General features: G+C 39.6%; 11 protein-coding genes across 20 annotated transcripts; 7 read left to right on the top strand and 4 right to left on the bottom strand.

The window, feature by feature from the left end:
- The first annotated feature begins 26,778 nt into the window (after positions 1-26,778).
- sncb (synuclein, beta) lies at positions 26,779-38,651 on the top strand. Of its 2 annotated transcripts, none has more exons than XM_086309849.1 (6): positions 26,779-26,929; positions 27,931-28,061; positions 32,255-32,284; positions 32,545-32,630; positions 36,271-36,357; positions 37,799-38,651. In XM_086309849.1, exons 2-6 carry the CDS (start codon positions 27,941-27,943, stop codon positions 37,826-37,828), a joined length of 354 nt encoding a protein of 117 aa, XP_086165975.1. In that variant the 5' UTR covers positions 26,779-26,929; positions 27,931-27,940; the 3' UTR covers positions 37,829-38,651. The 2 variants fall into 2 exon arrangements, with proteins under 2 accessions (XP_086165975.1, XP_086165968.1); XM_086309842.1 differs by having other exon boundaries at positions 27,928-28,061.
- A 317-nt stretch (positions 38,652-38,968) lies between these two features.
- adirf (adipogenesis regulatory factor) lies at positions 38,969-40,250 on the top strand. Its single transcript, XM_086309861.1, has 3 exons — positions 38,969-39,115; positions 39,280-39,342; positions 39,784-40,250. Exons 1-3 carry the CDS (start codon positions 39,037-39,039, stop codon positions 39,885-39,887), a joined length of 246 nt encoding a protein of 81 aa, XP_086165987.1. The 5' UTR covers positions 38,969-39,036; the 3' UTR covers positions 39,888-40,250.
- Positions 40,251-41,252: 1,002 nt separating this feature from the next.
- On the top strand, positions 41,253-45,681 carry gprin1 (G protein regulated inducer of neurite outgrowth 1). The gene is made up of 2 exons (XM_086309833.1): positions 41,253-41,644; positions 42,053-45,681. The coding sequence occupies exon 2, from the start codon at positions 42,083-42,085 to the stop codon at positions 44,384-44,386; it is 2,304 nt and encodes a 767-aa protein (XP_086165959.1). The 5' UTR covers positions 41,253-41,644; positions 42,053-42,082; the 3' UTR covers positions 44,387-45,681.
- Positions 45,151-59,653, bottom strand: cdhr2 (cadherin related family member 2). 3 transcript variants are annotated; one of them, XM_086309829.1, is made up of 31 exons: positions 59,290-59,653; positions 58,565-58,601; positions 58,208-58,264; positions 58,066-58,125; positions 57,823-57,962; positions 57,675-57,728; positions 57,502-57,591; positions 56,938-57,027; positions 56,724-56,846; positions 55,571-55,717; positions 55,247-55,322; positions 55,063-55,172; positions 53,946-54,161; positions 53,668-53,817; positions 53,382-53,543; positions 53,222-53,283; positions 52,893-53,136; positions 50,553-50,792; positions 50,379-50,448; positions 49,711-50,295; positions 49,547-49,621; positions 49,369-49,418; positions 49,126-49,277; positions 48,819-48,915; positions 48,631-48,719; positions 48,446-48,517; positions 48,129-48,264; positions 47,017-47,138; positions 46,818-46,931; positions 46,641-46,718; positions 45,151-46,310 (listed from the first exon to the last, which is right to left on the bottom strand). In XM_086309829.1, exons 1-31 carry the CDS (start codon positions 59,398-59,400, stop codon positions 46,133-46,135), a joined length of 3,987 nt encoding a protein of 1,328 aa, XP_086165955.1. In that variant the 5' UTR covers positions 59,401-59,653; the 3' UTR covers positions 45,151-46,132. The 3 variants fall into 3 exon arrangements, with proteins under 3 accessions (XP_086165955.1, XP_086165949.1, XP_086165944.1); XM_086309823.1 differs by having other exon boundaries at positions 58,557-58,681; positions 59,290-59,651; XM_086309818.1 differs by having other exon boundaries at positions 58,557-58,601; positions 59,290-59,375.
- Positions 59,654-64,101: 4,448 nt separating this feature from the next.
- On the top strand, positions 64,102-73,850 carry rnf44 (ring finger protein 44). Of its 6 annotated transcripts, none has more exons than XM_086309793.1 (11): positions 64,102-64,389; positions 68,290-68,482; positions 68,669-68,891; positions 69,087-69,254; positions 69,673-69,846; positions 69,967-70,128; positions 72,064-72,179; positions 72,898-72,985; positions 73,233-73,354; positions 73,439-73,538; positions 73,633-73,850. In XM_086309793.1, the coding sequence occupies exons 2-11, from the start codon at positions 68,376-68,378 to the stop codon at positions 73,693-73,695; spliced, it is 1,323 nt and encodes a 440-aa protein (XP_086165919.1). In that variant the 5' UTR covers positions 64,102-64,389; positions 68,290-68,375; the 3' UTR covers positions 73,696-73,850. The 6 variants fall into 6 exon arrangements, with proteins under 6 accessions (XP_086165919.1, XP_086165930.1, XP_086165914.1 ...); XM_086309804.1 differs by lacking the exon at positions 64,102-64,389 and adding an exon at positions 64,672-65,605; XM_086309788.1 differs by lacking the exon at positions 64,102-64,389 and adding an exon at positions 64,672-65,979.
- Positions 73,851-77,822: 3,972 nt separating this feature from the next.
- Positions 77,823-84,484, bottom strand: faf2 (Fas associated factor family member 2). 2 transcript variants are annotated; one of them, XM_086309780.1, is made up of 11 exons: positions 84,335-84,484; positions 83,427-83,495; positions 83,195-83,329; positions 82,842-82,918; positions 82,611-82,749; positions 82,422-82,507; positions 82,099-82,190; positions 81,442-81,619; positions 79,534-79,705; positions 79,304-79,447; positions 77,823-79,053 (listed from the first exon to the last, which is right to left on the bottom strand). In XM_086309780.1, the coding sequence occupies exons 1-11, from the start codon at positions 84,395-84,397 to the stop codon at positions 78,871-78,873; spliced, it is 1,338 nt and encodes a 445-aa protein (XP_086165906.1). In that variant the 5' UTR covers positions 84,398-84,484; the 3' UTR covers positions 77,823-78,870. The 2 variants fall into 2 exon arrangements, with proteins under 2 accessions (XP_086165906.1, XP_086165907.1); XM_086309781.1 differs by lacking the exon at positions 84,335-84,484 and adding an exon at positions 83,788-83,964.
- Positions 84,485-84,596: 112 nt separating this feature from the next.
- On the bottom strand, positions 84,597-88,076 carry pin4 (protein (peptidylprolyl cis/trans isomerase) NIMA-interacting, 4 (parvulin)). The gene is made up of 4 exons (XM_086309815.1): positions 87,901-88,076; positions 87,660-87,727; positions 86,506-86,625; positions 84,597-86,132 (listed from the first exon to the last, which is right to left on the bottom strand). Exons 1-4 carry the CDS (start codon positions 87,935-87,937, stop codon positions 85,974-85,976), a joined length of 384 nt encoding a protein of 127 aa, XP_086165941.1. The 5' UTR covers positions 87,938-88,076; the 3' UTR covers positions 84,597-85,973.
- A 443-nt stretch (positions 88,077-88,519) lies between these two features.
- Positions 88,520-92,376, top strand: nek12 (NIMA-related kinase 12). Its single transcript, XM_086262921.1, has 2 exons — positions 88,520-89,701; positions 91,747-92,376. The coding sequence occupies exons 1-2, from the start codon at positions 88,603-88,605 to the stop codon at positions 91,941-91,943; spliced, it is 1,296 nt and encodes a 431-aa protein (XP_086119047.1). The 5' UTR covers positions 88,520-88,602; the 3' UTR covers positions 91,944-92,376.
- A 14,490-nt stretch (positions 92,377-106,866) lies between these two features.
- LOC147337720 (uncharacterized) lies at positions 106,867-108,268 on the top strand. Its single transcript, XM_086262910.1, has 4 exons — positions 106,867-107,020; positions 107,168-107,218; positions 107,310-107,447; positions 107,656-108,268. Exons 1-4 carry the CDS (start codon positions 106,898-106,900, stop codon positions 107,746-107,748), a joined length of 405 nt encoding a protein of 134 aa, XP_086119036.1. The 5' UTR covers positions 106,867-106,897; the 3' UTR covers positions 107,749-108,268.
- A 4,295-nt stretch (positions 108,269-112,563) lies between these two features.
- Positions 112,564-116,577, top strand: drd1a (dopamine receptor D1a). The gene is made up of 2 exons (XM_086309777.1): positions 112,564-112,828; positions 113,621-116,577. The coding sequence occupies exon 2, from the start codon at positions 113,999-114,001 to the stop codon at positions 115,109-115,111; it is 1,113 nt and encodes a 370-aa protein (XP_086165903.1). The 5' UTR covers positions 112,564-112,828; positions 113,621-113,998; the 3' UTR covers positions 115,112-116,577.
- Positions 116,578-136,802: 20,225 nt separating this feature from the next.
- On the bottom strand, positions 136,803-138,938 carry LOC147337718 (homeobox protein MSX-2-like). The gene is made up of 2 exons (XM_086262886.1): positions 138,359-138,938; positions 136,803-137,803 (listed from the first exon to the last, which is right to left on the bottom strand). Exons 1-2 carry the CDS (start codon positions 138,660-138,662, stop codon positions 137,367-137,369), a joined length of 741 nt encoding a protein of 246 aa, XP_086119012.1. The 5' UTR covers positions 138,663-138,938; the 3' UTR covers positions 136,803-137,366.
- Between the last annotated feature and the right edge of the window lie 2,912 nt (positions 138,939-141,850).

Below are 141,850 nucleotides of genomic sequence, written 5' to 3'. Positions count from 1 at the left end.
CTCGCTCTGTCTCACTTTGTCCAAATGTACATGTGCATACTGAGCGTGATTAATTTCAGCCTCAGTTATTTGACTTCAAAGTGTGCACACCTGCAACTATAATTTTCAAGTTAGTTCACATGGCAGTTCAATGCAGCAAGGTATGTTGCCAAGTCATTAAAAGTAAGCTATTATGTAAAATAGAGTTCATTTGTGTCATCGGAGGCCAAAAGATACCTTTCAGCTTGCCCACTTTGGTGTACAATAAAGAAACAATTTTACGCAAAAACATCTTTGTGAAAACCGCCACTGTACACAATCTCAGTAAGACACGGGTAACTTTTTATGAACCTGTTTGTGTACCTACCCTGAATAAACATCTGTTGTAAATCATGCACTAAAAGGATTTGTTTATCTCCAGAATGGTTTCCAGTAAAAATTTTATCATCAGCCTCAAAGCAGATGCTATAATGTGTATGAATGTGCTTTTAAGCACTAAATTTGACTGATTTCGCTGTCTGTAATTTTTCAGTGCTTCGGATAGAGAGAGAATTTATTGCTGCGAAGAAATAAAATGTCATAGTGTAAAAGTAAAATCATGCGCAAGGACTGCTGTGGGGGAGATAACTTTGAAGATTTCGCATCGTGCTCCTTTTTAAGGAGCGTCTCATTATGGTGATTTTGATGCTTTATGCAGCCATTACAGTATATACGTGTAGGGATGCTGTAATTCACATAGGAATTCTTGTAAAAGTTGAATGAAAAAAAGAATAACGAATAACTTGGCGCTGTTTTCTTTCTCTGTCCATTTCCCGCGTGGCTCCATGACTCGGAGGCTCCCTGCCTTGTCCTGTAGAATTCTTAATGAAAAGAGTTTAAAGCTAAAACTTTTCTGGACAGCTTCCCTTTTCTACTTTGCTTAACAAGCTAGGTATTCCATTTCACCTGGGAGCTTTCAGATACATTTTAGTCTCCGCAGTGTGATGAGGTGCCAAAACTACCAGGGGAAGGTAACTCTGTGGAGAGTCTGTCAGTATGCTGAGGATCAAAGCCATTTGCAAAGAGCACACACACATCAAACACTGCCATGCAACGTGTTACCTAGCAACCCAAACCAGGTATTGCAGAGAGTAGGAAATATTAAAGCCTACATTCTTCCTGTTTACTGCAAATACAATTTTAAAGGAAATCGATAATGCTGTGAATGTGTACTGCATGCGAGAGGAGTGGGGAGGCTTTCTTTTTTTCTCCTGAACTACGGCAGACAACAGGCGCGAGGAGAAGATAAGAGTGTAATATCAAAACCTGAGAGGGTTGGAAAGAAGATATGAAGTAGTGACGCATATCCTCTGATGGATAACACTAATAATGCCCAGTCTGTCCATTTAAGGACATATTCTTCAAGCACACTGAAGTGAATGCTGTAAAATTATGAGAGACACACACCACGCCAAGATAAGGAAGGTGATACGTGAAGCTAGAAAGGTCTAATTCCACCGAGTGGCCATGTCAGAATAGAGTAAGGCAATTATGTGTGATGCAGCATGGCTGAAAAAGGAAAGAGTGCTTTAAGCACTAAAGTAAGACCAGTGGGTCTTCACACAGCTAAGCCAGCTCTTTATCATGATTAGAACACATCTGTCATATTAGCAGGGAATTAAGCAGTGCTATAGCCTACTGTACAAGACTGAGCAGAAGGCATCCATGCCTGCTGCCGCTGCTGCTGCTGGCAACGACTTTACGAAACCGCTGGCAGTGTGTGAGGTCACACCCTCCCTCTCCACAGCACAAGTCAACTATAACAACATCATGCTATAATGTTGTTCTGGACCACATCATCGCTGCAGGTGCGGCTGAATTTATGATATAAGGACATTAAAAACAACAGTGTCCTCGTTTACTCGCTCCACTGTCACACCGAGTCAGGTTAGCTTTATTTACCCATAAGTGACGATGGTCATTGCAGGGTGCTAATGTGAAAAACATCAGGAACAATATGTGTGGGTAGCCCACACAGGAACACTTGAGAGAGAGCGCGCAGAGAGTGATGTGGCACAACAGCCGTCCCAGCTTGCCTGTCTTAGCCAGCAGAAACAGGTGTAAGCTGCAAAAGTGCTTGATGAATGTTCTCTTTAGTGCCGGTGACTGACTGCCCTTATTCAAACAGCAGACAGCTCCTCTGGCTAAGTACTCTGGGAGCAGATACTGTACATGGCTCACACAGGCATATCATGCAACCGGGCAGATGCACTCACAGATACACGAACACGTGTGCGAACAGACACATAAATACATTTTTGGAGCGCTGCTGTGTCAGGCTGTTTAGCCTGCTTCGATAAGAGAGACGCGTGATCATTAATTGATTTTTGTTTGTTGATGACAAGTGACAAGAGCGACCCACCTGTAGCCTCGTGTGTATGCATGTGTCCTGATAATTATTGCTCTTCAAGGTTGAATACGCCATGAGAGACTACAAGCCCCTTCACATGACAACTTAATAAAGCCTCAGAAGGACAAAAATAGGTTTAAAGAAGGCAAAAGACAAGCGCACAACATCTCTCTTTTCATGATCTATGAATAGAGTCTGAAACAAAAGGACAGCAGTAGATGGAAGGCTTGGATGATGAAGACAGACTGTTCCCCTCCGGGCTGAAGAGATGACTGACAGAAGCACGGGGTCGCGATCTGACTCCCCCTTGACAAAGGAAATCAAGAATTACATTTAAACAAAGAGCACATCCAAACACGGCTTTCATCTCGTTCACTCCGACTATGAGATGCATGAAAGGAAAACGTGAACACACACTTGCATGCATTCCAAAAGCACAGGCAAACAAGTCAGTAAACACCCTCCTTTAGAGCTGTGCATCCTTTATTATTTTTGCATTATTGCTGGCTTCTGAATCCATCTGCTCCGAACTTTTATCCTGTTTCCTTTTGATCTTTTTGATGCCACACGCAATTATTTCAGATGTATGAGCTAAAAGTGAACTGGCTGCAAAGTTGCCACAGCAAAGGAAAGTTTCCGCATGGAGGGCATCTGAAGGCATTGGCTTCTCTCGAGTCACCTGTGGTGATATTGATGAAGTGATCAACATGATGTGAATGGGAGATGATGAGGGCTTCTTAAAAACTGTCACTCGTGTGCTGTCTGATGGCCACTTTTAACCTTTCAGTTGACACCCTGCCACATGTCCCAAAGAAACCAATTAGTCCCTTGTCTGAAGCTTCTCCCCAGCTCGATATGCCAACTCTCATCCAAGCACGCTTTGGTCCGAGCCAGTAGTTATTCACTATTAAAATATTTATTTCTGATTTCTCCACTTTATTTCTGACACTTTTTCTGGATTGTACTGTACATAACAAAATGAAGCTTGCTTTCATTTTCCCTTATGTGCTAACAAATATAAAATCTTTCAAGACAAGACAAAAGACATTAAAAATAATAAGCAAAGCACAGAAAAACCGTCGAGTGCTTTACAATAAAAATAACTAACTATGGGACAACTGAAGCACAGATAATCTACTAGCACTGATATATAACTGGTTCACTTGGCCCAGCAGGACTGACATCGTGCACAGCAAACTAGAGACTATGTTGTCATCTTACATATGGTGTATACGTTCAGCATTCTTACACTATGTGCATCCATGCAGCACTTCAAATAACAGGGTGGTGAGTATGCAGCAGCACAACTACGCACCATTAATCACACTTATGTCAAACTCATTCCTGACACACAAAGAAGTGTTTTCCCTGTGGGGTAGCATGAAAAGTACTATAACAGTAGTTTTTGCAGCAAATAAAGAGCTGCACATCACAAACAGAACACGATACATGCGCTAAATTTCATTGCAGTCAAACGCTTCTTGAGGCTGCAACACTAAGCCCTTTTGAGGAAAGAAATCTTCTTGATCTGTCTTCATTCAGTTAGCGTTGCACTGGGGAAAGCTCTGTATGCAAATTTAGCTTCGGTTGTCACAGATTTAAGAATTTTCAACCAACTGGCAGCATGCTGTTTGGCAGGATGGTCTCAGTGGGTGTATGTGGGTGACTTTGATTGTAAGCAATCTTTATAACTTAAAGAGGAACCGATACAGGTGGGGCTCAGGAAACTAGGTATAAAATGAACAGAAGCTGAGTGAATATTTGCTGATGTTACTGCCGCAGCTTTGAAGGAAGAGTCAACCGGAGTCCTTTTTTGTTGTTTGGTGTGTGGTTTGTGTACCTATTCAGCTGCTAAAGTAGTAGTAGTTTCAGGAATTCCAGAAAGAAAAAAAATGGGAACTACTAATATATATGCATACTTGTATTTTTCATGATGTCATTACATAATTAACACATCGTGGAAAAATCAGTGAAACAGTTTTTTGTTTAGTTCTAATGTTTGTTTGTTTTTTATCTAGTACGTTTGCATATGTGTATGTCTCACTTTAACCCTGTTACAGCAGACCTGGACATCATCAGGCCACATCCAGCCCATTGGTTTTTACTGATTAGCCTGTGTGTGATCAATACAAAATTAGGATTTGACAATAAATTATTATACATCATTCAGTTTGTCCCATTTCAGTCTTCAGACAAACTCTATCAGAGAATGGCTTAATGGGTTTCTTTGCCGTTTTGTGGGAATTCACAATACAAGATTTTTGCGTTTACTTTGAAGAGGACTGCTATTTTTTGTTAAATGTAGAAAATGCTCTTGTGTGCAACTGAATGCAGCTTCTCATGCAGTGCAGCCAACATTTTTGAGAAATGTGAGGTTGCTAGACCTGATAGATGTCAGCTCACATTCAAAACAGAAAGACTGATACAGAATGTGGAGTTTCTAGCAGGACATGGTTTTCTATGTATTTATTTGCTGAGGTCAGAGGTAAAGCTGTGTGCTTAGTTTGTGGAGAGCAGTTTGGTGTTTTTGAGGATTACAATTTGAATCCTTTGAATCCTCACCTTTATAAGACTAAACACGCAGAGAAATACAAGAACCTGACTGTTACAGAGCGGGAGTAGACATCTGAACCTTTGCTAGGAAAGCTTCAAAAGCTGCAGGACTTTTTACCAAGCTTTACACATCCAAGCAGTCAGGACCAGCTTTGTAATTTCCCACAAAATCACAAACAAACAGTAAGCCATTCTCTGATGGGGAGTTTTGGTGAACACTGCTGTGCTAATATTCCCGGAGAAGAAAGAAACGTTTGAGAATATGCCCCTCTCTAGGCTAACCATGAGAGGGGCATATGGATCAAGGACATTGTGGGAAATCTGCAATTTAAGTTGAAACAAAGTGGAAATTTTGTATTTTTTCTTCTTGACTTTCAACAAGAGCTATGATGTCCACAGCACAGCCCCGTTTTCTTTGTATGTGGGATAGCGAAAGAGTTTGAGATTACAGAGGAACTGGCAGCAATGAAAGGGACTACAACAGGGAGTATTTTGTTCACGAGGGTAACAAAACACTCCCTGTTGCCCCATTTTACCCCCGTTTACCCCTATAGGTTGGGCCGAAATGGAGGAAACTGGCAGGTGGTGCAACCGATGACCATCTAAATCTGCCAGAGAAATATACTGGATTTTTCAAGCAGCTGCAAAATAAAGTGACTGAAATGAACCCAGAACTGTAATTCGTATTTTTTCAATGTATCATACACCAAGGGAGTGTGGTGTAAGTCACTTCTAAAAATGAACCCTTTTGTTGTTGCTAAAATAGTTAACTTCATCAGGGAAAGAGCACTGAATCACAAACAGTTTGTTGCACTTTTAATTCGCTAAGCAGAGCACTTCAAATCAGCTTCACTGCTAGATTTTTATTCTTTTCTTAAAGAGAAGAACTTTCCACTCATATGAGACATACTCAGAAGATGTGGGTTGTACAGCCTAGATTTCTCCCTGAATAAGAAAAATGAATAAAAAAAACTGCAGATGAGTTACACTACAAGCAACATAGCGACAGCACTTTGTTAAAAGTTAAAAGTCTTTGAAATTTTGCAAATAGTTATAAAATATTCAAATTTTTACTTCCCGCTTTACATTTGCTTGCCTAACTGTAACATCTACTCATACCAGAAAGAGTTTTTAAACTGTATTTGGTATGAGTTTATAGGACAACATCAGTGAGCCAACATTACACTGTGAAACCAAAATGTTGATATAAAATCAAAAATATATTTCAGGTAAACAGATTTTTGTTTTTTTTCTGTTTTCTTTTACTTGTTGACCTTTCAAACAGCACAATTGTTCATTACTTCAGTCTTGCTAAAATCTGTGAGGCTTCAAAATAAGAACATCACTCCTGTCTGTGCCGTCACAGGAATTGACCTGCACTCCTGGTGTCACAGATTCACTGATTTAATATGAAGCAAACTCTGAAACAAGAAGACTTTGGCTGCATCTGAAACTCATGATCATCTGCCAAACATGTCATATATAGCTGTTTTTTATGGAGGACCAGAAGTCTATTTTATAGTTTATATTTTATGTACGCTTAATCCGATTACTTTTTTCAAGTATCGAGTAAAGTAAGGGATTACTATTGCAAAAAAGGTCATTAGATTACTGTTATTTTCTCGTAAGCTCACTCGGTTACTGCATTACTAAACCATGATTTTGTTTGCGAGAGTGTCTCATGACAATGACGCAAGCGTGTGTGGCGTTCGTGGTAACAGACGTTTGCAGATCAACAATGGATGATTTATCGAGTGTGGGAGAGAGCATCGCCGTGCAGCATTTAAAGCATGGAAATACTGACCTTACTTTGAGTTTGATTCCGTAAAACGTTACAAAAACATTAGCCTCTGCTGTACATTGCGTGAGAAGAAAACTTCTTTTTACAGTGAAAAAAACCCTAAACGTCCGAGCAAGTACCTAGCACGCTGCCACGGGAATGTGAAATTCACAGAGACACCCCCGGGTCCCGGACACTGACAGATGAGATGAGATGAGAAATCTTATCTTTTCCATACCAAAGGTGAAAACACCTCAGTAGTGCATACAGATAGTTAAATGTAAAAAAAAAAAAAAAAAAAAGCATGGTCACGCTGATTTTCCAATTTTTGGTGCTATAAGTTTTATTGTACATATTCTCATGGGGGCCTGATTTAGAGATAGTAGCTTAGGATCTTATTAGCTGCATATTGTGAAATTGCTTGTCTTCTTCTTTTTTGTGTCTTACCAAAATACTTAATGATAATTTTAGAATGACAATAAATTTAATGAAGAAAAATGTACTCTTTTAATATGAACAATATTACAAACTGACAGACAAATTCATATCTTCCAACCATAGATTTATATCTTCTACACCAAAGCTGCAGTATAATGTAAAACATAATCTGAACAAAAAAAGCACACTTGACCTCTTAAAAGAAAAATGACACAAGTATTCATCTTGAATTTGGTACTACTCACACTAAATAGACATTTCTGTTGTATGAATAAAGATTTTTGCCAATGCAAGTATTGCGTTTCTGTATTTCTGTGTCACTTGGGCAGAAGCACCAGTGCAACAACCCCAAAACAACATTTTTGTCTGTGAGCAGATGCATGCTTCATCAAACTTTAATCACTCCCAAGTGCTGCGCTCTTTTAATCGAATACACTCAAGCCAAATGTCCTACTTGTCACAGAGGAAGTGGATAAAGTATAAGTGTGATGTTTGACCCTCGTGGAATGAATTGTTCCTATATACTGCAAGCAATTTACAATTGATTTAATCAGTAATGTCTCTCATGACTCCTTTGTCATACTCTCTGTTTTCCATGATAAGCTCTCACCAGCATTTGACTAAAAAACGAACACAGCTTATGCTACAAAAGCACACTGGAAACCAGAGGGATTTTATTTCTTCTGAGTGACCAAGTGATTTATTGTCCAACACAGAAGCCAACTGGCAACTTCATTACAAGCTAAGCTTTTCAGCTGGGTGAGACACAAAGCAACAAAATGCAGATGTGCACAATTTTTCATATTTTATTGTATAAAAGCTTTACTTTTTCCACATTTCTGCAATATCCAAGCCTATAATGTATATTTAGCATTAAACCTTCATCTCACACTGCAAGAAGAAATGGTTTTTTTTACCTTTTTTTAATTTATCATGATTTGTACAGGATGTACTATACCTACAGGCAACGATTTCAGAAACTCTGGGTAGCAGAATGATATAGAAGAAGGATGTTAGAAATCCATGTGCATTAATTTGATATGTATCAGTCACATCTTAAAAGCAGTCATACCTGATGGAGACTACATCATTCATTGATCAGTTTTAAGTAATGTTACATTATTCAGTTACTCTCCAGAAAAAAGTAATTTGCAGCACTATTTGTTTTGTCACTTTTGCATTACTCATTAACATGCCCCCGAAAGACACTGTCACGTAATTACCACTTTACAATATAAGCCTTAGGTTACACACTGACAAATCCCTAATGAAGGTTCTAATGAGGACATGCATACAATCTTTCTAATGTTCAAACAACACAAAGCAAAGTTAAAAAACAAGCCTATAAAAGCCCACGAAGCAATCACCACCGCAATTCTTTGTAGAAAGACAGGTAGAAACCAGTTATAGATCAGGCTCTGACTGCTGGGATGGGGTCAGCATAGACTCAGCTTTAACATCACCCTGGGCTCTTGGCTAGCTTTGTGTTAGCATGCTAGTATATGTACATGCTTATAAAGAGCAGTATAATGCAGTTATTTCAATCCTGGAAGCACTCTGCGCTTTACTGTCGCGTTGCAATAAAAATAAAGGTGAAAAATAACAAAAATAAAAGTCATTTGTTCAATGCAAATAAAAAAGATGTAGGCCACATCACCATTTTCCTCCTTCCTGTACATAAACTGATTGTAGTGCAGGTTTTTCTTTCAATCCACCCAGCCTGCAGATAACTGAATACAAGTAATTGCATATTTGTAACTGTAACCAAATTTTTACTGAATTACCAATTTTGGCACGATAATATGTTACATAACTGTGTTACAAAAAAATCTAGCGTGACTGCTCTGCGTCTTCCTTAGTTTCAACATCATAAGAGGCAAGTCTGTTAACTTTGCTAATACTTCGAAAGAACCGATGCTGTTAGGGCCTGTTTGCGTTTTACCTTCTTGTCCTTTTGTGCGATAAAAAATAAAAAATGTGCAATGTTCATGTCTTCATATCTGCTCAAAAGTTTTAAAACACTTTATATTTTATTAAGTGATGTGATTATAGTACAGGAAAAGGGAACATTTGATGAGATTTTTTTTGCCCATCAGTGAGATAACTGAAGAGCTCATGTAACACAAGGAATGAATCAAACAGTCGTTTGATTAGTAGATTTATGTGTGATTACTGAACTTAGTAGAGTGATGTGTTAGATTGCTGCATTGGAGAAAAACTCACTTTGGAAAGTGTTACACACAATATCAGTCCAGTGAAAACTTTGTATTAAATGTATTTATTTGTAAACAGTAAATCTAATTTTGATGAATCACAAATATATTGCTATGACAATAGTATCAGACCAAATATTCCCATATATTATCATAAATTCCTTTCTTTTCTATTTAAGCAGTTATAGAACTGAAAAAATGTCCAGAAATCGTGGCCAGAAAGTGTTCTTGTGAGGTCACAGTGACCTTTGGCCTCTGATCACCAAAATGTTATCAGCTTTTCATTAGGTCCAAGTCAACATTTAGCCCCAAAACAAAATGCCTTTCACCGTGGTCCTCAAAAGCGGCAGATATTACTGACCCCCAAAACTAATTGTTGTCAGTCTTCACTGCAACTTTCTCTGAAAATATTGAGGAGGAAATAGGAGCCACTTGCAACTGTATAGCGGTGAGTGGGCTTCATGTGGCTAGTTGATTAAGAATGGTATTGTAATCTCTTTTGATGGTGGTTAATTGTGCATCGGTGCTAACTGTAAATAGATGAGCCACTCAGGACACAAAGACACACAATGGACATATGTGTGCCTCCCCAAGCCAAAAAAAAAAGTCCAGCTTCTTGACACCGGGCTACACGAAGAAAAATAACCCAAATGGCCACTTGTGACCGTGCAGCGACACCGTACAATGTCAACAATCACGTCTGCATTATGCAAAAAGTGGGTAAACAACAGACTGAGGGACACAAATTGGCTCAGCACCAGCTGTCTAATTATCTTTGTGCTGCTCTTGAAAAGCAAACAAACAGTGAAAGCGGGACAGTCTGAAAGCCAGCCAGGCATCGGTTCTAAGTGCTCTGTTTCCCCCAAATCAGATGGGGCACTCCAATTCTGCTTGCATAGAGAAAGAAGGAGGTTTCAGATAAGACATACAGATTAGATCATAAGTTAAGTCCCCAGAAGGCCTTCGCGCAGTTATTTTGGAAGCACTGTAAAGACTCACAAGAGGCCTAGATAGAATTTACATTTTAATGAATCCTTAGCTGATTGCTGTTATGCAGAGTATCTTGTAAGCGCCTTGTTTAGGCTAACATACATGCATGCACATATACACAAAAAAGCCTGCCTGATGCTCTAGCACAGGCCTGCAGATACAGGTTTGTATCCTTGTGCCCACTAATTTCCTGCTGAGAGACTGATGCAGAAACACACTGTCCTGTACACATAGCAAGGGAGCAGAGGGGACACAGGGGTGCATTACATGACAAAAACACATTCACACTCATGCGAGAATGTGTTTTTGTGGCTGAAAAATAATATAAAAATTGCAATATTCTTACCTGCTTTAGAAAATATACAAAGCAGAGGCCTGAAGCGTCATGTTTTTCAATGTTGCCTGTTCATTCTGATGTATTTTCATCAACAGGATATCTACTGAAAGCCTCGAGGGATTTATTTAAATTCGACACAAAAATGCCCAGTTGGACTCGAGGTCAAAGGTTAAGGTCACAGGAACTTTATGTCTTCACCTCAAATCCACATTCATGTCAACATGAAATCTCTGTAGCACCTTTAGGGAATTTCTTAAAATATGAAGACTTTATTAGATGTTAGTTGTCACAGGTCACTGTTATGTGTGACACCTATAAAATTGTTGGCTATGCATAATAGCCTATATGTATGGCATGTGCTGCCTGACTGGTTGATGCAGGTATGTCAGAATGGTACAACATTTTTGTATATTACACAGAACATTAGGTGATACAGTTAACTATATATTCGTGGAGCAGGGAATGGGGCCGTCTTTTTATGTTGCAACATCACAGTGACAGGCACATCACTGAGTAGCAGGAGCACAGTGACAAGTGGCACTGTGATGGGTGTTACTGACGAATTTGGCTCGTTGGAAGACGACATGTATCATGTCAGAATCGTCAGGACTCGTCACTTCACTGTCATTTAGCACCAGCCTGTGTGGGAGTGAAGACAAATCCACATTCCTGCGTCGTTATCAGGCACACTGCAGTCGGAGGCGTGAGTAACGATTAGTCACGTACAGTGGTGGCTGCTATTCACTAGTCAATACTAAAAAAGATGCCAGCAATGGCAGCTCCTGCCGTTAATGACATTTTTGGTGAGTGACATCAAACGCGCTACAAAAGGCTGATCCCGGCTGTGAAAAACAAATCCAGCTTGTGCCGTGGGACCCGGAGTGAAACAGAGTCCTGGCAGTCCTTACACTGCTTTAAAAATGATCAGTTCCCTCCCTTGTAAATGGCAGGGGCTCCTGGCATATCCAGAATAGGAAGCATCTTATCTGCAGCACCCCTCTTATCGCTCAGCCCCAGTGGAAACTATTGCCAGGTAGTGGGTTGTCATATGACACACAGCTCTGTGACAAGCCACAGCTCAACATAGTTTGCCACACCACTGGCAGCACCCATGTGATAAAACACAACACAACAGTACTGCAGGGTCTTGATAGCACTGAGGGGAAATATGAACTCAGTGATGATTTATATCTGTCTTATTAAAGAGCTGACCTTGACCATGGGGAAAACTGGATTAGTTGGATTTATTTTTAACAAAGAGATGGGATGTGTTATGCAGAGCCTCTTCTTTTTCACGCTCTCTATTATTTGCCTCACTCTTTCCCTGTCTTGTTTTTACTAGCATCCAAAAGCATGTTCATTGTCCTGTTAAACAAAAGGAAAGGCTGATGCAACAGTCCGTGGCCAGGCGTCTCTCGCTGGCACAACATTAACACAGCAGACACTGACTCGGCACTCGCTGTGGGGTAACACTGCTTGAGCAAACAGCACACATAATGCCAGCACGCTGCTTCATAGACACAGCCTGATGAAAGGATCCTGGAGGTGATTGAAAGGATGAGTGCACGCTCCACCTGCAACTGCAGGTATACATCCTGCTTTTTTCTTTCTTTGACAGAAATGCAAAAGCAGGTCATTTCTTATACTGCTATGCATGGCCGTTATTAGCTGAGACTATAATCATTTAGATGCACCCGAAGAGGCATTTTACAAAAATAAAGTAAACTTTAAATGCCACTTGCGACACCTTTTGGTGTTCCTGAGCTCACAGAAACAAACCCTTGCTAACATTAACCTTGGCGGTGGTGACCGGGTACAGTTAAAATCCATTTGGAACACTAGTAAGTCCGAAATGAGAAATGATAGTCTCTGAGGATGAAGACCAGTTCTTGAATAAATGAACCGCAAGGTATTTACATCGCTGAATTGGCTGGGGGACATTGAACTGACCTTACATTATAAGGTCACTTCTCCCCTCTCACTTTTCCCACACTCAACATTAGTGCTCCTTAATCTCCTCCTTCTTTTTTCATTCCCATTTTCTCCTCCGCCGTCTACACAGCTCGCTCCTTTTCCCTTTCCGTTAGACGTTATCTCAAAGACCAGATCACCATGGCAACAATTGGTCACATCGTTATCGCCCACACTTGCGTTTGATGGCTGTTTTTATTTTTGAGGGTTCGTCGATGCACCCCTACCTCACTGGCAGATCGCCAAGTAACCTGTTCTGGTGAAGAAGGAACAATGTTGCCATCTGTTGGATCCGTGTGTTTGCACACAGTCAGTGACACTGAAAAACACCCAGCATTTCCCGTGATGACTCATGACAGGCAATCACATGCCAATTAAGACCTTCGGCTCCAACCAGGAGCTGTGTGGCTCAACCGTATTTAACAAGTGTGAAACACATCTAGTTCCTCTTCGAAAAGGTCAGCAGACGTTGTAGTATTTTTTTTTCTGCCTTAAAAATAAGAGAAAAGAAAAACAAAGGCGCTCTCTCTCTCTCTCTCTCTCTGGAGTTCTGTTATATATTCTGCAGGCAGCCACACGTAATGGTGGTATGATACAAGTCTGACTCAGGTAAAAGTAGAGCATGAGTAGCCTGATGACAGCTTGGTTAATTAAACCTAGAAGATATTCAGGCTTACGACCAGGACTCATATTTATTTGTCAGGGCCTGCCATATTGTATATCTCTAAAAGAGCGCTCTCCTGCAGCAGGGTACCAGCTAATGTGAGAGATAATGTATTGGCTGAGATTTTGGCTGAGTGTTACCCTTGAAATCTTGGATCTGTTTCTGCTCTCTGGAGGCGCTAATTAAGTTTTTTTTTCTTCTTCCTCTTTTTTCCCCGAGTCTCACCGTTAAGTGATGTAATACTTCATAGTCACAAATAATTTTCCATGTGGGACAGATCATTGCTCTTGTTATTTATTCTGCTTTCTCAAATCCTTGCCAGGGAAATCTTTACCTCCATATCATGATTTCTTCAGCAGACAGTGCTAAGGAACACACTTCTGAGAGCTAAAGAAAGAGGAAAGAGCTGATTGTTCGGGTTGTAGATCACCCAATATTGGAGGTGGCTGAACTTGTGTCTGCTGGGGGCATTTCTACACTCACACAATAGGTAGGGACCCCTGCTGAGACACAAGCCCAGAGCTACATTTTAATTATTATCCAGCAGAGCTGTTTGGCAAAAAGATATAATTTGCTGTCTTTGCAGCGGGTTAGAATAGTGCTTGTGCACCAAAGATGAATTTTTGCGTCTCTCTCTGACCAGTCACTGGCACACAAGTTTCTCTGTTTTCAAGTTTGCATCAAGAAAAGACAACAGCTTTCCTGTTCTTGGACCGTAAAGCTCTGCTATGGCATGCCAGACTCTAGACGATAAAAGAGACAATTGGTGTGCAGATGCTCAGTGATATTCTGTAAAATGACTCACTATTGTCTTAAGCAGATCTGCTCAGTGAATTTTTAGCAAAGTTTGCAAACAGCACTACATCCATCAGCCACAACATTAAAACCACCGACAGGTGAAGTGCAGAGTGTCTGTCATCTCGTTACAGTTTTAGTGTTCTGCTGGGAAAGCCTCAGGTCCCGGCATTTATGTGGATGTTACACTGACATGAGCCACCCACAAGAACATTGCTGTAGGCCGAGAACACTCCAACATACTGTTGAACTGTGGCACGAGGAACACAACAAAGATCCCAGTGCCTCCAAACGCTCCTAGATTCCAATGCAGTCGTGCAGCCAAAAAAGATGTGCAGGAACAAACTCCATTGACCCTGCGAGCTATAAGATTCACTTGCCAACCCTCTGCTACTAGGCCCCCCTGACAAGTTCTGGTGACACAGGAGGCACCTACACAAAATTAGGCAAGTTGTTTTGATGTTACAGCTTTGAAGTTCAAATTTTTTGAGAATGAATACTCAGAAAATGGATATTGGAAGGACAGATGAAAAAATAAAATGTGCACATTTCCAAAAACCTTTTTACTCGCACTTTAGATTCTGCATCCTTCAACTCAAAGCACACTCAGCTATTCATCTTAGTTTACATTTGGATTCAGCACTGCTCCTTTTAAAATAAAAAGGTTGTAGAATGCTTTCCATTTCATTTAATGTCAAAGTACGCTGCATTTTTAAAGTTTCCAAAGTGCTGCTATTTTTGGCTGCATATTGTAACACCCCGCTGCGAGGATAATGATCCCACCCAAAAACCTTGGCTTAAAAACTGTGTGAAATATTTTCGCATTTTATGCTTTGCAAATTAATGCAAGCACCTCATTTCCTTTCATTATTTATTCATTGGGAGCAAATGTTTTCCTCTGTATGCATGCGGATGCTTTTTTCCCCTTCAGAGGACAAAGATAGGTAGCATTTCACAAAATTTAAAAAGAAAAATTCTAAAGAAAGACTTTTTCATGTTTCCTGTCCACATAACCTTCCTTTAAATACCAAACTGAAAGAATTATCTTGACAGAGAGGGATAAAAAATTGTTTCTGACTTGTTTTTCAATTATTGCTGAGTTTTCCATGTGAGGCCTCTTTTTTCTCCAAAGAGATTTGCATAAAGTTTTATGGAGATTACAAGTACAAACACACTTCAGCTGTTGCTCTCTTGCGAGCCTTGCCAGATATCTTCAAACATCCTGAATATCACTGTGACATTATATAACTGATAGAAATCCACATCAAGACAGCTTTGAGTTAAACCTTATTTCGGTCCCCGAAGGTTACAAAGATTCATTACTGTGCCAGTTTTTTGGGGGAGGGGGGGTTCAAAGTATTGAACTGAAGCTGATCTGAAGAATGAGTTTCCAAAACAAACATGTAGAAAATGTTTATGTGATTTTAATGAGCTTCCGGTCAAATTTGCATTCTCTGGAATTGCTGTGCTTGCCAATTATCTACAGTAGCTCGTCACACCAGTCATGAGACCGCACACAACTCCATTTAATTAAGTTGTATTCAGATCCATAGCCAGACTGCGCTCATTGTTAAGCCTTTGCCAAACCTTTGAATGTCTGTTGTACTAGACGTCCTCGAGACTGCATTGATCCTCTCGGGTACATTAACCTATCAATGCAGTAGGCACTGTGCATTATGATTAAGCACATGGAAAGGATCCTCGTTCCTCACTCAGAGGTCACAGAGAGGCAGGTAACACAATGTCCTGGCAGCAATATCAATGTGATGGAGTTCATGCTATGCCATATCTATCATGGAGTAAGTATACTGTGATTAACTGTGGCCAGCAGTATCGTGGGGGCTGTTAAACCTATATGGCAAATATGGTAAGTGGGTCTGAGGTATTGATAGGAACACATGGTTATATAAGGGGGGCGAGAGGACAAGGAAATGGCCATCCATCGAGATGCAGCGTAATTAAAGTGCAGGGAGGTGCTTGTGGTTATGACGGGCTCCTTGCCACGTTTCCCACTGACTTTCAACTGGATGAGGAAGGTCAGCACTAAGGTGTTTAGAGCGGTCCCCACAAATTGTTGGACTAAGGCTTGATAATCTCCAAGGCTTTAATGGATCTGAGATCTGTTTACCAAGTGAGTGCACCTTACAAAGTCGTTTGGCAATTGTTTTACCCTCTAACACAATAATAGAACTGGAATTGGCTTCTTGATCAATGACATCAGTGGTTAAGTTGATATATTCAATAAGCGCAACAACCTTGAGCTGCATAGAATCGCCACCCATGTGTGTGTGCGTGCGTGTGCTTGTCTCTGTGTGTGAATGAATCCATCGCGCGCCTGATCTGTGCAGAAGAAATCATAATATTTTACAGGACATATTTGTTATAAGTTCTCCCCAAAATGACTTTAAATGATTTTTGAGGGTGCCTCTCTTCAGTAGATTGACCCGTAGGATATTATATTTGTGAATGAGCATTTATTTGCATTCACAACAAAGTGCATAGTGCTGAGTAACTACTGTGTGTTTATCTAACCCCCCCCCCCCCCCCCCCCCAACAGCTGTTTATTTCATCAAAAAAATCTGTATTTCTGTGGGTGCAGGAGATTCCTGTGGTGAATCTACTGTATAAAGAGGATATGAAAAATGTTCTGCACTGTTTTTTTCACTACTAAAGCTGGGAAAAGGAAGCAGTTAGCATGAGGAGGAGAAGGAACCCTGGCCTATCTGCCTGAGAGTGGATCTAAGGGCTGTAATGTTTCCTCCGGTCTACTCTTGGGCATTAATGGTTGAATGGATAGGATTGGACATGCCTGAAGACTCAATCAGCCTCTAGTTCCGCTCCCAGCAAATCTCAACAGCCCCCATCTTAAGCCCAGATAAGCACTGTGGTCACTGCCCTCCGTAGACTTTGAACAACTCCCGAGTGTAAAAGCCCTTTCTAATTTGTAGCTCATTTAGAAGATACAGCAGTTATGTGGTTTGCTAAGGCACCAAGAGACCAAAACGTGAGAGGAGGGAGCGAGGGAGAGCTTTTATGACAATAATTTTGTTATTGATATACGCAATATTAGAGCAAAACTAATAACTAATAGTTATAGGTAATTATTGTGTATAAGACTGTATGTTTTCAGGCTCTCTGGCTAACATAAAGTGAGAACAAAGGTGAAATGTCTATATGGTTTTATTAGTCTTTAACAAGAGCTACTTGTCACTTGTTATGCCGCATTGCAGCTCAGATGCAGTTGCAAAGTGTCCACTCTTTAGAGCCGTTAAGACAGATTCTTTTTTTTGCATGCCATTTCTTTGTCATCTTAATTTCACTGCAGTAATATCCATAATTCACAGAGAATGTCTCCTTGTCTTTCCCATAAGAAATGAAAAAAAAAAGTTCAGAGATGGATTCCCCCTAAGTTTCATGAAAAAAGTGTCAGATTCTCAGGCGAACAATGAGAACACTATTACAAGACTTGGCACAGAAAAGCCTCAAAGGCCTTGGCACAAAAGCCTGTACAAATTGAGAAGATAGAAGTGCAAACTCATTAGCTTACCAGGTTTCCAATCACAGCATTTTTTTTATATGCTGTATGGCTCCGTCTGCAGAGCTCTCATCTGATGAGAGCCACTTTGCATGACTTCAAAGGACACAGTTATGCCTCAGAACTTAAAGGCTGATGTTTCTGTATTGTGTCAGAACATACAGGGCAAGGTATGTTTCACCTTAATGAAAACTTCCATCAACAGACCTTGACATCTTATTTCCATTTATGTGTGGGGTGGAGGGGAGCACAGAAAATGTCACATTGTCATGTACGAGCACTCCTTGCTCTGAGTCGAGTTTTTCTTTCTTTCTTTCTTTTTTGTGCTTCTGCTACAGTGTGATAAACTTCCTTCACCACACTTTCTTCAAGCACCTATGAGAGGGTGAATCTATCTGCTCCTATTTGATATTTCCCAAATGGAATACAATACAGCGCAGAAACAATACTTCACTTTGTGTTTAGGGGCAGAGACAATCGGAATCTCAGATGAATCAGACAGGTTGATCTCACTTCTGCATGCATTTACAGTGTGGCAATTTTGAAAAGGCCAACTCGGAAATAGTAATGCGCTTCAGTCTTACTTTATATTTGACTACATAATGCTTGTAATACCACAAGCAATACTCCAGCAAAGCAAAGTGTTTGATGACACAGAAGTCGCAGTTGCAACAAAAAAAACTCTTTGTTATGCAAATGAAGCCATTATGGAGATTTTTTTGTTTTGGGGGGGGGGGGGGGGGCTCATCACGTCTGAGCATATTTGATATTTGCTCTGGTCCTTGTTTGGTTTTGGGTTTACTTTCTGCTCCTGCCGAATCAAGTATTTTATCTGCTGTTTGAATATTTTTCTTGCACTCAGTCAGAGATTCATTTGCGTAAGTGAGCGGATACAAAGCTGCAGCAACACACACACGCCCTGTGCTCCACTTTTAACCTTTACATACTGTTGACACTAAATTAATTTTTGCCACAAATAAATCTATTATCACCCACTATCATGTCCCATTATGTCTAAGACATGAAAATATATCAGCCACATTGATTTAACTACATGAAAATGAAAATCACATTCTGGAACTTCTAGCATTCATTATGTAACCATGTGTAAACATTACAGCTGTTATCAACAGCTCTCTGATTAAGAAAAACCCTTCTCATATCTAACATGTAAAACACAAAACATAAGAATCTGTTTATTGCAAACAAGGCTGTGTGTTCACAGTGCATGCGTGTGTGGGACGTGCATGTATTTTTCTCACTCACTGAAAAGGCAGCTTAGGTGGTTTTATAATCTTATGACCCGCACAACCCCTCTTTTGATCTCAGTTAGCGCTCAGTGAGTTTAATCTCAATTAGCTTAAAATAAATCTCAGTTACATCAGAATAAATGGATTTGGTTTGTTTGGGGGGGGTTTTTCCATGTCAGATCGACAGGGCTTCAGCTTCCTGATCCACAAAAGCACAGAACCACTACAACTCCTCCTGGGAGTGTTGGTCCATCTTGTAGCTTTTATGGTTGGGCCCAGTCAAGCTCCACTGGCTAAAGCATGGCCACCAGGTGCTGTCCCTTGAGCACCCCGGTTACCCTGACCAGGGTAACCATGCCCAGTAATCTTCTCTTCTTCATATATTTTGTGAATACAAGTTAATACAAGCAAGATATGGACATTCAGGAGGATCTCAGAGATGGGACTCTACTCCTGCACATTATAAGGAGATGGTTGAGGTGGTTCGGGCTTTTGACCAGGACACTGGATCCCACCTTGGTTAAGGTTTTCAAATATGTCCTACTGGCAGGAGACACCAGAGCAGACATGGAGCAAGCTGGAGACATTATATATCTTGGCTAGGTTGGGAACAACTCAGTGTCTCCCTTGATGGATGGATGGATGGATGGATGGATGAAATTTGTTTATTTTTAGGTTATTTAACGACATTGTCGGTGCTTGTGCTTGCAGGTACAGATGTTGTGTCACCTACTGACCTCCGTGTGACCTCTGTTCCTCATGTACACCATAAATGATCACTCCTGAGCTGTGTTACTGTCTCTTTCGGGATACCACATGACCCCACAAAGGCCATTCTCTGCAAAAACCTGGACAAACACAGAGGGAACACAAACACTTCTTATGTCAAGGTTCCCCATGACCTCTGCCACCACTGTCTCACAAAAAATACACACAAACCCATGAAACCACCATTTTCCTTTATTTGACTTCAAACTGGTGGATTTAAAATCCATATCAAAAGATGCAAATGATCAAATTCAGTCTAGAACAGCCTCGGTGTACAAAAATCTATAGCATCTAGACAAAAGTATACAATCTTTAATTCTTTTCATTTTTGTGAAATTTGAGGGACTTTGGGAAAAAGTCAAAAAAAAGAAGAGATTTAAGATATTTTTGCTGCTGTCAAATATCAAAACATGTCAAATATGACCTGAACAATATGTAAGGGTTAATCTTCCCCTTGGGTACACCATATGGGAGATACTGAAAGATACGCTGCTGTCACTCGTGAGTCTGTCTATTTTTGTACAAATATGCCATCTTGCAGAGTGTGTGGGTAAGACACGATCCTATTATCCCATTAATGTCCATGCCTCAGAATCTTTAGCATTCATTTGCAGACTGCTCATCTCCCTACGCCACTTTCATGCTGTTCTGAGAGCAGCTCCTCCATGATGCTGCACTACCATCTGCTGGGGGAACCTACAGGCAGAGTCGATCGCCGCTCACTGTCCCTCTTGCACATCTCTCTCTCTCTCTTTCTATAACAGAGATTGATTTCTCTGTCTGTCACTGATGACATTGTACGACTGCTGTGTTTAAATTAGCGGCAGTCTGATAAGAGAATGTAAATGAATCAAATCCCCGGACTCAAAATCTTACAATTCATTGACATAATATATTGAAGTGCTGTAGGAGTTACAAAAGACCTATTGATATGGTTTGAGACTGACAATGACCTATGACAGCTTCCATTTACGATCAGACTGTTGTCTGTGACTGTATTCAAGGAGAGAGCTTGACTCTATGCACAGCAGAGACAGCCGATAGCCACAGCTGTTCGAGTCTTTTTAAAAGGCAGCATAACACATTATGTAATGCAATTATGCATCACAATTAATAGCAGGCAATTGTGCAAGCAACCAGCCAGCTGTGATGGGTTTATATAACTGCCCAAAATTGACAAGTCAAAAAAGGAAAGTGAGCAATGTTTTTCCAGTCAGGAGGAAAATTCACTCCTTACTGGAGGCAGTAAGGCACGCACGAGACACAAGTTCTCCTTTGCCGCTCATGTGGTCAGCCTGGAGACAGTTTAATAAATTGCTATGACATAATATTGCTTCCAGTATGTCACATTGTTAATCTGTATAGCTTGGCTTACGTTCAGGTGCTGTATAAGGAGTTCAATCATTGGTGAAAGTGCTCTCACACAGATTCATCGAGCCCGGGCGCATAAAGAAGATGGAGAATTGCTTTGAGCACTTTGTATGTATAATTTGCATAATGCCTTTAATTTTAGCACGCCTGCTATTACACCCAAAGGATAGTTCAATCAGTCGACTATAGGCAGCGTGTGTGTAATGTACATAGTGAATGGGGGCTCGTCAATACAAATATATCATGTTACATAAATTAACACACATTATCAAAAGCATGGGTGTATTCTTAAGGGATATGGACAGCTATAGGTGATTACTGGCACAGTTTTTGTATAACAAACACAAACCTGTGTGATAAAAACAAATAGAACATAAACCCTATCCAAGAGCTGTAAACACGCCACAGTGTTACACTATGTGTGATATAAACAAAGCCATTTGAGCCGAAGGATGTGCTTTCCTCCTTCCGTCCATCTTGACTGTGAGGCAAGAGTTTATCTTGTGCCATTTTGGATGTTGACTTGCTGCTCTTACACATGCAGATGTGAGACACCGAGAGCCAAGGTTTTTCAAGGTGATGTCAGCAGCATCGCTGCCACATCTAACAGCTGCGCACCCTGGCTGCCGAGGACGAGTGGCAGATACAAGGAAATATTTCATTCCTTGCAACGGCGCATATACATTAGAATGAATCGATTCATGCATGTCCTGAGCTGATATGCTCCCTGGTTAGTGCCGGGAATAGTAATCACAGCCCTTGAGAAGACAAACAGTCTCTGCTGCCACCTAGAGGTGTTGCCACTCTGCTTCGTGGATTTATTCATCATTCTTAAAAACATCAAGCTTTTTTTTCTTGACTCAGAGACCCACAGCAAACACTCCTACTTTTTTTTTACTGACAGTTTGTGGCAGACTACAAAATATCCAATGGGGTAAATGTACACAGTCATTCACAGCTGCTTCAAAGAAGGAGTAAAACTCAGAATTGAAGACTTTCACATGCAGTCTTTTATTTTCACTCAGCTTGAGAAGGCGGATGCAGCATGTAGGCGCATGCCATAGGGAAATGACTTGCAGTCTAAACAGCTGTAAATTTCAACTGCATGGTGGCCTCAGTCTATGTCAACATTTTATTACTTAGATTGATTAGAATTATATAATGCTTGCCGTGACTGACTGACTCTACTCAATGGCTCTGTAAAAGGAAAAGCATCGTGCAGGAGCTGGAGTCGTAAAGAAGCCGGGTTCACTGGGGGCTGAAAGGCCCGCTGCCCAGTGAGGCTGAGAAATCTGACTGTGCTAGCGATTTTGGAGCTGCACACAGAGAACATTTTATGTCACAATTTATTTCGCAGGATATAACGCATGGTGAGTCACCTTTATTTTTGGCCTGCTGGGTCTGTAGCGCTTGCACAGTCTACTTCAAACACGGCCTGCTACTCATTCACATAAACTTGTGGGCACTAAAGCTGTACAAACACAATGTTCTGCGAGCAGTGAGCATGTCTTCTGCAAGATTTACAGGCTAAGGAGCAGATATTATTCAATTTCCACGATTCTGAATTCAGATAAACTGCAGCGAAGGATGAGAGCTGTTTTCTTGAAAGTGTCGTGCGAGGTAATGTGGTGTAGTAAAGGGGCATTTGTTAAATGGATTGGAAAAAAACATGTTCACAAAAGCTGAACACTGGACCCTTATTAGCAACAAACAGCAAGCTCCTCCTATTTAAATACGGTAAACCTACCGAGAGGAGACTTTACATGCTGCTGTTCATTAAAGTGCTGTTAACTGGAAGGGTTTTCAGAAGTTTTCACTGAGGGGAGCCAATCAGGGGTATATCCAACCGTGATGTGTTTACTGGGATAACTGAGCAAAGCTGGATTAACAAAAAAGCAAAACAGACACCTTCCCAGGGAACCCAGATCTTCAGGTTTCACTCCAGATCACAGGTGTACAACCCCTCACACTCAGTCTTTAATTGGTTCAATTTGCAGAAATCTAATATTAATAATACATTCATCATTTAGGAAGTTGCATCAGTTTTGCTATCAAGTAATCAAAACACGGAAAAACTCAGGTAAGGTCCTACATCGGGTAATTCTTTTCTTTTATATGTTCTATTGTTTTGTCTTGTTTTGTTTTTTGCTTGGTTGATTGGGGATTCTCATGTGTGTGTGTGTGTGTGGGGGGGGGGGGGGGGGGGGGGCTTTTCGGGATGAAAATCAGTCCATAACAAAACAAGTAACAATTGTGGAAGAAAAACATGTTAAAAGTTAATATTTTAATTTAAAAAAAGAAATTAACTGAAATTAACAAGTTCTTAATGTCATTGTGCCTACCTTATTGTGAGCTTAAGCGACAGGGGCATCTGTGTCTTTTCCTGTATGGTTGAGTGGCAGGTCTTAAATCTCAGCATCCGTTTTAACAGTACGCCTACAGTCATTAGTCACCACGATCACAGATGTGAAATCTGTTCGCAGTCCCAGTCTGACTGTATCTGTTAGCATCACAGCTCAAGCGGCACTGATTAGCTTTTGTATTTAAAAATAATTAATTATTGCAACAACAGACCAAATCTGTCAAGTCAGCATGAAATAACAGTTGCTGGATGCTAATAGCCATGAACCAAACATGTTAGATTGATGATGAGTCATTTTAGAAGGTATATGAGTGTATATGAATCACTAAATGATCAGTACTGACATACATAGTTAGTAATGATCACTTCCATTGTTATAAGAAACATGTATCAGCCATATGACCTGACTTAAATCCTCTCTGTGCATTTTATTGACTGTGTCAGTTGATTTGGTAACTTTTATAAAGCCTTCAGGGACTTTAAAAAAAAGAGCCTTGCCTCAAATCTGCCAACTCCAACAAAACCGTCTTCTCTTTGAAGAGATGAATCTCAAGTTGTGCTGCTCTCTGTGTTTGGGGCTCAGCTGTGTCCAGTGGCTGTGATGCATGAAGCCAGTAGAAAGCCATAGAAACAGATGTAACTGCATAAACTGTATTATGAAAACAACATGTTCACTTGTTATAAACACTTAGTGTAAAAAAAAAGCCACCTTAATTCTTTGGTTTGATTTACCTGAAAGAACTGGATTTATTTCTTTCTTTCTTTCTTTCTTTCTTTCTTTCTTTCTTTCTTTCTTGTTGTGGATATTTGGACATGAACTGCAAAATCTAAGCTTTTATTTTTACACACCACAGAGTGACATCTATTTTACCAGAACAATTTTTTAAAAGCTGCCTTCCAGTGATCTGTAACAAACTGTTAATGCTGAATGTAACTTGCTTACATACTTTTATTTTAAATGTACATGCTAATTATTCCTACAGCCTAGATGTTTGCTGCTGAAAATGTCCTTAAGACCACAAGAGGGCAGATGTGGCTTACATTTACAAACAGCCATGTGCTGAAACCAACATGTGAGTTCCTCTGCTCAGCCTCTGAGGCTGAAAGCAAAATGGAGAAAAAGACATCTGGGCTGACTGTATGTAAAAATTATTGAAGTCTGTTTGTGGATGATTGGAAGGGGGTTTATATCCTCTTTTATGTTGCACCACGTCCTCCGGGGCTGTGTCAATACTGACTGAAGCAGCTCAGCACCATGGACAGAGATTCCCTTCAGCACCACGGACAGCACCGTCCCGTGACTCTTGAACATAAGGACAGGATTTTATTTATTTGTTTGTTTTTTAAAACTGAGGAGTAGATCGCACATTAAATGGTGTAGTTCGTAAGTTGTGGGAGGAGATAACCTTACTGTTTGATTATGCGTTGCGGGCTCTTTATGGGTCACCTTCTCACACAAGCCACAGCCGAGAACAAACGTGAGAGAGCTGGACGATTCAAAGAGATGCGGCTATGTGGGATTTCCTCAGAATGGGGGTTGGGGGGTTCTCGGGATGAAGGAGGGGGGAGGAGGATTTCGCAATCTTTCTCCCATTACAACATGAATCGCGTCAGCGCAAATACGTCAGAAAGGGGGGTAAAAGGGGAGGGGTGGTGTTTAACCCCTTCCCCCCTAAATTGTGCCTGTGAATTGCCTAAATATAATATACTGCTCGAGGAAAATCACGAGTCCATCTGAGGTCATCGTGACTCTGATTGGCTGAGGATCTTTTGCTGTAGTCATAAAATCCGAACATCCATGATAAAATAAAAAATAATTGAATTAAATGGGGAAAAAAAACTGTTATACTAAGACACGCGTGATAGTCGTCCTGTTGAGTTACTTTTCACAGTAATTAGTTCTACATAAAAAATGTTTTACTTCTGAGAATATCATTAACTTTATTCTTTATGTTTCTGGTAAATAGGGCACGATCTCATTAAGCATCACCATGAATCAGTCCACCCCTACCTCTCGCACAAAGTGGTATCACCCTGATATCACACTCGTGTTGCACATAGCATGCCAATATGCCAAAGAAATGGTTAGATTACAGACAAGAGTCTAGTCTTATCTATCTGAGATAATCTGAGATTACTGTAAGTGAGCTGAATGCAGAAAACAGTTACAGCTGAAGTTGCAGAAATCCATAAAGCACAATATGTGGTTACATTTGTCACTTAAGGCATTTTAAATGGTTATATGCCAGACTGTGGTGTGCAGTATAGCAAATAAAACACTTCGGGTACATGTTATAGTTTAAACAGTACAAATAAGAGTACAAAGGCATGCACATTGCATAAGAAATATTTCGACATATTATATGGTAAATATTTATATAGCGCTTTACTAGTCCCTAAGGACCCCAAAGCGCTTTACATATCCAGTCATCCACCCATTCACACACAGGTGATGGCAAGCTACATTGTAGCCACAGCTGCCCTGGGGCGCACTGACAGAGGCGAGGCTGCCGGACACTGGCGCCAACGGGCCCTCTGACCACCACCAGTAGGCAACAGGTGAAGTGTCTTGCCCAAGGACACAACAGCTAAGACTGTCCGAGCCAAGGCTCGAACCGGCAACCTTCCGATTACAAGGCGAACTCCCAACTCTTGAGCCACGATCATCCCATATATAAAGCTCATATATTAAAATGGGTCAAACCTACCATTTTCCGGTAAGATTATAGCAGATTCTTAAATTTGCAGGTTAATTGCATCCAAAATATATAAGACAATGGTGCCTCTGCTTAACATATAGAAAAAACAACAGATAAGCAAAAGTTTTATTTATTTTTTTTTTTACATATAAATAATTTTCAATATTCAAATTGTATTTGATTAGCCATGTTATTATTTAATCCACTGAAATTTGCATCATATTGTCTTGTTCTTTATGTTAAAGATGTGTAATTTATAGGGGATTAAAAACATATTCTGGCGATTGTTAACTGGGTATTAATACAAGTCAGAATGGCTCTTGGATAAGTGGAAGGTGAGATGTTCCAGCAGTTAAATCAAAAATGGAGACCAGCTATAGAAAAACTGAGCTCTAGCAGTTTTTCATTTAATAAAAGTTCACAAACAGAAAGTGATAGATAGATAGATAGATAGATAGATAGATAGATAGATAGATATGCTCAGCAGAGTATGTAGTATGTCCAGAGAAGAAACGTAGATTTTCATGTATTTATTGTCCTAATGACACATGGTGTAACTATTGCAAAAAAAGTGGGCGAGGTAACGTGGAGTGGCCCTTTTTTCCTTGCTGTGACACATGAGGGGATCAATAGGCAATGGTGGAGAGAGGAGAGGGGGAGGGGGGTGTGGGGGGGCGTGATCGTCTCAGCCGCACTGTGAAGGGGGCCGTCCCTGTTGGTGGAGATCTGCCCGAGGAAGGCCCACCTAGTGATCATTTGAAGATATCTCCCATTTAGACGGTAGTTTGACTCGACTGTATCAGAAGGGGACAAGTCGAAGGCTATTTGTAAATAGGTAAGAACACGTTTTTCTACTGCTTAATCCAGTATTATTATTATTCCTGAACATATAGAGGTCACCTCCGTTTGAGAGCCATGTATGTGAGCGTCGTCACTGGAATGTTTGCACCGTGCTTGAAATACTATTAAATGCATTAAAAAAAATACTAGTAATGATCGTGATTTTTTTTTTCTGTGTACTGTTTGTTTGTACGTGGAAGATAATGCACGTACAAAAGACACAAAAGCCAGGGGCGGAATGTGAACGTGGGAATCGGTCGACGTGAACTGGTGCATATTTTAATCATTGTTGCATCCTTGACCTGCAGCATCCAGGATGGGACTCGGAGGGACGTGTGTAATGCCAGAATGAAGAATACCAGCTGTTAGTCTGCTTCATCGCGATGTGCCCCCCGCGTGTAATCGGGCAGGCTCGTATCGCTTCCACACCACACAATTCGTCGCTAAAACCGTTATTCGTGCAGAAATCCTATCTTACACCGCGTTTCCCTTCCCCCAGCAACGCCATGTAGCTCTTGGAAATAGATGCCACCTTCTATCGTAATACGCCGTGCAGTCCTTTAAAAAAGGGGGCCCGGCGCAGTCATCCTGTCATCTTTCTGCTACTAAGAGTAGCGTTACAGACGAGCAATAATTAATGAGTTGCCTGCTGGGTTAACCATTTCATTGAAATATTTTTACCTCTGAATATTTCATGCATCGAGGAGGGTGTGAGGGGGAGAAAAATGGGGTTGAATGCATGAGTGAACAGAAGGTTTTTACTACAGCCTGATGGCTGGAGTGTGGCTGTCACGATCCACCACAGGAGGCGGTGCTGCCTTCTCTTCTCATAATGTATGCTCTAATATTAGACTGGAATATATAAAGGTTCATAAAAAATGGATGGGAATAAAATAATTACCCTCCCGTATTAATAATGAGGCTTTAAATGTGTATAAATAAGACAAAGGCTGCACATTGACTGACATCAGCTAATGGTGCTTCTCTCCACAGTAGCTTGGCCAAGATGGATGTGTTTATGAAGGGTTTGTCTAAAGCGAAAGAGGGGATGGCTGTGGCTGCAGAGAAGACCAAGGAAGGAGTTGCAGTTGCTGCTGAAAAGACAAAGGAAGGAGTCATGTTTGTAGGTAAGATGATCACAAATGTATGCTTGCAGATTATTTGCATGCAAATTGTACACACGCCTGTTATCGTCCCGCTACATGCAGGAGCAGCTGTAGAAAAGCTCAAGGAATATTTTATGACTTAGATCATGCAGTATACATCCTGAATCAAATGCTTCAATTATACAGTAGCTCTTCTTACTAACTGTGTAAATCTCTTATACAGGAAACAAACAAGCAGGAGGCTGAACGCATTGTTCGCCTATATATGTTTGTCTTTGTTTGTTCTCAGTTCACAGTTAAGGGACAATATTACAGCTATCCATAGCTCATTGTGTGCAGAAAGTGCATCCAAGTGCCTTCCTTTGATAAATCCAGTGTCGTTCACTTGAGTGGCGGCAGTATAATGAACCAGCCAGCCTCTGAGCTGATCAATATTTTTGTTCTAATGTTGCAAGCCGATTTGGTGTAAAATACCACAGCGTATCAAAAATGAGTAATCCAGCCCTGACTCTCAATTTCAGCAGAATAATAGTAGTGAACTCTGTTTCAAAGTATTTCGTTGTGACGTAGAAGTGTGTGATACAAGGAATCTGGGTGTCCTTGTGGCCTGTCTAGGTTATGGGAAGGAGATGGAAATAGGAGTGGGGGTGGGGCAGCTGATGGTGGGAGCAGCTCCTGCAACATGCCTGTGGATTGGATAGCAGCAGATTGTAAAACAGTGTCAGCAGTCTCCTCCTAGGGACAAACAGACCCTAGGAGGAGCAGGCCTGCTTTTTGTGCTTTTCAGTGCTGGCTAACTTGTCATTGACAGCCTGCAACTAACGAGCAAATCTGTCTGCTGATTTAAAGTGTAGTTGTCAGATATGCAGCTTGCATCATTAACCCAATCTATATCACTTGGTTTCAATCATTAATTAAATAGATGTAGCAATGGAGGGTGATAATACGGTATTTCTCAACATTTAAAACATTTAAATCATTTTCTGTTATGCTGTAAAGGTAGTGCTAATAAATTACTCAAGTAATCAGTGTAATTCATTATGTACTGGTGTCAGTTAAGATTTAATATCCCAGCATTTTTGTTGATAATCTGATGATTTAATGTCTCAAAAAAATTAATCAAAAGTCACATTTTCAGCAGTTGTTCTTATTTTACTCATTTGAGTTGTACAGTTTCCATGATCTTTTATTCTAAAATTTACATTGGTGTCTTCAGATTGGCTGCTTTCTTTTAATCAACATACCAAAAACCAGAACGTGTTCTCTGTGTGAATACATAAGATGAGAAGAGCAGCAAATCCTCACGACTGGTAGAGGATGCCACAAGTGACTCGCGCTGTTAATCAAAAGAGTTGCTGATGAGTTTCCATTGATCGACAAAGTGATTTATCAGGTGCACTTCAGCAGTCTTTATTTGCAACTTTCCCCATCTTGTTTGTGATGACAAATAGTTACTTACGTATTAGTCGGGAGATCAGTGTGACTCAGGAGACGCGGAGCAGGCCTGCTTGGAATTTATTTTGTCAGCTGCTGAGTTGTTGTGAGAGGAACCAAATTTCCAGTGACAGGCCTCCTGCTTGTTTTACAGTCACCAGCTTGTATAATTGATTCCGCAACAATATGATGGGTTACAACATCGAGCACACATCCAGCACAGGTTGTCAAATGTGTTCGCATTTCGGTGGAATCTCATTATCTTACACATTTAGCATAGTGTCCCTGTCACTGATCAGCACCACCAAACGTATCAGACTGTAGTCAAAACATGTGCAGAACCAATTTCATCATGTCCTTGTTAACGCAATGGCAGGAAAGGCTCACTTCTGTGGTGTCTCTGTGGTTCTACATGCCGCTGTTGAATATGGTGGTGCCCTAGAAAGCTGTATGTGATATGCTTGACAGTCCCTCATGGAGGAGGGGTAAGAGTGATCTAATAGGACTGTGGCCCACCTTTTGACAGCTGCTACTGCTGCTGCAGCTGCAAACTACCCAACCACCTGAACTGAGCAGTCAGGCTGAGAAAGGCAAGCAGAGGTGGGAAAGAGAAACCCCTATAGTATAGAATGCTATTCATAAAGCATCTGTTTCCTATTTTTTTATGACAAATTAGTATTTTTTTACAGCATCACATTAAAAACTGTTTTTATTTTGCAGACCCTTGCAGTCACACAGCATCAGTCCGACCATATGGAAATTTAGTTTACACAGTTATCGCTTTTGCTAACATTTGCAGTTCAAAAAAATAGCGTTTATCTGTAATCGGTTTCAACTATATCATTTCATTAGTGCTAATTTGTTCCATCCTTCTTTTCTTTTTTTTACTTAAACACTACAAGAAATCATTATCAACCCTTTTTTCCTGATGATGGAAAATGTTGCAGATGTTTTGTTGAATCCGTAGTCTAAAAATATCCAAAGTCAGTTTGTGAAGAATAATAATTCTAATATCATTTGGCAATCACACCTGCAGCTATCTTCCATTTGTGCTCCATTGCGCAATAGCTGCAATTTACCAAAGCCAAACTTAAATGGAGGCATCACTCAGATGTACTGTATGCTTTGCTTTGAGGCTCGCCTTTTGAAGAGTGGCTTCTGTACTTCATTATTTCTGCTCTTTTTTGTTGGTTTTTAAAGGCCCTCGGGGACCAATAAGTCCACTGACTGTTGCACAATAAAGAGGATGACAGGGCTTGAGTGATCAGAACTGGATGGGGCCTGCAGTAGATTGCCCCAATAGCATGATGGAGTACAGCGTGTAGATGGATGACAACTGCCAAAGAATATGGATCAGAGGACTGAACAGTGGCTTGGTTGTGGTTTAATAAGTCCTTACAATAAACCAAGAAGCCCGACTACTGTAGCCACCACTGTTCTTCAGGACCTGAGGCAAACAGTGAAAGATAAACAAAAATGATATTACAGTATTTATGAAAAGTAATTGGTTGGCGGTGATGGTCCAAATGTAATCATGTTAATTCAATTTCAGTTTATCACAAGAGGTTTTCTGGACTCTGGAACTTACTGCAGCTTTTTGTCATGTCGACATATAGCACTGGAGGAACAGTATATTAGGAACTGTGCTATCAGGTGGATAATGCTACACTCACAGTAGGAAAACAGTGGCTGGAGACTGCAGTGTGACCAAATTAGTGCAAGCATGTGCAGTGAACCTGTGATCTCATTGCCTTTGCAACAGTTGCGTCGACGACCAGCTGCAGTCAGTTGCTGTCTTCAAAGGGATCTTGGTGCATCAAGATGCAATAAAAAGGGAACAGGAGGGAGTCAGTGTGCTGCTAGTTTGCAAATGTGGTCAAGTTAGCAACTGTTTGCAATTTATTTGTTATAATTAATTAAATCAAATAAACAATCAAAAATCACACCTCTGTTGCCATGTACAAACACAGAGACTCAGAATCTTCCACAAATAGTGATGTAATTGCTGTAGAACCATGATTTAATTGCAAAATGATACGAATGATTGCTTCTGTATAGGAATATATACAGAGTACGGTCAGCTGGGTTGAGTGCCCTACTGAAAAGAGATGTGTTGCAGATGAGTTGCGCTCATCGGTGCTGATTGTAGCATGTTGCTTATCTAACTGCTTTTATTAAATAGATAAAAAAATGATTTGCAAACAATTGCGAATCTGTCTGAGAGTGATTGCAGCCAATCTGAGTCACACCACAACTGTTTGGAGGGAGGTTGTTTACCACCAGCTGATCTGTGCAATCGCTATGTTATCAAAAGTTAAGGGTTTTCACACAACCACAGTTTAACAGTTGGTCACCAGTTTTTTTTATTTTGCCAAATGCAAAAAGAAAAAAAAATCAATGCAATCACTGGGCAAACACTGAGCTTACCTAGTTGCAGAGACGTTGCCCTTTTTGTTTTTGTTTTGTTGTTGTTGTTGTTTTGTTTTGTTTTTTACTTTTCAGTAGTAAAGAAAAGTACATCGCTTAAAAATGACAAATTTTAACAAATAATAAGGGCAGTCAGATTCAGACTTGACAATCACTTTGATGATTTCATTTAAAGCCATTTGTTGCATTGCTTTTGTCATTAGCATCAGAGAAGTGTAAAGTTATAGCACCTACACACGCATGCGCACACACACATTCACACGAAGAAAACTAATCTCCAAACTTCAAATAGTTAATTATTTGTAAAAGAATCTGTGCCTTTTCTGACTACAGTTTGCTTTTTCTCAATTCAGGTAGCAAGGCCAAAGACAGCGTGGGCACAGGTGAGTTTCCCATCTGCTCGTTACCTCTTTAAATTTCTGTTAACTGGAGTTCGAAGCCTGGTTTCATTACAGTAGTAAAATACTACTGATAACTGGAAAACGGCTAATTTGTCATGTGTAAGTGGTTGTTATGTCCAGTAGTGACATAAGAAGCAACGGAGGACCACAGTCATGCATCTTTTTAATCTATCTGCATTTGTCTCCCTCTCTCTCTCTCTCTCTCTCTCACTATGTGTGTGTGTTTGTGTGTGTGTCTCCAGTGGCTGAAAAGACCACCGGAGCTGTCGGGAACATCGTCGCTGCTACCGGCTTGGTGAAGAAGGACGAGTTCCCAGCTGACATGAACGTATGTGCTGCACGTCCTTACAGTGTAACACGTTGCTTTGTTGCCTGCAGTGAGGCAGAATAGCAGCACTGCATAGTGTTTAAACACACAGGAAATAAATTACCTGTGAACTTGAATTAGGAGTACAGCATTGTTGCCTTATGTGGGATCAGTATTGCATTACAACAAGTGGTGGAAAAAAAATTTAAACTATTATATGAATGTCATAAGTCTTTAAATTGATTTTTTTTTTCATTAAAACAAAAAAAAACTTCAGCTTGCATAATTCCTGCAAAATAAAGCATAAAAGAAAATAAAAAAGAAAATAACATTTGCATTTAGAAGGCATCCATTAAGATTAATAGGATACACTTAAAACATTTATTTATGATATACCTTACTTTTTATGTTATTCTTTATCAAGCTTTATTGTTGCAATACAGCAGTTCATTTCTACAATATTGGTGGACTTAAGAGACTTGGACTTAAAAAGGAAAATAAAAGCAGAAGACATCATTCTAGTGTCCAAAAGTAGGGAAGCCTCAATTTTCCTATGATGCATTCTCTTATCCATGTGTGTCTGCCAACTTAACTTTGCTTTGAAAAACTGGCTTTTTATGGAAATTTGACCTTTGAGCACAAGCTGAGATTTGATATCTTTAGAAGGAATTCTGTACAGTTTTTACAGGTTGTTTGGCATTCAATGAGTAAATCAAACTGAACGTGCATTACTAGTAGGGTGCACTCTTAAAGATATTCATATTATGACAAACTACCCAGTGTGCGCTAACAATGCAGCAACTTACTCTTATAAGTGACCGGCTTTATTTAGGTCTGCACATGTGCCGGAAAACAAGTGGAAAACAAAAATCTGTTCCAAACGTATGCCTCAATTAGAGCTGGCAACTTGCGCCAAGTTGCACTCATAAAAGCCTGGATAGGATCGTGATGACAGCAGAGCCAGATTTAGACAGCAGGGTCAAATCTGATGAATCTGCATGTCACTTCAAAACAGAATTACTAGTGTGCATTTGGACTGTTTCATTCTGCCGCTGTCAGCAAAAGCATGCACTGTACTAAATGTATATTTCCTGTCTGCACGAGTTTGCTCGTGTCTTTGGTTTAGAGGAATAGTTTTCCATCTGCTGAGGATGAATACTACACTGGCAATTGCTTTTATACAGTTATTATAAAAGAAAAAAACTGGAGATGACTGAAATAGACTTGGGCTTTGTTGCTATATACTCATTTCATTGAAGAGGACTTCTCCAGTCTGCTCTGCACACAGAGCTGCATTCAATGATTATTAAGGATGCAGATCACTGTTCAGGTGTCTTATGACAGAAACAATCTCTCTGTGGGACTATCACCTCTCTTAAAGCAAACACTGCTTTTCCATTAATGCCCTACCCGCACTAACATCACCGAATGCTCTTGCCCATTGACCTCAGTGTCACCCCTTCTATCCCCTGCTTTTATCATTTTTTTAGGCACTCTGATATTATTATGCAAGGAAAGGCACAAAATCAAGCTGACTTGACACAGCAGCGGTGAAACCTGCTTATAGCAAAGTTTGGACATTTGAGTGGCACATGCTGTGTTAGGATGCTTCTTTTCTATTGTTTTCCTTCCCTTTTAATGACCTGGAGATGTATGTTGACATTTTGTCTATCTCTGTCAGACTGTCAGTGACACAGTGAGGTCCTCATCCGGTCCTAAGCCTTCATCACTCAGAGCTGGACCCTCTCCACTGACTCGCTAATCTAGTAAATCTGACAGCCTGCTCTAATAGGCTTCTCGAAGGCGTTATCTGAGTGATAAAGCGCCTCATTTCAGCACCCTCACAACAGACTGCTAAACTGTTGACACTGTGATCAAATGCACACAGCTACTTTTTGAGTTCAGTTTTGGCTCTGTTGGCCTCTAATCACAAAATTTCCCTTGCACAACCCATTCAGGTGTCACATTTTATAACATTTTATAAAAGCCTTGCCTTGTCTTATCCTTGACTGAATTAAAATTCGTGACCAATCAGAAATACAGATGCAAACAGTCTATTTCATGTTCACTTTTTCTCAGGCAATGATCCATCTGATTAGGGCTGTTCTAGCGATAGTTTTCCCATTGTGCAACCTCGACCATGCTAATCGTGTTGGTGGGCATACAGCAATAACAAGCCTGAGACAGCACACAGGATTACAGGCTGTTCTTTCCTGACCTAATTGACTTGATTAGTGCTGGGTTTAAAAATAAATGTGTGGTGCTGACCCACTAGCTTTGTTTCAGTGGAGCTTTATCTGTTTAAGAAAGCTCTCAGAAGCACTCATCACATGTCGTATGTCCACACAAACCATAGTGTTACACCTGTGTTATACAGATTTCTTTTCTTATTGCTGGTAAAGCAAAACAGCAATGATCTGATCTTACAAACAAGTATCACTCAGGTGTGTGTTCCCCACAGCTGAAAATAGTCCCCATCAAATTTGATATTTTTCTCCTGTTTTGTTCCTGTTTGAGTGAGTTTACTACTACCCACCATTGAGAAGGGCTGTTTTAGAAAGTGATTCTTTTTTGAAATTCACTTTTAAGTGGAAGAAAGAGACAGTTTTGTTTGTGCAAGCTGCTGCGGGGTGGTTCCGTAAGAAGGAAGTACTGACAGATTAATGGACTTTTCTATCTGCACACTGTGCCAGCCTTTTCCTCACACTCCAGTCCCACAGCTCAGTGTCTGCAATAGACTTGCAACAAGACCAAGACTTTAAATCCATACTAACAGCTCTGTATGGCCAAAAAGCTACAGTCAGAATCATGCCACAAACTCATATATAGCATATACTCTTTATAATGTGCTCATTTCAAGCAGTTGATCACCATTTTCGTTTAGGGTTCTTAAATGTTATGCTCACACTGTCAAACAAATCTCACTCAAAAATAGAGCAAGTCCCTACTTCACGGAAAACGCTGGCTAAATATGTTAACAGGACAAATGTTTTGTTTGTAGCTTCTGGCTGTTTGTTGGAGTCATTATATTATATTATATTATATTATATTATATTATATTATATTATATTATGAAGGTTCTGACTTTCCAGAAAGCGTTTTTTACCTTCAATACACTGTCACACCACTGTCACAGGGTTGTTTCATGAAGCACAGCATATGACTCAGATTGATGTTTTTTATGGGATTCTGTCAATCTGTAGGGGACAAAATATCTAAAGAAAACTCTATTGCAGTCCATTAAAAAGTTTCAAAGTAGTGAGTCAGGCAGAGCAATTGTGTCACCCATAGAGCTCTTCAGTTAGCTGAAATCCCACAAGGTTGTCTAATTGTTCAGAAGTGATTTCTAGACTCCTCAGAGAATTGAGAAATTGGACAAACCAAGAAATGTAGTTTTCTCAACCTTGTCTTTTGCAGAACAGACAACCAAAATTGAGAAAAAATGGTACTGTACGGCTATACTTGCAGTACGTTTTATGATTTAATTATTACCAGTTTAACTGTGCCTTGAAAGAGCATTAAAAAATGTCATTTTTGAGAATTCCCTGATGGTAAAAAAAATAGGTTGACAGTGTATTAATGACGACGTATCTGTATGATTGCTTCTGTTTCTGTAAATCTTTCCTTCTCTGTATCTCTTTATGTTTGTCTCATTTTCTAGCCTGAGGAGTATGGGCAGGAGGCCATGGAGGGCCAAGGAGAGGCAATGCTGGAGCCAGAAGGGGAGACATATGATGAGTCCCAGCAGGTAATCAGCCTACAATACGCAAAGTGTACACATGGCTCTGCTCTGTCATCAAAGTATCACAAGAATCAGCTTTTGAATTGGACTATAATTACATTACAGATCATTTTTGTGTAAAACCCTTTAAAAAAAACTGTGGAGTAGTGGACATCAGGCAGAGATGAGTCCATTCACTTACCGTAGATTGAGGTTCATCAGTATTCACGAGCTCTGCATGGATACACATTTTAGCTGTATTGGATTTCAATGGCACTCCACTTTTGCCCTCCACTTGTGTCCCACACAAACACTACAGCTCACGCTGAGGTAATTTTTTCCTTTCTGTGGAAATGATAACGGAGGACTTAACAAGCCAATTGCCACGCAGCTAGTACAGTGAATATAGCACCACCTACTTTCACTGAGCGTTGGGTGTGTGTCCGTGTGCACGAAGGAGGTATGTGAATCTGACACAGATGGTTATTTTTGGAATTTGGCTGTCAGGGGCGAGACAAACTGTGCAGAACTGATGGCTTTGAGTACAGATTTTAAATAGCGATGGTAGCATATAAAAATATCATACAGTGTACATAATGTCAAAGGGCTGATCGTGCTAGTATGAGAGCACTGATCCTGTGTTATTGCCACTGAATATATACGTTTTCTGAAGCGGGTGAAATAAGATTTATTTTGAGATTTTATGTGATTTCCAATAATAATATATTCTGTGTGTTTACTTTAATAATCCTTTGCATCAGTGGAGTCTTGCACTAGTTGGGAAAAGGAGTAAACCCGAGGCGTTCCCTGAGATCCAAATTCAAAGTGAATTTCTCCACCGATGTGTATCATCCTTGTCCTCCTACTCCTCCGTGTCTCTTTCCCCTCCCCCATCTTTTGCTACACCAGCGGTGTGCAAGCTCGGTCTGAATGGGTGTGGTGATGACGCTCTCTGCCTTCATGCATTGTGGGTAATGTCAGGGTCTCCCTGCATTGCTGTAAATATGGAGTCTGAGTGCTGCAGAGTGAACGAAGCCATCACTGGGAGGATCTGAAAAGAAATCTGTGTCATCCAGTATCACTCAAGGCTTTGTGAATACATTAGATGACATAAGACTGTTGGAGGCTGTGTTATTTATTTATTTTTTTTATGATCATGTGTGGTGGAGGCGTGTGCAGGCTTGCAAGGATATGGAGAGTGTGCTCACGATGCGCGTCCTCGATGTAAGTGCAGTGTTGTGCTGCCCTCTGCAGGCTTGAGAGAAGCACTGAAGGAACAGATGAGCTCAGCTTCAACAAAGTGACATCATTACCGTCTGCTGAGACTAATAAACTCTGTATCATATATTCTGCTAAATCACATTAAAGCTGAATATTATTTTAGATGTAGATTTACCTTTAGAGCTTCTGTGTGCTGCAAATTTTACTGGCCATCCTCATAAAAAAAACTTGCTCTTCTTTTCCCCAGGAGAGCCAGGACTACGAGCCAGAAGCATAAGAGCATCAGTCGAAGCCACCGTCCAACCAGCAGCACAATAATATTTCTAATAATAAAAAGGACAAATGCTGAAACTATTACAATTATATTCCTGTTGCAAAAAAAAAAGAAAAAAACAATAAAAAAGACAAGCATTCCCACTGAAAAATGTTCTTCCTTCAAGACAAATCTTTTATTATTATATATTGTAAATGTCATGTTCTTAATGTAATGTGTTGGGTGTAGGTATTTATTGAGATGTAGGATTTGTCCTCACGGTCTCATTTCCTTGATTCCCTCCCAATGAAATGAGACCAGAACCAGGGCTTGTGACTTTGTACTTGTGTGTATCTGTATTTAGAAATGTGCAATAGATGTTCATCATCTTCCAATGAGACATTGGGAGTGGTAAAAAATAAATATGACCGGTTGCAAGCAGATATGAATACAATAATATCCTCCTAAGTGTCGACAATGCCTGTTTGTGGAATTCTATTTTTCTTTTTGCATTTCTTTGGAAGTTTAATTTGAACGTTTCTTGAAGTAAGAGTTTTTTTACATTGTATCTTTATGATTGCTTGTGAAATCATTCCAGTAAACTATCTGTTAGAAACTGACAGAGTGTACACGTTTGTTTGTTTGTGTGGGTGTGTGTGTGTGTGTGTGTGTGTGTGTTTGTTTGTGTGTACTGAAGATTTTATCAAGTTAAAGTCAATATATTATGTCTTGGAATCATAATGGTTGTCATATCAATATGTGCTTTAAATTGCAGGACTTGTCAATATAAAGGGTTACATGTTAAGCCAGACATACAAATCCTCTGTAAATAAAAGGTTAAAAAATACACATTTGTTAGCGTTGTTTAATAATGTGCAAACTCATTTACTGCGCTGATCGCTCATCGCATTTTAAATCTTTTCTAAAGTTGACCTCAATAAGAATCTATTATGTGTCGCCCTCGCATGTTTATCTTTTTTGCTCACTCTTGTCTGGGGTTTGATTAAAGGATGTGTAAAATCTGCTGAGTAGGCGCTGGCCATTGGCACAATGGTGCCATATTTGGGATTCCAGTCTGATCGTGCCTCTTTGGGTGGGTTTTGTTTTGGTTAATCCAGCTGGAACGTGCAGGCTCGGTGGTGCCGGGCTCAAGCCGAGGGTATTAAACAGCTGCTCCTGCCGCTCTCAGGTCAGAAGGGTGTGTGGAAGCTGCAGGGACAAAGACAGGAGCCATGGCATCATTCAAGAAGTCCTTTGAGGGCCTGAAAAGCACGAGCCACTCAGCCGCTAAAGGAGTCACAGACACTGCAGGTACAGACCGGTGGCTACAAGGTGATACGATCGACATCAGACCTGGAATCAAGAGAGTTGTACTGCAATTAATACAGCATTTTATTTTTCTTTCTAAGAGATTTTGCAGTAAAATGAAATTTAAAAGCTGTCAGTCACTTTAAAAACCTGTGATGCGTTTCCAGTGCAGGCAGCTGAGGAAGCCGTGCAGCAGGTGGCAGACTCCTCCAAAGAAACAGTCAACAAAGGTAAGGCGCACATTACTTCTTTCTAGCATCATATACTGTAATTAGTTGGTGTTTACTGAGGCATGGATGGCAGACACAAGCTGTCAGTCATATTACTGCCAAATTAGATGTTTAATTGCTAATAAAAGCAGAGCAGTTAAAAGGAAACATGAATTGTAAAAATGAATGCAGTCAAAATAGAAATATTGGAATTATTATAACAGTATGAATAAAATGCAAATTTTATATTGTTTAAAATTAGTTTTAGAAATAATTCCTCGGGTTATTAGAAAAATTTGAAATGTGGAGAAATATCATATTTGACAATCATACAAATGAATGCACTGTGAAAATATTAGTTGAATATTTTTTATTCAACTCTATCCAGTTGAATATTAGCTGAATATTAGAGGATTTGTTGCTTAGCTTACTTCTCTTCTGTTCTGCTCTGACTTATCAAAGCTGCTGAAGAAACCAGCAGGCAGACTCAAGCAGCCATAGGAAAAGCTGCGGGCAAGGCCACGGACACCATCAAGGAGTTTGGGCAGAAAATGGAATCTAAATGATCCCTAAAGAATGGACACTTGTAGCTGAAAGTTAAGCCAACTTGTCTGATCACCCCCTTCAGGCAGGGGAAACTGTTGGGATGGAATTATGCAAACCATATAAACTATTTTTAAAAAGATATAAACTATAGTTATCGATATATATATATATATATATATATATATATATATATATATATATATATATACATATACATATAGATAGATACATATATAGAGAGAAAGAGACATATGGCTTTACGTAGCTAACATTCCAGAAGAAATGTTTATAAACTGTCTTTTCTAATTTTCCATTTGTGCTTTTTTTCTTCTTTTTCTTTTTTGCTTTCTGCCTGTTTTTACGAAATAAATGAATTCCAACACCTCTTACGGGTTCGTAAAATGTGATATCCTGCCACACTCAGGAGACTTAACACTGTTAGTTGCTCTGCAGGCACGGTATCTATGATGCATCCTGTTTTTTTGCTCTGTGGAGCGCACTCATCAGTGAATCACCACGGTCATCATTATTACCAACACATTGCTGAGAAGATGGCCTTTGGCAGGCTGATGGCCCCTGATGAGAGTGTGATCAGAGCCCGTCTACCTTGGTCCTCAGCAGCACACCTCCCCTGCATCCCACTACGTGGTTGCCAAGCAACAGAACTCTGTGGCAGCCTTCGAATTAACAGCGAGAATACTTATGTCAGTACACGGTGTTCTGGCCAAGCCGCAGCAGCCCACTGCCATGCTACAAGCAAGTCGGTTAGAGATTCTCAAAAAAAAAAAAAAAAAGAAAGAAATGTCCCACTCAATCACTAGAGGCAAGCAGAATTAGAGAGGCTCTAGAGAAATATGTGTCGCAAAGCAGGGAGGTTGGAGGGGAATGACGAATGAGTATAAAATACTTGGTGATTTACAAGTGTTTGTTTGTGTGGGAGGCGAAGCTGCTGCTTCCAGGCTCCTGTGTCTTTCATGTACAGATGCTGCAGAACAACCACTGTTACTAATATCTCTCTGATGTTCTCCACAAGCTTTGAGTTTGCATAGACTTTTTGGAAGTCCTGTAATGAGCCTGTGATCATCTGTCTTCCTGAAGTAGGACATGTTTTAAGCATTTATCTATTTATTTTTTTTCTTTTTTACTAAGCTTAAGATTCTGTTAAACAAACAAACGGGCAAATGTGGCCTTGACGCACACATGTACATGCAGACATACACACACACACACACACACACAGACACTGCTGTTTTAGTTCAAAACCCTGCTTCATTATTGCTAAGAGAAATCCCACTTCTGCATACTTCACCCTCCCTCCCTCATGATCATTTGTAATGACGTGAGAGTTTTATCACCAATTTATGCCTCCTTTAAAATTTCTCCAGATTAGCCAGTTCACAGGTTTATCTCTGTGCACGTAGCTGCCATTGTGTTTCTATGAGAACCTGAAGTTAATTACTATGATTTACTGCTGATTAGAGAGCTGTAGAGAGATTTTGCCATTACATTACCACTCACTGCCAGAAACCCGACCGTGGTTTCCAGGGAAACTGGAAATGTGAAGCTTTTCAATAGACACAGCCACAGCCTAAAGAGCGAGGATTGCCTAAGATAGATTCTTCTAGAGACAAACCTGTAGCCACTGCAATCAGCATCAATCACCGGGGGGAGATGCACGGACAGATGTTTGTCGCAATCGGTGCTGAGATTTGCAATGTTTGACCCAAATCTGAAGAAGAGTTGTGGAGTGGCTTCAGCCTGACTTTAGACTGCTGAGGTATGTCCTAATTTTCTGAGATCTCCTTTTGTAATCATGCTTGTTTTATAGTTACATTTTGAAAACAACTCTGAATTCATGTGCACGCTGTTTGTGTTATGTAATTATGGACTAGAATAGAATTCAGACAGGAGCTGATAATGAGATATTTTTGGGCATGAAGATTTGACTTTGTCTCTTTTTAAAGTATTTAAAAAGATAGTCCTGCGATATTAAAGTAAGTGTGCAAACAATTCTGATCAAGTAGTAGCAGTGATGCTCCTGTGTCTATTTGAATAACTGAATAATATCAATTTCGTTTCGTATCGCATGACAGAATATTTTTATCTTCCGCTTGTGCTTGTGCTTGTGCTTGTTCCCGATGATTAACTGCGCGGACACTTTCACACTGCTGTGTTATTCCTGCAGGTAATTCTAGCCCTTTAATGCGGAGACAGAATGGGAAGCCTTAAGGATGAGATGAGAGGTGTCACGGAGGACCACCAGCCTTGCGAGAAGACGGATAATGGGGGGCGTCCGGGAGGCTCAGATAGCACTGCTGCGCCTGAAGGACCTCAACTGTACAGGAGTCAAGAGTCAACCACTCAAGGGGACTATCAGCCGGCACTACAGGGGAATGTCAGCTCTGTTGAGGAGAAAGAGAAAAACCTAATATCTAAAGATCAAGTGCTTTCAGGGGGGGATTATAGCAATGCTGACCTAACAGACACTGAACGAGTTAAAAACTGCACACAGATCGATGCCATGCCTGCAACAGAAGAGCACAATAAAACAACGACAGCAGCTACAAATAACGATGCAAAGGTGACGATCAAGTTTCTGAGTGATGGAGATGGAAAACCTGAAATTCAAGAGGAAAACTTTGAAGATCAAAATCTCAACAGAGGAAAAGATGCAGGAATTGAGAAAATCTCAGTTGCTGTCCCATCAACTCCAGACCCTTATGACCCACGCTCCCCGGCCCCTTTTGGGCAGCACCACATGCGCACACAGGTGAGCCTCGAGGTGGTCCAGTGCTGCTCGGCAGCAACCAGCCCCATGACTCCTCCAGAGGGCAGCCATTCCTTCTTCTTCCCAAGTTCTTTTGGGAAACCTCAAGCCGTGGGCACTGACACTAAAGATGCAGAGTTGCAGGTGGGTCAGCAAGTGGAGTTCTGCTCTGTCGCCACATCCCCCATGACCCCCAAATCCCCATATAGCATGGCTTTCCCAGAGGTTATCGGGAGAGAGCCAGTGCAAAGGGACGAGAAAGTGAAAAAGAATGAGGAGCAGAGGGAGACTGGTCAGCAGGAGAAAAAAGTTTCAGCAGATGCTGTGTCAGAAACAACTGAAACTTTAAAATTTACTACATCAAAGGAGATGACTGAGAGTTCCACCAATGGAGTGGATGCTGAGTTAATAGGCGCACATGTAAGTGTGGAGGGTAGCAATCAGCAGTGTAAGCAGCAGAGGATGGGAAGTATGGATCAAGACATTACAATCTTGGTGACCCAGTATGGCAACAATGAGGAGGAAGAAACGGACGAGGCTGAGTCGTTTTTTTATTCTGTTGAACCGGAGATGGTCAAAATAGATGAAGATGAGGTTGGAGAAAGCTGCAGTGATATAAAGAGGAAGGAAGGAAAGTCCTTCAGTGAAAGTGTTCACAGGAGCACAAACGATCCACAAACTAAAGTACCTTCTGCTGCTGTCAGCGAACATCCGAAAACATGCACAGGATCCGAGCAGTCAGAGGTCGAAAACAAAGATGCACGTGAAGAAGAGAGAGTTGTTTCTGCAAAAAAATCCCCCATCCCTGAATCACCGGCTCCCTTTGGCTGCCATAACATCCGCACACAGGTGAGCCTGGAGGTAGTACAGTGTCAGTCTGTGGCCACCAGCCCCATGACCCCACCTGAGGGGGACCAGGCCTTCTATTTCCCCACCTCTTTTGGAAAATGTGGGGCTGTGGGCACAGAGACTAAAGATGCTGAGTTGCAGGTGGGTCAGCAGGTGGAATTTCGCTCTGTCGCTACCGCACCCATGACCCCGAGAACTCCCACGATTATGACTTTCCCTCAGGTCATGAAGGAGCCTAGCATAGAGGAGAAGATAGTGGAGGAGGAAGAGGAAAAGAAAGAAGAGGCAACAGAGGAGAAAGAGGAAAAGAAAGAGGAGGCAAAGAAGGAGAAAGAGGAAAAGAAAGAGGAGGCGACGGAAGAGAAAGAGGAAAAGAAAGAGGAGGCGACAGAGGAGAAAGAGGTAAAGAAAGAGGAGGCAATGGAGGAGAAAGAGGTAAAGAAAGAGGAGGTGATGGAGGAGAAAGAGGAGAAAGTAACCCAAGAGAGAAAGGTGGAGGGAGTTGAAGAGAACACAAAGGAGGAAATCAACTGTAAGGAGAAAGATGAGGAGAAATGCGAGGAGCCAGTGCAGGAGGTGAGCTGGGATGAGAAGGGGATGACGTGGGAGGTGTACGGAGCTGTGGTGGAAGTAGCCGTGCTGGGCTCTGCCATCCAGAAACACCTGGAGAAGCAGGTGAAGAAGCAGAAGAGGCAATCCTCCATGCCACCGCCTCCTCCGCTCAACCCCACAGCTACACCCCTGACCCCCGAGATAGCCCAGGGGGGTTCAGGTAAGGGTCGTGCAGGGAGAAGAGGGGAGCATGATGGGAAAGCGGGCCGACGCAGAAGAAACCCCTTCCGCCTGCTGATGGAGAACATGCAGCAGCCACACTGTTGCTCCAGAGCTCATACCACTGAGTGACAGGAGAGAAAGTTTACATGGGATCTGATACACGTGGTTGTTATCCAGTGCATCCACTGAATGACGTCGTCTCGATGGTGTGAGAAAAAGAAGGACAAAATTCACACCTTCGCTCAAGACAAGCAAGCACAAAAGCATTTAATATGAAGTTTGCGCCGAGAAGCATTAACCGCTGAGAAAGCAGCCATAAATTATGATTTCTCTTTTTATCCCCCACACACCCCACCCTCGCTGATTGGTATCTTATTCACAAATCTCTCTGCACACACCGACAGAGTGATGATGGACGTTTGGGGAAATGAGAGCGATGCGTCAGCGTCATCATCAGCCTGGCTCTCCTCCTTTAGTGTTTTTCGCTGAAACCATCCACTGACTCATTTTAGCTGTTGGTGCTTTTTTTGTTGTTGTTTTTTCCACTCACCTCACACAATGTGAAGCCATGGCAACCAGCTTTTCTCCTGGTTGCTAAAAAGCTTGTTAAGCTTTGACAGAGAGAGAGAGATGATAGTGTAATGACAGGTTTTGAGTGTGATTTGTGACCTGGTGGCCTGGGGGATATTTAAATCGATTAAGTGTTGCCTTGATCTCTTTGTAAGAGGAGTCTCTACTGTCAGTGCAGGCTTTTGTATGTCTTATATATTGCTTTAGATTTGGCAGTGTTTTGACTTGTTTGTATTGTGAAAAGTGTAAAAAAAAAAAAGACAAAAAAACTGATGACGCGTACAATCACCTTTCGAGGAAAGTAATGACTCCTGATATCAGGGTATTTTTAGTCATGAGTGCTCACAGTATTTTAATGCCATAATCTGTGATCCTGTTGTAAATTATGCGAAGGCAATGATTTTAAGCGTGTTTTAAACAAGCGGTTGTTACAGTGTCAGTGAATGTCCGTGTTCACCAGCATTAACTTCAGGTCCACATTCAAAGGATCAGAATTTATTCATGGATTGCACTTGTGTTACATTCATTTAGGTGTCAGTAAACAGTGAATAATCTTTTCTGCTTGTTGGAAGTCACTCTGCATGAGTTTTTTTTTTTCTCTTCATCAAGAATTTCATAGCAAACACTGACAAATTAAAACAGGGAAAGAGAGAGCGAGATTTTGTCAGACACACAGTTATAAATAAGGGTTTCATTCATACACTGACATTTTGAAACCTTTTTTTTTTAATTTATCTGTTTTTCTTGATTTCTGTGTTGGTATAACTTTAAGAAACAGTTTCTTTCAAAAGCAATTCAAACCCTTTTTAAACCACTGCTTATTATAATAACAAAAATAAAGTGATTCACATGTGCATCAAGCAAGAAGTTTGTGTGTTTAACCACTGCTGCTATTCATTTTTTTATACTGCATGGATTGAAACTGTCTCTACAGAAAGATAAAGGAAGAGTTTGATATTTTTAGGCCATCGATATTGATTTCACTTTCATACCTATGTACAAACTATGAGGCTACAGCAAACAAGCAGTTCGCATACTTCAGCTCTCTGACTGGATTGGAATAAGGTCTTTGAAATCATTACACTTTTATACAATTAGATCTTTTTCACAAAATAGGATCCCCCTTTTGGTTCAGTTTTATGCTTGTAAAGGGTGTTTAGGCTTCAAAGTTAAATCTGTAATACAGAAATGGCTATTTGAAGATGAAGTCTTCATCAAGAACTATATAATAAGTTTGATTTGGTATGCCTGATTACAAAGAAGCTACATTTGTCTAGCTGAGGCATCTGGCCTTCACTATTTACATTACAAATCTGTGGTGTCAAATACAGGGTTGCTGTACCCCATGAGGGGGTTGTCAGTGCTTTGGTTTTGGTCAGCCAGGGTCAGTGCTTCATGCAAAGGCTCAGTGTACCCTGGTGGATCCTCTTTCGGATATCGAGCACTTTCCAAGTCAGAGTCGTCGGAGTTGAAGCTTAGATGGCTTTGGTGGAAAAACAAAGAGAAAGAGGGAGACAATATGAACAAATGATCATTTCAAGGTTTTTGATTTAAAAACAACAATCACATGGCATTGCTGGAAGCACAGAGCCAGCTCTGTCACAACATGCTGTAGTGGGCACTCTGTGGCAAAATGTTCACCTGGAAATCATCCCGGTTTATTAACCAGCACAGCTACAGAGTGGTGAGCGCAGCTGCGTTTCACCGTGAGCCACCTTATCAAACTGTGTTGATCAAGCCAGTAACTGCTCTCTGTAGGCAGTGGACCGATTTACAGACAGGGTTCTTTGTTTCCTTGTTGTTTTTGTTTTACCTGTGTTTGTCATCATCAGAGCTGCTCTCTTCTAACTCGATGGTTGTGTCGATGTTCAGGTTGAGCACAGGATTAGCACTATCAGAGAGAAGTGACACATGTTAGAAGGCAAACTTATACATTAGGTTTCATACCATTGCCTATTTCATTTATCTGAATAAGGTTTTGTCTCCTCACCCTTCCATAGTGTACTTGTTGGTTCCAGGTAGCATAAGACCATTTTTCTGGTTGTCATAATTCATACTGGATGCAGATTCTGCAGCTTTAGCAGCCTTAAGCTTCCTTCTATAGCTGTAGGGTGGAATGATGAGTGGTCAGTACACAGACTCCCTGCTGGTCATAGTTGTTTGAAATCATAGGTATCACATTTTCTTACTTTCTGCGAGTGCAGAGGAGTGAAGTGGTGAGGACAAGAAGTACAATGACAAGGCCTGCCACAATCCCCAGCAGGACATATTTTACTGTGTCCACCGTTTTTTCTTCCTCGGGAGCAGTCCCCTAAAAACAGAGGTTTCAGGTTTCGAGTTTCATATGTAGATTATATTCATACTAACCTCACAATTTTCACATGTCCTTTAATACTGATCAGACTTATCAGACCTCTTACTAATCTGGAGTTAATTGTTTTGTAAAATGAACCAAAGGGATTGCTACTGCTGTCTCCTTTAACCAGATTTTAAATGTCTTTATCCCTGTAAAATATATTTTACTTTACTTTTCTAAATCTACATAAAAAAATTGTTTTTACACCCTCAATATACACAAAGCAATAATTTTGAGTAAAATGCAACTGTAATATATAAAATTTATAAAAAGGTTTATTTATTCAAATAATTAAAAAATGTGACTTCATTTGACAAGATTCCATTAAATGTAGCATTTTACATTGTACTTACGTAATAAAATTCCATGAAAAAATGTACATGTAAAAAATCAGTTACATTTTTTTTTTGGTTTTTATTGATGTTTTTTGGGGGGGTGGGGGGTCAACACTGATATTAAAGTAATTTAATATAAGTAATTTTTCCATATAGCCAATATAATTCAAATGCACCATCCCTTACATACACTGTAATGTTACATACACTGAGTCATTAATCTCAACGTAGTTACGGCTGTTTCTGAAGATCACGTGATCCACCTTTATGGGAAATCAAATGCCTTTTAATATTTAATAAATATAAATCCTAAATTATTGAAAATTAGGCATGTTTTTTAAAAGTGATACACATGAAACAATTCTGAATTTAACCTGCTGGTGGAGCCAGAGTGCTTGTTGGAGCACACATTGAACTTGGTGAAAAGAATCAGTGAACTATCCCCTGCCCCTGTGCTGACTCTGAAATACTTTGTATTAGACTGCCAACAGCAATTTATCAAAAAAGAAGAATAAAAAAAATGATGACAAAATGACCAAGAAGATATAAAGAAGAGGCAGAAAAATAGTTGGTTTTTTTTGCCGTGTTTAAAAAATAAAACCGTACTTACAATGTTATCTAGCCCAAGCTCTATCAGCTTAGGAAAGTGTTCCGCATCAGAGAGCATTATTTCCACTTGAACAGAGGTAAGGGCCGTTCCATTGGCATAGACAAAATAAGCTACCACAATAGTTTTCTCTGTAGCCCTGAGAGAACCATTAAAACACACACACACATACACATAAATTAAATCAACACATTTCAGCTGTTTAAAACCTAAAACCTGGAGTTGCTGCCATTGACATTTTGTCTACATGTGCAATTGCACCACCTAGTGAGGAAAAACAAAGCATAGGAGTAAGCAAGGAGATATGAAAGGGAACTTACCTGGATGTCTCACTGTTGTAAGGCCTAAGAGCAACAATTTCAACAGCAGCCTTAGTGGCAGTCATAAGTGCTCTAAGAGTCCCAGAAGATGACGGGGGGAAGAAAATGGGTAGATTTAAGTGGTGACTGAATGGAAATTAGCAGATTAGATCAGATATAGTCTTTACTAATGATTCAGACATTACCTCTTGATCTCACTGAGCTTTTTTTCAACCTCAATCTGATTATTTGCAAACCTGAGTTCGACTTTGTAGGATTCATCGACTGTGAAAATCTGCAGTTATAAAAAGAATGCAAACATTGGTGTGTGCTGCAAGTTTTACAGCCTGTTTTCAATATACAACACAGGGTAAGCAAATCCCACGTCACTTACATCCAGCACGGTGCTAGAGGACAGGCCGCCGGGATCAGTCGCAGAGACTGTTACCAAATACTTCCCCTTCAGTGTCAAATCAAGTGTCTGTGTAGATCTGTGGATAGTTGAAGGGAAGCACACCCATAAGAACCATAAAAATGCACCCATGACAATATCATTTTGGAAAAAACAACACGTGCATGGGCTCCTATTATCCCTGCTCGAGTATAAATGTAAATATATAAGTAAAAGTAAAAACACCGACACTTGTGAGAAAAACCAGAGCAGACTGAGTTGTGACTGCAGGAGACGATTTTGTACTCACTGAATAATCCCAACATAGCGGTCATTTTGCTGTGTGGTGACAGCCTCAAACAGTGCCCCCTTGTCACTTATTTCATTGTTGGTGTTTTGGAATTTCACATCTGTCACTTTAAACTCGATCTGACTGTTTATGCCACTGTCACGATCTGTAGCCTATGAAAGACATGAAGTAGAGCATCATGCTTCATGCATCGTTAACATGCCTAAATGAGGTCAGGTGTTTTTGCTTTTCAGTCGTACTCACAGTGACCCCTGCAACTGATGTCCCTTTGCTTGCACTTTCTGACACCACAACTATAAAAGAAGAAGAAAAAAATCAGCGTTGGACTCATATAATGTTTTAAAAATTTAGGGCGATATGTGAAAGAACGTGGCCCTGTTGGTAAGTACTGCAGACGACTGGTTATTCTGAGAGGACTCACCAAACACCTGACTGTCTGAGAAAATGAATTCTGGGGCATTGTCATTGATGTCTTCAATGTTGATCACCATTAGGCCTGAAGAGAAATGACAGTGAACCAGCTTTTATGTAAGCTGTTTGTTTTAATGGCTTACTCTTATTATCAGCAAACAACCCATTACTGACCTGTCGTGGCGCTGTTGTTATATCCCTTCTCTGTGTTAATGTCCACCACCTGAGCCTCTACAATCGCCTGGTCGCATTTTTCATAATCCACCGTGAACTTAGGGTTGACCCTGACCTCTCCGTTTGGATCCAGGACAAACAAGTCGCAGAAATCCAGGCTGTTATTGCATCTGCATTTGACGGATTCCAGCTCAAAGACCAGAGAATGACTCCCGTCTTTATCTTCCGCTTTAAAACTCCCAACAGCTTCCACTACTGTGGTGTTCTCCTTCACTGTCATAGATGCTATTGGCGTGAACTCAGGTCGCTCATCATTTACATCAAGTACATCTACGTCCACCATCACTGTAGCTTTATTTGACTCCAGATCTGCTGCCTCTACCCTCATATTAAACTTTTTGGGGCCTTTCTCATAGTCCAGCTCAATGTCTGGGTCCACAGTGATGTTTCCCATGAAACCTCTTGTGGCAGCGAAGGTTCGAATGATGAAGTTCCCAAAGCTCCCATCGACAATGCTGAAAGAGATGCGATTAAACTCTGCTGTTTGGTCCAAATCCTCAGCTTCAACAGAGCCAACAAATGCACCTGAATGAATGATAAATATGAATTAAAACCCTGACAAGTTAAGTTGTAAACACTTAAAACATTTTGCGGTGTGAAATACTTGCCTTTTTCTCCTTCTTTAACAGAGAATTTGTAAGATGGGGCAAAAATTGTTGGCGTGTTATCATTGATGTCCTGAAATGGATCATAAAGAAGAAGAAACACTGGCAGTCATCAGCTGTACCAGCATTTATACCATCTCTTGTAACTTGGTACTGTCAACTTGCTAAAATACCTACCTGTACATTGATGGTAACTGTGACATTGGTGGATAGCGGGGGTTCACCCTGGTCTGTAGCAGTCACTACAAGTTTAATCTCCCCTTCCAGCATTGGATCCAGGGCCTCACGATCCAGTTCAACATGGTTTGTCAAAACACCGGTTTCAGGGTCTATAGTGAAGTTCTTACTGTATGTGCTTGACACGATACCATACACAATTTGGCTGTTTGGAGTATTGGGCTCATCTCCATCAGTAGCCTGTCCAAAGCAGAGAAACATCAGAAGAGACACTTTTAGGAAGATGATTTTCTTTGCTGATACTGCAAAAATGCAATAAAGCCTGAAAACAAAATTTATGGCCAAATGCTGAATTTAATCCAGTAATGCCATGTATCGTATAAACTTTTAAGGCTACAAAAGTACAATATTGACCAAAACCTCATATATGTAACCTGAAATGTAATTTCTTTTTTAATATAATTTGTCAGAAGGTCCAACAAACATTCCAGTTTCAAAAAAATACAATTTTCTGGAAATGATTTCATGGATCAGCCTTGACAGGGTTAAGTCATTTGATTAAATGTACATTTTTGATGTAATGTTGTTACATTGTGTAAAACAGTGTAAAACATTTATTGGAATCTGGTCAAATGAAATGTACCTGATTGGTATACATCTAGTTTATACCAAGCATATTTTCCTTAATAATTAATAATTTATTTCAGTCACATTTAAATTATTTTAAATTAAAAGTGATGTTTCATATTTATGATGACATGTTTTGACTGTGTATGCATTTGAAAATTATAACTCCCTGTCAATTTCTTGGAAAGTTTTTTTAAAATAATATTTTAGTCCTGGCTACACACTTTATTCATGTCACATGACAGGCCATGATATTGGGTGATGCAAATTTCTCCAGAAATGTATGTTTGGATCAGACTTCACTAGACTCTTATACATATGCTAAATCCATATTTCTTAATTTTAATGGAATTTAGCAGATTTTAAAAATATATATATGTTATTAAAAAGCTCTGAACTAAGAGTTTAAGGTCAGATACAATGCACTGTAAAAAAAAAAAATCCTAATATAAAAGTATTTTACTGTGTATTTTACAGTTTTGTACTGTTCTTCTAGAATATCATTAAATCTGCATCAATAGACTGTGATTTCACATTTCAAATGTAAATTAACGTAAAATTACTGTAATGTAATAAAACATAATTTTCTTGTTTTTTAAATGTATTTGTCTGTACATATGCATATTTAGATTGTTAAAATACATTCACAAATATTTGTCCGTTATTTGAAAGATTGGACTGTTAAATTCAAATGTAATGCTATGGAAAAATATATAAAATTATTCTTATAAACTTTTTTTAGAAAGTTGGCAGTTCGCCTTGTAATCAGAAGGTTGCCGGTTCGAGCCCCGGCTCGGACACTCTCGGTCATTGTGTCCTTGGGCAAGAAACTTCACCTACCACCTACTGGTGATGGCCAGAGGGGAATTATAAAGTGGAATTGTAAAGCGCTTTGAGGGTTTCAAAATGCGCTATATGAATGCAATCCATTATTATTTAAACCAACTCTTAACTGTATATTTCTGTACATTTAAGTATCATTATTCATATTGCCGCATTCATTGACCTTGTTTATAGGTAATTTCATTGTTTAATCACATTAAATTGTTCCTAATTTAATGTTTAAAAGCACTTGAAAAAAGCAAAATCCCATGTAAAATTAGGGCAACAAATTGTATTTTCATTACTGGAAATAACCGTATTTTTATGAGTAAGTTATTTTCTGTTATTTTATGGTATTGTTTTTTGGCGCCCAGCTGCCGGAATATTACTGTTTTTTTAAAGATGTTTTTTCTAACAGTGTGACTGTTGTTCCATATAAACCCTTCACTTTGAAAATTATGACCATAGCTGCAGCCTCATGAACTTTTTGCTGTCTCTGCCTACCAACATTAACATGCACAATAAAGCGCTTTTCATTTTTCAGCAACATGAAACCTGTTATTTGTGTTCATGTCTTCTAGGCTCTTCAAAGTAGAAGTGATAAGTAAATGTATGTATGAGAAGTCTTGAGGCAACTGTTGTTGTGATTTGGTGCTATATAAATAAAGTTGAATTGAATGGAATGGAATTGAAGTCATTGCCTTTAAGCAGTTAATTCCTGCCAGCCAATGGGGATGCCTTTATTAATGCATATAAAGACTATACTACACTATTATTTGATAGCCCCACCACCACCACCTGCTGCTGTTTTCCCCCCCAAAATGAAAAAAATAAATTAATCAAAATTAATTTGACAGCTATTGTCCTTAGTGCTCACCCTGCCAAACTTACCTCTATTTTGACTTCAAGCTCTTGGCCCTCTCTAACAAAAGCCACGTAAGAATCTCTGTTCATGACTGGAGGCTTGTCATTAATGTCAGTCAGTGTGATCTCCAGTACTGTAGAGCCAGGCTTGCCATCTGTGTCTCTGGCCTGTAGGGTCGCTGTATACAGAGATCTGAGCTCACGATCCAGGAGCTCTTGGCTTTTCACATAAACTTTGCCTGTGCGTGACTCCACGTCAAAGTAAGGTAATCTGAAACATAGCATAGACTGTTGGAGAGGTGTTGCGTGCAAGACAAAGACAGAATTACTGCAGCAGGCCACAAGTGAAGACGTACATGCTGTCGGGAAAAAGTTTGTATGTCAGGTTGCCTTTATCCATTGTGTCTGGATCATCTGCCTAAAAGAGAGAAAACAAAACAACGTGTGAGAGTTTCTGAAACAAAAGAATAAAAGCTCCGGATGTCTGAGAGAGAATTCAGACTGCAAGGAACTTACGGTGATTATGGCCAATTCTGTCCCAATGGGTGAATGCTCTGACACATTTAACCTGTATGTGTCCTGTTTGAAGGTTGGACTGTTGTCATTGGCATCCTTGATGTTTATAGTGACTTGAGCAGTGGAGCTGAAGGCGGGTTTATATTGATCTACAGCAGTCACCTGCACCATGATATGAGCAACTCATTGGAATTGTAAAGAGTTTTAAAAGTCACAAACATGAGTGGTATTGGCACATGCAATGGTTTGTATGTATATATATGGCTTATTTTAATTACATTTTTACCTGCAAAGTCATTTGCCGTTTTTTTTCAAAATCCAGATTTTCGGGCTGCCTGATCATGATCTGAACGATGCTGTCTACAGTGGTAAATTGAGGTTCCACAGAAAACACGGCTTTGTCCTCTCCATCCAAGATTAGCTGAGTGTTGGAAATCTGTAAAATCCCAGGACCCAAAAGTTTTATGTTTGATCCATAATGTTACACAGAGCTGATATTGATGGGGGGAGGGGGGGGGGACTGGAGACCTCATCCTATAGATGATGAATGGTCTGTTTCCTTACCTTGTCGGGATCTTTGACAGTCATGCCGATGTTAATAAATCCCAGTGAGTGCTCCAAGATCTCACCAGTGAATTCAGTTGCTGTTACACAGTCGTCCCCTGAGTCTCCACACTTGTAAAACTCTGGCTTATTGTCATTGTCATCAAGGATGTTGATCTGCACAGTTGTTGTGACGCTGGCACGAACCCCGTGGATGTTTTCTTTAGACTCAGTGGCCTTAAATAGGCCAAAATGAATTTTATTTTTTCAATATTCAAGATATTGTTAAAAAGATTAAATATATTTAATATTTCTCAATATTTTTTATGATTAATTATAATAATAATATTAAATTAAATGGTCTAAAGAAGAAGATCATAAATGTTTTTGTGGGGGGTTTTCTTGCATCATTGAGAAGTTGCTCCTGTGTAATGGTGGGTTCCACCATGACACCATCTGCTCTTTGTTTTCAGCGACCCTGAGCTCAGCCTCCCATTCTGCTCACACCAGTTCCCATCTGTATTTTGAATGTGCTCTCTAAGGTCACTGTAAACACCTTCAAAAACTGCTACTAGTGCAACTTTGGTGAAAAACTGTTATGCAAAGTTAAAAAAAAAATCCCCCCAAAACAATGAGAAAACATTGTCACCATTAGTTTCATGAGTTTTGTGAAGATTTGTCTTCCTCAACCTTCAAAATGGTCTTATCACAGTTTATGTCATGTTTGCTTGAGTTGTAAAAACAACCTTTGATTTGGGTTCTTAAAGACGCTCCGTCTTTAAGGAAGTTTCTGGTGCTACACAGAGAGGTTCAACCTGCCTTTCATTGCTGCTAGGTCTTATTAAGATAAGAGAATTTTATACTTGCTGGTCAATACGTCATAATGATTCTAGGGAGTGGTCTTGTTCTGTGTTAAGTCTTGACAAAATGTTGAGTTATTCCTTTAAATCTTAATACATAAAACTAAAAAATGAGTGACTGAAAAATGTCAGAGAAAGCTCAGTTTGGTCACAGTGAAACTGTAATGTGCTGTAATCTGTATGAACTTCATGTGATAACTTTAGTTAGTACTAATGGACAAGCTTACTGTAGTAACACACACAGAGAGAAGGAAATTGACAATGAAATAAAAATGTACCTTCACAGTCAGAGTTACAGTGTCACCAATAACTTCTCTGTCAATTTCTGACAGTACAGATATGACACCATCACTGGTTGAGATTTTAAACAGGCCAGCTTCTGATGACTCTGTAAAATAATGTGGAAATTACATATTATACTACCACTCACAAGCTAAAAGCAAAAAAAATACTGTAGCTTACCTTCAATGCTATAGCTGATTGCATCACTGACTCCTATGTCTGGGTCCACAGCAGTCACTTTAAGCACAGATGTGTCCTATCAAAGGAAAGAAAATGTTTATGAAATGTGAAGCATTTGAAAGTCTTTTATAAAAAATATGTCAACTCAAAGCAGGCTCAGTGCCTTCTATTACCACAGAAGTGTGGTAATAGTAACAAACAAACTGTAACAAAAAGTTGTCAAAGTCTTTGTATACACTGGGTCATATATTGTACTATCAGAAAAATCTTTGTTTGCCTTACAATAATTCTTTGAAATCATTGGTCAGGTTTAGCAGCACTCACCACAGGTGAATGCTCTCTAACACTTCCAACATAGGGAACGCCGATGAACTGAGGGTCAAGATCTGGGACATCCTCAACAGTAACGAAGGAATAAACAGTGCTCCACAAGTATTCTGTATCAGATTTATGACACTTGCCTCCACCATCCTGTTAGAAAACATTTTTAAAAATCTCTTAGTTTTTTTGATGATCAGATAAATCTAGAATACATTAAAACAGATTAAATATAACAGATAAACATGACACCTAAACTCAAAGATGCTGAAAATGTGTTATTCACTTTTGACAGGGCTATCAAATTATAAAAAACAAACAAAGTAAGTAAATAGTATGACCACTGTTACAATAAGCAAAGGCTTGTGACTGTGACTTTCACATAATTAAATTAATAGTGAATATTCATCATTTCTCTTTATCAAACTGACAAAGCAACATAATTTTTTATGCCTGAATGCTCTAGCTTCATTTACACTTTCTTATTAGGAGTAAATAACAGCGCAATTCACTGCTTAACAAACAAAAATCTGACTCTGGATGTTACAATATGCCCCCGTGTGTTATGTTACGTTAGCGGTTAGTTGTTTTAGTGTTCTTAGCTGCAGGTTTATTTAGGAGGACACATATAAAGTTATGTTTCAATTGTTTTGGAAACATCTCTAATCGATTTCTTATCAAACAGTTATATAAGAAAAATGGCGCCAGTCATATATCTGTTTATTATGATGTTTCAGCAGCACCAGAGTGGGTCAAAGAACCAAAGCAGAAGGAAACAGCTAGCGTGCTTCTCGTTAAACCAGTAGCGGTCTAAAGGTCACAAAACTGCCAACCCATCACACTAAAGGTCACTTAAATTGTGTACTTATTTAATTATTATAATTTAATGATTTACAATGTATTTAATTATATTTATTTATCTACTATCCACAATCTAAAATGTAAAAATAAAAAGCAGCATTTGAACAAAAGACTGGCTGATACAGATACAAGGAAGGGAAATTCACAACATGCCAAACTTTTCCTTTAAGAAATTAGGAACCACAAGAATATACAAAGCTGCTTTAACGTTAGGGCAACCTTTGCTATTTACACTTTTCTTTAACCAATATTAGTATCGTAAGGTAACGCATGTTTAAACTTGAACAATCATACTTACACTGGCATTGATCTTCAGCCGATAGTAAGTACTCAGTGAGGTATAATTCAGGGGCTTGATCAGTTTGACATCACCACTTTCTCTTACAATGCTGAACAGACTAAACCCATCATTTGGGATTACCTGGAAAAAACAGGTAAACAGTGCTTTACAGGTTCATGGAACACCTCTATTGAATATCATTACATTTTATGTTTTCCTAAAGGAAGCTTACTTCATCAATGGCGTATGTAACAATGCCAGCAGTTCCTGTATCAGCATCAGTGGCTGATGCTTTAAACAAAGTTGTGCCTACAGGAGTATTCTGTTGATAAAACAGAAAAACAAAACAGAATTATAAAAACAGAAATTATTCACTTCGTAAACAAATGATTGTGTTTATTTTTTCCTTGATGATGAGCCAGTGGTAAATGGACTGCTTCTTTCATAGCACTTTTCTACTCTATCTGAGCACTCAAAACACTTTATAAAACTTGCAACCCATTCATACAAATACTTTTTTCCTATGCTGCAGTGCAGTCACACTCAAATGAATGAATCAGAGAGCTACTTGGGGTTAGCATATTTGGCATGCAGCCAAGGATCAGACCGGTAAGCTTCCAATTAGGAGATGACCTGCTCTCCCTCCTGAGCTAGAATAACCCCAAAGAATGCTTTTCTCTCACAGCAACATGAAATGGTTAAATGGACATTATTTACTAACAAGTAAGATGCTGTGACAGAAAAAAAAATCACAAAACCATTTGTATAGTAATTCATTTAAATATATTTGCCTTACTTCTGGAACACTTGTGTCATAAGAAGGCCTCTGAAAGATGGGTGCGTTGTCATTGGCATCAAGTAATATTATGGTTAAGAATCCGGTTCTCTGTAACACATGATGCACTCTGTGAATATAATGGACAAACTGGCATTAAAGAAATAAATTTTACTAAGTTAGATGTCACTTACATAATTAGGGCCATCGGAAACACCAGCTTCAAGTGTCAAATACCCTGGAGGAATCTAGAAGAGAGAATTGATCAAATGTATAAGTGCACATGCTTAACCGAAATTGTGTTTTTTCCAATAAAGGGTCGCTGCTCTATGTCTGCCACACCTCTCTATCAAGAGGCCTTTCAACAGATACAACCCCTGTAGATTCTTCAACTATGAAGTTTTGAGCATTGGGCCCAATGAGTGTGTAAGTCAGTCTGTCACCATCTGGATCTGATGCAGTTATAGTAAATCCCGGTTGACCTGAAGAACAACAACATGGAAACATATATTAAAAGAAAATGGGCAAAAGAGACATATTACAAACATGTTTAAAAAAAAAGAAGTTAAAACAAATTTAACATACCAACAGGGGTGTCTTCACACACTTCATAAACAAGTTCGGTGAATTCAGGACTGTTATTTGCTGCATAAGATTTGAAGATTAAATGTTGACATGAAGATAAGAAAAGCAAAAATGAATCATCAAACATCAAATGAACACACACCATTAGTTAGGCTGATCAGGCATAATAACAGTATGCTTCCTGCAATCCGCTCCATGCCTGCGAATCAAAAGAGACAATTTTATAAAAGTAGCAAATATTTGATTTTTGTTCTTAGTGTCACCATGAAATGGTAAAACCTTAAAGACAATTGCTCAGTTCACTTATCAGTATGCTAACAGGTTCATAATGACAATGTTCAGTTATTGGTTTTTACACTGACCACCTTACTAGTTATTAGTTCTAATCGCAAATTCTAGCTGAGGCAAAAAAAAAAATTAATCTTTAGAAAAACAACAAAATCATTAAATGTCATGATGCAAACAGAAATATAAGAAGGTGAATCACATACTGGATGACGCTGGTAGTACGCAGCTCTTGTCCTGATTTTTGTAGGCTGAAATTCAGCAGCCAATTGTTATTACAGCCACACCCAAACTGTTCACGGCATAGCAGGTGGTGAAAACACCTGGAAATCTTTGTTTACAGAGAGAACACAGCAGAACCTTTTTATAATATGAAACCTCAAACATTTACATTTTTGCTGTCCCCTTATATTAACTTAAAAAAGTGGACACCGTATTTTGACTATTTTTTAAAAACCTACTTTGGAACTTTGCATTAAGCTTTAAGTAATTTTACATACATTTAAAAAAAGATGTAAAGACAGTTTAGTTCATTTTCAACTGTTAAAAAATTTGGTTGGCAGTTTTACACTTTGATGATGATGATGATGATATATATATATATATATATATATATATATAACCTTGAATAATTAAGATATAAAAATTAAGAATGACCTCATATAAACAAGTCTTTACTTGAATATGTAAGCCCTTTGTTTTAAGGGCTTTACCACTTTTTTTCGCTACTGTTCTAGGAAAGAAAAAACACCAAAAAAACTGATCAGCTTATTTCAGGTTTCAGGTGTTCGAAGCAACACACTGGATTGATATTACGTATTGTTCGTTATTATCTTCTTCTTTTCTTAATTATCTAAACATTATATAGTAATTACATAGTAACTAAATACATATACTAATGCTCTAAAAAATAAATCCAAATGCATAAGACAAACTTACCAGCCAACATTCACAGAGGGCTTCTTCTTTACTGATGTCTGGATGAGACCTTTGACTCTTGTTCCTCTTAGTGATTGTCGTCTCGCAGCAGTAAATATAAATGATTAACATGCACCAGTGACGTCCAGCAAATATGATAGCATTTTAATCCACTTCCTTGTTTGCTTGTTAAAAAAGAAAAAAAATGTTTTAACTGTTTTCTAATAAGTAAAACAGAAAAACTTCACACAGTTGAAGCTGGTCTCAACTATGACTTCACGCTAGCTGTTTAAGCGTAGAAACAAGCTCCTCACCAGTAACAAATGGCACTGAGCCATACTGGGCCACAAGTGTCCAAACGAGAACCCCACAAGTATCTGAAATGCCCTTTTGTCTAAATGAGTGGTGCTGCTGTCATGGCAACAATACTCTTCTGATTGCTTAGCTTTGGAAACCCAGGGCTTACTAATGCCCATGCCTTCAGAACCAATCAGAGATTCAGTCCCTTATCCAGAAACTACAGTTCCAGGCCCTAATGAGCTCTTCCCAGTGAAGCTCCACAACCCATCCAGTCTACTCTACTCATTAAAGGGTATCACACAAAGGATTATGCTCTCTTGTATCCACTGGCTTCATTCATAATGAGGCAATATACTGAAAACAACATCTTCACTGTGACTGAAACAAATGCCAGTAAATTAAGTGTTGAGAATGGGGCTATTAATAAAAATACATTTGAAAAACACTAGCATGAACAAATGTGCAGAATGCTCAAAAGAAAATTCCTGATATACATGTTATATATATCAGACAAGTTTCTTATTTATTTCTGTCAAAAACAAATTAAATTTAAAGAAAAAGAAACACACAGCCTAAAGATATATCTTACTTGTGGTAATATCTAATGTAACACTGACTTTATTCAGTGGTTTACTGAATAAGCAAAAAAATAAATAAATATTTGCATATTAGTACAAAAGAAGTTTGCTACAGCTTTCCAAGAGTCATTTGAAAAGTAACATTTTAAAATAAACAGCAACTGAAATTTTTAAGATATATAAAGGAGAAAAGCTTTCCACCAAGTCCTGAATGCATGTTTTTTTCAAGAAGCTTACCACGGCCGCCATATTGATTTGGCATGTTATCATGCTAGTACTGTCCCTAAACTCACTGTCTGTGTCTACTATTAATCCACTGGATCCACTGAATTACTGATGCTTACCAGTAACTATAAAAACATTGATGAAAAATTATTCCAAATACTTGGTTTGCTTTGAGCTAAATGATAATGCCAGTGACAATAGTGATGCTAAAAATGCTAATGCTAAGCAGGTATTGTCTTCGTCATATTATTACATGGTGTTAGTTTTGTGGTAGCTTAAAGGTTCACAAAGTTTATCCTGTATGCCACAAGAGTGGCTAAGCCAAATCTGGTAGAAAAGAAACACTTTGCATTTTTATTTTTTTACAGAAAACATAAATGTCAGCCTCTTGATAGTGTCACAGGAAGTCAGCGGACAGTCAGCAGAGGCTGAAAAAGAATCAGTCCTCCAGGAGCTGTTCTCAATAGATATAAATGTGAAGATTTATTTTATGATGAAGAAAAATGTGTGGAACTCTTCATTTAAGCAGTAGTCAAACGATGATATGCAGAAAAAAATAGAGCAATATTATAATTCACAGGCTGACATAAAGTGATTAAGACAAGATACTGGCGACAAAGAATTTGTTCCAAGACTCTTATCCAGTTCGACTTTGGTTTATGACCTACAGCATTTAACACAGCACTGCCACTCCCTGAGCAGCAATAGAAATATATGAATGGGCGGTAACAGAATAAAACTCTTCCTTAGCAATTCCAGTAAACAGAAACATAATTTTTTTTAAAGAAAAAAGAGTGATCTCAGGGTTACGCAAACTGTTGAACCCACACAGTCCAATACTGAGAAGATAAATGTTGATAAACTAGATCATGATTTAAGGCATATGATTGTGTAACAAAATGGACAAGAGAATGACTGAATTCCAAAACAAACAAAAAAATCGATTTGCAGTGACAGGTTTCTAGGAAATTATATGAGTATTGATAAAAATTGGACAAATCAGCCCTTTCTTCTCACCTAATTTGATACCTTCCTTGTTGGATGAATGGTGTCCTATTTTTCCCCCCACATTTTTCTGACTTCTCGTTTCCTCATTTCCTCAAGAAACAAGATCAATGTACCACAGTTTGTTTTATTTGATTTTATTGTGTATGTTTTTAATAACTTTACTTTTTAAAAATGGAATAAGACAAATTGTGATTTCAGGGTATTGGACAAAAAACACTTGGGTACAAACAAAAAAACAAGATAGGTACAGATGTGAGTGTGTGTGTGTGTTTTTAAGGATTTTTATTGTAATTGCAACATATTTTCACATCTGGTGCAACCAAATTTTACATTCAGGTCCTGGGAATATATCGTCTGGGGGGACTCTGAGAATACTGTGAGAATTGCTGGAATTAATGCAATAGGGAGGGAAAGAAAAAATGTGAATGAAAAATTCAAATTCAAAAAGACACTGGGAAAAGACATATGAGTTATCTGGAAGTCCGGCCCAGGTTGGCAGGTTGTTGTGATAAAGAAATAGCCAGAGCACTGGACGTCAAGGTCAGCCAGCAGTGTTGTTCTGTGGTTAATAGGTGGGATTTCTCCCCTGTTTTGTCTTTTTAAACCATTGATTAAGAGCTCTGAGTCACAAAAACATGATCAGAGGCAGCCAAACCAAACGGGAACAACAGGCTACACAAGCCTCATGCTCAGTGTAAAATAGTCCCTCTAGTGGCTCATAGTTACAAAGTGAAAGGGTTCCTCTTTCCACAGATGGAGTCATAAATTGAGTAAATATTAATACAACTTTTGATCCCTGTGCAATACTTGGCAGTTCTGAATCATGTATGTATGTCTGCTTTCATAACAACCCTGCACATGCTTTAAAACATAGTACTATATATATATATATATAAATATATATATCTGATTTCATGCTATTTAGTTCCTACATCAAGCCACCCTTCATTTATTTATATTTTCCTTCCCAGAAGCCAGACGTTTTTGATAGTTTTTTAAAATGGTCTTGAGCAATAAGTTCCCAAAGGTTTATTAAGGTCTTTCAAACATTTCCATGGGCATTGGCTGATTTTCACTTAGTCCAGTACTTCTTTTTGACAATTTTCAATAATTTTGTTTTTGTTTGTTTGTTTGTTAAGCCAATTTATAGTATAAAATAGTCAAAGAACTCAAAGAATGAACTAGTGTTGTGCCTACATGTGTAGACATATTTCTTCCCTAGTTCAGTAACAGCACTAGGGAAGAAATAGGTGTCTGTTATGCATTGCAGACAATGTGTACAGAGGAGGTCAGGAGATAGGTGTTTTCACCTTGTTGGTACAAGCATTTGGAAGATTCCCAAAGACCTATTAGCTTCGGGTCATCTCCTAACTTCAGCAGGACATGAAAGTCATTTCTTTAAAACATTGGGGGAAAATCCAGCAGAGAACTGATACAGAACCTCAGAGATGGATTTGAACCCTCTGTTGATCAATCTACTGTTCACTGAAGCCTCATCAGAAATACTGTCAGTAGAAGGGTGGCTGTCAAGAAGCCATTGTTAAGGGAGGGAAGCAAGGGGGAAAAAAGCTCATGTATGCCTTCTTACACAAGAACTGGACAGACATAGGTGCTAACAGGTCTTATGGACTGATGAATCCTAATTTGTATTTTATTTATTCAAATCATCATTAATATGTACAAAGGAGATCAGGAGAGTGTCTACAGCCACTTTTAAAACACAGATCATGGTTCAATATTGTCAGATTGAGAGCAGCCTTATTTGTCAGCATGGCAATGATCCCAAACACACTCTCACTGCACTAAAATGGTAAATGGCCTGCATTTGTATAGCGCTTTTCTAGTCCCTAAGGACCCCAAAGCGCTTCACACTACATTCAGTCATTCACCCATTCACACACTGGCGATGGCAAGCTACATTGTAGCCACAGCTGCCCTGGGGCGCACTGACAGAGGCGAGGCTGCCGGACACTGGCGCCACCGGGCCCTCTGACCACCACCAGTAGGCAAACACGGGGTTAGTATCTTGCCCAAGGATATTTGGCATGCAGCCAGGAGGCAGCCTGGGATCGAACCACCGACCTTCTGATTAGTGGCTAAAAGCATAACTGGATAGAAAAACACACAGTGAACCACTACTATTCGACTACTAAAGGATATTACTATTAAGACAGTTCAGGCTGCATTGAAGCGTAAAGCTGGTCAAACTAAATACTGACTCTCAAAAGTGTTAGAATTGTACAAACTCTGTTTTTGCCTTATAACCTGTATTTTCATGTGTTTGCACCTTTCGATAAATCGCTTCACCTATTTTCATTTTGCTAGGAAAATATAAGATGGGTGAGTCAAGACTTTTGCAAAATGCTGTACATAATGAACAACTTTTTGTACATTATATACAAAAAGTTATTCCATACTACTTCTCTAGGCAATTTTGCTTGCCCCAGGCTAAGATGTCTTAGGTTATGTAAAAACTGAAGGATAGAGTTAATTAGTTATCTTAAGTAACTAATTAACCTTTTTCAGTAAGATGATGAAGATGTCTTTCCCCCCTTTTCGCACAAATCCCAGAAGGCAAATAAAACACTTTATGTAGGGAAACTATGAACTTCCTAGTCAGACTGGCACACTTTTTTCTGTCCATTACGGTAAAAATGGCAGCGTGTGCTCTCTGCTCTTGAAATACGCAAAAATGGGGGTGTAACAGGGAACTGCAGAAAGTCAAAACAGACACGGGGCTGGACTGCCACTTCCAAAACGAAAAGGTGGCTCCAACGGAATCAGTCTCGACCGCTGAGAAGCCACAAATGCGCACAATATATACACAGAACTTGCCGATAATGTGAGAGTGTAATGTTTAGCACCTTTTTTTTTTAATAGCAGTGGTGAAATCCACGGAATGTTCCACACGGGAACAGCTGACCACAGGATGCCGCACTTAGCCTAACGAGATGTGAACATTACAAGGGAAATATCAGTCATAACTAGATGGTTGCATATTAACAATCAGGTAACGACACATCTCCTCTTCTTATTGCTTTCAAATTTGAAGATTTGCGCTGCTTTTTTTTTAACGGGAGATGGTTAGACGGCTTATTGGGGCTGTCATCCTGCTCAACCTCCAGCCCCTCCTTGTTTTGCTGCTACCGAGTGCGATGTTGTAATGTTTACATTTAGTCTATGCTGCATACGGCCACTGCACTCTCCAGTCAGCTTTGCATAGGTGCACCCTTCGAATGCATGCAAAATGTCAGAAATGCTCCGGTACTGTGCCTTGAAGCACCCAAAACGCCCTGTATTATTTACTATTCTTACAGGACAAATTGGGCCTAATAGGTAGCCTGTGAGCCCATTTAAGCTTGGTAATCTTAAAGTGCAGCATCACGTAAAATGTTTTGCAGCTGTATTCAGTCGCCAACAGAAACATAAAATCCCTTATTATGTCTGACTTGATCATGCAAGTGCAATATTACATAACCGGCTGGGTAGTCTACAGTAGGACATGGTGGCCTCCAATGAGAATCAAAACAGACTGTGTGCAACAGTGCTGTTGTTGAGTTCAAAAAGTGTGCTCTACAAACAAAAACAAAACAAACAAAAAAATTAGTAGACTAAGTTTGATTGTAATTTGATTCTAAATATTCAATCATTTTTAAGTGAGGAAAAGTGAGAAAAGTGGAAAACTGACGTATGTAAATTAGTGTTTCTTACTACTTGAGTAAGATAAATAAATAAATAAAAATAAGAATAAAAGTCAGCAATACGCATTGACAAATAATAGCAGGTCGATGCATGTACCGAATATTGCTGAATTATTGCGAATGCATTATTGAATGAGCAACTTGTGGAGGTCGAGATGGGGTTTCTGTATTTACTGGTGGGTAGCTTAACAAATAGAAATGAATACATCATAGTTTTTAGTCAATCTATATGTAAAAATCTTTGAAAGTATAGTGTAAAACCTCAAAATTGCACTTAATTGTAACACTTAATTGAATGTTTCCGGTCATCTGCACTACTTTCCCTGCGACCCCTCCGTTTTGTTTATAAGCTACAAGTAAGAAGAGCGGCTGCTTGTTTTGATACATTGTAGCTAAGACTGTCAGGATGTCTGCCGTCTGTGTTTGTTGAATGCTGATTGGCCGCTCGGCGAAGGAGGCGTGGTTTCGCCATAACAATGCATTTCAAGGAACATACACGCGCCAAGGAATGTTTTCTGTCTTATGGTAGCTAACGTTGTCTTTGTTACACAATTAACGGTATTTCCTGCTCAGGTAAACGCTCCGGTTAACCGACGGGCCATTTTAGCGGCTTCTGGGGAGAGACGGACTCCTTATGCAGTTGTTAAAAGCGTGTGCTAGCTGGCTAACTTTAGCAAGCTAATAGCAGCTTCGTCGGGCTCAGTGTCAAAAAAGCTGTCGAACAGAGAAGATTGAAAGTCCGTTAACGTTGGGTTTTGTTTTTTGTTTTTTGCCGATGGTGGTGGTCGTTTAGAGGCAGTTACGTGCAAGGATAACTTGATGGGACACGACATTTCGAAGGCTGAAACACCTGACATCTCCCTTTCTCGTCGAACAAGCAGACTAGCTAAAAAAAAAAAAAGTAAGATATGGGCAGTGTGTTGTGACCAAACTCATTGCTGAATAATACTTGTGTCTGTCTGTGGTGTAGAATTGTTATGTGGATTTAGATGTGCAGTTGTAATAATATCTATCCAAATCTTGTAATAGCATGCTAGCTAACAAACGTTATTTGCAGCAGCTGCATCATTGGACAAAGCGTTAGCCTAGCTCGTCTAAAGTTAGCTGTTCTCCTTCAGCAGGGGACATCTGATTTGCCCTGGTTATAAGGAACTGGCGGATGCCCCGATATCATTGTTTCTCATCTTGCAGCAATGCGTGTAAGGCTTTTACCTAATGTCGTTGTGAAATTATGTTGTGGTGCAGTGGCCTCACAAGCTGCACAGTAGCGAGCTTACCCGCTTACCTACCACATCTTTTGTTGTTGCTTTGTCTTATGAGCACATGGCTTTCCATGTTTTTGTTCATGCACGCTGCAGCGACCCCTGTTTATCAGCACCCACAATGTAATCGCATCAGTTACACCACCGCTTGCACATTCCTTAGCTGTTGATATTGCATTATTGTAGTTTAACTCAAGTCATGTCCACGTATAATACAGACAATGCAGTAAAGTCGGAATAAAGTAGTGTATATTATCGACCTGGCTTTTTAAACAATTCATTATTAGTGGCAATACCGCTGGATGTAATTATCCAGTTCCTGTTAGTCCAGTTAGGCACCTGTAACTAGCAACATGATGTGTTTGTTACATTTTCATATCTCGGAGTAGGCAACAGTAAGTGAAACAGACAGGAGGCCCCTCAGAGAAGAGGTGTAGTTTAGAATTTACTATTTTATACAGATTTTATTTATTTATTTTTTAGCTCAAGTGATATTTATTCGATAATGTATAAATGAGTTATAGAAATTGTCAGTTTTAGTTTACAGCCCGGTAGCAAATTAAAGGGGAAGGGGGAAAAGGAAAGGAACCTTGAGCCTTACTTTAAATGAAAGGGATCTGAGCATTCTGATATGATTTTTTTTTCCCCTTTGGCTCTGCTTGTTCACTTGGAAGGTAGGGCTGCTGAAAATCAATATAAAGTTGTTCAGAATAATATCTTTTATCCTGGGATGAAACCTTGTTGGTCAGATGGCAGTGCCTGCGAAAGCATAGGACAGTTCTAGGTATTTTTTTTAAAAGTGGCTAACAATCCAAATTTAAAGTCATACATTGATGTCATTAAGTTGGAAATTAATGAGGAAAAATAATTTGGTGTGTGTGTGAGGACAACATACTGATTTATTTAGCATCAAGAATGACTGTCAGTGAAATTGATGATTACTTTTGCACCTCCTCACACAACACTGTGTTTGTGTGTGTTACATTTGCTATTAACTGGTGGAATCTGTTGTGTAGGTTTATCTGGCCTTGCAAATTAAAGATGAATTTTCTTGACAAAAAGAGGGTAAAATACTTTTTTGTGGGTTGTGGGCTTTCTTATCTACCAAAGGCCCATTTTGAGTCTGGAAAAGCACTGTTCTATTGTGCTGCCAACCTGACAATGGCCACATCCAATAGGCACAAGGATCACTGAATGGTTTGAGTATGAAAATGATATGACTCATAAGCTTTGGCCTTTGCAAACACTAGATCTCGACACAGTGAATGCGTGTTACACAGCTCTCTCACTAAAATCATCAAAACACCAGATGAGGGAAAATCTTTTGGAGGAATGGTTTTCCATTAATCTATTTGTTTCAGGGACTTGTAGAATGGTCACCAAAGGTGCACGTGGTGGCCCAACACCCTGCTATGTTGGCTTTCCCTTTAAATTTAGCACTTAAATAAAGGGAGCTGCGGTGAATATACTTTAGCTCCTTTTTCATAAATTCTGAGTCCTGAATGAGGTCATTAAAACAAAGCAGTGAGATATGGGCCTAGGAGCAATTAAATCCTCTTGTGCCTTAGTAAAACATGAAGTTAGAGACACTTTCTTAAGTCACATATCTTGTTATGTTGCTTGTATTATGAAATTTACAGGTTAGTTCATAAAAATGCTCTTGTTTCATATTTAATCTAACCAAAACAGTGTGCAGATAGTGTCAGTGATCCTGTTATCAGCCTTCTTTTTTGATCCAATTTGGGTTAAGATCCTGGAAATCTTTGTGAATCTTACATAGAGGGTCCTTTTAAAAAGGTTAATATTCGTTTTATTTTCTACCCATAAACTTCACTTATCATTGGTGCATGCTCAGTTAATAGACACAGCAATAAGCACTGCAGCATAATCATGATTATTAACGTGACAGTTGGCATTTTTGTTGTTGGTCTTTTTTTTTCTTTGCAGGGTTAAGACAATCAGAGGCAACATACAAGTGCCTCCACTGTACGATTTCCTTTCCCAGAGCGTGACTCGTCTGCACGACGTCACCAATGCGACCATGGGAAATAGCAGTAAATAGGCTGCCACCAACAGCCCCCTTAAACCCGAGGAGGTTCCTTGGAGAGCCCTGCAACGCCCCAGTGCACCTCAGGAGAAGGTAAACTCTCAGCCCTGTCTTTCCTTCCAGGATTGTTGTTTTGAGTTATTTTTGAAGTATAGTTTTGCATCAAGCATGTCAAATGGTTTCTAGAACAATTTCAGACCATATACCTTCATACAATGTACTCAGTGTTTGTAGCAATCACTTGTTGTTGTTTTGTTTTTTCCCTATATGGACATATAGCCCACCAATAAGACGCCAGTGGGGGAGACGAGACAGACCTGTACTGCACACTTCGCCGGTCCAGGATGAGAACTTCCATCATCTGCTTTTCTCCCAACACCACCAACAGGTTCCTTTAGATGAGTCCAGACAGTACAGCCACACCAGCACAGCACCACGCATGCTTCACCCTGCTGCTCACCTGCCCCAGCAGAGCCCCATCATGGTGGATCTACATGACCAGGTAACAGTGAGAGTAACTTGTTTCTACCATTTGTTAAATGTGTTAAGCTGTGCTATCTAACTGGATGTATTCACAGTAATATATTATTTTAAGTCTCTTGTGGGTTAATATGTAATAAATGTTTTTTAACAGACAGACATCTGTTTTTTTTTTTGTTTTGCCTCATCTTGCCCCCTTACTTTGTTCCCTTAAAAGATGCACCAGGGATCGGTTCCTATATCATACACTGTTACGACGGTGACGACCCACGGATTTCCCATGCACACCGGGCAGCCCCTTCCAGGGTGCAACACTCAGCAGCTCCCAGCATGCTCGGTAATGTTCAGCGGACAGCTCTCTCTGCTCTGCTGCCTTCCTCCTCCTGTGAGTTTGAAAAGGAAGAGCCCAAATGTCAGTGGCATCCATGTAGCACGCCATAACAGCCATGCAATCTGTCACTGTTCATGATTAGCAAACAAGCTTCTTGGATTTGTAAATTAGTGTTCATGTTAGCATAAAAATGAGTCAGGCAGTGTGAAATAAGATTTTTGGCATATTTAATTTTTTTTTTGTTGTTGTTTTTTTTTAACTGTTATTAAGCAGACTGGTGTTGTGTTAGTAATGTCAGTGGTGTGGCTTTATGCAGCACATTGCTTCTATTCACTACACGCTTTCATTATAGCTGCATTATTGTGAATATAAGGAGCAAATTTGCTTTGGTTAAGTGGAGGCTTATTCAAAATACTGGGTTTGATTCTAAATTGACTTAAATGTTTGTTCTTGTGGTGTTTTCTCTCCTCAGCTCATACAGGCATGTACCATGCAGCATATACCGGTGTCTTATCAAGCCTTCCCACCCCTGATCTCCAGCGAACATTTTGTATTGCACCCAACCCCATCTGTACCACCCCACCAGCCACCGCACCTTACTCCTTTGAGCCAGTTTGTCCCTTTACAGCCTCAGCACCCACGCATGGTGAGTACTGCACTGTATATTTTTGTTCTATAATAAAAATCTAGAAAAAGAGAGAATATTGTCGCTTGTTGGTCAGTCTGCATGCTTAACCCGATGCTGACCTTTTCTGTCTCCTGGCAGCCTCTACAGAGGGTAGACAATGAAGTTGACCTAAGAGGGGACCAGCACCCATTAGGCACCTTCTCCTACCCTCCCTCTCATCACCCACCAGCGCTGCCTCCTTCTTTGCCCCTTCAGTATCTTCCTCAAGAGCCTCTGCATCAGGAGCTTCCCTTTGGAGTGGTAAGACAGCCTGTGACTCGCACAGTTAAACAGATTAACAACTGGAGCTCTATTTTTTAGGGAACTAACATTAATGTTAGCTTTACTGCTGCAAAAAGTTGGATGAGTCCTTCCAATGTTACAGTTACATTGTCTTGATTGAACGTTATGTACTTTTTGCCTTTACCAGCTATATTTATATTTATAAGTCAAGATAAAGTCAGTAGTTGGTAAATGCGTGTATTCCAATTGAGTTAGAACTAACTTGTCTGTTTAGAAAAACTTTTTTCCCACTTTGAAAATATGAATCCACTGAATGATCTCCTAGTTTTTGACATGCCCTGGTGGTTTTGGGTTGAGCAGAGAGCATGGAAAGCGTCTCAAATTCACACGCCAGTGTGCTCTAATCTGAGTAGGTGCATACACACTGATGCATTTAAGTATGCCAGAAGCTTTACAGAAGATTACGATTTTTGAGGTGTGAAATTGAAGTTAGAAATCTAAAGTAGTAATACTTATATTGGTTACAATGTGTTCATGTATATATGAAAAAACAGACACATTGTGTTCATATTTACAAAGTAAGAGTCTGAACTGAAACAATCCTTTTTTGAAATACTGAACACATTTTTGCACAAATTTGTAAATTGTATTTTCTGTAGGTCTTTCAAAGCTGCTCCTTTTTCACTCGTTTTCAGTCCATTCCTTGTACCTGACCATTTTCAGATGAGTTTGTTTTTTTTGACCTATGAAACATTAAAGCATAAGGAAAATACCTAACTCAATACACATAATAGAAAACTTGGCAAAGAACCAATTTTAAATTTTATCTTTAGCTATTTTGTTACTAGCAGCTTGTCGCAGAATGAAAACACAGTTTGACAGGCATAAAATAGCACTTGTGCCAACAAGATGCAAAGAGCTATTAGTTGAACATTTGGCATTTCTTGACATGTTGTCCAGTGTGTCCTTAAAAATTAAGGGCAATTGGAGGACAAAAAAAGTGTCATGCCTAAAAAACTATCTGCAGCAGATGAACAGGATAAGTTGTGTCCTTAAGAAATAGGGAAAAGCAAAGAACAGACACTTGAGAGACACATCTGGCCCTTCAGTTGATCCATCTACATAAGCGTCATCAGAAATGGTGTCAGTGGAAGGATGGCTGTCAAGAAGCCATTCTTAAGGAAGCGAAATGGGGAGAAAAAACAGAGGTATGCCAAATTACACAAGAACTGGACTGAAAATCAGTGGCAACAGGTCTTATGGAGTGAACCCAAATTTGAAAGATTTGGTATAATACGTACACGGAGGTCAGAAGAGTAGCAGTACAGTGTCTACATCAATCTGTAGAACACAGTGGAAGCCCTGTTGTCATTTGGAGCAGCATTTGAGCCTGTGATGTTGGTAATCTTGTTAACTGATGGAATTATGAACAGAGAAAAGTACTGTCAGATATTAACTCACCATATGCACTGTAACTACAAACAAATATTGACTTTCAAGCCTGTTAGAATTGTACAAACTTTTTTTTTCAGCATATGTTTGCGCATTTTAATAAATCACTGCATCTATTTCCCATTTTCCTAGTGAAATATAAAGAAATGGGGTGTAGCTCAAGCATTTTGCACTGTATAGTAATTCATGTGATTCACGTTTGTGACTGGTATGAGAACAATTTCTCTGAATAATCAGCAGTTTTAGGCACATTACTTGCAAATTGTAATAATTGGCTCCCTATTTATTTAACATAGAAAATGTAATATTATTACTGTGCTTAAAAGTAGCTGGTCACATTCTGTTCCAGCTGTTTCAAATGTTGCTTTACATCAACTTCAAAGCATGAAAATTAATTTCTGTAAAATATTAATACTGAATTTACTGTCATTTGAAGGTAAAATGGAAGAAAAGGTACAACTTTAAACACTGAATTGTTTGACACTGTGTGTCTTTCTGCAGCCATATCCACACATGCTGCCCCGGCGAATGAGTGGACAGAGATACCGGTTGCAGCAGCCTCTCCCCCCACCTCCCCCTCCCCCATCTTACTACCCAGGCTTCCTCCCTTACTTCCTGTGAGTATCTGCAGGAAAAGCACACCTCTTGATGAAATATAGCAGTTTTGATCATATACTTTTTTTCAATAAAAACTGCCTGATTACACTGATTTTAGTGCATGGGCTTGATGATTGACTGCAGCTACATCAGGGTTAAAGGGGACATGAAATGCTACACATATAAAGGAGCCCTGCTCTCAAAAACTAACATAGATGCAACTGTGAAGCTGGATTTCAGAAACAAGTACTTAAAGTTATAAAAACATGTTTAGCGCCATCTTCTGTCAGTTTGGAGTGTGAAGTCATGTGGTTGGTTGTGGATTAATAGACTTACATTCGTTTATATTAGCGAACTAGTGACAGATTTGATAACTCAGAGGAAACTAGCGACACTATTAGTAAAAGTCAGCTGGCTCTGGCTGCAACAATGTGTTTTAGGATATACTGTCCATGTTCACCCACTTACTCTTTAGCTGTAAGTGGCTCTACATTGTTTGGCTAGCTGCACTCAAACAGGAATATGTTTAGTGTTTCATATCCTTTTTAAATTTATGCAGATATTGATGATGATAATGACTTTTGAATCTCTGCTGTCTAAAAATAAATGGAGGTTCAATGTAGCTGCCACTCAGTGCTAGTATTTGCACGGCATGTGCTGCCTTTTGACAAGGAGAAATTATGTGTTTGGGTTCAGTTCTTTCTTACACCTGTTGTCTCTGTGTGTTTGCATGCTCAGGTCAATGCTTCCTGTGCCTCCAACAGCAGTGGGCCCAGCCATCAGTTTAGACCTGGATGTGGATGATGTGGAGATGGAGAACTATGAAGTTAGTGAATTTGTTAATCGCTCATTTGTCACATGTAAACTTGTTTCCACGCTGAATTGACATTACATACCAAAGGGTTGCAGTAATACAAATGCATCATAGCGCTCATTGTTCTTGAATTCTGACTTCATGTACAAGTGCTGAAAAACACCTATAAAATACAATTCTCATTTCTATATGTGGATCAAAAACCTAGAAGGAACACCAAAAACATCAACATAATTTCCCTCTCTCTCTCTCTTCTTAGGCATTACTGAATCTGGCAGAGAGGTTGGGTGAAGCAAAACCACGAGGACTCACAAAAGCAGATATAGAGCAACTTCCGTCCTATAGATTCAACTCAGAGAATCATCTATCTGAACAAACGCTGTAAGATCATCTCTCACTTTTCAGTAGGATTCAGTAAGTGTAGATTGGCTTAATGATACTAACCAGTCCCCTCCATCCCTTCAGGTGTGTTGTGTGCTTTAGTGACTTTGAGTGTAGGCAGCTACTTCGTGTATTACCGTGTAACCACGAATTCCACGCCAAGTGTGTGGACAAGTGGTTAAAGGTAAGCGGATGTCTGCTTAAACCTTTAAAAAGTATATTTTTAGCACTTTGTTTAGAAGACTTTGTCTTTACACTGAGTGTTGTTTGGCTTTCAGACCAATCGCACTTGTCCTATTTGCCGAGCCGATGCCTCAGACGTACACCGGGAGGTGGAGTGAGAACTGTCTCTGAGTGCTGAACTGGAAAGCTGCACACACCAGAGTCTGCCCCAAAGCTGGGGACACCTGCCCCTGCGTCCTCCAGTAATTATTGCTTACCAACCCACTACTCCTGCCCCTTCCTAAATAAAAAGCAATCCAGGATTGTTTCTGGAGCCTGTTGTACCTCTGCTGTGCTTCATCACCCGAGTCACATGAAACCCACTGCCTATCGCAGCCTATAGCCAGAGATCTGGGATCGCCAGCCAGTTCTTTCTCTGCCCCCTCGTTGCAGATTCCAAAGATTTTTCCCTGCAATGCATTATTTGCTGCTTTTGTTTACAGGGTTTCTTTTAAATTTGGTGGATTTGGTTGGGGCGTTTGTGAAAAGTGGGGGTCCTGCTTTGGAAGAGGTGAGTCGGAAGCCTGGATAATGATGGCTGGACACCGTGTGCAATTAGCAGAAAAATAATAGGAGTACTTCAACATGGGTATCTGTGTTTGGAGGCGACACCTAACCATCATAGATGCATGTTTGTGTAGGTGTTGGGCAAAGTGACTTGTTAATAATGTATGTTCTGCAATAATGTATTGATCCTTTTAACGGTTTTATCCATTATTTGTTTTTAGGGTTGTTTTTTTGTTTGTTTGTTTTTATTTTAGTTTTTTTGCCGATGCTATTGTGAAAGTGTGACTTGCTGTGGTTCAGTGCAGATTCTGTTAAGCCTGAGGTTTATGGACTGCAACCATGGGGTATCCTCTACCCCAGATAATCCACTCTGGAACACGGATCTGTACAAAAAGCAGTCGTAGATTAATGGACTGCGTCTTTTCGAGGTCATCCAGCATAACTGCACAAGTGCTTCATCCACCCTCCACGTCAGCATTGTTCCTCTGGCAAAGTGTGTACGCGTGTGTGCATATTGTGCGTGTATGTTTGTCCTGTTCACAGAGCCAATGCATTGTGTAACCACTGGATACAGGGCAGCATGCTAGGATTTGCATGAACTGTTGATTCAGACTAGCAATATTTTAATCAAGCATTGCCACCAAAATTATCAAATTTTAAAGAAATAGAAAAGACAAAGAAGCATACTAAATGAATTGCTTGCTTGTTCAGAAAGCGCCATGAGAGAAGACTTAGCATGTGAATACACCATGGCTGTGTATTTAAAGTATGGGAGTACTCTTCTGAGGGGTATGCTGATGCCATAGTGCTCTGGAGACCTGTGCAGAAAGCAATATGTGCAGTGAGTGGCGAGTTTTAAATGAACATTTTTCTTCCCCTTTTAGGAAGACTGGGCTTTTTATTTCATTGTTTGTGAGCCAAATCCTATATACATATATAGCCTACTGTTGAAGATTTCAGATCTGCCTTTTTATGACCTTGACAAGCACAAACCTGTTACTAATCCTGAAAATACTATGTCATTTCCACTTGTTTTGAAAGTATGCTGTTTTATTTCCTTTTTTTTTAGGTTTATTTATTGGTTTTACGTTCTAGAGAAAATGCATTGAAGAAAACAGTTAGAGCACTAACAATGTTTGTGTAAGTGTTATAATCTGGTAACTCGGTCAGGTCATTGTCTTAGGCCATGGTAATGGTGTTTGTAAAAGAGCCAACTGTATGTATAGCTTCAGTGTGAATGCTTTTAGATAAACGTTTGAAGACAGAAGAATGTTGACAAAACCTTGTAGAAGTCACTGATGACACTCCACCAGCTCTACAGTGATCAGAGCGGGCTTCAAATGACACGGAGCTGGAGTGTTCAGTAGTGTAGAAACACTGTTTGACTTCTAGTTCCCTGCTTGCGTTGATGCTAAAAAAAGAAAACAGGATCTATTAGGGGTGGGAGGGAAAAGAGCAACATATGAACTTTTGCTTTTAATTCTCTCTTGCCTCCTAACTGCCCCACTAAGCACTAACAGGCGGTTGTAACCTTTGCTTTTATGTGTAAAGGGATCTTGCCTTTTTTTTTTTTCCTTTTAATTTTGTTTCTTACGTGAATGTGAGTCGTTGATGTGTGCCACCTTCAAGAGAAAAAAAGCCATTTAATGAGTTAAACCCACAGCTTTGAGAATTAACCTATGTGTACATATCTATTCGCTGGCATATATTGTAAGTTTAAAAAAAAAAATCACTCAGGGCCTCTCGGTATATAAAAATAAAGGAGAACAGTCCATTTCAGATGGAAAGGATGCCATGAAAAGGGTATATCTGAATTTAGTTTGGTCATTTTCCTCAGACCATAAATAATTTAATGTAATCAATTATAATATTCAGTTTTGTCTGAAATAGTAGATATTACATCATTTAAAGACAGGCATGCAAGAAAAAAAGATCAGTAAATATGTTAATAATATTCACTGAAAAGAGGCAATGTACACTGCAACTCATTTACAAGTGTATTATTCAAACCTGTTTGACTTTTGTTCTTGTACTCAAACCATATGTTCAGACATAGCGGTTGTGATCCCATTTCTAAACGTGCCACAGTGCACACTATCCTACCTAATTCACTCCCAGATCTATTTCAGAGGTGTTTTGCATGACTTTAAAAAAAAAACAAGAAGAAGAAGGAAAAAAAAGTAAAAACAAGTGTTATAGTGGAGGATCTCTCAAAATCTGGTCGGGACCTATTTAATGGTGCACAATATGCATGCTTGTCAACCAGATCCCAACTGATTTTTAGCTCTAGTTGGCTTCGGGTTCTGGGGGTTTGGATCTTAACGCTCAGCTGATAACTGCCATGCATTGTACTGCACACATTTGTAATAGAACTGAATGACTACAAGATTTTATTGCGCTAATTTCATTTTATAGAAAAGAAGAAGAGAAAAAAAAAGACTGGTCTTGAATCCAGAAATTCTTACATACATTGTGTTACTGTTCTTGCCCTGACGACTGAAAATTACATGCTCTGAAACTACTGTAGTTTATCAAAAGCCATAGTGAAAAGGTGCTAGATGTTCTGCTTTTAGGTATGAAAACTCACTTGCGTGAATGCAATAGTTTGTCATGGATCCCATGTATTCTTAAAGCATGTTATACCAATACCCCTAAACAATGTAAGTGAAAACCAATATAGTTTAAGGGATTTAAAAAAAAGAAAAAAGGAAAAAAAGAAAGTGTTGTCATACTTATTTCAGTGTAGTACTGTACCTGCCTATCAGGCTCTTGCTCTCAGTGTATCAATATCTTAAAAATATATTGTTCACATATAGATTACCTTAATTCATGTTAATGTTAGCACTGTTCTTTTTGGAGTAAATATTTAATTGACAATATCCAGTTACCCTATTAATTAAAAAGAACCTCCCATTAAGGCCTAGGTAATGAAGTAATTTTTAACGACAATTGAGAATAGAGTCTTGTAGTCTTTCTGTTAAGAGTTATTGAATAATCTCACAGCTTGTGTGGTGGAAAACTGTGTTCCAATAAGCAGCTAAAATTTATTTAGGATTTGTGATCGATTGCTCCGTAGACGCCATTTATTGTTTACCAATGATTTTTCTTTTTTTGCTGTGGTGGGATAGTGGTTTACTGTTCTTACTCTCCTTGGCCTCTAGGGGCCCTCGCCTGAACACCAGACTACCCACCCACCAACAGAGCCAGGGGCATGTGTTCTGTGTTAGGCAGATATTTTGCTTTGGTACTTGCACATTTACAGTTACCTCATTTTTTCCATGTTTGTATTGGGGCGGGTGGGAGGGGGAGAAAACAACTAATATATATTATATATAGGAAATGGTTCTTATTAATGTTATAATTTTTCATTCCATTGGAATCATATTGTTTGTAGCATTTAACATAACTAGTTAGTGTATTATATATATACATCTGTATACTGTTTGAAATTTTTAAGATTTGTACTTTTTTTAAATGAAAAGTTGCTAGTTATGCTTTACCAAGTAGTGCAATCATATTTTTTTTTAGTTGTTGTGGCTGATTTGAGAGGGTTGTTCACTAATAAATGTATGATGTATACCAATATCACAACTGTCATCTGACTCGCTATTCAAGGTTGGGGGGATATATGGCTCATTGTACTTTAAATAACATCAGGTCATTCTAAAAAAAAAAAAAGAAGAGAGAAATAAGATCTCATCACTGCATGCAAGTGTTGTTCATTCTCAATAAACCCACATTTTTAAAATGTTTTTAATTTATAGTTGGAAAATTACATCTTTACATGAGCCCATTTAGATGTTACAGGCGAACAGGCATCTATGAGTAACCACAGGCACACTATGAGCAGACTCGCACTATACTAGATAAAGCCACATGTAAAAGCTGTGGCTTCTTGTTAAATAATGTATCTTTGAACTTCATGAGCTTGCGGCAGTCTGCTTTACATAGTAACCAATCTGCATTTGGTCATTTCATGACACAAAGGAGTCAAACAAAACATATGGTAAATTTAGGGATTTTAAATAGCTAACTTATGTACAGGTCATGGCTCATTTATAACAGGGTTCCCATTTATCCTCAAAGTCCAAAACCACTAACCTGCTCCCTGAAGTAGGTACATTTGTTCTTCAAACCACATGGATTAACAATCACAGCGGTAACAAACCCAACTCAGACTGATTTTGTTGTGCTCATTAGTCAGTGTGAGGGGAAACATAAACTCAAGGCGATGGGGGACAAGGATCAAACATCAAAACTTTGACCAAAAAAAAAAAGTTAGCTAAGGAAACACACCATCATAGAAATCTCCATTCTGCATCCTCAATGTAACTATTAACACATTCTGGTGGGTCAAATGCCCACAAAAGAACGACTGGGTTATGATTCTGGTGTTGCACAAAGCTATTGTGCTGTTTCAGAACATTTCATTAGATGATTAATCTGGTGCTGCAGCAAATACTGGTGTGAAAGAACACGAATTAACCGGGGCAAGTACAAGTGATGGAAATCAAACTCTGTCCACACATAGATGAGTTCAAGGAAGGACTTCAAGAAATATTTATTTGATAAAATTCAAGACTTTCCAGGCTATTGGGAACCCTGTAAACACAACCAAACAAGGACTAGAGATGTAGGGTGGTTTAATTTTTTTTTTCCAGGTTAGGGTTTTATCTCAATGATCCCTTATGCATAATGGCCATTGAACAAAATATGAAAAAAGAAAAAAAGGATGGGTTGGTGTCAGAGGAAAATGTTTCCTCGCTGTAGAAGAGGTATGTTATCTATTAATCGTCCGTAAGGTCCTGAACAAAAAGCACCTCGGAGCGGCTGAGTCCTGCCTCTTTCAGCGTGGGTGGGTTGGGCTGCTCTTCAGTGGGAAGGCAGGGCAAGACTCGGCGAGGGAAGTTTGTAACTATCTGAAACTTCTCTGGAGTTTCTTTCAAAGAGAATAGGAAATCGTGTATTACCTGTGAAAGAAAAATAACAAAATGACGCTTTCATAATGAAACAAGAGAAGAAACATTTTTCTAATAACATGAAATTATGTAAAAATTAATTTGTTGACTACTGAATCAAGACTGCAATTAGATGAGAAAAGCAAATAAGGAAGCTAAACCATGTGACTACACAACATCATTTACTAGAAACCTGACACTTTGCCAAAACAATTATTAAAAGTAGATAAATTAAGCAAGGGCAAATGGGAGTGATGCTCACCGTCAGAGACTGGCCAAACAGGAATCGCCTCTCTACTCGTGTATCGTTGGGCAGCTTGAACACTATTTTGACACTTTCAGGATCATCTGCAGGAGGCTCTGGAGGAAGACATTCCGACTTCCTCTCCTTCTCCTCTTCAAGTGTCTGGAAAAGTGACAACATTAATCAGAAACTCAGAATGCAAACATGAAAAAAATCTCTTATTTCCATCAATGCAAAACAGGACTCACTCGTCGTCTCCGCTCTTCAGCAAGAGCACTCTGTCGGACCTTCTCCTCCTCTTGCCTCTTCTGCTCCTGCTCCTCCCTTTTCTTTCGTTCCTTCTCCTGGTCGGCACGGAGCGAAGCCAGATAGGCCTCATCCTGCTGCTGCCTTAGCACTTGGGTCTGGTTCCTCTCCTCGCTGAAACAAAAAGGTGACGTCTTTATCCGACACAAAGTGAGGCATTAAGCAGTGAATGATATACTATTGTTTTGTGTATATCCGCAAATGCCGGCCATGTCGATATCTCTGACTACCACATCTACATCTACACATCATTGTCCATGCCATAATAAGCTGTGGTCATTAAATTAGCCTTGTGTCCTTGTCCTTGCACTTCAATTAAATTAAACAATATGGGCCTCCTACCAAAACAAACATGGGTGTTTTTCAGAAATTGGACTTTTCCATTTTCATTCATCTACTAACAAAACTGACCTTTGGAAATCCTTCTAAGGCAAAAATATGTGTACACTTCTCTGTATTAATATTATATTTTGGGGTTATATCACCTCCTACTGGTTGGGCATGCTCTGAACAACATCTAAGTTGTGTTTTTGGATTCTCATGTGCACACTTATTTGAGAAAGGGGAAACTGTTTTAAAAAAAATATTAGTGTATGTGTGGACTAGGTCTAAGGCAGAAGTACTTCACACACAAGTGGTCAAAGGAGCTTGCAAAGAAAAGCGTCTGGACTTCTTTAAGTTGCTTGAAGACGTTTCACCTCTCATCCGAGAAGCTTCTTCAGTTCTAAGGTCAAATGGTGGAGAGTCCCAGATATAAACCTAGTGGGAGCATCCCCCCAAAGAGGGACAAAAGGACCCCCTGATGATCCTCTAATCGCCTGAGCCAAGGTGTGAAATTGGGTGTGGGTCCCAAGCAGCCATCAGCATCGAGGATGCCAATGTTGGACAGAGAGGACAGATGGTTTGAAAGAGGAGTGAAAGAAGTCATCTATGTCCACTGTGAGCAACCATCTTTGAACAGAGGCGGGGGTTTACGACTCCAACTGTCTGCCATCTATAATCCAGTTTTGAGTTCCCTCCCCAGACGCCTGAACGCCCACTCACATCCTGGGCCATCTGACCTCAGGAATTCGGTGGGGATAAGGTGGGGCCAGGTTTCACAATGAGCTCACCCGAAACCCTGGCTGATTGGGACCCACACCCAGTTTCACACCTTGGCTAAGGCGACTAGAGGATCATCAGGGGGTCCTTTTGTCCCTCTGCGGGGGGATGCTCCCACTAGGTTTAAATCTGGGACTCCCCACCATTTGACCTTAGAACTGAAGAAGCTTCTCGGATGAGAGGTGAAACGTCTTCAAGCAACTTAAAGAAGTCCAGACGCTTTTCTTTGCAAGCTCCTTTGACTACGATGACCTGGATGACTGAGAACCTTCACAGACATTTCACACACAAGTGACTGACAGTTGGCAAACAACCAATCAGCACTCAAAAGGCGAGCCCACAGGGCTTTGATTAGCTTTTACGATGAGCTTAACTAGTTGCCTATTATCTTTTTTCACAAACATCACAATGGTCAGTTTTGCCTTCAGTAATCAGGGGAAAGAAAGTGATGAAATAATTTGTGATGGTCACACTTCAATCAAAACTATCACACAATTAAAGTTAAACATAAACAGAGAGCAGTTTTGCTCACGGGGTTAATGGACGACCATATGTCACAAGGCTGAATACAGCGGCTTAGGTTTGAGTTCAACCCAGAGCCCTTTACTCTCTCTCTCATTTCCTGTCTACTCTCCACTACTACACTGTCGAATGAAGGCAAAGACCCCAAAACATAATGGGGTTTTTTAAGTGTCGAGAAGATCTTTTAAAGTCATGCAAGTCAGTGTTAGTTAATCAATTTTCTGTACCGTTCAAGGCGCTCTGACATTAGATATGTTTGGTTAGCATCCATGATGAACGTCAGCTGGTTGATAAGGTCCTCTGGCTGAATGAGACCCTCGAGCCTGCCGACCACTGTCATCTTGCGATCCTTCAGCATTATCATGGCCAGGAATGGGTAGGTGTTCTCTCGCAACGCTTGGGACACTTAAAAAGAAATTACACTGTCAAATCTCCTGTAATAACAGTGACACTACATTTTAATTAAAAGTCAGTTCACACCAAGCACAAATGGACAAACAAATCCTACCTCATCGAACATGTGGCAGCTCACAGGCAAATCATTTCTATTCAAATTAGGCTTTAAACCCTTCACTGCCAGCTCAAAGCAATAAAAGGGATTTTGTTGCTTCTCCAAGCATCAAAAATGACATTACAGACTCAGCATGTGACCGTTTCTAGAAACAACATCTCCATTAATGATGATTAATAAAACTGCACATGGATGTTCAAACTGAGCGTTTTTTTATTACAACTAGACCGCCTCCACACAACAAAGATGGTGCTCTCTTTTCTTATCATTCTTTAAGTCAAAAACAAGGAGGGCACTTCCTCACTTCAACCTGTTTTATACTTTATTTCCCATTTATCACAGCAACTCAGTAATAAGCAACAAACATGCATACCTCTGTAGCCCTCAGGCTTGCTTGTTGAACATGCCCAAAAGAGCATTCGTGTGTTGAGGAAGGTAATGACCTCTTCAGTACATAATGTGGAGCTGGAATGTGACAAATCAGGACCATAAAAACATGTTTTTTATGTGTATATGCTTAGAACAAATAAATTGTTAATTAATTGTTAATAAAGAAAGGATGTGTCTTTACATCATGCAGCAAAAAGCAAGCAGATGTACCTGTACACCAGCAACTGTACAACACATGCATCAGACAGTATGGGACCTATAGTGGCTACAGGTGATGTGGGCATAAAAATAAAAAAAAAACTATACCGGCAAAACTCGTCAGTGTCTTGATGATCGTCTCCGTGAAGGTACACTAATAGGTAGCGGAGCTCCCTTTTGGCATCGTTCAGTGCCTACAAGTATCACAATAAGCAAAGGCGGTTTTATCTTTTAAGCTGTCTTAACATCACTTCAGAAACGAAAATATACTTTTATCATCCATATCCATGTTCTCACCTGGCTGTATGTTCCCTGGTAAAAGACAGGGTGTGCCTGCCCATACTTCTCCTCAAAACTATGAATGAAAGACACAACGTCTCCAACGGGGTCTGTCACACGACCACGAGGATCAGGCCTGATGAACCGCAGGGCGAGCCTTGGAACAAAAAACATTTTATATAATAGTTGCAATCAGGAATTTTGCTTTATGCAGCAACTGTGAGTTAAAAACCTAAAGGCTCTAATTACCTGAATATGTCCAGAAGTGTGTAATATGTAAATCTGAATGGTAGCATTATCAAATAGTAACTCCATCCTAGTAACCCCTGAAAAGAAACACCAGTGCAATCCATCACACCTTAAACATTGCCAAAATGAGAGATTCTCTATCTTTTTAACTATAAAACACAACTAAAAACTACAAAATCACTTAGACTGAACATTTGTTCAAAGACACTTAAAGGTTACACACGTAATATTACACACAGCATATAAGTAGCACTATTTCCAAGAGAAACAGGTGAAGTATGTGCCAGAGTTGAAAAGAATCTAGTATGCCATTTTTGTATAGTGAAACAATAGATACCAGTCTCCAGACCTACCCTGGGTTGTGGCCTTGACACGATGTAACTATATACTCTATGATCTGCTGTATTGACCTGAAGTGGTCTGGATGGTGGAGGGTTAAACACACTGGGAACTCCTTCCTGCTCGTTAAGCCTGTCTTGTACTGCAGCCTGAAATAAACAAATGTTTAAGCCAGTTGTTCTTATTTCAGCAGTCATATGTATATTAAGTCAATAGAAAATCATAAAAAAAGCATGTCTCCTGTACCTCTATGTTCCAATTGTGTTGCTCTAATGTTCGACGACATTGGTCCATTGATTCCAAACCGGTTAAATCCTATTAAAAAAACAACAACAAACAAACAGAAAAAACCCCCGAAAGATTAAAAAGACCATAGGTGGACTATAAAAGAAGAAAATTGTCGTCTCTAAGCTTGGATTGTCTCTCACAAATTCTTCATTAAGAATGAGCAACAATGACACAATAATAGTCTGAATCGCCTATCTTATTTAGTGTCCTTTAACGGGGTTTGGGGAGGAATTTGACCTCGAAAACAAGATAAATCATCTAGAGAACAAAGCACGATGGTATGTAATGTTAATTCAAGTGGTTCCAACAGTTAGCTTACCAACGGCCAAAGAAAGCTAGAGCAGGCTACAAATGGAGATGGAGCAATATCGCATGTATTTGGTTTATTATCATATAATGACAGAGTGACTTCGCGTAGCTACAACTATTGTGTGGCTCAGAAACTTCAGTGGCAGCTGTGCTAATGTTAACTCAGCAAGTGTTATGTAGGGAGCGTCAATGAAAAGCTAGCCTCAGCCCAAGTTGACGTTGAGTCAAAAATGACATTAAACACCAGGTAATGGTGGAACGGACTGACCTAGCTGGAGTGTTTATACCCGCGTGAGAGCCGCGCGACAAATATATAAACGTTTAAAGTCTGCTAACTTGTTAGCCAGCCTAGCTAGTGTTCGCTAGCTTCGCTAACGTTAGCTCTGACTCAAGTTGACGGGTGAGGGCTGGGGGTAACGTTATCGAAGTTGACTGTGCAAAAAAGCGTTGAAACATGCGGGCCACACTACGTTCACACCCTGTTACTATCGACGACAGAGCATCGCCACACGAGGTCTCAAACGGGCACGAGTTGAGGCGGAATATCAGCTGTCTACCTGAAATTGGAGGAGTTTTTCAGTCTGCGCCTGGGATAATTCTGGCTCCTCTGGCGCCGCCATCTTACCTCGCCAATCATCTAGCAAGGCCTAACAACGTCAACTGTCTTTTCCTGATTCCAGCCGTGCAGGCGCGAGCTGCGCGGGCTGCTGCCGCCTAGCGGTTTGGATGTATTTGAGCACCTCATTATGGCACCCATGAAAGAAGTTTTTGTTTTCCATTGAAAGGAAAAGCAAAAAACCAATCAAAAGTACAAAAATGTTCATTTACTCAAGCTTTATTCCATTTATTTGTTTATAAAATACTAAAATTCACTGACTTCTTCATCAACATACACCACTGATGTGCAGTACAGTAATAACTTAGCCAATTCCATATGCACTAACGTACAATAACAAGTCAGATGGTCGCTCTTCTCCTTAGTCTGGAGGACGCCGGATCCATGTTTTCCAAAAGAAACTTGAAATTTCAATTAATCACACAACACCTTTCTGCTTTGCCATTTAAAATGTAATTTGGCACAATGAAGAATGTGCTGTCTCTGGATCATGTTCACATATGCTTCTTCTTTGAATGATTGAGCTTTAACCTTCATTTGTGCATGGCACAGGGAACTGTGTTCAGAGACAGTGATTTCTGAAAGTGTTCTTGAGGTCATGCAGTGATTTCCATCTAATGATCATGCTTGTTTATAATGTAGTGTCGATGCAGAGCTTAAAGATAATGGCTATCCCATACTGATTTTCAACCTTGTTCTTTGCACAAAGATTTTCCAGATTCTTTGATTTTTAAGACCTTATTATGCACGGCAGATGATAAAATATTCAAAGTCTTTACAATTTTTCTTTTCAAGTCTTTTGAAGATTGGTGAACATCTGCCCCCTATCCTTCTGAAAAACCCAAGAAAATTTACAGCCTGTTTTGAGCCAAGAAACGCCCTGGACTGTATATCATATATTTACAGTCTGTTCACTTGAGATTTAGCATGCAGTCCAATTCTTGATGATAAGGTGGGAGTCTACCAGACTGTCCATCCATATACACTACTGATGTGCAGTACAGTAATAACTCTGCTTCAAGGGTTCGTGTTTTAGCATGCATCTTTTATACATTTTTACACAATTCTGATGATTTATAATTCATGTGACGTTCTCTATAATTAAAATGTTCTCTATAATGAAACTCTTCTTCGGGATACACAATAATAGAAACTCCTACATTAACACTCAATCATCCAATATTCACACCCACTGAAGAATTTCCTTTTTTACTATGGTAATTTTATTTATGGAAGCGAAGAATTAAAAGACATCACGTTAAAGAAAAATAAATCCCCTTTTCTAAAAGATAATAAGGCATTAGATCTTTTTCAATAATGAGTCTAACTTCTAGCAGTCTTGTTATACCCTCTCAGTCATACCAGTAAACTTCTTTATTACATAAATGCATATCTTCTCCCTCAAGTTAAATTTTCAGTATGGCAAGCACATTTATCACAGACAAATCTGACAGAATTCTACATCAATGTTTTTTTATTCTCATGTGTTTTGAAAAATATAAGAAAATCATCAGAAGTTTAGGAATATAGCACATTGGGGAATTTACATGTCTTGATTTCAAGTGTTGAACTGGCCCGAGTTACTTTTTCCCCTCTATCATAATGATGTGGTACCCAAATTTTGTCTTGACAGGAGGGTCTGTGTAGACTGGTTTATCCATGGAGCTGACAGGGAGGGCGAATGCTGCATCCTGGAAAGGTCCGACCATCGATCCTCGCGTCATCCACCCTAGATCACCCTGTGACAAACAAACATAAAAGTCATGAAGAGATCACATGATATGCATCTGGGGAAATGCAAAAAGCAATCTGTAAACATTTCTATTAGTTTGGATTTCGTTTGCTCTAATATAACCCAAATGTCAATTATCAAATGGTTAAGAGAAAGGACTAAAATGGATAGATTTCTGCCAGAGCCAAGAAAAACTCTCAACAATGACCTCATCTAAGCCACGTACTGTGTAATATGATAACTAAGGAATCATATGACAAATTTTCCATGGTTACGTTACTTCTGACTGGGATGATTTCAGTTAAACATTATAAACAAACTGAGACTGTCAATAAAGGGAAACTAACACCGCACATCTGATTATGAGTGCAAGCGCTTACTCCTTGTCTGGCTTTGTCTTCACTATACTGTGTAGCTACTTCACTGAAACGAACTCCAGCCTTCAGTTTCTCCATTGCTTCCATGCATTTTCCATGTTTTTCACACAGGATATGCCGGACCTGCGGAAAAAAAACAAAAACAGATGATTCTGCTTGACTTGTGGGAGAGAAATGTTGTCCCACTCTTGTCTGATATATGATTCTAGCTGCCCGATAGCCCTGAGTCTTTTTTATTTTTCATTTCACAATGTGTTAAATGTTTTGCAGTTTGCAGTAGTATGCAGTTTAGCATTCTCTCACAAGCCTTTCCCTCGAAAACACATTGTCTAGATGGAAGCACACTTTGGTCTAAAAACCTGTATATACCTTTCAGCATTGATGGTGCCTTTCCAGATGTGCGAGCTCCCAAGGAGTGCACTGTTGTACCCCCAAGCCATCAGAGAAGCTAGTGTTAGAGACGAGTGATGATATAACAAGCTGGATGGTCGCTCTTTGTCTTTAGTTCAGCATCCATGTTTTCCAAAAATAAAAAAAATATTCATGTTTCTATTCGTCTCAACCCAGAACGGTTTTCCACTTTCCCTCGGTCCATTTTAAGCGAGCGAGGGAAGTTCTGGATCATGTTCACATGACTTCTTCTTTGCATGACAGAGCCAGTGATTTCCATGACAGAATCAAGCCTTTTTTTCAACGTTATGCCTCCTGAGGGCTCGAAGATCGCAGCCCTTGTGCACAGAGATTTCTCCACATCAAAAGATTCAGATTTTGATATTATTGGTACTAAATTTTGATGTTTAGTTAAGTTTATGAAGTGCTTTTTCACAGAATATTTTTTAACAGAAAACCTTTTTTTTTTTTTTAACAAAAACGTTTAACAACAGTCTCTCTGAATGTACCTAAATAAGGCGGGAATTATATACTGTGCAAAGGATAATTATTAAAAAGACAAGAAAAGGCAACAATTGTTCAGACATTTCTGTTAAAGCAGGAAGGTTTGGATTATTAAAATAGCATCGTACGGGACACTGCACGCGACATGGACTCGTTCATCTGTGCTCTCCTTTCAACTCCCCCAAAAGTCACATTTTTGTTGGGAAGGGAATGAAATCTGTCATTAATGTTGCAGTTAAGCTTTGTCTTCAATGTAACGTTACCTTGACAGCGGTCCCTCCTTTTGGGCCTTTTTCTTTCTTGTCGGTGTCTGCACTCCCTGAAGCAGCTCCTACATAGTGACAAGGTGGCAGATGAACACACCACAGCACCCGTTAAACCCATTAAAACTGCACTGTAGTAGTAACCGTTGTGATAAAGGCGCTTCTGGGATCACATGGAAAAGTTATTAGCTGACTTTAATTATAGAATACATATACAGTTAGTAAGTTATAGGACACTAACCTTTACCACCCTTTCCCCCTTTTCCCTTTGGTGGCATTTCAGGCTAACGTGCACTTATAACTCAACAATAATCAATGAGAAATAACAGTTACAGATCAAACACTTGCTATGTTGTGATTAGCATGCGCATAAACCTGCGCAGAGAACCCAAACTCTTCTTCTTCTTTCGCCACTCGTTGGTAGATCAAAGATTCTTGACACAATATACCGCCATCTACTGTATAGAACCATAAACGCGGTTCATTCATGTACAAGCTAATGAGATCTTTCTTCCTTTTCTTATGAGACAGTACCAATGACTGTTTTTTTTACAGTCATTCGACGGCACTCAATGTTATCCCCTTTGCCAACATAAAGGCTCACGCATGCACAGCGAGCTTTAATATTTTGATTTATTAATAAATTCATATTGTCGAACCACAGTTTAAATAGTTTTAACATTAAAGGTTTTTTTTAAAAGTTTGTGCAGGGCAGAGGTAATGAAACAGGTGCTAAATAAAGAAAACAGTGTGTCCATTTAGAAACCACACTAATGCTTGGACTCGCATGTGTAACTCTCACACCCCGACGCCGCTGACTGGCCCCATACCCATTCTCACAGCGTCATGGGTCACTATGGAAACGTAATGAACACAAACGGCTCGTGACGTGCGGGCTGCAGTCTGGGTGTTTCCTCTGTGTTTTTGTTTCTATGACACAAATATGGAGAAGTACGAGAGGGTCTTGCGGTTGGGCAGCGGAGGAGCGGCAGACGTGTTTCTCATGAGGCACGTAGAGCGGAAGTGCCTGTACGCGGTGAAGAGGATAAAGGCGGAGACCACGAGGAGGGCAAAAACGCAGAGGGCCATTCTCCACGAAGCTGAAATTATCAAAAGGCTGGTGCATCCTCACGTTGTGAAATGCAGCGAGGCCTTTGTGAACTCCGACGATGGGTTCGTTTACATTGTGATGAGCTACTGCGATGGAGGGACTTTGGATGACAGAGTAAAGGAGAGGAAGCCAGGGGAGTTCTTCACAGAGCACACTGTGATGGGCTGGTTTGTCCAGGTCGCTATGGCTGTAAATTACATACACACAGCCAAAATACTTCACAGGGACATCAAACCCTCTAATGTGCTGCTGACAAAGCAAGGTGTGGTAAAGTTAGGCGATTTTGGCATATCCAGAATAATGACTAACACAGCCGATATGGCTTCCACATGTGTTGGGACACCCAGCTACCTAAGTCCTGAGCTTTGCCAGGACATCCCGTACAGCTGCAAGTCTGACATCTGGGCTCTTGGTTGTCTCCTGTATGAGCTCTGTGCTCTCAGGCCTGCTTTTGCAGCCACAAATCTCCTGAGTCTGTTCAATAAGATCACCAAAGGAGAATACCACCCGGTGCCTGACTTGTTCTCAGATAGTATTTCCTCATTAATCCAGAGCATGCTCAACCTCAATCCGGACAACAGGCCCAGTGCTGCTTGTATACTTAGCAGTGCCTATGTGCGAGATCACCTGCAATCTATCAAAGACACACAGACAGATTGCTCCACGCCTGTGGCTCACATTAATGTGGAATTTAGAAAAGAAGACATCAACACAACACTTCAACCCTGTTTCGCCAGTCAGTCCTACTCTTGGGAAGAGAAAGAACAAAGTATGGATGTCAGTTTCTCCTCTGCAGATGTAGAGGAGGAAGATGAACAGAACCAATCCCACTATCCTGAGGATTTTGATGATGATGGAAGTTTGTCTTCTCTGGAGGGACAAAGTAAACAATCTGGGTTGGCAATGAGGAGCAATTCTGCTGAGTCCATTGGTAATGCGTCCCTCCAATGTCCATAAGTATTCAGACATTGGGCATATGACATTTAAAAAAAACATTAAAACACCACAGTGGATTTTATATCCGGCAATCATGATGTGACTGACAGGCCAACTTTAGGTTTAAATCAGAGTTTAACAAAAAACATTAACTCTTTAGGAATTAGAAACATTTTTATAAACAGTCTTCCATTTTCAAAGGCTTGAAAGTAACTGGAAAATTCACCGATGAGTAATTTAATAGCCCAGTGAGGCTTTGTGTTATTCTATGACAAATAAATGACGTAAAAGATTCATAGGCTGTCATTAGGTTGAAAAAACCCAAAATATGTCTATAAACAAAAAATTGGGAATTGCCAGATCAGTTATGTAGTACTGTCCTAACAAGAATTAATGTACTGGCCAGCTCAGCATGAGAAAAAGCCTGAGAGACCACAAAGAAAACTAAAGTGGATGATCACACAGGTCTTTCTGAGGTTGAGAAAAACTACTTCACAACATTGAATGACGTTAAGAATACTCTTGAGAGGGCAGGTGTGTCACTGCCAAAATCTACAATTAAGAAATGGCTTTGTAAATGGAAACACTGCAGGTGTAAAACAAGCTGAAAACCTTTTACGCTAAAGGACAGGAATGCCAGATTAGAGTCTGTCAAAAAAAACCCCCATCTAAACGAGTCTGCACAATTCTGTAAAAGGAATCTGTGGATCAATTACGGAGAAGGAGAGAAAAAGCTCATGATCCAAAGCATACCGCATCATCTGTCAAGCATGGCGGAGGCAGCGTTATGGCATTGACACATGTGGCTGCCGGTGGAATCGGGTCTCAGGGGTTTATTGATGCTGTGACTGCTAATGGAAGTAGCAGGATGAACTGCAGGTGTTCAAATCAAACCAAAGCAAAGTGCAAAAGCAACCCAAGAGTTCAGTCACCTGATTTCAACTCAGTAGAGCAGCTTTTCAGTTAATGAAGACAAAGCTGAATGCAGATAAACCCACTTATCATCTCAATGATGATATTCACAGGTTATGGACTTCATGTACTCATTGGCTGTATTAAAAGTAAACCTTATATTTAAAGTTAGTTTGGGCCTTTGGAAATGGTAATATTGTGGCTAAATTTCTTGATTTAAAGCTGAATCACTTCAGTCACATATTGTTAATTGTTCATTGAGCAACTTCTATCAAATCCTAAACTTTTTTTTGTTAGATCTTATAGTGAACTGATTAGCCTAACGTAAGAACTATCTGGGGCTATGGTTATTGTCTGAACACTGTCAAAACACATTTGTAACATTTATGTAGAAGTGTGTGTGTTATCAAGCAAAATATTATTTCTTCAACTGTTTCAGCTTCTTAAATCTGAGAATTTCTGGTGGCACTTTAGGGATCAATAGTCAGTGTGTAGTTTCATGACAGCAGCATAGTAAAAGTGGAATAACCCAGAAATTACCAAACAATACAGTGATTATTGTTTAAGGCCAGAAAAATGTGAAATTCCATTTTTAGTTATTTAGTTATTATTACAGATCTTTTACAGCAGCAGCATCAAAGTGCAACATGTCTACCGTTATCTGTTCCAACTTAATAATGTCAGAGGTGGTACAGTGGTTAGCAGTGTGGCCATGCACCAAAAAGGTCTTTGTGACAGCTGGGATAAGAAAAATATGGATGGATGGATGGATTAATAATGTAGACAGTTTGGGGGGAAATGAAAACACTACAATGTGTTCTGAGAAAGATGCTAGACTTTTTTCAGCTACTTACCAACATTGTGTTAAATAGCTGATTCCTCTGCTAAAAGGGATAGATGAACAGAATGATCAACTGATAAACTGAGGGAAAACCTGCTTTTCCAGTGGGACCTTCTGTTGATCTGTGATGTGTGAAAACGAAACAATCCACTACTGGTGATCAAAACAATGTGTGAAAGATGTTAACAGCTCTCCTATATCAGGTCTGTTGAGAATAAACCGACTTACAACGCCATTATTAAAACCAAACGTGTGTCATCCCTTGAATCTTGTTTTTTTTTTTCCAGCGATCCCTGACACTTCAGAACAAGTTGACTATCCAGATGACTTTGAGGAAATTGAGGACAAGGACGATGATGAAGGAGACTGTGTGCACGCTGACGCTGCTCAGCAGCCACACGATGAAGCTCTGGTGGAAGAGTTTCAGCTCTGCGATGCTGGAGGTTTGACCATTACACTGAAAGTGCTGAAGGAGAAGGGGTAAAGAGACAATGCATTGTTAAAATAAAACAGTGTTAAATAACGGGACCTTTGACGCTGAACCTATTTTAAAAGTGCCTGGCTTGATAAAAGCTTTATACGCCTCAGTTTGAAAAGGACGCGAGGCCTCCTGTCAGCGGTCTTATAGCACATTTCCCCTCCATAAGAGACCCTTTTGGGATAAATAAGTTCCTTTTACTGCTGGATGATGTTCAAAACACTTGGTGGGGCTAAAGAGAACAAATAGTTGTGTTGTGGCTGCTCAGCTGTGTGATAAATGCTGAATGAATGTGATGCATTATGGCCACAGAAGTGAAGGTGAAGTTTTACAATTTTATACATTTTGTAGATGCAGTTTGATATTGTTTTCTTATGGAGGATGAAACACCAGCAATGACTTTTGAATGCTTTCCAAAAGCAGCAGTGGACATTTGGAAGTGGATGTTAAACGTTAATACACAACTTTCAATATCAGGCTTCTATCTGTTTGTGTATTTGTGTCTTTATCCTATTACTTTCAATGCTTTGTCTTTTGTGTTATTACATAATATATGTGAAATGACACGGCCTTTCTACCAGCTATTTCTTAACCTCTGCTTCATTATATGGCACGCATTTGTTCAGAGGAAGTATGTGGTGCACGATGCTGGTCATAAAGTTAACCATGATAACATATGAGCGCAGAAAATATTGCAGGAATTGCAAAGAGACATAATGGGTAAACTGCTTAGAAGTCAAAGGTCTGCAAATAACGCAAGACCTGCCAGGAAACATTATTATCATCACTCGGTGCGCGACTTTAAACTTGATTGCATTCAGGATTCAAAAGGCCCCACAGTGAATGTTAGAGCTCCTTATCTTTCTGTGTTCAACTCAATGAGCTCATTGTTTTTGCTAAAACTGACTATGCAGCAAACCAGTAACTGACATTAAAAATATTATGGTATTTTTTTTTCCATCTCCGAATCCACGCAAACTCCTGTGACGCACGCCATTTACGTTATTTGAAGATTTTAAGGCGTCTTTTTCCTGTCAGTCACAATGCTTAAGCAATGATGTTTACATGCAAATGCTCTTCATTCATCTTACATGTCATTCGTAGCTTAGTCATACTGGCAGCGAAAAGAAAAACAAAGTGTGAGCCAAATATGGCAGCATGAAAAATTGGTGGCAAAAAGGGCAACGCAAGTGTGGTGTTTATATTTGCTGAAAAGCTAGGATCTACCTAAAGCATTTGCTCGCTGTGGGTAAAAGCTGTAATCTGGGACGGCACTGATTCAGCTTTCGGTTACTTTTTAATTTGAACGAAACGTTCAAATTAAAAAGTAACAGAAAGCCCAGTGCTGACTGGCAGAGCGCACACATAGCAACACCCTCCTTCATTGTCTCAGCATTATACCGAGCAGGCACTACTGAACGCTGTGTTTCCTGTGATCGTGTCTGTTAAGAAAGAAAAAAAATAAAGTGAAACCGCATATCTAAGATTCGATATATAAAAAAAATCATAATAAGGAGCTTCATAATGCTCACACTTTATTTGACGCTTTCAAAGTCATGTTATTTTGTGTTATTAAGGTGTGCGCAACATTATTACATCAACCTGGTGTCATGTGCTCACTAGCCACTTCATTAGGTACACATCACTAGTAGTGGGTGATTCTTCGTGCAGCATTCTTCAGCTGTTGCAAATTTGATGACTGGACATGCATCGCGTGAAATTCCTGTTCCATCACATCCCAAAGGTACTCAACTGGATTGACATCTGTTGCCCGTTAAGGCCACTTGAGTACACTGGACTCATTGTCACATTTAACAAACCAGTTTGTGACGATTTAAGCTTTGTGACATGGCAAATTATCTGCTGGACGCAGCTTTCAGGCGATGGGTACACTGTGGTCATACAGTAGCAGTAACAATACTCAAGTATGCTTCTTCTTCTTTCAGCTGCTCCCTTTAGAGGTTGCCGCAGTCGATTATCTGCCTCCATCTCATCCTAGCCTTAGCATTCTCTTCTGTCACACCAACCCTCTGCATGCCCTCCTTCACTAGATACATGGATTTTCTCAGTGTTTTTTTGCTCCTGCCTGGCAGCTCCGTATTCAACAACCTTTGTCAAAAATATCCACTATCCCTCCTTTGCACATGGCCAAATCATCTCAGTCTCAAATCTCTAACTTTGTCTCTAGTCTGCTCAACCGGACCTGTACCACTGGTGTACTCATCATTAAAATCTAAATACCTTCTACTCCGCAACCAAATTCCATTTTTTTGTTTGTGCAACAGTCTCCAGACCATACATAATAGCAGGTGTCACTACCATCTTGTAAACCTTCCCTTTCATACTTGCTGTCCCCTACAGTGGGGCAAAAAAGTATTTAGTCAGCCACCGATTGTGCAAGTTCCCCCACCTAAAATGATGACAGAGGTCAGTAATTTGCACCAGAGGTACACTTCAACTGTGAGAGACAGAATGTGAAAAAAAAATCCATGAATCCACATGGTAGGATTTGTAAAGAATTTATTCGTAAATCAGGGTGGAAAATAAGTATTTGGTCAATAACAAAAATACAACTCAATACTTTGTAACATAACCTTTGTTGGCAATAACAGAGGTCAAACGTCTACTATAGGTCTTTACCAGGTTTCCACACACAGTAGCTGGTATTTTGGCCCATTCCTCCATGCAGATCTTCTCGAGAGCAGTGATGTTTTGGGGCTGTCGCCGAGCAACACGGACTTTCAACTCCCGCCACAGATTTTCTATGGGGTTGAGGTCTGGAGACTGGCTAGGCCACTCCAGGACTTTCAAATGCTTCTTACGGAGTCACTCCTTTGTTGCCCGGGCGGTGTGTTTTGGATCATTGTCATGTTGGAAGACCCAGCCTCGTTTCATCTTCAAAGTTCTCACTGATGGAAGGAGGTTTTGGCTCAAAATCTCACGATACATGGCCCCATTCATTCTGTCCTTAACACGGATCAGTCGTCCTGTCCCCTTGGCAGAAAAACAGCCCCATAGCATGATGTTTCCACCCCCATGCTTCACACTAGGTATGGTGTTCTTGGGATGCAACTCAGTATTCTTCTTCCTCCAGACACGACGAGTTGAGTTTATACCAAAAAGTTCTACTTTGGTTTCATCTGACCACATGACATTCTCCCAATCCTCTGCTGTATCATCCATGTGCTCTCTGGCAAACTTCAGACGGGCCTGGACATGCACTGGCTTCAGCAGCGGAACACGTCTGGCACTGCGGGATTTGATTCCCTGCCGTTGTAGTGTGTTACTGATGGTGACCTTTGTTACTTTGGTCCCAGCTCTCTGCAGGTCATTCACCAGGTCCCCCCGTGTGGTTCTGGGATCTTTGCTCACCGTTCTCATGATCATTTTGACCCCACGGGATGAGATCTTGCGTGGAGCCCCAGATCGAGGGAGATTATCAGTGGTCTTGTATGTCTTCCATTTTCTGATGATTGCTCCCACAGTTGATTTTTTTCACACCAAGCTGCTTGCCTATTGTTGATTCACTCTTCCCAGTCTGGTGCAGGTCTACAATACTTTTCCTGGTGTCCTTCGAAAGCTCTTTGGTCTTGGCCATGGCGGAGTGTGGAGTCTGACTGTTTGAGGCTGTGGACAGGTGTCTTTCATACAGATGATGAGTTCAAACAGGTGCCATTCATACAGGTAACGAGTGGGGGACAGTAAAGCTTCTTACAGAAGACGTTACAGGTCTGTGAGAGCCAGAGATTTTCCTTGTTTGAGGTGACCAAATACTTATTTTCCACCCAAAAATTTACAAAAAAATACACATGGTAGGATTCTTTACAAATCCTACCATGTGGATTCATGGATTTTTTTTTTCACATTCTGTCTCTCACAGTTGAAGTGTACCTCTGGTGCAAATTACTGACCTCTGTCATCATTTTAAGTGGGGGAACTTGCACAATCAGTGGCTGACTAAATACTTTTTTGCCCCACTGTATATGACAAATCACCCCAAAGACTCGTTTCCACCCATTTAATCCCACCTGCATTCTCTTCTTTACCTCTCTTGTTCCTTTGAATAGTTGAACCCAGGTATTTGAACTCAAATCTTCAAGCTGTGAAGTTTGTTTAAATGATGCTCAGTTAGCCACCAGTGTGTGAATGCGAGAGTGAATGAATAGTGGCATTGTAAAGCGCTTTGGGTGCCTTGAAAAGCGCTGTATAAATCCAATCCATTATTATTATTATTATTAGCCGTAAGGGGCTCAAAGTGGGCCAAGAAAACATCTCCCACACCATTACACTACCACCACCAGCCTCAACCATTGATACAAGACAGGATGGATCCATGCTTTCATGTTGTTTACGCGTAATTTGGATCCTACCATCTGAAAGTTGGATTTTTCCAATGGTCTACTTTTCACCACTGGTGATTGTGGGTGAACTGTAACCTCGGTTTTCTTTTCTTAGCTAGAAGCAGTGGCACCCAGTCTACTGTTTCTGTAGTGCCCATCAAGGTGGGAAGCAGATGGGCTACAACAGAAGGCATGCAACTAAGTTGTCACTACAGAGTTGTGCAGAGGAAAATCTCGGCATAACTGTGCTGTAACGACTGGGTGTTTCATATCGGCTCAAAGCAGTCTGTAACTCCTTAATTGTTAAGGAGTTACCACCATGTTTATACATAGTCCCCTCTTCTGTAGGCTGAAAGAGTGGAATAATTCAAATTTTTAGACAATTGATTTCTCCACAGTCGGATTATTATAGTGTGTTTTTTTAAAACGATTTCTTCAACAATTAAGCTGGTTTGGTATTTGCATATGGAAGCAGTTGCGGTATCGACGCAAGTGAAACAGACTGTACGTGAGCTCCAAAATAATAGGAGTGGCCAAGTCAATCATTCGGTACTTTCTAAGGAAGTCTGAAGAAGACAGCAGGGACTGATGATCACATTTCCATGGTAAAGAAAGAAAAAAACACTTCTCACCATCCAGTGAAGTGAATCACAATCTCCAAAAGAATCATCATTTAAGAAATTAATATGGAAAGATTCAACACAAAAAAAAGCACAATCAGCTTAAAAAACAGGACAGGCAGATTTGTCACAGCCAGAAAAATCTTTAGACAGATAATGAGGTCAACCTCCTTTTGTTGCTGAAGGAAAAGAAATGTACTATTCTGCAGTAGCCAAGTCAATTATCTGATTCAAGCTGAGCAAATTATCTTTTTATTTGTTGAGGACAAAACTGAAGACAGAAAGACAGCTGACGACAACTGCAGTATAGGTCTGGTAAAACACTACAAAGCAGGATGTCCAAATGGGTTTCATACTTTAGAGTCGGTCATTGTCTAAGAAATAAACTATTAACTTCTGATTAAGTTAATTTGAGCCCTAAGCTAAGTGACGAATTCTTGACATTTCCTACCAGGAGGAGGAGGCATCAGGACAAACCCAGCACAAGCTGGAAATATTACAGTTGGGGTCAGAAGTTTAGATTGTCTTGTCATAGGCGTGAATGTAATGGGAATTTAGGGATTTTATTTTAGTAATTTCTTTGAACTGTTCTTTTTTCGGGTTGGAATGATTACACAGTGTATATATTTAGTGACCTTTAAAAAAGCACTGTGTGAACAACTTTGAATTTATTTTGGATTTTCGCTCATGCCAGGGTTAAAAGTACAGATACACGCCTAAATACACAGTCAGCTGCCTTCATGAGTCAGACCCAGATAAGCAGCAGAAAATAGATATGGATAGAGCTCATGAAACCTTGAATGACTATTGCAATCTTTCGTGGATCAAACCATATATTGAACAGAAGAATTAGCTGAATTGTCATAGCAGCCTGCAATTTGTGATTATTTCAGACAGGTTCAGTTTTGTTGCAAGTTTTGTTGTTATTTTATCATAAGGGGACAAATCAACTGTCATGCCACAATAATTCATCAATTATAGCATTAGCATTCAACATGTACGTTTTTACATTGCATTTGTCACCTCTGTGTTTTTCCTCAAAGCAACAGTCATCAAAGCAAGTTTTAAAATTCAGGAATATCAAACACAATCTTAAAATGACCCTTTGGTGACCTATTATATAAACACGTCAACAGCTAATCCTTTTTTGATATCACGAAGACGCCCAGGCGCTTAGATCATACGGATCACACTGTCATCGATGGTGCTGGGCCTGCTGTAACAGAGCAGACAGGTAATGTAAAGCTAACTGCCACTAACTCATTTCACTAACCACTATCTCGTTACATTTTCAAGAAGATGGTAGAGAGTGAGTTTTCCCCGCCATCTTTCTGAAAGTGTAATGAGCTTTGAATGTGCCAAATTCAAGGTGGAATGTTGTCTCAACGGAAAGATTCACCTTTTATCAGCACACGATCTTTTCATGAGCTAACCAAGGTTTTCCGAGCTCGCAGTCAGCAGTCTCAAGTTCACCCACAGTAACTTCGCCATCGCAACATAAAGGTCCCGCTCTGAGATGACAGACACAAGTGAATTGTTCCATTAGTAAATACTGTACACACAAATGCAGCGTTGGCAATATTTTCCTTTCTGAAACTCCACACCACAAAAAAGGGGAGAACCAGGTAGACAGATCATGAATGAAGTCATGGGTCAGTGTTAAAAAACCTGCTACAAACCTTTTATTTTCCTCACACTACTGACACACAATTTGTTTATGAATTGGAACAATGAGTCTCGAAAGCCAACAATTTATGTATTTCATTTCATGGTTTTGAAAGACATCTCGAAACGCATCCTCACTCTAAATATACTGCTTTAACCTCCTAAGACCTGGACTCTTTCATGGCTTGCGTTTTTAATTTCTCTTTGATATTTGGGCTGATTGGGACCTGATGAATGTAAAAGCAAAGAATTACCTGATTTCTTTTTTTTTTTTTTTTTTACCTGATTTTTGTTTCTAAGAAAAATGAGAGCCACATATAAGGATATTCGTTTAAAACTTCGATAGGACAGTAGCAGTATAATGTCCTCATAAGTGGATAGTAGGCCCTTGTAGAGCAAAATTTACTATTTTGGTCTAAATAACCCAAAATGTGATGTGCACATATGTGGACGCCAGGTCCTAGGAGGTTAAAGAAGAAACTGCCTGGTGAATGATACAGTGAATATCATCTCAGGATCGACTGTTAGGATTAACGACATTAGAACACTTCTGAGAGGACAGCCATGAGTTTCATCAGATCTATGAGTGCCTAACTATCAATGCTTATATCCGCTTCCGTTAACAACATTCTGCGGAATTGGGAATTTTGATTGTAAACCAAGAGTGCCGATTTTAATTTGCCCTGCATAAAGATTCCCCTCCTGTGCAAAGAAAGAGCTCTTATGTTCCCCTCAGTGCTCCTCACACTGACACCTGCACAGTCATCTCAATGTTAATTCACTGATGGTGTTAAGACAAAGGCGCCTCATTAACTTCCATGATGAAAGGTGCAAAACGCTGCAGCGGCATCATCACACATCTTAGATGCAATGAGTCATATCAGGCTGCGGCAGTACAAAGATCTAAAAAGATATGACATGTAACTTTTGAAAGATGCTTATTTTGTAGATAAATGTTTTTTGGAAATTAGACGATGTGAATTCTTCAAACCGTGATTTCTTCTTTGATTATATCTTTTGTTATCTTTCTTTTCAACCACAACTGCTCTCAGATGAATTTGCCAGGACTTGTGCTGTCCAGTATCATATCATGCAATCATTCATGCATGTTTCATAAGCTATTAATATGTTTCACAACATGCATGTGAGTACACCATTTGCATGAGATTTTAACTGGTCTTTGTGGCCTCTGTCACAGTATATAGACTAAATTACCGAAGGAAGTGAAACTTGAAAAATGTCAGTCAATTTTCAGTTGACCTGAAAACATACAATGTAATGATGTAAATGATTAAATAGCTTTGAGTTACAACTTTAATAGTATATCACAGTCTGACCACATCTGTCTTAGTATCCATGTGATATGTGGAAGCAATAAAAACAGGAGCAAATTCTTAACAAAAGTGTCATTTTAAAGCACGGTTTGCTGAACAAAACCTAAAATTATCAAGGGAAACACTCACTTTATTTAAAAAGTATCCAAAGAGAGGACAGTTCATTTGACATTTCCACGTGCAACTATTAACAAAGAAACAAAAGATCCTAGTCTATGAGTTAAACAAAATATTTAATGTTAAAGCTGAAAAAGCTGAAAAGCTGAAAAAGGGAATGAAAGGCCAGAACTCAGTTCCTACAATGTAGACTTGAGGTGTCTCCAAAACTAAGTAACTCCCCCATTAAAATGTCAAGTTTCAGCAGTGAAATGAACAATGTTACAACCTGGTTTCTTGCTATTTTAACCCCTCATAATGCCAGGATTTGATGAGTTGATTTCCTTTTTTTGTTTTTTGTTTTTTAAATAACTCTCCTATTGGGCTTTTTTTAGGGCTTAAAATTGGCGGTGTAGCTGCTTTGAATTTACTGATACAAGCAGCTGTATCTAATAGCTGTCTGAATGCAGAGTGTGTACAAATTCTTTTGACTGGTAGCGGATATAAACATAAAAGGGGCCAAACACTTCTAATCTCAGGTCATATCTTATTTTACTATTTTACTGCATCACCGCAACAGAGCGCTTCACTCTCCGACTGCTAGTTTACTTGTGGTTCCTAGTATATTTAAAAGTAGAATGGGAGGCAGAGCTTTCAGCTTTCAGGTCCCTTCTCTGCTCCCCATTTGAAATTCAGGCATAAGACACCCTCTTTAATTTTAAGATTAGGTTTAAAATTAGGTAGCGCTTTATAATAATGTTACACTATAACGCAATATTAAGGTCAGTTCAGTTCAGTTTTATTTGTCATATGCAAGTTAGCACAGTGTCAACATTGCAATGACATGTATTTGACGAGCAGAACACAAGTCACTCAGCAGCTGCCGCGGACTGGGCATCTGTGGATTCTGGAGAATCACAGAACGGCCGGGGGGTAATCTGGGAATCCACCCTACCTGAAAAAACATCCTACCCATTGTTTCTGCGCAGACTCGGCGCATGCGCACAACAACACTCTCCACGCATGCTTACCGGGCTGCGAGAGTGACACTCGGGTGTGAAATGTATGGTTTTCAGGGTTTTTATCGGTTTTTAGCGTTATTTTGTTATCTTTTTTTTGTTAACTCGGTTTTCCTGAGTCTTTTCACGTGTGTTATGAATATATCTTATTTTTTTCGGTACCGGTACTAGTTTTATTTTTGTTGTATTTATCCGCAACACCTTAAAGGCCGGTCCGTGAAAATATCGTCGGGCACAAACCGGTCCGTGGCGCAAAAAAGATTGGGGACCGCTGCTCTAGGGGGCAGCACTGCACCTCTAAGTTGGATGCCAGCTGCATTGGCTGTGGCCCCCAGGCAAGGAGAAGAAGAAGTGGAGTAGGAAGCGAAGATGGTGGAAAGAAACGATGCAAAACGCGGCTGTGAAGAGTACAAGGTCAGGATGGTAGAGGTTGGCTGTGATGGTGACGAAGAAGAGAACACAGATGTACTAAACAAACAGTGCAAATCCTGCAAGGAATGCCCAGTCTGTTGTTATCAGATTCTGAAATGATACAACCTCTTCACACATACTTAACATATTCTTGGCTGGGGATACAGGTACCTCCTTACTCTGCCTGTGACACAGGTAGCATGTGAGAGAAGTTTCTCTGTTCTCAAACACATAAAAAGTAGAATAAGAAGCACACAGTTGCAAGAACACCTGTAGGCCTTCATGCTTATGACTACAGAGAAAGACATCCTCATGTCCCTTGACAATGACTTGGTCATAGACAGAGTTGCAGAAAAAAGCGACCTGTTGAACAAATACTTATCCCCCAACATTGAGTAAGGTGAGTATTCAAGTTAACCTGCATACTAAAACCTCTTTACTTTGTGATTTATCATAACTCATACCGTACTATGTGTTGTGTGTTTCAGATAACTGTTTTGTATTGGTTCAGCCAGAGGGACTGCAGTATGTTGAGACCTCCATTTCTATATGAGTATTCAAGTTAATCTAGCATAATATTCTTTTAATACAACAACACTTTGGTGACAGTGGGAAGGAAAAACTCCCTTTTAACAGGAAGAAACCTCTGGCAGAACTAGGCTCATTGAGGGGCGGGGCCATCTGCCATGACAGGATAAAAGACATGCTGTGGAAAAGAGAGAAAAATATTAATAACAGGTATGATTCAATGCAGAGATGTCTATTACCACATAGTGAGTGAGAAAGGTGACTACAAAGGAAAAACTCAATGCATCATGAGAATCCCCGGCAGCCTATGTCTATTGCAGCATAACTAAGGGAGGATTCAGGGTCACCTGGTCCAACCCTAACTATATGCTTTAGCAAAAAGGAGGCTCTGCCTCCCATTCTACTTTTTAAATACTCTAGGAACAACAAGTAAGCCTGCAGAGCGAGAGCGAAGTGCTCTAATAGGGTGATATGGTACTACAAGGTTATTAAGATAAGATGGGGCCTGATTATTTAAGACCTTGTATGTGAGGAGCAGGATTTTGAATTAAATTCTGGATTTAACAGGAAGCCAATGAAGGGAAGCCAAAACAGGAGAAATCTGCTCTCTCTTTCTAGTCCCTGTCAGGACTCTGCAGCATTTTGGATTAGCTGAAGGCCTTTCAGGGAGTTTTTAGGACATCCTGATAATAATGAATTGCAGTTGTCCAGCCTGGAAGTAATAAATGCATGAACTAATTTTTCAGCGTCATTCTGAGACAGGATATTTCTAATTTTAGAGATGTTGTGCAAATGGAAGAAAGCAGTCTTACATATTTGTTTAATATGTGCATTGAAGGACATGTCTTGGTCAAAAATGACTCCAAGGTTCCTGACAGCGTTACTGGAGGCCAAGGTAATGCCATCCAGAGTAAGAATCTGGTTAGATACCATATTTCTAAGATTTTCAGGGCCGAGTACAATAACCTCAGTTTGAGCTGAATTAAGAAGCAGAAAGTTAGCAGCCATCCAGCTCTTTATGTCTTTAAGACATTCCTGCAGTTTAACTAATTGGTGTGTGTTATTTGGCTTCATGGACAGATAGAGCTGGGTGTCATCAGCATAGCAGTGAAAATGTATGCTATGTCTTCTAATGATGCTGCCTAAGGGTAGCATGTATAGTGTAAACAGAATTGGTCCTAGCACTGAACCCTGTGGAACTCCATAATTAACCTCAGTGTGTGAAGAAGACTCTCCATTTACATGCACAAATTGGAGTCTATTAGATAGATATGATACAAACCACTGCAGTGCAGTACCTGTAATACCTACAGCATGTTCTAATCGCTCTAATAGGATATTATGGTCAACAGTATCGAACGCTGCACTGAGGTCTAGCAGGACAAGCACAGAGATGAGTCCACTGTCAGAGGCCATAAGAAGATCATTTGTAACCTTCACTAAAGCTGTTTCTGTGCTGTGATGAGCTCTGAAACCTGACTGAAACTCTTCAAATAAGCCATTCCTCTGCAGATGATCTGTTAGCTGTTTGACAACTACTCTTTCAAGGATTTTTGATATGAAAGGAAGGTTGGAGATTGGCCTATAATTAGCAAAGACAGCTGGGTCTAGAGATGGCTTTTTAAGTAAAGGTTTGACTACTGCCAGCTTGAAGGCCTGTTGTACATAGCCGATTATTAGAGAAAGGTTGATCGTATTTAAGATTGAAGCATTAATTAATGACAGGACTTCTTTGAGCAGTTTTGTAGGAATGGGGTCTAAAAGACACGTTGATGGTTTGGAGTCCACGATTTTAGAGTGGCAGTTAATACAGTATTGCACACAGTAAGGGTTTTTATTTTTATTTAAATACTAATAAAAATGGGGTGACCAATGCAGAGTGTAGTATGTACCTGTGAAACTGTAGGACAGCTTCTGTGTGCATCCTGTGGTGTGTGTTTAAGGGTTGTGGTTGAGGTGGCCAATGGCTTGGTGGTAAAAACTGCTTTTAAGTCTTTTAGTCCAAGCAGACAGACTCCTATAAAGTCTCCCACATGTTAACAAGGAGAACAACCGATGTGCTGGGTGGCTGTGGTCCTTGATGATGCTGTGTCCTTTACGGAGGCACTGTTGAAGATAGATGTCCTGAAAGCCTCATGCCAGTGATGTGCTCTGCTGCTTTCACCACCCTCTGTAGTGATTTATGGCTGCTAGCAGAGCAGCTTCCATAAAAACTGTAATACAGCTCATCAGCAAACTCTTGATCACACACCTGTAGAAATTTCAGGTGATGTTGGCATTCATGCCAAAGTTCCTCAGCCTCCTCAGAAAGTAGAGTTGCTGGCGAGCACTGATTCCAGTGTCTCTGTGAACTTATTAGCAAGGTACTGGCAGGTGCTTAACCCTTTCACGCACAGTGGTCACTACAGTGGACAGCTATTCAAAGGCTGTTTCCTTGTATTTGTGTCAGGGTTGATGGTATACTTGCACATAAACCACTACATTGGACACTGATGTATCACTTCATACGCATCAGTTGTCCACCTAAGTGGACATGTAAAAAACTCTTTAAAAAGTACATGCTTTTTAAAGAAATTAAGTTAAAAAAAATCTTTTTTCATGCCTAAAGATTAATAAAAATACTTAAGAAAAAAATCAAGATTGAGGTTGTCATAATTCATGCATGAAAGGGTTAATTCATCATAAAGCATTATTCCTCCTTTGTATGTCATTTTATAAATACATATATATGAATATGACTATGATTATGACTATTACTGGCAGTGATAGCTGTACATGTTGTAACAGTAACAGATGGATAAACATATCTGTGTTTGTAAATGACATACTAAGGAGAAACAATGACACATGCATGATGAATTAAGCACTTGCTAATACCTCACTAATAGTGTGAGTGATTAGTGACTCATTAGTGACATGACAGAACTTTCCTTTCTGACAAGGCATATAGTTGGGGCTGGATAAGCTGACCCTTAGTTATAACACAGTCGACCAGGCTACTGGGGGCTTTCCATGATGCACTGAGTCTTTCTTATTCACTCAACTTTTTTTTCACTCATATGTGTTCATAGACCACTCTACATTTAATCACTAGGTCTTATTAACCTCTGACTCTCTTTTGCAGCATGTCTTTGTCCCGTCGTCCTCCCCTCAGGCAACTGAGTTGCCCGCCTCTCCCTAAACGTCGTTCTTCCTGTTAAAACTGAGCTTTTCCTTCCCACTGTCACCAACGAACTTGCTCATAGGGGGTCATTTGATTTTGGGGGTTTTCTCTGTTTTCTTTTTATTATTGTAGAGTCTTTGCCTTAAAATACAAAGCACCTAGTGGCAATTTATGTTGTGATTTGTCTCTATATGAATAAAATTGAATTTAACTTATTTAATTCAGTCACCATGGTCACAAAGTTGTTTAAATGTTGTTATTAGTTGGTTGAAATCTTGATCCTAGCAATTAACTAATTTCAAGCTGTAAAATAGTCAAACCAGAGTAACCAGGTAAACCATAATACATGACCTTTATATTGTTTTTTATTGTTATTTTTGTAGTATTCAGCTCCTGCACCTTCTCAAACCTTCGAATCTTCAAATACTGTGTGTAATGTGCAAAAACCAGCGAAACCCTAAATAATTCAGAGGAGTTTCCCTGTGAAAAGCGTGAACCTTATCGACAACCACGTCAGTGGTAAGAGGCAACACCCCCACACATCACGGCCCCTCTTTAACATCAACATTTTAAGAAAGTTCCCGTTTAAGAAATTCCTAGTCACACATCTTCTAGTGACACATCTAAGCGACACAGAAACTGTGAGGTCACCGAAAAATGCTGAGGAATAGTCTGACATAAATATATACATATGTATTATTTGTGTGTGTGTGTGTGTGTGTGTGTGTGTGTGTGTGTGTGTGTGTGTGTGTGTGTGTGTGTGTGTGTGTGTGTGTGTGTTGATGATGACAGGAGCTAAAGAGAGAAAAAAAAAGGAGGGGTGCCCATATCAGTTTCCTTGACTCTTCAAGCATGTACTTCCTTTTACTTGATGAAACCTGCTATATCTGTATATAACTCTCTCAGTCTCTCTCTCTTCTCTCTCTCTTTCTCTCTCTCTCTCTCTCTCTCTCTCTCTCTCTCTATACACACACACACACACACACACACACACATATATATATATATATATATATATATATATATATATATATATATATATATATATGTATATAGATACATAGATAGATAGACACATTATTTCCTGTCTCTGCCAAGTGGGACACCACATCACAGTTCCATCCTACCACTTATATATTTTGGTGTCATTTGCAGTCATCTTATTGGTTACATTTGTTTTTGTCAAAAGACCACCTGCACCAACCAGTGGAATTTAAAATGTAGTAACCCTCTGACACAGAGAAACAACGCATGCATTTGATTTCTCACTATGATGTCAGCTTTCTACATATGAGGGCTGTGAAAGAAATGATAATAAAGCTGGTTCTTTATACTGGTTATTTATAGATAAATTGCATCACCTCCAGACCACATGCAATACACTGCACCAAGCCTGTGAAGACAGCTATGCTCATTTTGCATTACACAAGTTGTAGCTTTTTACTCGCTAAACCAAATGCAAATAAATTCATAAAGTAAATGTATTTACTTCATGAATTTATTGTTTACAAAAGTTGAAAGATAACAATCTGTCTGCAATACTGAGACAGAAGTGAAACTTTGGGGCGCTATTTTGGAAAAAAAAAACAAAAAAACTTTTGGCATACAGTAATCTTTTTTTAAACGGTCGCATCTCTATGAAAAAAAAGAAAGGTAATTTTACGTAGGTGTGTATGGGGTTTCTTCCGCTTTCCTCCTATAAAACGCATGGGCAGAGGTGCTGATCACATCAGTGTTACAGCTGAACGACGCTACTGAGGAAGAGAGAGAGAAGCTGCTGCAGTATGATGAAGTGCGTCCTTGTTCTCGCCTTGTTGCATTTCTGTGTCAGTGTTAAGTCAGACACTAACTTGATTACTGAGATCATACATGGACTCGAAAGTCTCAGCAAAGTCAACTTCACATATGTAAGTACTCGAAATGTTTATCGCAACTCGTTATTTCACTCGCAGCACTATGTTACAAAGTGTACCGTGGCTTCACTGATGTTTATTACAATGTTATAATATTCAGTTCATAATGCAATTAACTGATTTATTTTTCTGTTTCTTCAGAATGGTAGTGCGACCATTAAAGTCCCTGCAAGATGTTCATCAAAAATGCCCGTAAGTTAGGCACATTATCACCTCCTCAGATGATAGATGCATTACGTTTGTTATGATAAATGAACTATGCCTTATCATTTTACCATTGCAGCACAATTGTTCAGGTGTGGTCATTAAAGAACTGGAGAAACTTCTCAGCAACGTGACTGTGCAAGAAGAGGACGAACACTATATACAAGAGCTTCTGAAAAACTTGAATATTCTGCCACATCGTCACAATGATGCCAACGTAAGACAACCAGAACAACTCTTAACAAGATCTGTTTAGATCAGCTTGTTTATGTCAACCAGAACAACTCTTAACAAGATCTGATTAGATCAGCTTGTTTATGTCAACCAGAACAACTCTTAACAAGATCTGATTAGATCAGCTTGTTTATGTCAACATCTCCATCCAGATGACATGCAATGTAATAGCTTCTTTTTTCCTTTTCCAGAATCCCAGTTGCTGTATGAAAGCTGAACACATGTCCAATCAAACCTTTCGTTTCTACAAAAGCTTCTTCAAGAAATGGAACAGAATAATCTAAACCTGATTTCGCTTACATGCAGGTCAACTTTTAACATAAAATGATGGCAACTTGGAATATATCTGAAATATAGTCTAAACTATCCAAAAACACCAAGGTACTTTCAAATAATATTAAAATCTTGAAAAGCACAACAACAGCACCTCAAGTGAAGGTAGCTTGAGTCCAGGAAGTTTTCCTTCCTAACCCTTGACGTATTAACTTTCCAAATTTCAAATTCTGAATATTTAAAAAAAGCGCTTCCATATATTTATGTATTTATTTCATCATATTTATATCTATTTATTTAAAATTTACTGTTTTGTATGCAACTGACGACCTTACCTCCCAGTGATACTGTTGTAATATTCACCATGTGAAAATAGTATAGAGAAAGGACTGCACTGCTGTCTTCAGTAAATTAACTTGTCTATACTTTATTGTCTATTTATTTATTTATTTATTCAACTAATTAGTTTGTTTAAAAGCCTTTATTTAAAACATGGTAACAGTTGACTATGTAACACTGTTTGCTGTTTTGCCTTTTCTTGTCTTTTTTTTTTAAGCACTGAGGTCTGTGGTTTTCCTTGAACTAATAGTGAAAATTTTGTGGAATAAAGAGTTTAGAAACAAAGAGTTGTTTTTCTGAGATTTACCGCCTCCAGCTGAGAGCGTTTACGAATAGAACATTTCTGAAAACTTTGCAGTGGCCGTCTCTTCTTTTATAAAAGGAATTATTGAGAGAAATAATACTGTGGGTGAACACTGACATGTATGCTGCAGTGTCTAGCTTGACATCATGATGCCAGAGCTGTTATAAGCCTTAAACAGTCACAACGATATAGAGGTAGTTCTAACTGGTTTGGTTTGGTTTTAACTTGACATTGTACTTTTTAATGATAACACTTAAACTAAAGATCGCCCATAGACTACCTAAAACCTGGTTGTTAATGCATCACAATGAAAGTCCAGTTTGGAGTGCATATCACACAGCATACGCATTGCCATGATATTAGTCATTGAAGTGTAAGGTCATTGTTCGAATGACAGTGTTACCTGTCAAGAAGTCTGGTAACGAAATCCAAAGAGATGTGGGACCATGTCCCACATCTAGGATGTGGGACAGGTAAGTAAGTAAGTAAGTAAAACTTTATTTATATAGCACCTTTCAAGATAAAAATCACAAAGTGCTTCACAGAAGCTAAAACCTAAAAATAAAAATCAACTAAAAGCAAGTTTAAAAAAATGGGTTTTTAGCTGTTTTTTAAAAGCGACCACTGAGTCCACAGATCTCAGGCTCAAAGGGAGAGAGTTCCACAATCTGGGGGCCACAGTTCCAAAAGCTTTGTCGCCTTTTGTTTTCAGCCTCGTGTGTTGGACAGCAAGCAAGCCCTGGTCACATGACCTCAGGGACCTGCTGGGAATAAAGGTAAAGGTTTTAGGAGTGCTGCAGATGGATTGTGGGCAGTCTTATTCTGGGCGCACATGGTGCACTCACCGATGTACTCCCAGAAGTCTCTAGATTAGGCCATAAGTGCCACTGCAAAAAAACGAATGGTCTGCTGGACCCCAGACAATTATGTGGACCTCCTCTGGGATCAGGTTTGTTTTTTCTGTGCAGATTGGATGAGGGTCTCGATCTCCCAGGTAAGAGACCCAATGACACATGAGGAAAGTAAGATCACTTCATCTTCCACAGGGGCATCAAGAGGAGCAAAGTGCCGGAGTCTTGTTTGTTACTGTGATCTGATTTAAACTGCGGCAATCTATGCAGGCATGGAGTGTTCCATCTTTTTTCTTTACAAAGAGTAGTGGCCAAAGGAGAAGAAGATGGCCAAATGATACCTGCTTTCGTGGAAGTATTTCTCCATTGTTGTAAAGACAACCAGTGGGGGGAGGAACACCAGGTAAGGCATCTATGGCACAGTTGTATGATCTGGGGGGAGGCAAAGAAAGAGCAAGGTCTTTGCATAAAACATTTGCATTTAAGTTTTTCAGACTGAGAGCAGATCAAGTTACTAACTAAAAAAAAAGCTTCTCTGAGTGCCTTTCCTCCCAGCATCTCTCCTCAGCCAGTATCCAGAAATTCACTGAATAATCAGCCACACTAAGTTTACAGATTGAGCTGCATCAGCGCTGGTTCCCTTAACAAAAATACATTTCAATTTATTCAGTAATTCAGTAAGTTAACTCTTCTCTGGCCTGTGCCCATAATAAAGCTCTGCCTTGCTTCAGATTAGTTACAAGCGCAATCTAATCAGAGGCATACATTCTAATGAACTGTTTATATACCAGCATAGTGTTAGAAAGCCCTAGGCCTTTACTAACTCATTCGTGAAAGGCTCTGGTGGGGATAATGCTCATTCCGGAGGCTCAGGGGGCTGTGAGGTGTCAACGGAGAGGTTGGTGAAGTGGGCAGAGAGAATGAGGGGCCCTTCTCAGGAAACAGCAGAGGTCAATGGTGTAGAAGCAGCAACGGCAGTGGTGAGAGGAACTGAAACAAGTGGATTCTGACCAAACAACAAGGAAGGGCATCCAGTCAAAATTAAAATGCCTTCTGCTGTGGTGACCCATTGGGATCATTAGTAGTACTACATCTTTAGGTATGAGTCAAACTATACACACAGTACAGTTTTATGATCGCTATGTTTTATGTATTGTACACTATAGCAGTTACGTTCTGATGGCATCTGCATGTATAACATTTAAGACACAATTTTACACTTTTTAAAAATTAATTAATGATTAAAAGAATTCTGGTGTAATTTATTTTGTAAAAACTCTTAATGCTATTTACTTAGCATTTCATATTACAAAGTCGTAATAAAGGTTTATTGCTGATCAGTGAGTCAGTTCTCATGGCCAGGTCCTTAGATAATACCACTCTGTCAAAGGCTACTGGTTTGTCACAGAAACCCACAGCCCGTACCATTGATCCTATGACGCATGCATAGGTTCAAATGTGTAGTCTCGCTTATCATATTATAATTTAAGCACAATCATTTCCAAAACCTAACCCAGTTATTTTGGTGTAACTCAACCACTAACAAAGTGAAACCACTGATTCAACCTTTTTATAACAACTGAAATAATGATTATAGATGCATCACAGAGTACATTTTTACCATATAAACCTGGTTTAACCCTGTCAATGTTAAGCCAGTTGTTAAGCAATCAGTAAAGCTACTTTAGGCTACTTTGCTGCAAAGAGTTGCCACATTTATTAATAAAATTTTATCTATCCTCATCTTATAATCAGTCTCATAATCCCTCTTGTAAAATAAGTGTAAGAAAAAAAAAATATTGCAAGTATAGATGATAAAAGACTAATTAAGAAGAGTGGGAAGGGATGTGTTGGAGGATAGAAGATGCAGAAAGTTCCCCACCCCCATTTAACTCGGTGAAAGGCATAGTGGGAAAAGCATGACAGAAGTGCCTCTTTTTTTAACTTCCCTTAGAGAAGTAAAAGTTAACAAGCTTGCATGGCAGGGCACAAAACACGCACGCACAGGCATGAAGTTGCACAGACAGGCATGTCTGATAAACACGCAGGGCTGTATCACACATGCACTCACACTAACACACAGGAGTGTGATAAGAGGGCTGGGGTTTTTTTGGCTTCCTAAAATGGCAGTTTTTTTGTTTTGTTTTTTGCTCTTAGCCATCTTACTTATCGCTTTTGCATATTTTGTGGGTCATCACCAAGCAAAAAAAAAAAAAAAAAAGGAACAAAACACTCTGGAGCCTTCTCACGACTTCAAAAAAAAAAAGCTCACAACTTTAAAAAGACTTTAACCCAAGATCTCATGATTGAAAACTACATTTCCTTAGGTTCCCACAAGAGCACATCAAGATTGCGAAAAGGAGATCTACAGATGACTTCTGCTAATCTAGTCTCACACATTTTTAGTCACATCAGGTTTTCTGAAGAGTAACTTAGTGACTCATTATATTGCTAGAAAAGACAAGTAAGATAAAGAGGTTATCGTGGCACTTGTCACGTGTGGGAAATCACACAGTACAGACAGCAGCAACCTTGGAGTGGTGTCTTTGAAGTATACATGAGTTAGATGAGTAGCAGGTGCACCTTTGAACACAGAAAAACAACAGAGGAGGATGCAGTGAGAGAGAAATGTAGGCAACAGTGCACCTCAACTTGTCTATTTATTCTCTGACCCTTTCAACTCTTACCCCTGCCTGTTGTGTCTTTAATTTCCTGGCAGCCAGGCAGAGAGCCTGAGCCTCAAAAGAGATGAGAAAGGACCAAAGGAATACACTTAAAATATCCTAATCGAAATGATTTGTTTTTAAATTAGCCACCCGTGAACTAATACGGATAATCATAGATAATAGAGAAAAGAAAGGACCTCAGAATTTGATTTATCTACATCGATTTGGGGTCAGTTTAAACAAAAATGGATATACTTTAAAAGCAAATATACAACTAACATACTTCTTTATCTTAATGTGACGAAAGAATGCAGAAAAAAATCTTTATCAGGATGCTGCGCCCGCATTTCTTTTCTTTCTCCAACAGGTGGCCTCAGCGACCCAATGTACTTGAACGGACCTTGCAATGATTTTATAATCTACCTCTTCATTTGAATAAACTTCACCAGATTTAAATAAGACTCTGGAAAATAACTACAGCAAGGCTTAACGGGGAACGGGATGCGTGATGATTTTCTCGTGAAACCTGTTGTGTCATAAAGCAGTGATCGAGATCGGTCGCCAAAGGGACACAGTCACGCGCTTTCATTCCCATCGCACTTTCTCCTGAATGGGACAACGTCAGAGCGCCGGTGTGGAAGCGAGCCAGAGGTCTTCGGGATCTGGCCGCAGATGCGCACTGTGGCTGCAGGAGGACGCAGCGAGAGCGCTGAGTGACATTTGAATCCGGTGGTGTGTACTATTAAATCACAGCAACAGTCAGCGAGCTGGCTTCCAGGGAGGACACAGGACTGTGCATTTATTTGTGTTTGCAGGAAATGGGGTCTGGATGCTCTTTGGAGGGACTTTACACTGGGAAGTTCGGATGGAAGCGGCGGGACGTTTGTTTTTAGATGTGGTATCAAGCTGCAGCTGACCGCACACTTTATCTGTAAGTAAGAAGTGAATTTGGTGCTAAAACAGTAAAATAGAGAAACCGCAAACACAGTTTGTATATATGTAGGAGGATGTGACTCTTGTTTTGAGTCACGTCTTAATAATTACAGCCCGCTCACGGGAAAATCCTGCTCTCACAGCTCCAGCCAGACAGTGTGTTATTCTAAATCGGATCATTGGCAATACAAATTACAGCTGTACGAGGGTTTATTGGGGCCATTGCAATAATAATAATAATAATAATAATGATAAAGTAATAAATTTAGTGGAGGAAGATTGGAATAGTAATTAGAACACTGATTAAATATAATACTTTACAATTATATTTATGCAAATAGGTCTTTCCTTGATTCAGCCCGGATTTACCACATTATGAGAGGTATCCGAATTCTACAAATACATAACTATAACTGGAAACTATTCAAAAGGAGACTGATTTTGATGAGGTGAAATTTGGGGCATCAGGAGCTACAAAGAGATATGCAAAGGTATGATTGATTATTATTGTCCAAACTGTGCTCTATCATGGGCCATTTAATGGTGCTTGGGGTGTGATGAGGCTGAATGAGCCCCTTCCCCCCCAAATCTTTTTACCTTTTACTTAAAATAGCCCTAATATTCTTTTGCGTAATCAGCTATATTAACAATCAGAGCTATTATATAAACCACAACACAACAAACCACAAAAAAGATATATAACATTTAGAAAATCATGCATATTTATGATTACTTTTATCTTACACAATATTGAATTTTTCTAGACTAATTCATTTCTTTTAATCCCCAGGGCTACTGATGTGTTCTGTAAGCAGACAGAGGATTCCTGCGATTACATTGGGTTTGGGGCTAAAACAGAACAAGCAGAAGAGAATCAGTGACTACACCACTGCACTGAGGAATTAAGGTACAACTACCTCTCCATCAGTGCAGCTCAGATGATGTCAAATCTATTTTACAGGGTCAGAGGGCAAATGACTGTCCCAGAGAGCATTTGCCTGAAATGTCTCATCTTTCGTGATTTATCAGACGATAAACTGATGGAGACTTTTCGCAGTAATGGAGAACAGGAGCCTCATAGAAACTAGTGGATAAAATGTAGCAAGACTCTTCAGTATGACATAAGCAAAGAACCCCCTCCTCCCCAAGCACACACTCACTTTCAGGGATGGATCCCATGAACTTTACAACTGTCATCGACAATGGGTTTTTGGATGAGGCGCCATCAAGTCGTGTCCTAACTGGCTGTTTTCTCTCGCTGCTCATCCTCACCACCTTGCTGGGAAACACTCTGGTTTGCGCGGCCGTCACCAAGTTTCGCCATCTGCGTTCTAAAGTGACCAACTTTTTTGTGATCTCGCTGGCCGTGTCCGACCTATTGGTTGCCATCTTGGTGATGCCCTGGAAAGCAGTGACGGAGATCGCCGGATTCTGGCCGTTTGGCTCTTTCTGCGATACCTGGGTAGCTTTTGACATTATGTGCTCCACGGCCTCAATTTTGAACCTTTGCGTCATAAGCCTGGACCGCTATTGGGCCATCTCCAGTCCTTTCCGCTATGAGAGGAAGATGACACCCACAGTGGCCTATATTATGATCAGTGTGGCCTGGACGCTGTCTGTCCTCATTTCCTTCATTCCAGTGCAGCTCAACTGGCATAAAGCCCAAACCAAATCTTACACTGCTCTTACTGGGTCCTCTGTTTCACTGGCATCAAACGCTACATCTTACCCAGAGAACTGTGACTCAAGCCTGAATAGGACCTACGCCATCTCCACCTCTCTTATAAGCTTTTACATCCCTGTGGTCATCATGGTGGCCACCTACACACAGATTTACCGCATTGCCCACAGACAAATCAGGAGGATCTCTGCTCTAGAGCGGGCAGCCGAAAGTGCCAAAAACAGACACGACAGCATGGGCAGAGGCTCCAGCATCGCAGACTCGGAGAGCTCCTTCAGGTTGACATTCAAGAGGGAGACAAAGGTGCTGAAGACGCTGTCAGTGATAATGGGGGTGTTTGTGTGTTGCTGGCTCCCATTTTTCATCCTCAACTGCATGGTGCCCTTCTGCGAGCAGTCGAGCGGAGGGGAGGCTTTCCCCTGCATCAGCCCCACCACGTTTGATGTGTTCGTGTGGTTCGGCTGGGCTAATTCCTCCCTAAACCCCATCATCTATGCCTTCAATGCGGATTTCCGGAAGGCCTTCTCCATCCTGCTGGGATGCCACAGACTGTATCCAGGAGGCCACGACATAGAGACGGCCAGTCTAAACAAGAAATGACTCACAACTCTCTCACAGCACTGACTCATCCCTTAATTCTTAAAACAGTCCAAGAGTTCCTGTTGCAGCCAGTCTGATTGACTTGAAATGCAAAGACTGCTTTCGTGCGCTAACTCTTATTTTGACTGAAGGGTACGACGACCCCACATGCATCCATGTTTGCATTAGGTGAATGGTCTGCCTTTGCGATGTCTACCATAGCGGGCTTGCTGTGCTCGCCATTGTCTCTACACTGTCTTCAGATGGGAGAAGCTCCTGATAGAGGAGAGAGGATTTGGGATTGAGATTAAAATCCGCCGCTGTTGCACCAGGGATCTGGGAGAGCAGCGGTGCTGACAAGCTCTTGGGATAGATAATCCCATGACTGGGCAGCACACACCCTAATGATGTCAGACACTGCTCTCTTCTATATCATCAAACACACACACACAAACAAACACTGTCAAAACATGCTCCCCGAAATATCATGTAGCACCCAGCATGCACACTACAACAACAAATTCCATGACAGCACACAGAAACACTGTTAGTCTTTACACTGACATTTCAGGACCTGCAAAGACTCCAGCAGTAAAGCATCAAGCCAAATTATGTTGAACATATGTACAGGTAAAGTACATCCACAAGTGACTTAATATTACAGCTAGAATGAAAAGTGAATAAATTCAAGTGTAAAAGGAAATCCCTAAGAAGTGGAGACGTAAAAATGTGATCTGAATCCGTATAGGATGCAGAGATGGGGAAAAACAAACCGACTGCCTCGTTACTGGTTGAAATGTTATTTATAAATCATCGACATTTCGAATCATTATAACTTTAAACCAAATTTACAAACTTGTGACCTCCGAAATGACACCAGTCAGCGGCAACATTAAAACCATTTGCCTAATATTGTGTAACACTTTGGGCCCTGTGGGTTGTGAGGTGGGGCAACGGTGGATTGCATCCTGGAGATGCTCAACTGAAGATCTGCTAAGTTCGGAGGCCAGGTCAGTGCCTCGGGCTCTTCTTGTGTTGAGTCATCCATGAGCAGTTTTTGCAGGGTGGAGGGGTGCCTTGACCTGCTGTATTCAGGGAATAAGTTGCCACTGGGTTGTGTTTGTTCTGCCGCTATGTTCATGTGGGTGGAATATGTCAAAGTAACATCTAGATAAGTGTTTGAGCCCAAAGTTTCCCTGCAGAGCATTCCATTTTTACCAGATAAAGAATGTTATTCATTTTACCTGTTTGTGGTTTTAATGTTGTATCAAATTGCCTGATTTTTCCAGTGCTTGAAAGTGTTTTATTGGCAGAAGACAGTATTGTACCTGCTATGGATGGGATTATTATGGGATTATGGGTTCTTTATGTGAAAACTGAAATGGGTTGGTGTAATGTTGTTTTATGTTCCTGTGAAATTGAACAGAAATACAGTGTCAACTGGTGACACACTTCCTTTGTGCAATAAATTGCATAGTGAAAGCACATCTAAATGACAATTGTGTCATTTTTTGTGACCGTTATTTACCATGGGTCTTGTTCTCACTGATTTTGTCACAGTTCTTATTGGTTTGGATGCATTACTGAATTTCTCTGTGAACTCCAACAAGGCAATGAACACAAGATGCCAGACAATCAGCCAGCCTACAGTTTAGAGCATTAAAACTACTGCTTTTCTGAGTTAAACCTAACAAGACGGACAATGCAAAAAAGCAACTTGTAGCACAAGAAAACCGCATGGCAGGCAACGGGACTCTCGTACAAAATATAAGTTAGAAGGAAACAGAGGAACACCATAATTTGTAAGAATTAATTAAAAACCACACAACTCTATTGGGAAATAAAAGTCCACTTATCAGCTGTTTTACTTCACTTGAAACATAAATGAATTTTGGTGTAATAAAGATGTTTTTTAAAAAACTTATTACATCACATCATTCAAGTTGCTAGTTTGACATGAAATGCATTAGACCACAGTTTAAATTATGCTTTAGACTGATTTTTACATTTATTTACTGCTGTACTTAAACTGCAAATTTAATAATATGTTTTCTATATCAAATGCATCTTTTCATTTCCACTAAAGCCCCCCAAAATAAAAAATCAGTAATCGTCAGAAGAATTTTGCTCATCAAAGATGAATAAACAAGACAAATCTTAATTATTATTATCTTTATTATTTTAGTGAGGCCACTATGTTCCCATATAATGAAGAAAAAATGGCTCATGTTTTGGAAAATTATCTGTCTGTTCTAGTTTCCTGTCTGGAAATCTTTCATCAGTAGCAGAACCCCAGGAAGTAATGAAATAGTCCTGCACGTATTGCAATGTAATATAAACCCTTTTTATACCGCAAATCAGAATTAATTTTAGAGGTGCTGGTAAATATTCTTTTTAGCTTTGGAGAAAGTTAGCATTTGCCACTGCTTCCAATCTTTTGCTAAGTGAATTTTTCTCTTTGTGTAGGCTAAAGCTGACTTAGTTTGCTAATGAGCTTTAGCTTCTTCTTCTTCTTTTTTTTTTTTTTGAAAATTACCTGTAGAAGTATTAGTAAACTTTGATTTTAGCTTTGAAAAAAAAAAACTTTAAACAAAGCCAGTTAGCATTTTTACTGCTTCCAATCACTGTGCTAATAATTCTGTTTCTGTAGGCTTTAGCCACCATTGCATTCAACATTACCTTAATTTTTCAGGCCCAGGGGTTGTCGCTTGGGTGACAGGCACAAATTCATCTGACAGACATGAGTGGTGTTGACCATCAAATCTAAATCTTGGCAGAATCAATCATGACTGATAGATGTTGTGGCCAAAACTGTGAAAATAAGACCCAGCAAATATCAGAGACATAACAAGATAAAGAACATCATCATTAAGATCTACCGCTAATCTGTTAGCCAGAGTGAGAATTCATGACAAGCAAAAGCTGTAAGTGTGTTGTGAGTGAATATGCAGGTGTTATATTGGTTTTACTACTGTATACATGTTATGTTACATTCAGAAGTGTATAAAGCCATCAGAAGAAACAGCTGTGCAATGTCTGCTTGTGCATGTGGAAGAATCAGTGCACATGTTTATAAATGTATATTTGTCCATTTTCATGAAATCCACAGGGTGTGTGTGTGTGTGTGTGTGTGTGTGTGTGTGTGTGTGTGTGTGTGTGTGTGCGTGAGATAAAGAGACAGAGTGGCTGCACAGCCTTGACCTCCACACATCAAATTACCTAAAGCCAATTTCACACCAGCATCCAAAGAGCAAAACCTAATGGGATCAGCTGCGCTTCACATCTAACATTTCACTCTCACATAACCCTGGTGTTCATGTGTTTGTTCAGTCCGGTGATGTATTGCCATCATTTGTAAAGTGAAGCGCCTAATCAGAAGTTGTGAATAGCCTGGCATAATAAAGGAGTGCAACCATTGTGGCACCTCTTTATCCCCACTGTTGGCTTTGTTTCTTTCTTTGATTGCATTACAACATTTCCCACTCTATCAATTTTTAAACAATACCAAACGGCTAAACAAGAACTTTGATTCCGATGCACCTTTGTCGCCTCCGTGTTTCAGTTCCTTGTTAAAAGAAGAGGATAAGGAGGATTGTAGATTTTAGTTTGCGGTGGTTCCACTGTCTGTTATGGATTTACCTGTGACAAGAACCTAATCCACTCAGATGCTTCAATGGGGAGTACGAGGGAAATTGAAGTAGTTGAAGTGTGAAAAGACAGCAGAGCAACGACAAGGACGAAATAAATTATATTTGGCAAGACCCAGTTACACACTCTGTTCCACATTAGCCTGCTGCGTCGTCTTAAAAGATAAATCACACTCAAAGATGGTTTGACATGAAGTTCATGTTCGGTAATGTTAATGAATATCTCTGTAGATGCGTCGTAAAAATCAGAACTTGATTAATTTTTCTGTAGAACTGTTGCTTCGTCTTGCTGGTCAACCATATTAAAATAATTACGGGGCAATAAATCCCTCTCAATAAGCAGCAAGTGTAAGAAGTGACATCGTTCAGTTGAATTAAGTTAATGCTCATTATAAATATGTAAAAAACTATATACTGTGAGAGAAACTCTTCCTCTCATGGGCTAACACACAGACACACACGCACGCAGAGCTGTCCTTTAAAGGCCGCTTTCTCTTGGCTCTGGACTGTCCTTGCCTCTAAGAAACCTCCTCAAGCGTGCCACGAGAAGGGAACAGCAATTAATTTGAGTGACATCATTCAGAGTGATGGCTGAGGTGGCAACAAGACAGTGTGTTTGTGTGTGTGTGTGTGTGTGCGAGGGAATGTGTGTCTGTGATGCAGTGCTACAACTGCTAGCTCCAGTGCCCAACCCAGAGTCCTTGCAATGTCATGTGCACTCGGCGAACACAGAAAATTTCTGTTTGCTGCCCTTTCTTTCCCTCCTGTGGAACTTGTGATATTCTCAGAGCAATCCTGCCTTTTTGGATTGGCACTTCAGAAAATGGATGTTAGATGTGGTAACTTTAGATGATGCTAATGACTGGCCTTAGGGAAATGATTTACTGAGACAGAGAGCGAGAGAAAAAAGGGACAAGGAGACAGACAGTCTTATGTAAGAATCAAGCAATGGCAACTTAAAAAAAAGAGACACAGCGGATGCTGTGTAAATATCACATAACCCACCAGAAAGTGTCATCAGTCTGACTGCCGTCACATATATAATGAAGGATCCTGTAGTCACATACTGTTTGCTTCAAGAAAGATACACCTGGTGGATTTTTAATGCCATTAATGATTCCTCTGTCACCTCCCCTCCTCAGGGGAGGTGATGGAGAATTAAAATGCTATTAAACAGTTTGCCATAATCTGTATCACTCTCCATTAAATATGTATTATTCAAAACTGTCAGAGCTCTTATAATTGCACTAGAGCCTAATGAATTTTTAATACCTCGCACAACACCAGGATAAGCATAATTGAGAGCGAATGTGTTGGTGGCTGCAGCCAAAGTGCATCAACACAGTTACATGCTGAAAGTCATGAATACACTTTGCATGTTAAAAAACACCTTTTAACTTTTTTTTGTCTGCGTCTGGTCTCGCTGGTGAAATCACCAATGTTCTATGATGATTTTCGATTATTTTGAGGTGAAAGAGCATCAGCACAATCACAACACACACCCAGCCACTCAAATTCTCTTTGTGTCGGGGTCGATGGAGGCTCTCTTTGCAAATGGCACAGCAGATTCAAAAAGCTTGTCTGATTTTGGCAAAAGGCTGCTCTTCAAAAATAGATACATAAGCTTAAGCCAAAGGTTGCCCTGCAAATCTTTTGACCTTTAGTGCCCGTTCTTTGCGGCAAGCCTTTCATTCATCTTTCTGATTTTGCTCTTGCTCACCATTTCTCTTTCTTATCACACTCCTCCGCTCTCTTCCTCCACCCTCGCACTGTTTACTGTTCGTGCTACAAACCCGCTGGCATTACTGCGTTACCATTCGTCACTCTAACTGGCTCCAGTGGAAAGGACATGCCCTCTGACCCCACCACTGGGAAAGGACCAAGGGAACGAAGAGAAAGGAATGCTCACACAGAGAACTTCAAAGAGATAAGAGAAAAAATATTTATGCGAGGGAGGGATGCACAATAAAAGACTGGTTTAATTTTAGCAAACAACCAGCTTACCAAGAGTTTGGTCTACTAGTTTGGTTAAACATAGTACAGTATACTTTTGCACAATACTGTACAAAAGCCTCAAGCTGTGTATTCTTTATATTTTTATAATTATATTTTGCGATTTATAAAAAAAACATGTAAACATAAATCAAACAGTATATAAGGCCAAAACAGGCTTTTTGCAATTCCAACAATATTTGATATGACCATGTTTAATTCTTCAGTACAGCCTTAATTCTCTTTGGGAAGCTTTCTTCTAATCTCTTTTTAAGTAAAATTCAGGAATAGTTCTCTAGCCTTCTTGAAAGACATTCAGACCTCTTCTTTGGATATCTGCTGCCTTTTGTTCTGTTCTCTGTCAAGATATTGTTGTAATATGACTTCACTTCAAGCTACACTACATGAGCCCTTTCTCCCTTTCTTAAGAATGGCTTCTTGACAGACTCCTTTCCACTGAGACCATTTCTGCTGAGACTTCAATGAACAGTAGATGGATCCGCTGAAGGGCCAGTTGCATCTCTCTGGTCCTGTGTCGGGTCTTTGGTGGAGTTTTTCCTATTTCTTAAGCCCTTTCCACACCAAACATGTAGACACAACACTGGTTCATGCCTTGAGTTATGTGCATTTTTATGTGTGAGTGGTTATCATGTCAGTATTAAGTAGATCAGGGGTGTCAAACTCAAATACACAGTGGGCCAAAATTCAAAACTGGAACAAAGTCGCGGGCTAAAGTTAATATTTATTGAAATATATTTATTCCTCCAGATATGAGAATGAATCTTTTCTTATGGACTCAAACACGTTTTGCTGAAAAACTGAATATGGAACAAGCAAAGCTTAATACTAAACAATATATATATTAGCTGTATAATACCAGTAGGCCAGCTCTAATAGTAATTTGGTATGGCTTCACGGGCCAAATGTAATTAGGCTGCGGGCCAGAGTTTGACACCTATGAAGTAGATCAACAAAAAAAATATCCTAAGGTACAAAGACAGGTCTGAAAATGAGTGAAAATTTACAATTATCCAAGGCAAAGAAATGTGTTGCGTCACGAATGGCAGAAAATTTTAAACAGACCACAGTGGAAGACAAAGTGAGTAAAATCTGGCAGATGGCAAATAAAGGTTGTGTTTATGTGGCTCAGGACCATGTTCATGCTGTTTGCACCGTAGAATGTTACACTAGGACACTGCGTGACTTTCTTACCCTGGTCGATGAATTCACACACACAAAAAAAGCCTAAAAACTTGCAAAAGCAAGTTTGGTTTTTGGTTTTTGTTTGTTTGCTTGAAATATATTTCAAGCAAACAAACAAAATATTGGTGTGCACAAATATGCTGTCAAGTATCACAAAGAAACTGAACATGAGTACTTAGAAGTCCTGCTGATTTTCTGCTGCTCATGTATGTCTGAGTAGTGATGTGCAGAACAATGTTAAGTATGTAAAAGTGTGGAATTCTCAGTTTCTGTATCCCATCTGAGCTTATTCTAAAACCTAGCCAGAGATTAGTTGATGCTGCTGATGGTGAAGAGGTGTATACTTTAGGTAATCCAGATTCTAGTAAAATGCTTTCCGCAAAATGCCATCACCACGGCTTTGTAGTCGCATCAATCACATATAAATCTGTGATGTCAAAGCAAGTTTTAAGATATTAAACTGTCAGATAACAGAAGAAAATAGTCATACTCATGTCTTTCTCTATTTGGCTTCTTTCTAGCAATCTCTCTTCAGGCCTTAGTAAATAAAAGGAGTACAAACACTCTTACCATTTAATTTTCATATTTTTCAAAAGTGCATGAGAGCAGCACAAGCATGACTCAGCACATGCAGTCATCAGCTCCAAAGCTCTCACATTCAGCACTGCTCACTGTTTAGCTCATTTAGGCCAGACAAACAGCAGCCATCATTAAGCCCATGAAGCAGGGCAACTATCTCCCAGTTCCCAGTAGATTTGGCAGTAATCACTCAGTTGCTCTGTGTCTGACAGCTCATTCAGCTGATGATGTTTTTTAAAAAGACATCTTCTCCTGCACAAGCTAGCTGATTAGCATTAGCATCACCACAATTCACCTCTGGGGCATCCTACCAGCAAGAGCATCATTAATAGCATTTTCTCCACTTAGAGCTGTCTCTGCCAGACAGCACCTCTTCTCTCCCCAACTAAGCTGCAGAGCGTGGCTGGAGTGGACAACATCCCTGCTGAGAACACTGTTCACCCTCCAAACTCATTTGCACCCAGCTTATTATTCAGTGTATAATTTGATTAGCTTCCACTGCTTTGGCTTGTTACTCATTTAATATGCTTCAGCAATGTTTCCTTCTCCACCTCAATGACAGTTTGTGATATGCTACCAAGGCAATATAAGCCGTTTTTTAGCCAACATTAAATCTGCTTTCTATAGTGGATTGGGTCAGGACAAATCAGGTCAGTTTATTTTTTTAGCTCATGTCCCCTGGAGGTCACTCCATGAGACAAAATGACCAACCACTGGTTTGTGAAGTTCCGATCTGGAACCTCAATGTTAGCAACATGGCTGCTTTTGCGCTGCCTTGCTAACACCAGAAGCGATTGTATTTGGAAGAAAAAGTGGAGTGCTAAATCCTCAGCTAATGATAGCAAGCTTGATTAACCATGGAGATTAACTAGCTTTTGGAGTCCGCCTCAGGACCGCCTCACCTGGAAATGCCATTTTTGGCACCAGCCCCGGAGGTTGCTGCCTGAGTCAGATATGACGCTGAATAATAATACCATCCACAGTACCTCTGTATGTGACTGAATAAATGCTTAAGCCTTGATTAGACTTTGACTACATTTGGGGCGATCGTGGCTCAAAGAGTTGGCAGTTCGTCTTGTAACCTGAAGCCCCGGCTCGGACAGTCTCGGTCGTTGTGTCCTTGGGCAACACACTTCACCTACCGCCTACTGGTGATGGCCAGAGGGGCCGATGGCGCAATATGGCAGCCTCGCTTCTCTCAGTCTGCCCCAGGGCAGCTGTGGCTACAACTGTAGTTTGCCTCCACCAGTGTGTGAATGTGAGAGTGAATGAATAGTGGAATTGTAAAGTGCTTTGAGGGTCTCGAAATGCGCTATATAACTGCAATCCATTATTATTATTTATTGGGGTTAGGTTAATTGGTGATTCTAAATTGCACACAGGTGTGAATGGTTGTCTGTCCCTCTCTATGTTAGCCCTGTGATCCTTGTAATCTGTCCAGGGTTTACCCTGCCTCTTACCCTATAGTAGTTAGGCTCCAGTAAGCTGGATAGACTTTCTGCATCTGTAAGTACGCTAGGGTCCACTTGTGTCCGAACGATGGAAATTTTGTCATCGGATGAGTATGTGAGGGTCTGTATGGATATGGGTGTGCTGCTAATTTTTCTTTGTTTTTGTTGTTTTTTTCTGAACGCGTGGACTTGACTGACCACAAAGAAGTTACATTGTAATGCACCAACTACAGTGCATGCCAAGTGGTGAACATTAAGCACACTTCAAGCGCTTTACTCATCTTAACGTTTTCAGTTAAAAGTAAAAAAAAACAAAAAAAACCAACCCAAAACTAAATGAAAGCATTAAGCAACCTGATGGATACAAATGCACAGACAATGCTGTGCAAGTTAATGTTACATAAGATGTAGCTCAAAATTTAGTTTCTAAAGTCAACTAGATAACAATCACTTCTGATTTTGCTTGTAAAATGAGCTGTTTTTTGCTAGCAACCACTGAGTCATTTGCTATGTCTACATGACAAAGAAACCACGTGTTTTGCTTTTGCAAAAGGAAAAGATGTTTCACAGATGGGTAATGTGTTACTCTTGCACATAAGTGAAACCCCCATATGAGGTGGTGAGAAATGCACTCTCATTTGAAAGCAACTAGTTTCTGCTTTCATTCACAGTTTCTCTAATCTGGCAACACGAAAAACCAGTGACAGCATAGTTTGACATTTTCATCAATTGTACCAGTTTCTTGTGAACTTTTTCATTTCTCTAGACCCATACCACTCTTATTTATAGTTTTTAGATTTTCGCTGGCAATTAAAGGGGTTCTCCACTATTTCACACATTTAGTTCAGTTTAGTCATTACTAAGGTCACTGTTACAGCAGCTGTAATAGTAACCTTAAGGAGAAGTGGAGGGGCAGTCAGCTTTGATTTTAAAATTTTTGTATTAAACCTTATTAACCTTAACCTTAATAATAACCTTATTATTCATCATAATTAAGTATGTATAAAGGAAAGAAAGCCTATAATGAAGCTCTATAATGAACTGCACAAAGCAAAGGGAAAAGCTTATTTAAACTGTTTTCAAGAGTCAATGTATTACCTGATAAAATGTGAAATATGAATGACAATTTTTTAAAGGAATGACTGAATTAATGGCTGAGCAAAAAAAGTTATTATGATAATTATATAAATATGAGTGTTGTATATATATTATATATATTGTCATGCATGTGACACAAAAAACGAATAGCGAGGTAAGGGGATGAAAAACAACAACCCGAATGAATGTAATGCCAGGCATAAATTTTAAGTCCTGCTCTATGCATGTGAAAAGGAGATTAACAGAGCGGGAGGACAGTACAGGCGACCACTCAGCAACAGACATCCCACTCGAGCGATGGCACTGTGACAAGCTGAACAAACATCCCCAAGAGAGAGACAGAAAGAACAGGAAGGAGGAGTACGGGGGGAGGGAGATAAGGACAACGAGATGAAAAGACGGTTTGAGAATTAAAGAAGAAACTGGGAGCAGATTGAGGCAAGGTCTATAATAAGAGAGAAAATTACAGGGCTAAAGAAGTAAAGAGTTAATCGTAGAAAGAAAATAAGTGGCTTTTATTGTATCTGTGTTAACTTAGTTGATCCGGATCCATATGCTGGTCAGGGTAAACGAGGAGTCGTTTACGCTTTAGTACAATACCGCCACCATAAAATGTTATCGTCTTCACTAATACAGTGGTGTATAGACAGAGGGGTGAGATCATATTGAACTTGTGCAAACATTTTCTGCTTTAACCTCCATAACTGGAGCAAATGTGTTCTATTTGATCACAGGGTTCTTTTTTTCAATCATTTAATTGGAGTTTGAAAATGCAGGTTTTACTCATCGCTACTTGGCTATATATATATATATATATATATATATATATATTAGGGGTGCAACGATACTCGTATCGATATCGAACCGTTCGATACAGTGCTTTCGGTTCGGTATGCATATGTATCGAACAATACAAAATGTTACATTTATTTTATCAACTTTTCCTCTGACGATGCTGTCTGTGTTGAGAGCTCAGTGGATCTGCGTTTGACTACTCCGCCTAGGCTGCACTGTCCAGCGCAGATCCACTGAGTGCAGCGCAAGCTAGCGAGACAGAAGCTAAGCTCGTTGCAACATGGCAAATTGAACCTCCCCCACCCTCATTCATATCTGGCATTTGGAACTATTTTGGTCTTCATGTGAAGTATGACCCTGAAGGTAAGTGCGTCATGGACAAAAGTAATACAGTATGTCGAATGTGCCACGCAATCCTCAATTACATGGGTGGGAACTACTGCGTTAGCGCAGTTAGCTCGTTAACGTGTTGACGCCGTCCAGCCCCACGCACGGGGCGATCCACGGTAGCTTGTTAAAGGAGATTTGCCGTGTTGTGGCGTTAACAGCACTAGTGGGAACACAACGAATATGACTGCACATTTACGCCGACATCATCCTAGTGCAAAGACAAGTGGAAGCAGACAAAAACAACAAGCACGCATGCTACAAACTTTACCCGAGTCATTTAGACAGCCGTTAGCACATGATTCTCCTTATGAGAATATACCCCAGAAGAAGTGTATAGTATAGCTTTTATTTTGGAAAGAGACATTTCTCCGTAATAAACTCTCTTTTCCAAAGATGAGTGATTTCTCGATCCGATAGATTTATTATTTTATCCCCTTGTTGTTTCAGCAACATTAAATTTAAAAACTGTACGTTTGAGTTAAAATATATATTTATAATTTTAATAAATGACAAATTAAAAAAGCGTGAACATTTTTTGTATCGAAAAAATATCGAACCGTGACACCAAAGTATTGAACCGAACCGAACCGTGAATTTTGTGTATCGTTGCACCCCTAATATCTATATCTATATCTATATATATATATGTGTGTGTGTGTGTGTATATGTTACAATGTTTCTGTTGTAGTATTTTTAAAACACACAATATTTTATGCAGTGACTGAATCAAGACACCAGGATTAATAATGAACTGAGTACAAGATATGACCAAAGAGAAGAGTCAGGAAAACACAGTCTCGCTCAGATGGGCCAGAAATAGAAGCATGTCAAACATTTATTTTTGCAGTGTGATGGTACGATGGCTGTGCAACTGTGCTGTTTTTTTTTTAAATTCCATAGGAGGGAAGCAGACAGCGGACACAATTTTGTCTATTTTAAGAAAGGACTTGTCAAGCGCAGCAGGAGGCTCTTTTACCCTCTGGAAAGTTCAGATGGGACCACACGAGCATAAACAAATGTGCGCACACATATAAAGAGAGCGGCACAGCTGGGGGATTGTGGGAACAACGATTGCAGAGCTTTCTTTTGGTCCTATCCGAGTACCATAAAATGCTTTAACCCTTTCACGTAAATATTTAATGGCACATTGCACTCCAGCCCCCTGAAAACTCAGGATATTCTCTCACCTTCATTTACCTTATTACAAGATAAATTTAGACAGGAGAGGACGGCTAACAGGATGTCGATGGCATCTACCAAAGAGCATGATTTTATTATTACTAAGAAGTGAAATGAAGTTCCCATAGGAGAGACTACCTCAGCCATCTGTTCTGTGATTCAGCAGCAACATGACAGAGAATAAAGTAGAAAATCCCAAACAATTCACCAGCTCACCAAATGGGACTTTAACCCATATACATGCTGTAAGCCACGTCAGGGCTTACTGTGTAAATAAGAATGTAATAAGACTCCTATACGGAAAGAATAGAATAAACAAAGCATCTGTATTTAAATGGTTTGTATGAACACCGGGGAGAGGAAGTGGAGATGAATGGTTTTTCTGTGGACTGCATCGGTCGTCTTTAATTGTCCCAGATTGAAGTCTCCCCTCCTGTTTAGACCACCTACTGTCCATCAATAATTCAATATGTGAATCCCCAACCATGCTTGCCTCATTATATGAACTACCAGACTGACCAGTGACCTGACTACAGCTAGCATATGTGTACACTTTTAATAATAATTGTAGATAAAAAAAACAAGGACACACTACTCACAGTCCTTTCGTGATGTTTTACTACTGCCCACATGGTCCAAATTACTCTAAGTTGGATTTTGAAGTCTGCCAAGTTTCCATAAAACCATTACATCAGAGACATGGCTGTGGCAGCCTTATCTCCTTATGTTTACTTCTCCTGCCATCTAAGGCTTACAGAATGACTCATGAATGACTTTTGAATCTGTATTTATTTTTTTAATGTAAGTCTACAAAACATTTTAGTTAATTATTTTAGGCCACGCACTCAAATTGAATTCTACATTTTTCACTTTTTTCTCTATCCTTTTAAACCTTTTACTCTTAACGCCTAAATTACATATTGCGTCTCAGTTGAAAATCTTTACCAGGTATGCTGTGTAATTTGTTGAGAAAAAAATGGTGACAATGGAAACCCAAATTATCAACTCTTTGATTGATTGATTAATTGATTGAATCTTTATTTTGAACATGTTGAAAAAGTACAACAACATAGAATTAAAAGAGACAAACAAACAAAGCAAAACAAAAGGAAAACGAGCAAACACAACTACAAATAACTTTTATGTTCATAAAAGGAGCAAGAAGAAGCGTAAGCTTATTTAATCCCATCCCCTTTCCACTATCTAGTAATCAATAGACTACAGAAATACCTCATTGCAATTACATTATATGTTACATGTTTTTTTAAATTTATATATATGTATATATATATATATATATATATATAACCAAAAATCAAAGTCAGATTTGTTCATGTGAACCCTTACATTAGTGAACATTATGTACATTTAAAAGCTTGATTTAATTTCATTGTTATCTAGCTGAGAAATATGTTTTAACCATAAGGGCTTATTCTTTCTGGCCCATAAGCCAGAATTGGCACGCCAAAGACTCCAACCCAGCCCACTGGAAAATATGAAGGAGGACATAGATTTTGGACATATTTTCATAAGCTTTAAAGAGCTTTTCCTACTGATAAAGACTCCCCAATTCCCATTCATATTGCACAAAAGTAACTTATTAACAGATTAGTATTTAAATGATGATCTAATATAGAAATGTCTATTTTCTACTGTTGGTCCACAGAAACTGAATAAAAACTTTGCTACCAGAACATTTTTACACATACAGTTTAAGCTCAAAGAGCCACACTAATAGATTCCATTTATTTACTACAGCTGCATTTCTCCATCATGTAAAAAACTGCTGTTGTAATTGCTAAAATATTTTTCTTCTGTGTAGATATCTGATGACTCACAGAAAGAGGAGTCAAAGAGGTCACGGTTGGCCATATGTGCATCCCTGCTTTAATCAAAAGTCAAAACAGAGTAAAAAGTTACTACCTAGCTCGCCCTTATCCATAATTACCATTAAATATATGTAAACCAGCCTTTGTGTTTCTGTGTATGTCATGACACCTAGTGCGTTACTAAGTTATCACAAAGAGATGGGCAACTAGGCCTCCTTTAGTACAATAGAGCCCGTGGGGAAGATTTATGAGTCACAGGATCTCAGGAGACAGCAAGGAGAGACAGATCTGTGAGGAAACACAGACAATGGTGAAGGCTAAAGATGTCACTGCTCTAAAAAGGCTCAGACACGGGGTACAAACCTCCCACGGGGCAATGTATGGATGTCACTGGGAGATGCTAATTCAGTTGACATTAGTGTGTCCTATCTGCAAGAGTTACTTCAGAGGAAACAAAATAATCTAATCTTAGACGCACAGCATGTCGTAGGCTTACAGTGAAATAAATGAGGAGAAAAACACTTTGTAATCTATGTGCGAATACGATACGAAACTGTAACAAATACGAAAGGTTGTGCTGTTCTTTCTTTACAAAGGTCAACAACTGTAGTGCTGATTCCAGCTTTGTTCACCTCAGTGCTTCAAAAGAGAGCTGGGGCTTGAAAGCAGAAGACCTACACGAAACAGTGTCAGGACACAAAACATCAGGCTGCTGCTTTATAAGGAGGGAAAGAGCAACGATAACCTGGGAAAAAAATGCACAGCAGCAGAGAAAAAAAGCTCCAAGGTGAAAAAAGGAATATGTTTAAGGTTAAGTTGAATATATATAAAAAGAATATCCTAGAGGTTTTTTTTGTCTCATTTTTAATTACTTTTTAGGTTGTCTTGTTGTATGCCCCAGATCGTCACAAAAACAGTCATAACCCATGAGAAGCTTTCTGTCTTATAACCTTAAAGCCAAAGCTTTTAGGTGTTCCTTTATGTTTAAATAGGTCATCCTGTTTGGCCAAACCTGCTTGGGGGCGATATCTCTTGAAAACCAGCTGAAAGAACGAAACAAAAGACACAAAGTGCTAGAGGTGGAATTACTGGAAGGATATGACAAGGTCTGCCTCTGTGTGTGTTTGTGTGTTTTAGTTAAGATCAAGTTCCACTGATAAAGAACTTCTGAACTTGTTAGTTTATCTAAGCCACAGTTTGTGCAAGTGAATGGGAGTCTAATTACACAATGACTGCATCATCGTACACCAGGACTGAAAAAGAAAAGGAGGCAGTAAAGCAGAGGACAAAAAAGTGTTCAGAGACGCAGATGAGAACCTAAGAGTGAACGGCAAAGATGGAGGATAGAGCGGGGTTGTTCAGGGAAACACCTGCCTGCAAGCTTTGAAGACAAGATAAAAGCATGTCATGTCTTTCACTGCACTTTGAACAATACAAGTGCCAGTGTGCGGTGACTCTGAGTGCATGCACCCCAACTTTTAAAGAAAACTGATAAAAATACACAAAACAGGATCAAAAATATTCAGGGATTTGACAACACCCGCAAAGTATTCAAGTGAAACAACACAACCAGATATAGGAATGCACTGAAAATACAGAAAGACATCATGTGATCAGTGTCAGTAGCTGCATGAGTCACCGACAGTCATACCTTAACCGTGTCCGTCTCTGTTTAGTGTCAGTCTGTGCTACACTGTGCTATCTCTATTTTCTTTTTAAATGCTCCACGTGTTGTCAAATTGGTGAGATGTTTTCTTGGTTTGCTTGTGTTTTTTTCACATGAAGCGTTCTGAGCTCTTAGGCCCTAAGAGCTCATACTTCACATGAAGACCCTAAGAGCTTGGTGTCCCTAAGACTTAGGGACACCAAGCTATGCTTTTAACTCCCCTGACCTGCAAGGTTTGTACCAAAATCAAAAATTATCACCACACTCTCTCCCCTCCATCCCACCCCTCTTATGTTTGTCATAGCTCACATTTCTGCTTCCTTCCTGAGAAGTGATCCTTACATTTGTGTGTTTTTCTCGTGTGCAGTGAAGCAAGCACTGTATACCAGGATTGAGTGCGCAGCTGAATCTTAAAATGTTGATCTTGGATTTCAGTTTGTCATACAGGCAAAGACAGCAGAGGAGAGATGCAGGGAGAAATGCCAAATTAAGGTTTCTTTTTTTTTTAAGGAATGGATCTTACTGCTTCATTTAGCCTAAAACAGATTTTTACCAAATTTGCAGCCATGTTTAATACAGTACTGTGCCAAAGTCTTTAGCTACCCCTCATTTCTTTATATTTTTCTAGAAAAAATGGGAAATAGGTGCAGCAATTTACTGAAACGTGCAAACATAAATTGATATATAATAAGGCAAAAACATGCATACATTATACAATTCTAACAATATTTGGTGTGACCACCTTTATTCTTTAACACATCCTGAAGTCTCTTAGGCCACTTCCATCTAATTTCTTTAGTTAGTCTTTAGGAATAGTCAAAGGAGCTTGCAAAGAAAAGCGTCTGGACTTCTATAAGTTGCTTGAAGACGTTTCACCTCTCATCCGAGAAGCTTCTTCAGTTCTAAGGTCAAATGGTGGAGAGTCCCAGATATAAACCTAGTGGGAGTAACCCCCCACAGAGGGACAAAAGGACCCCCTGATGATCCTCTAATCGCCTGAGCCAAGGTGTGAAACTGGGCTCACCCGAAACTCTGGCTGATTGGGACCCACGCCCAGTTTCACACCTTGGCTCAGGCGATTAGAGGATCATCAGGGGGTCCTTTTGTCCCTCTGTGGGGGGTTACTCCCACTAGGTTTATATCTGGGACTCTCCACCATTTGACCTTAGAACTGAAGAAGCTTCTCGGATGAGAGGTGAAACGTCTTCAAGCAACTTATAGAAGTCCAGACGCTTTTCTTTGCAAGCTCCTTTGACTACGATGACCTGGATGACTGAGAACCTTCACAGACATCTTTAGGAATAGTTCTCTGGGCTTCTTGAAAGCTCTTCTTTGGATGTCTGCTACCTTTTGTTCCATTCTCTGTCATGAGATTGTTGTAATATACCTTCCTTTTATATTACTTATACTACTACCTCAGCCTTTTCTCCCTGTTTCCCTTCCTTTAGAATGGCTTCTTGACAGCCACCAAGACCTTTTCTGATGAGCCTTCTGCAAACAATGGATGGATCAACTGAAGGTCTACATGCATCTCTTGGGTTCTGTGTCAAGTCTTTGCTGGATTTTTCCTATTTCTTAAGGATATAAGTAACAGATACTGTTCTTTTGCTATATATAGCTCTTTAGGCCTGCCACTTCTGTTTCTGTCCTCCCCTTTCCAGTTTTCAAAATCTTTTGAGCACACACTGCAGACACTGCCAAGATATGGCAAGGTTTCAGCTAATAGCTTTTTGAGGATCATCTTTTTGGTATAAGAATGATATTTTGTGCCTGTCAAACTGTTATTGTTGGCATTTTTCTTAGATTCAGCTAAATAAATGGGAACACATTATGTGTTTTTCTTTTTTTGACAGATTGCTGGTAAAAAAACGATTTTACAAAATCAGATTGGTTCTTTGCTAAGTCGTCTTTGCTAAGTCATCTCCTATGTGCAGACACAACAGTTAGGTGCCTTTTTATGCATGAATCATTCATAGGGTAGTGCTAAGTGACTTAAACAAAAAAACAAATACATTCCTCTGAAAATGGTCAGTTACAAAGAAAAATCAGCCAAAAGTCCAAACAGTTTTAAAGACCTTCAGAAATCCTAAAGAACTGCTGATAAAGACCTTTGAATTATTATTATTATTATTTTTTTAAATACCTCCTTAGTAACAAAAGTTAAAGAAGTGACGGATGGCTAAAGACTTTTTGCACAGTACTGGACCTGCTTAATAGGTATAATTAGACAAATGCCTATTACTGCTTATATCTGTCAAAATAAAAGTGTGGAGGGGAAGGCCACTTATTCTCAATCAAATTAAATCTCACTCTGTGTGAGCAGATCCAATTCAACAGTGATGCAGTTAAAAGGATTGCCACACTGAACTCTAGAAATCCCCAAAGCCCAAACTTGTGCATTTTACTAAAGACACAGTGGAACAACACAGAAGAGTTTCATCTTTTATTTACCAGGTTACTCATGATGAATTAAATTATCTAACAGCAGTTACATAACATGCCATTTTCTATCCAAGAAGATTTGTCATCAACCAAAACTATTAAAAATTATCCTAAATGTCGAGAATGAATTTACTGATATTGTTATTAGAATCAGAAGGACTGTTTGGTGTTGTTGGTTTCAATGAGCAGCAATAGATGGAAAGCTGCTACACCTAGTGGATTTCTGGCAGAGCTGCAAGAATATTAGGTTCAAGTAACAACACCTATTGTATGCAGTGACTTGCTGACATAGTCAAGGTGTTGTTTGTTGATAGTCCTAAGGTTTTACTTAATCGTGATCAATCATTTAGATCTTACCAGGATCTAAACTTCTTAAATACAACCTCAGATGAGAAATAACAGATGGCACACCACACCATGTCATTACTTCTTATGAAAGATTAAGCCAAAGTTCAGAAGCAGCACGATTTAATAACATGTAGAACCACCTTTGGCAGCATTACCTTGGAGTAAGTGTTTTCTGTCTGACTTTATCAGTCTCTCACATCACCGTGGAGATATTTGGGTCCATTACTCCATAAATCGCTGTTTCAGTTCATTGATGTTTGTGGGCAGGTTTATGCAAAGCTCTCTTAGAGTAGTGCCACACAATATCAGTCAGGCTGAGGTCTGGACTTTCACTGGGCCATTGCAACACCCTGATTCTTCTCTGGTTCAGCCATTTCAGCCATGCAGTAGAATTCTTCCTGTGCTTGAGCTCATCAAATCAGCTCGCGCTTCATCAGCTATCAGACAGATGGCCTCACATTTGACTCTAGAACACTTTGGTATACAAAGGAGCTCATGGTTGACTCAATAACTGTAAGGTACGGAGATCCTGTGGCAGTAAGACAAGATCGTGCCTGACAGTTGATACGAGATGTTTGTGCTGATATGCTTTGTTTGGGTTTTGCCACACATGGAGCTGTGCATTATGGCCAAACTTGTACACTTTAGTCTAATCTGTCCAAACATTGCTTGAACATATTTTTCAGAAGTCTTGCCATTTGTTTTTCCCCCCACCACGAAAGGCTTTCTTCTGGCAATCCTTCCAAACGAGCCATACTTCTTAAAGATCATTGCTGAGGTCTTTTCTCTTTGGCATTGTATAAATAGGCACTCACACTTGTTGATGATCATTTAATCAAGTGCTACTCACCATCTTAATTTCTATGGAAGCTGTATTAACTGTTTCCCAAACCGCTTCTGCGTTTTGGCTTAATTTTATATGTCCTGATATGTAAAAGAATTGAAATTGGAAGACAAATTCAAAGAGGTTCTTTCAATTTAACTTGTTTTGTTAAACTGAAAGAACATAGTGTTAAACATAGTGAATATACTGGGTCTCAGGGGGATGCTGGCCAATAGATTTTACTTCACAAAAATATTAAGTAATTAAAAGCAATATGCAGACCTTTAGAGGTTATGGTCTTGTTTGTCTACCAGTGCATCATCAGAGTTATTGGTTGTTTGGTTGTCAAATGTGTCCCTTGTATTCATATTCTCTTATTCATACCGACTCTAAAAAAAAGTCTTCCAAACACACTTAAATGTAAACTATGAAGGGTAAAACTGACAGCGGTGGGTTAAAGCAATTGTAAATGTAGGTTCCTTTAAATTTCTAATACAAAAAAAAAGAGTATTTCGGTGAAAAGTTCAATGCATATATAAATATGTGAGTATTGTTTTTAACATGTGAAGTGTTTGACACTTTGCTCTCTTGGCTGAGGATATTAGAAAGACTGTATGACCCGAGCCCTCGCTAATTACCCAAGAAACTCAAATTAGCTTTGTAAGAATGTAAATAACCCTCAAGGCACATTTCCATGAAAATAACATCATGCTTTGTCAAATTTGCACATCTATCTTGTGGCGATTTTCATTTACATTTGGTGTTTATAATGATTACTGTTAATGTATCTATTCATTATAAAACATAACGTCTCTGTTTCTTTATCTGATCTCAAATGGGCTGTGATAATTTCTTCTGCCTAAGTTTCACGCTGAAAACATTTGAAACTGGAGACTGTGGCCAGTCAACGCTATTAAGGGCCTTCCTATCAGCTTAATGCCGGGTTTAATTTCAAAATGGAGGGAAGCAAATGGACTGTGAAATATGTGCTAATGGTAACAAGACTTCTCCAAGTTTGGTGAAGGAAAGAGGCACAGAGACAGAGAGACCATGTAATGCCCCGTTCTGTTATCACTGAGTCTGCACATATAATTTCACAGAGTTTTGGAGTCAGAACTCTGAGACAAGCACAATTAAACTACAGACTGCAAAGGGACAGCCTGCTATAATGCTGTGTTAGAAAGTTCACAGAGAGAGTTCGTTTAAAGTATACAGTTTAAAAATAAGGCTCACATCAAGCAAATAAATCTCTACCTCTGTGAGATCCAAGAGCAATATGAAAACACATGTTTACAATTAAGACAATGTGAGACGTGCTATTTGCTGAAAGCATTCATTTTTGTTTATATAATTTCTCATCTTTAGGGGGAAATTTGGCTGAATAAATATTCATTAAAGAGTGCAACACCTCTTCCCTTGGACCACCCCGCTGTATATCCACCCATGTATAGAAATTGCTACTTCATTATTCTTAATGTTAGAGATTAGCTGGCAGCTGTAGTTTTTATGCCGTGCTTTCATTTTTGAAGTGCAAATCCCTGAAGCACATTGGTAAAGTGAATAGCTTGAGTAGTTTGTTTGATTGGTCACACACACAAGTTTCTTATATCAAAGAGTCCCTGAAAAATAAATGCAGAAATTCAAGATATTGTTAAAAAAAAATAAAAAGCATATTTTTCCTTGCATAATAGTTTGGAGCCCAAACAGCAAAAGAGCACAAGACATAACACATTTTAGGGATTTAAGATTACAGCACTGCTTTTAGGCCCAAATAAAGACGCTAAATGCTCCAAATTCTTGCCAAAAGTTGAAGTTTATGATGCCTCTCTATAGCAATAAAGCAGCTAGGATCACTTTCATCCAGAATGGAACTGAACCATTTATGATCAAAAGTTAAAATCTCTCGTAACGCATTGATCTTTTTACAAGATAATTTACACCCAAAACAGCATAAGTGAGAAAAAGAAATAATGATATAATGACGACTTTCTGGGAAACAAAGACAGTATTAGTTAGACGGTAGAGCTCACAATGCATTCAGAATAGGGGAAGGAAATCATCGAGGGAAATGTTATTTTTGTGTAATTGCAGTTGAAATACGTTATATTTTGCACTGACCTTAACATTTCTGTAGAAGAAAGCATATGAGGCGTGTTAAACGAGATGAGAAGAAAAGAGCCTCTTCCTGCATGTGTGGTAAACAAAAGGAGGCCACTGAATTTCAGAAGCAGATGGGCCACCAAACAAAGAACTAAACACAATTTGGGTACGAACAGAAGACCACATCAAAAGAAGCAGACAACTGCATTAAAGTAACCGCACCAGGTTACCAATTCTACCTTGTGTTGTATGCAGGCTACAAATAAATACAGCAAACGAGGGGGCGTGCTAAGGATCTCAATTTAATATCATATACATAAAATATTAACTAATGAAAATGAAGATATGTAACATCAAGTATGTGACTCTAAAACTATTACAAATAAATATGTGTGACTTGAGTATTCAATGATTTAAAGGTGCAGTGAAATATCCCTGCATGTTGAAGGGTAACAAGTGAGAAACACTTTAGAAAAAGGGCAGAAAAGACAATCTGAACAATATGTATTCTGGTATTATGTTTGCAAATGGCAAAGAGGGACCTTCGGGATGCTGTATCCTTCCATAGTCTTTTGCAAATAGCAGAACACTTGTAAATCCTTCTTAAGACAAACAATGAAGCTTAAAGTCCACTTCAGGTCACATGCAAACAAGTTTTGCATAAGGTGCATGATTTAATGATACACTCTTGTCATCCCTTTTAGCACAATCTGTCTGTATATTTCTTTTTCGTCTCAGGAGAGGTGGAAAAGGCTGTAGCCGACCTGTGAGGCGTACATAGCCAGATGTGCAGCAGGGAGAACAGGGGTGCGGCCGTATGAGTAGCCCAGTCCATAGAGCCCTGCCGAACCAGCGTGCAGGGGAAAACCCAAGGATGAGTATCCTGGGTAGAAGACAGCTTTGGAGCCTACACCAGCTGCTAGTTTGAGTTTCTCTACTTCAGCCTCCTGAAGCCTCTTGGCTTTGGCCCGTCGATTCTGAAACCAGATCTTGACTTGGGTCTCGGACAGGGACAGTGAGGAGGAGAACTCGGCCCGCTCAGCGATGGACAGGTACTGCTTCTGACGAAATTTCCTCTCCAGGGCCAGAAGCTGCATTGTGGTAAAGGGAGTACGAGGCTTACGGTTGGTTTTGTGCTTCCTCAATGAGCAGACTGTCGGACTAAGCTGCCCTACAGGATATATGGAAAACATGAAACTAAATCAGCTGTCAAAGCAAACAGACCTTTAATTCTTTCCTTTTCAGTGGTTTAACACCAAATGACTAAACAGGAAAAGTAATGATCAGAAAATTAATGGACAGCAATACTGATGGAAAAGCCACGCTTCTCCTGTATCCTGCTTCTTAGAGTATTTACCACTATCTAAAATTTTAAATAATGCAAGATGATTATCTTTAAACAAAGTGAAACTGGTGAGTAGAAAAATCATTATGCAAAATTCTTAAAAACAAATCAATATATTTCTCTTTTTATTACTCCTTCTTGTTCTGTCAAAAATGTTTGATTTGTCTATTGATTCAGTATTAATTATGCATAAAAACTCTTTCTTAAAATTATGAACTTGAAGCCAGCTGTGGGACTTTTCCTCCAACTTTACACATTTGCATTACAAAAGTTTAAACTGGATGACTTACAGTACTCGAAGACCCTGATTTAAAAAAAAAAAACCCTGATTCAAAACTGAACCACTAACTAGTAATAAAACTGGATTGGAAAATGACTTACGTGGGGGAGTAGACATCTTAATGGAGCTGGATATCCAAGAGGGAAATTCCTGTTGTTCCAGTGGCTCTGATTTAATAGATATTAAGTTTTGTGTGCACTCATCTGTCCGCTGCGCCTCATCCTCCTTCAAATCATAATTTCCCTTTTCTTTGCTGGTCACAGCCAGCGGCCTCGTCTCCGACATGAGAGCTTCAACGCTGAAGGGAAGACAGGATGTTTGTGCCATGCGCCCGAGCTTCAGCTGCGTTGATCCTGCATCCTCTTCTGTGGAAAACTCATTTCTTGAGTCCCCAGACGCAGACATTTTTTCTTCTCTTTCTTTTCAGTATTAGAATTTAAGTACAATCCATAAGACACTTTTCTGGTCCCAGAATGAGACCGGTCAGAGAGGAATCTGGAGTAGCTTCTCTTAAGCTGTCACAAAGCTGACAGAGTTAGTGCTGGAAAAAGTCTGGCGTGCATTTGGGACTTTCAGCCAATGATGAGTCTTGATCCCAGGGTTTGGGGGAAGACTTGTGATTGGACGTTGTGTTTAGGGCACTCTGCCACACCCCTAACCAGACAGCAGGTCAGCTTCGCATCAGCCTCATTTAGCAGTAATTACCATGGTGGAAGATTGTTTCCTGGCTGTATTTCTTTCACTCTGCAAACTGCATACCCTTAGTTAACATTGAAAAAGCTTGCACATAGTCATGCTTGATGTCTTGAATTAATGCAGAATCATTTTAAATGAGACAGAGGCCGAATACAAAACCTTACTAATATATGTAAATCGATTCCCTGGCTGCTAAGCTCTGTCCCGTACAGCAATTAGGCTGGTAGATTGGCTTGCCGTGTCTTCAAGCATCAGCGTCTGTCTGTAGAGCTGCATTTCCATTTGACAAAAGCTGACGATGCTCCTAATTCAAGCCCCAACGCGCAGACCCTGCCACACCGACTGTTGGAGTAATCACAATGGCAATCAATAACAATCATGGTGCTTTCAAAATTCAGACATCACACAGCAGTTACACACTTAAATGTGAGAGTCAGTTGGGCGATGGATTATGGTTTTGGGCAGGCTTTAAAATGACTGTCATTACATTGTTATTATTAACACCTTGTAATTAGGCCTGTGGAATCCGGTTCTTTTAAGCAGGATTTAACGGTAATGATGGAAAATTGCTACCTTCCTGAGGTGTGTGGCGCCCGCTGCGATTAGTCCCAGTCTCTGCTGTGTGGATGGAGACAGAGGTGTCTCGTGCCTGTTTGAAGCTCATACCTGTAGGGCTCCAAAGTATTAGGAAACATCACGAGAAGTAACGGCGTTCCTAAATGCAGCCTCTAGCCACTCAGTGAAGAATACCAGCGCAGTGCATGGGTTTTACAAGTGACACAAAAAAGTGACACACACCTAACTTCATGCAAGATGAATGTGCTTGCTGCATACTCTAGCTCTCTCTGTCTGTCTCTCCCTCACAGACACATGTCCGCACATCGCAAAGACCTCCTGTGAAGTGACTGGTGTGTGCTGCTGTGTCCAGTGCTCTGTGATCAGCCCTCACAGAGAATGTGTGCTCTCTGTAATCATCAGGATTACAGTGGCATCAGGGTCTCAGCTCCCCAGCTCCACAACACAGTTACTCTCCATGTGAAGCAAAGTGCTCACACAGCACGAGCTTAGTCTCCTGTAATACGCACGTGCATCTTAACAAAGGAGCCTCTCTGTCATTACAGTGCTTTTCTACCGATTCCCTACCTACAGGTTTATAATGTGCACGGGTAACTGGGTGTGAGCTTATATTTGAAAATCAAACAGAACTGTTAGACTTTTGGTAATCAAGAAGGGTATAGGTGAATAATGGTGAGAAACATCATCACATACCATCATATTTTATATTAAAAGCGGGACACATAAAACTGATAAAACTACAATAGTGTTTAAAATTCTAAATGATTAAAAAACCATGCATTTGCACGCATGTTTCTAATAAATAATAAAACAGGAGGACAGAGGGCCATGCACTTTAAGGCGGGACAACAGCCCTGTTAGGCTAATATATGTAATTGAAGGAGCATTTGATAGCCAACTGCTGACATATCCTATGTGAACACTTCGCAACTTCAATTAAACCATACACAAAAATCATCTAGAGTATTTTAGTTAAAATTACAGAAATAGTAATAACAGCATCAGCTGTAACCCACAGAAGTTTAATGCATTCAACACACAGTGGGAAATGTTTTAAAAAAGGTACCACCGTATTGACTTAGAAGCAACGAAATAACTAAACCAGGTTCAAGGACAATGCATGCAAACACATGTAAAACCCAGATTTTCGTGAAAAGAGCTTATCTTGAGGTCAATCTCAAAATTATATCATTGCCCTCAGTACTTTATTTTTCCAACATACATAATGCCTAAATAAATTAGGACATAACCCAGGTATACCATAAAAAGAATACTTTTATCCTGAGTATCAAAGAGTTGAGAGCTTAACTAGAGGAAAAGAAATATCACAGCTCCATCTTACAAAGAAACATTTGATAGTTAACCTTCATTTGCTTTAGTCATTTTTTGTTTTGTTTTTTTTGTCTAAAAAAGAAAAATTCTTAAAACACAGATAAATGCCCTATACAACATGTCACCAAAACACATACAGAAATGTAATTCTGTATGTGTTTCTTCAAGTGATGAAGCCCATGTTACTGACGGTGCCACAGACAGTATATAAGAGAGTCTGTTAGGGAAAACCCATTTTAAAAGCCTCAAACTGAGTGTTTCATTCTCACCATCACCACAAGCAAAATAACTGCTTACACTTTAACAGCAACTGAAGTAACTTAACCATTTTCTCTTTTTTGTTTGTAATTTACTTGAGCTGCATTCGTTTTGCTGCAAGTTTCGGGTATAGATGCACTCAGACTCAGATATTTGCCCTTTCCTCGTCTTACGAACAACCGCAGCTCTATAGTAATGAGTAATAGCTTTCTGAAGTCACCACAGCAACACCGACACATGTAAGCTGTACCACACGCCAGCATCTCACAGTGACGAAATAAGACAGACGACAGCTCACCTTTACTTCAGTCAAAATAGAAAAACTGTAAAGCTACATGCTTTTTTTTTTTAGCAGTAACACAATTTCCAGGACTTGTAGCATGATGTTTAACGGCTTTATAGTTAAACACACTAACTACAGCCATACTAACTATATCAAGATGGTAGTGTTTCTGGGGGCACAGTCTGGTAATCATTGTACCAACTAAGAACAGCCTTTATGGCCACAGTGTACCCATTTCCTGAAGGCTGTTTCCAACAGGATAATATACCATGTCACAAAGTTTAAAACACACCAAACATGACAGTGAACTCATTGCCACAATAATGATTCCATACATTTTTCTGTAGTTAATTTGTAGCCATGGAAAACATCAATAAATAAAATCCCCCGAGTAATTAAAAAAATCCCCATCTCACCACAAGTTACAGCTTCCCTATATGCTAATGTG

Source organism: Aulonocara sp. 'chitande type north' Nkhata Bay, linkage group LG2 (assembly GCF_057382095.1).
Source record: "Aulonocara sp. 'chitande type north' Nkhata Bay isolate Kocher_YH1m ecotype deep benthic linkage group LG2, A_spYH_male_GT1.1, whole genome shotgun sequence".
Classification (NCBI taxonomy): Eukaryota; Metazoa; Chordata; class Actinopteri; order Cichliformes; family Cichlidae; genus Aulonocara; species Aulonocara sp. 'chitande type north' Nkhata Bay.
Note: the sequence above shows the minus strand (reverse complement) of the source record. Positions and strands in the feature narration are given on the sequence as shown.

Bases quoted from the DNA above. Each gene is read 5' to 3' on its own strand.
- sncb (XM_086309849.1), top strand. From the start codon at position 27,941: ATGGATGTGTTTATGAAGGGTTTGTCTAAAGCGAAAGAGGGGATGGCT. The intron at 32,285-32,544 runs GTGAGTTTCCCA...GTGTGTCTCCAG, and splicing joins CAAAGACAGCGTGGGCACAG to TGGCTGAAAAGACCACCGGA. The intron at 32,631-36,270 runs GTATGTGCTGCA...CTCATTTTCTAG, and splicing joins AGTTCCCAGCTGACATGAAC to CCTGAGGAGTATGGGCAGGA.
- adirf (XM_086309861.1), top strand. From the start codon at position 39,037: ATGGCATCATTCAAGAAGTCCTTTGAGGGCCTGAAAAGCACGAGCCAC. The intron at 39,116-39,279 runs GTACAGACCGGT...ATGCGTTTCCAG, and splicing joins AGGAGTCACAGACACTGCAG to TGCAGGCAGCTGAGGAAGCC. The intron at 39,343-39,783 runs GTAAGGCGCACA...GACTTATCAAAG, and splicing joins CAAAGAAACAGTCAACAAAG to CTGCTGAAGAAACCAGCAGG.
- gprin1 (XM_086309833.1), top strand. From the start codon at position 42,083: ATGGGAAGCCTTAAGGATGAGATGAGAGGTGTCACGGAGGACCACCAG.
- cdhr2 (XM_086309829.1), bottom strand. From the start codon at position 59,400: ATGTTAATCATTTATATTTACTGCTGCGAGACGACAATCACTAAGAGG. The intron at 55,173-55,246 runs GTAAGCTACAGT...ATTATTTTACAG, and splicing joins AATCAGCTATAGCATTGAAG to AGTCATCAGAAGCTGGCCTG. The intron at 46,932-47,016 runs GTAAGAAAATGT...TCCACCCTACAG, and splicing joins CTCCTCTGCACTCGCAGAAA to CTATAGAAGGAAGCTTAAGG.
- rnf44 (XM_086309793.1), top strand. From the start codon at position 68,376: ATGCGACCATGGGAAATAGCAGTAAATAGGCTGCCACCAACAGCCCCC. The intron at 68,483-68,668 runs GTAAACTCTCAG...ATGGACATATAG, and splicing joins CCAGTGCACCTCAGGAGAAG to CCCACCAATAAGACGCCAGT. The intron at 70,129-72,063 runs GTAAGACAGCCT...GTCTTTCTGCAG, and splicing joins AGGAGCTTCCCTTTGGAGTG to CCATATCCACACATGCTGCC.
- faf2 (XM_086309780.1), bottom strand. From the start codon at position 84,397: ATGGCGGCGCCAGAGGAGCCAGAATTATCCCAGGCGCAGACTGAAAAA. The intron at 82,508-82,610 runs GTGAGAACATGG...TGATACTTGTAG, and splicing joins ACCAGGGAACATACAGCCAG to GCACTGAACGATGCCAAAAG. The intron at 79,448-79,533 runs GTGAGTCCTGTT...TCACTTTTCCAG, and splicing joins CTGAAGAGCGGAGACGACGA to ACACTTGAAGAGGAGAAGGA.
- pin4 (XM_086309815.1), bottom strand. From the start codon at position 87,937: ATGCCACCAAAGGGAAAAGGGGGAAAGGGTGGTAAAG. The intron at 86,626-87,659 runs GTAACGTTACAT...TTTTTTCCGCAG, and splicing joins AAGGAGGGACCGCTGTCAAG to GTCCGGCATATCCTGTGTGA. The intron at 86,133-86,505 runs GTAAGCGCTTGC...TGTTTGTCACAG, and splicing joins AAGACAAAGCCAGACAAGGA to GGTGATCTAGGGTGGATGAC.
- nek12 (XM_086262921.1), top strand. From the start codon at position 88,603: ATGGAGAAGTACGAGAGGGTCTTGCGGTTGGGCAGCGGAGGAGCGGCA. The intron at 89,702-91,746 runs GTAATGCGTCCC...TTTTTTTTCCAG, and splicing joins CAATTCTGCTGAGTCCATTG to CGATCCCTGACACTTCAGAA.
- LOC147337720 (XM_086262910.1), top strand. From the start codon at position 106,898: ATGATGAAGTGCGTCCTTGTTCTCGCCTTGTTGCATTTCTGTGTCAGT. The intron at 107,021-107,167 runs GTAAGTACTCGA...CTGTTTCTTCAG, and splicing joins GCAAAGTCAACTTCACATAT to AATGGTAGTGCGACCATTAA. The intron at 107,219-107,309 runs GTAAGTTAGGCA...TTACCATTGCAG, and splicing joins GATGTTCATCAAAAATGCCC to CACAATTGTTCAGGTGTGGT.
- drd1a (XM_086309777.1), top strand. From the start codon at position 113,999: ATGGATCCCATGAACTTTACAACTGTCATCGACAATGGGTTTTTGGAT.
- LOC147337718 (XM_086262886.1), bottom strand. From the start codon at position 138,662: ATGTCTGCGTCTGGGGACTCAAGAAATGAGTTTTCCACAGAAGAGGAT. The intron at 137,804-138,358 runs GTAAGTCATTTT...TATATCCTGTAG, and splicing joins TAAGATGTCTACTCCCCCAC to GGCAGCTTAGTCCGACAGTC.